We start from the raw sequence: 144,179 nt of genomic DNA on the forward strand, positions 1-144,179 counted from the left end.
TCTCACTGATTAACACTGAACCCCATGGGAGTCTCACTGATTAACACTTAACCCTATGGGAGTCTCACTGATTAACACTGAACCCTGAGGGAGTCTCACTGATTAACACTGAACCCTAAGGGAGTCTCACTGATTAACACTGAACCCTGTGGGAGTCTCACTGATTAACACTTAACCCTATTGGAGTCTCACTGATTAACACTGAAACCCTAAGGGAGTCTCACTGATTAATACTGAACCCTATGGGAGTCTCACTGATTAACACTTAACCCTATTGGAGTCTCACTGATTAACACTGAAACCTGTGGGAGTCTCACTGATTAACACTGAACCCTATGGGAGTCTCACTGATTAACACTGAACTCTATGGGATTCTCACTGATTAACGCTGAACCCTATGGGAGTCTCACTGATTAACACTGAACCCTGTGGGAGTCTCAGTGATTAACACTGAACCCTGAGGGAGTCTCACTGATTAACACTGAAGAGCGTGGGAGTCTCACTGATTAACACCGAACACTGTGGGAGTCTCAATGATTAACACTGAATCCTGTGGGAGTCTCACTGATTAACAATGAACCCTATGGGAGTCTCACTGATTAACACATGAACCCTGAGGGAGTCTCACTGATTAACACTGAACCCTGTGGGAGTCTCACTGATTAACACTGAAACTTGTGGGAGTCTCACTGATTAACACTGAACCCTATGGGAGTCTCATTGATTAACACTGAACCCTATGGGAGTCTCACTGATTAACACATGAACCCTGTGGGAGTCTCACTGATTTACAGTGAACCGTATGGGAGTCTCACTGATTAACACTGAACCCTATGGGAGTCTCACTGATTAACACTGAACCCTATGGGAGTCTCACTGATTAACACTTAACCCTATGGGAGTCTCACTCATTAACACTGAACCCTGTGGGAGTCTCACTGATTAACACTGAACACTGTGGGAGTGTCACTTGATTAACACTGAACCCTGGGGAGTCTCACTGATTAACACTGAACCCTATGGGAGTCTCACTGATTAACACTGAACCCTATGGGAGTCTCACTGATTAACACTGAACCCTGTGGGAGTCTCACTGATTAACACTGAACCCTGTGGGAGTCTCACTGATTAACACTGAACCATGTGGGAGTCTCACTGATTAACACTGAAGCCTATGGGAGTCTCACTGATTAACACTGAACCCCATGGGAGTCTCACTGATTAACACTTAACCCTATGGGAGTCTCACTGATTAACACTGAACCCTGAGGGAGTCTCACTAATTAACACATAACCCTAAGGCTGTCTCACTGATTAACACTGAACCCTGTGGGAGTCTCACTGATTAACACTTAACCCTATTGGAGTCTCACTGATTAACACTGAAACCTGTGGGAGACTCACTGATTAACACTGAACCCTATGGGAGTCTCACTGATTAACACTGAACCCTGTGGGAGTCTCACTGATTAACACTGAAACCTATGGCAGTCCCACTGATTAACACTGAACCCTGTGGGAGTCTCACTGATTAACACTGAACCCTGTGGGAGTCTCACTGATTAACACTGAACCTTGTGGGGGACTCACTGATTAACACTGAACCCTATGGGAGTCTCACTGATTAACACTGAACCCTCTGGGAGTCTTACTGATTAACACTGAACCCTGTGAGAGTCTCACTGATGAACACTGAACCCTATGGGAGTCTTACTGATTAACACTGAACCCTGTGGGAGTCTCACTGATTAACACGGAACCCTGTGGGAGTCTCACTGATTAACACTGAACCCTGTGGGAGTCTCACTGATTACCCATAAACCCTGTGAGAGTCTCACTGATTAACACTGAACCCTATGGGAGTCTCACTGATTAACACTGAACCCTGTGGGAGTCTCACTGATTAACACTGAACCCTGTGGGACACTCACTGATTAACGCTGAACCCTATGGGAGTCTCACTGATTAACACTGAACCCTGTGGGAGTCTCAGTGATTAACACTGAACCCTGAGGGAGTCTCACTGATTAACACTGAAGAGCGTGGGAGTCTCACTGATTAACACCGAACACTGTGGGAGTCTCAATGATTAACACTGAATCCTGTGGGAGTCTCACTGATTAACAATGAACCCTATGGGAGTCTCACTGATTAACACATGAACCCTGAGGGAGTCTCACTGATTAACACTGAACCCTGTGGGAGTCTCACTGATTAACACTGAAACTTGTGGGAGTCTCACTGATTAACACTGAACCCTATGGGAGTCTCATTGATTAACACTGAACCCTATGGGAGTCTCACTGATTAACACATGAACCCTGTGGGAGTCTCACTGATTTACAGTGAACCGTATGGGAGTCTCACTGATTAACACTGAACCCTATGGGAGTCTCACTGATTAACACTGAACCCTATGGGAGTCTCACTGATTAACACTTAACCCTATGGGAGTCTCACTCATTAACACTGAACCCTGTGGGAGTCTCACTGATTAACACTGAACACTGTGGGAGTGTCACTTGATTAACACTGAACCCTGGGGAGTCTCACTGATTAACACTGAACCCTATGGGAGTCTCACTGATTAACACTGAACCCTATGGGAGTCTCACTGATTAACACTGAACCCTGTGGGAGTCTCACTGATTAACACTGAACCCTGTGGGAGTCTCACTGATTAACACTGAACCATGTGGGAGTCTCACTGATTAACACTGAAGCCTATGGGAGTCTCACTGATTAACACTGAACCCCATGGGAGTCTCACTGATTAACACTTAACCCTATGGGAGTCTCACTGATTAACACTGAACCCTGAGGGAGTCTCACTAATTAACACATAACCCTAAGGCTGTCTCACTGATTAACACTGAACCCTGTGGGAGTCTCACTGATTAACACTTAACCCTATTGGAGTCTCACTGATTAACACTGAAACCTGTGGGAGACTCACTGATTAACACTGAACCCTATGGGAGTCTCACTGATTAACACTGAACCCTGTGGGAGTCTCACTGATTAACACTGAAACCTATGGCAGTCCCACTGATTAACACTGAACCCTGTGGGAGTCTCACTGATTAACACTGAACCCTGTGGGAGTCTCACTGATTAACACTGAACCTTGTGGGGGACTCACTGATTAACACTGAACCCTATGGGAGTCTCACTGATTAACACTGAACCCTCTGGGAGTCTTACTGATTAACACTGAACCCTGTGAGAGTCTCACTGATGAACACTGAACCCTATGGGAGTCTTACTGATTAACACTGAACCCTGTGGGAGTCTCACTGATTAACACGGAACCCTGTGGGAGTCTCACTGATTAACACTGAACCCTGTGGGAGTCTCACTGATTACCCATAAACCCTGTGAGAGTCTCACTGATTAACACTGAACCCTATGGGAGTCTCACTGATTAACACTGAACCCTGTGGGAGTCTCACTGATTAACACTGAACCCTGTGGGACACTCACTGATTAACAATGAACCCTGTGGGAGTCTCACTGATTAACACTGAACTCTATGGGATTCTCACTGATTAACGCTGAACCCTATGGGAGTCTCACTGATTAACACTGAACCCTGTGGGAGTCTCAGTGATTAACACTGAACCCTGAGGGAGTCTCACTGATTAACACTGAAGAGTGTGGGAGTCTCACTGATTAACACCGAACACTGTGGGAGTCTCAATGATTAACACTGAATCCTGTGGGAGTCTCACTGATTAACAATGAACCCTATGGGAGTCTCACTGATTAACACATGAACCCTGAGGGAGTCTCACTGATTAACACTGAACCCTGTGGGAGTCTCACTGATTAACACTGAAACTTGTGGGAGTCTCACTGATTAACACTGAACCCTATGGGAGTCTCATTGATTAACACTGAACCCTATGGGAGTATCACTGATTAACACATGAACCCTGTGGGAGTCTCACTGATTTACAGTGAACCGTATGGGAGTCTCACTGATTAACACTGAACCCTATGGGAGTCTCACTGATTAACACTGAACCCTATGGGAGTCTCACTGATTAACACTTAACCCTATGGGAGTCTCACTCATTAACACTGAACCCTGTGGGAGTCTCACTGATTAACACTGAACACTGTGGGAGTGTCACTTGATTAACACTGAACCCATGGGAGTCTCACTGATTAACACTGAACCCTATGGGAGTCTCACTGATTAACACTGAACCCTATGGGAGTCTCACTGATTAACACTGAACCCTGTGGGAGTCTCACTGATTAACACTGAACCCTGTGGGAGTCTCACTGATTAACACTTAACCCTATTAGAGTCTCACTGATTAACACTGAAACCCTAAGGGAGTCTCACTGATTAATACTGAACCCTATGGGAGTCTCACTGATTAACACTTAACCCTATTGGAGTCTCACTGATTAACACTGAAACCTGTGGGAGTCTCACTGATTAACACTGAACCCTATGGGAGTCTCACTGATTAACACTGAACCCTGTGGGAGTCTCACTGATTAACACTGAACTCTATGGGATTCTCACTGATTAACGCTGAACCCTATGGGAGTCTCACTGATTAACACTGAACCCTGTGGGAGTCTCAGTGATTAACACTGAACCCTGAGGGAGTCTCACTGATTAACACTGAAGAGTGTGGGAGTCTCACTGATTAACACCGAACACTGTGGGAGTCTCAATGATTAACACTGAATCCTGTGGGAGTCTCACTGATTAACAATGAACCCTATGGGAGTCTCACTGATTAACACATGAACCCTGAGGGAGTCTCACTGATTAACACTGAACCCTGTGGGAGTCTCACTGATTAACACTGAAACTTGTGGGAGTCTCACTGATTAACACTGAACCCTATGGGAGTCTCATTGATTAACACTGAACCCTATGGGAGTCTCACTGATTAACACATGAACCCTGTGGGAGTCTCACTGATTTACAGTGAACCGTATGGGAGTCTCACTGATTAACACTGAACCCTATGGGAGTCTCACTGATTAACACTGAACCCTATGGGAGTCTCACTGATTAACACTTAACCCTATGGGAGTCTCACTCATTAACACTGAACCCTGTGGGAGTCTCACTGATTAACACTGAACACTGTGGGAGTGTCACTTGATTAACACTGAACCCTGGGGAGTCTCACTGATTAACACTGAACCCTATGGGAGTCTCACTGATTAACACTGAACCCTATGGGAGTCTCACTGATTAACACTGAACCCTGTGGGAGTCTCACTGATTAACACTGAACCCTGTGGGAGTCTCACTGATTAACACTGAACCATGTGGGAGTCTCACTGATTAACACTGAAGCCTATGGGAGTCTCACTGATTAACACTGAACCCCATGGGAGTCTCACTGATTAACACTTAACCCTATGGGAGTCTCACTGATTAACACTGAACCCTGAGGGAGTCTCACTAATTAACACATAACCCTAAGGCTGTCTCACTGATTAACACTGAACCCTGTGGGAGTCTCACTGATTAACACTTAACCCTATTGGAGTCTCACTGATTAACACTGAAACCTGTGGGAGACTCACTGATTAACACTGAACCCTATGGGAGTCTCACTGATTAACACTGAACCCTGTGGGAGTCTCACTGATTAACACTGAAACCTATGGCAGTCCCACTGATTAACACTGAACCCTGTGGGAGTCTCACTGATTAACACTGAACCCTGTGGGAGTCTCACTGATTAACACTGAACCTTGTGGGGGACTCACTGATTAACACTGAACCCTATGGGAGTCTCACTGATTAACACTGAACCCTCTGGGAGTCTTACTGATTAACACTGAACCCTGTGAGAGTCTCACTGATGAACACTGAACCCTATGGGAGTCTTACTGATTAACACTGAACCCTGTGGGAGTCTCACTGATTAACACGGAACCCTGTGGGAGTCTCACTGATTAACACTGAACCCTGTGGGAGTCTCACTGATTACCCATAAACCCTGTGAGAGTCTCACTGATTAACACTGAACCCTATGGGAGTCTCACTGATTAACACTGAACCCTGTGGGAGTCTCACTGATTAACACTGAACCCTGTGGGACACTCACTGATTAACAATGAACCCTGTGGGAGTCTCACTGATTAACACTGAACTCTATGGGATTCTCACTGATTAACGCTGAACCCTATGGGAGTCTCACTGATTAACACTGAACCCTGTGGGAGTCTCAGTGATTAACACTGAACCCTGAGGGAGTCTCACTGATTAACACTGAAGAGTGTGGGAGTCTCACTGATTAACACCGAACACTGTGGGAGTCTCAATGATTAACACTGAATCCTGTGGGAGTCTCACTGATTAACAATGAACCCTATGGGAGTCTCACTGATTAACACATGAACCCTGAGGGAGTCTCACTGATTAACACTGAACCCTGTGGGAGTCTCACTGATTAACACTGAAACTTGTGGGAGTCTCACTGATTAACACTGAACCCTATGGGAGTCTCATTGATTAACACTGAACCCTATGGGAGTATCACTGATTAACACATGAACCCTGTGGGAGTCTCACTGATTTACAGTGAACCATATGGGAGTCTCACTGATTAACACTGAACCCTATGGGAGTCTCACTGATTAACACTGAACCCTATGGGAGTCTCACTGATTAACACTTAACCCTATGGGAGTCTCACTCATTAACACTGAACCCTGTGGGAGTCTCACTGATTAACACTGAACACTGTGGGAGTGTCACTTGATTAACACTGAACCCTGGGGAGTCTCACTGATTAACACTGAACCCTATGGGAGTCTCACTGATTAACACTGAACCCTATGGGAGTCTCACTGATTAACACTGAACCCTGTGGGAGTCTCACTGATTAACACTGAACCCTGTGGGAGTCTCACTGATTAACACTGAACCATGTGGGAGTCTCACTGATTAACACTGAAGCCTATGGGAGTCTCACTGATTAACACTGAACCCCATGGGAGTCTCACTGATTAACACTTAACCCTATGGGAGTCTCACTGATTAACACTGAACCCTGAGGGAGTCTCACTAATTAACACATAACCCTAAGGCTGTCTCACTGATTAACACTGAACCCTGTGGGAGTCTCACTGATTAACACTTAACCCTATTGGAGTCTCACTGATTAACACTGAAACCTGTGGGAGTCTCACTGATTAACACTGAACCCTATGGGAGTCTCACTGATTAACACTGAACCCTGTGGGAGTCTCACTGATTAACACTGAAACCTATGGCAGTCCCACTGATTAACACTGAACCCTGTGGGAGTCTCACTGATTAACACTGAACCCTGTGGGAGTCTCACTGATTAACACTGAACCTTGTGGGGGACTCACTGATTAACACTGAACCCTATGGGAGTCTCACTGATTAACACTGAACCCTCTGGGAGTCTTACTGATTAACACTGAACCCTGTGAGAGTCTCACTGATGAACACTGAACCCTATGGGAGTCTTACTGATTAACACTGAACCCTGTGGGAGTCTCACTGATTAACACGGAACCCTGTGGGAGTCTCACTGATTAACACTGAACCCTGTGGGAGTCTCAGTGATTACCCATAAACCCTGTGAGAGTCTCACTGATTAACACTGAACCCTATGGGAGTCTCACTGATTAACACTGAACCCTGTGGGAGTCTCACTGATTAACACTGAACCCTGTGGGACACTCACTGATTAACAATGAACCATGTGGGAGTCTCACTGATTAACACTGAACCCTATGGGAGTCTTAATGACTAACACTGAACCCTGTGGGAGTCTCACTGATTAACACTGAACCCTGTGGGAGTCTCACTGATTAACACTTAACCCTATTGGAGTCTCACTGATTAACACTGAAACCTGTGGGAGTCTCACTGATTAACACTGAACCCTATGGGAGTCTCACTGATTAACAGTGAACCCTGTTGGAGTCTCAGTGATTAACACTGAACCCTATGGGAGCCTCACTGATTAACACTGAACCCTATGGGAGTCTCAATGATTAACACTGAATCCTGTGGGAGTCTCACTGATTAACACTGAACGCTAAGGGAGTCTCATTGATTAACACTGAACCCTGTGGGAGTCTCACTGATTAACACTTAACCCTATTGGAGTCTCACTGATTAACACTGAACCCTATGGGAGTCTCACTGATTAACACTGAACCCTGTGGGAGTCTCACTGATTAACACTGAACCCTATGGGAATCTCACTGATTAACAATGAACCCTATGGGAGTCTCACTGATTAACACTGAACCCTGTGGGAGTCTCAGTGATTAACACTGAACCCTGAGGGAGTCTCACTGATTAACACTGAACAGTGTGGGATTCTCACTGATTAACACCGAACACTGTGGGAGTCTCAATGATTAACACTGAATCCTGTGGGAGTCTCACTGATTAACAATGAACCCTATGAGTCTCACTGATTAACACATGAACCCTGAGGGAGTCTCACTGATTAACACTGCACCCTGTGAGAGTCTCACTGATTAACACTGAAACCTGTGGGAGTCTCACTGATTAACACTTAACCCTATTGGAGTCTCACTGATTAACACTGAAACCTGTGGGAGTCTCACTGATTAACACTGAACCCTATGGGAGTCTCACTGATTAACACTGAACCTTGTTGGAGTCTCAGTGATTAACACTGAACCCTATGGGAGCCTCACTGATTAACACTGAACCCTATGGGAGTCTCACTGATTAACAATGAACCCTATGGGAGTCTCACTGATTAACACTGAACTCTATGGGATTCTCACTGATTAACACTGAACCCTATGGGAGTCTCACTGATTAACACTGAACCCTGTGGGAGTCTCAGTGATTAACACTGAACCCTGAGGGAGTCTCACTGATTAACACTGAACAGTGTGGGATCTCACTGATTAACACCGATCACTGTGGGAGTCTCAATGATTAACACTGAATCCTGTGGGAGTCTCACTGATTAACACTGAATGCTAAGGGAGTCTCACTGATTAACACTGGACCCTGTGGGAGTCTCACTGATTAACACTTAACCCTATTGGAGTCTCACTGATTAACACTGAAACCTGTGGGAGTCTCACTGATTAACACTGAACCCTATGGGAGTCTCACTGATTAACACTGAACCCTGTGGGAGTCTCAGTGATTAACACTGAACCCTGAGGGAGTCTCACTGATTAACACTGAACAGTGTGGGATTCTCCCTGATTAACACCGAACACTGTGGGAGTCTCAATGATTAACACTGAACCCTGTGAGAGTCTCACTGATTAACACTGAAAACTGTGGGAGTCTTACTGATTAACACTGAACCCTATGGGAGTCTCATTGATTAACACTGACCCCTATGGGAGTCTCACTGATTAACACATGAACCCTGTGGGAGTCTCACTGATTTACACTGAACCCTATGGGAGTCTCACTGATTAACACTGAACCCTATGGGAGTCTCACTGATTAACACTGAACCCTGTGGGAGTCTCACTGATTAACACTGAACCCTGTGGGAGTCTCACTGATTAACACTGAACCCTATGGGAGTCTCACTGATTAACACTTAACCCTATGGGAGTCTCACTCATTAACACTGAACCCTGTGGGAGTCTCACTGATTAACACTGAACACTGTGGGAGTGTCACTTGATTAACACTGAAACCTGTGGGAGTCTCACTGATTAACACTGAACCCTATGGGAGTCTCACTGATTAACACTGAACCCTGTGGGAGTCTCAGTGATTAACACTGAACCCTGAGGGAGTCTCACTGATTAACACTGAACAGTGTGGGATTCTCACTGATTAACACCGAACACTGTGGGAGTCTCAATGATTAACACTGAATCCTGTGGGAGTCTCACTGATTAACAATGAACCCTATGGGAGTCTCACTGATTAACACATGAACCCTGAGGGAGTCTCACTGATTAACACTGAACCCTGTGAGAGTCTCACTGATTAACACTGAAACCTGTGGGAGTCTTACTGATTAACACTGAACCCTATGGGAGTCTCATTGATTAACACTGACCCCTATGGGAGTCTCACTGATTAACACATGAACCCTGTGGGAGTCTCACTGATTTACATTGAACCCTATGGGAGTCTCACTGATTAACACTGAACCCTATGGGAGTCTCACTGATTAACACTGAACCCTGTGGGAGTCTCACTGATTAACACTGAACCCTGTGGGAGTCTCACTGATTAACACTGAACCCTATGGGAGTCTCACCGATTAACACTTAACCCTATGGGAGTCTCACTCATTAACACTGAACCCTGTGGGAGTCTCACTGATTAACACTGAACCCTGTTGGAGTCTCACTGATTAACACTGAAACCCTAAGGGAGTCTCACTGATTAACACTGAACCCTGTGGGAGTCTCAGTGATTAACACTGAACCCTGAGGGAGTCTCATTGATTAACACTGAACAGTGTGGGATTCTCACTGATTAACACCGAACACTGTGGGAGTCTCAATGATTAACACTGAATCCTGTGGGAGTCTCACTGATTAACAATGAACCCTATGGGAGTCTCACTGATTAACACATGAACCCTGAGGGAGTCTCACTGATTAACACTGCACCCTGTGAGAGTCTCACTGATTAACACTGAAACCTATGGGAGTCTCACTGATTAACACTCAACCCTATTGGAGTCTCAATGATTAACACTGAAACCTGTGGGAGTCTCACTGATTAACACTGAAACCCTAAGGGAGTCTCACTGATTAACACTGAACCCTGTTGGAGTCTCAGTGATTAACACTGAACCCTATGGGAGTCTCACTGATTAACACTGAACCCTGTGGGAGTCTCACTGATTAACACTGAACCCTGTGGGAGTCTCACTGATTAACACTGAACCCTGTGGGAGTCTCACTGATTAACACTGAAGCCTATGGGGGTCTCACTGATTAACACTGAACCCCATGGGAGTCTCACTGATTAACACTGAACCCCATGGGAGTCTCAATGATTAACACTTAACCCTATGGGAGTCTCACTGATTAACACTGAACCCTGAGGGAGTCTCACTGATTAACACTGAACCCTAAGGGAGTCTCACTGATTAACACTGAACCCTGTTGGAGTCTCACTGATTAACACTGAACCCTGTTGGAGTCTCACTGATTAACACTGAACCATATGGGAGTCTCACTGATTAACACTGCACCCTGTGGGAGTCTCACTGATTAACACTGAACCCTATGGGAGTCTCACTGATTAACAGTGAACCCTGTGGGAGTCTCACTGATTAACACTGAACCCTGTGGGAGTCTCACTGATTAACACTGAACCCTGTGGGATTCTCACTGATTAACACTGAAGCCTATGGGAGTCTCACTGATTAACACTGAACCCCATGGGAGTCTCACTGATTAACACTTAACCCTATGGGAGTCTCACTGATTACCACTGAACCCTGAGGGAGTCTCACTGATTAACACTGAACCCTAAGGGAGTCTCACTGATTAACACTGAACCCTGTGGGAGTCTCAGTGATTAACACTGAACCCTGAGGGAGTCTCACTGATTAACACTGAACAGTGTGGGATTCTCACTGATTAACACCGAACACTGTGGGAGTCTCAATGATTAACACTGAATCCTGTGGGAGTCTCACTGATTAACACTGAACGCTAAGGGAGTCTCACTGATTAACACTGAACCCTGTGGGAGTCTCACTGATTAACACTTAACCCTATTGGAGTCTCACTGATTAACACTGAAACCTGTGGGAGTCTCACTGATTAACACTGAACCCTATGGGAGTCTCACTGATTAACACTGAACCCTGTGGGAGTCTCACTGATTAACACTGAACCCTATGGGAGTCTCACTGATTAACAATGAACGCTATGGGAGTCTCACTGATTAACACTGAACCCTGTGGGAGTCTCAGTGATTAACACTGAACCCTGAGGGAGTCTCATTGATTAACACTGAACAGTGTGGGATTCTCACTGATTAACACCGAACACTGTGGGAGTCTCAATGATTAACACTGAATCCTGTGGGAGTCTCACTGATTAACAATGAACCCTATGGGAGTCTCACTGATTAACACATGAACCCTGAGGGAGTCTCACTGATTAACACTGCACCCTGTGAGAGTCTCACTGATTAACACTGAAACCTGTGGGAGTCTCACTGATTAACACTCAACCCTATTGGAGTCTCACTGATTAACACTGAAACCTGTGGGAGTCTCACTGATTAACACCGAACACTGTGGGAGTCTCAATGATTAACACTGAATCCTGTGGGAGTCTCACTGATTAACAATGAACCCTATGGGAGTCTCACTGATTAACACATGAACCCTGAGGGAGTCTCACTGATTAACACTGCACCCTGTGAGAGTCTCACTGATTAACACTGAAACCTGTGGGAGTCTCACTGATTAACACTCAACCCTATTGGAGTCTCACTGATTAACACTGAAACCTGTGGGAGTCTCACTGATTAACACTGAACCCTATGGGAGTCTCACTGATTAACACTGAACCTTGTTGGAGTCTCAGTGATTAACACTGAACCCTATGGGAGCCTCACTGATTAACACTGAACCCTATGGGAGTCTCACTGATTAACAATGAACCCTATGGGAGTCTCACTGATTAACACTGAACTCTATGGGATTCTCTCTGATTAACACTGAACCCTATGGGAGTCTCACTGATTAACACTGAACCCTGTGGGAGTCTCAGTGATTAACACTGAACCCTGAGGGAGTCTCACTGATTAACACTGAACAGTGTGGGATTCTCACTGATTAACACCGAACACTGTGGGAGTCTCAATGATTAACACTGAATCCTGTGGGAGTCTCACTGATTAACACTGAATGCTAAGGGAGTCTCACTGATTAACACTGGACCCTGTGGGAGTCTCACTGATTAACACTTAACCCTATTGGAGTCTCACTGATTAACACTGAAACCTGTGGGAGTCTCACTGATTAACACTGAACCCTATGGGAGTCTCACTGATTAACACTGAACCCCGTGGGAGTCTCAGTGATTAACACTGAACCCTGAGGGAGTCTCACTGATTAACACTGAACCCTATTGGAGTCTCACTGATTAACACTGAAACCTGTGGGAGTCTCACTGATTAACACTGAACCCTATGGGAGTCTCACTGATTAACACTGAACCTTGTTGGAGTCTCAGTGATTAACACTGAACCCTATGGGAGCCTCACTGATTAACACTGAACCCTATTCGAGTCTCACTGATTAACAATGAACCCTATGGGAGTCTCACTGATTAACATTGAACTCTATGGGATTCTCACTGATTAACACTGAACCCTATGGGAGTCTCACTGATTAACACTGAACCCTGTGGGAGTCTCAGTGATTAACACTGAACCCTGAGGGAGTCTCACTGATTAACACTGAACAGTGTGGGATTCTCACTGATTAACACCGAACACTGTGGGAGTCTCAATGATTAACACTGAATCCTGTCGGAGTCTCACTGATTAACACTGAATGCTAAGGGAGTCTCACTGATTAACACTGGACCCTGTGGGAGTCTCACTGATTAACACTTAACCCTATTGGAGTCTCACTGATTAACACTGAAACCTGTGGGAGTCTCACTGATTAACACTGAACCCTATGGGAGTCTCACTGATTAACACTGAACCCCGTGGGAGTCTCAGTGATTAACAATGAACCCTATGGGAGTCTCACTGATTAACACATGAACCCTGAGGGAGTCTCACTGATTAACACTGAACCCTGTGGGAGTCTCACTGATTAACACTGAAACTTGTGGGAGTCTCACTGATTAACACTGAACCCTATGGGAGTCTCATTGATTAACACTGAACCCTATGGGAGTCTCACTGATTAACACATGAACCCTGTGGGAGTCTCACTGATTTACAGTGAACCGTATGGGAGTCTCACTGATTAACACTGAACCCTATGGGAGTCTCACTGATTAACACTGAACCCTATGGGAGTCTCACTGATTAACACTTAACCCTATGGGAGTCTCACTCATTAACACTGAACCCTGTGGGAGTCTCACTGATTAACACTGAACACTGTGGGAGTGTCACTTGATTAACACTGAACCCTGTGGGAGTCTCACTGATTAACACTGAACCCTATGGGAGTCTCACTGATTAACACTGAACCCTATGGGAGTCTCACTGATTAACACTGAACCCTGTGGGAGTCTCACTGATTAACACTGAACCCTGTGGGAGTTTCACTGATTAACACTGAACCATGTGGGAGTCTCACTGATTAACACTGAAGCCTATGGGAGTCTCACTGATTAACACTGAACCCCATGGGAGTCTCACTGATTAACACTTAACCCTATGGGAGTCTCACTGATTAACACTGAACCCTGAGGGAGTCTCACTAATTAACACTTAACCCTAAGGCTGTCTCACTGATTAACACTGAAAGCTGTGGGAGTCTCACTGATTAACACTTAACCCTATTGGAGTCTCACTGATTAACACTCAACCCTATTGGAGTCTCACTGATTAACACTGAAACCTGTGGGAGTCTCACTGATTAACACTGAACCCTATGGGAGTCTCACTGATTAACACTGAACCTTGTTGGAGTCTCAGTGATTAACACTGAACCCTATGGGAGCCTCACTGATTAACACTGAACCCTATGGGAGTCTCACTGATTAACAATGAACCCTATGGGAGTCTCACTGATTAACACTGAACTCTATGGGATTCTCTCTGATTAACACTGAACCCTATGGGAGTCTCACTGATTAACACTGAACCCTGAGGGAGTCTCACTGATTAACACTGAACAGTGTGGGATTCTCACTGATTAACACCGAACACTGTGGGAGTCTCAATGATTAACACTGAATCCTGTGGGAGTCTCACTGATTAACACTGAATGCTAAGGGAGTCTCACTGATTAACACTGGACCCTGTGGGAGTCTCACTGATTAACACTTAACCCTATTGGAGTCTCACTGATTAACACTGAAACCTGTGGGAGTCTCACTGATTAACACTGAACCCTATGGGAGTCTCACTGATTAACACTGAACCCCGTGGGAGTCTCAGTGATTAACACTGAACCCTGAGGGAGTCTCACTGATTAACACTGAACCCTATTGGAGTCTCACTGATTAACACTGAAACCTGTGGGAGTCTCACTGATTAACACTGAAACCTATGGGAGTCTCACTGATTAACACTGAACCTTGTTGGAGTCTCAGTGATTAACACTGAACCCTATGGGAGCCTCACTGATTCACACTGAACCCTATGGGAGTCTCACTGATTAACAATGAACCCTATGGGAGTCTCACTGATTAACACTGAACTCTATGGGATTCTCACTGATTAACACTGAACCCTATGGGAGTCTCACTGATTAACACTGAACCCTGTGGGAGTCTCAGTGATTAACACTGAACCCTGAGGGAGTCTCACTGATTAACACTGAACAGTGTGGGATTCTCACTGATTAACACCGAACACTGTGGGAGTCTCAATGATTAACACTGAATCCTGTCGGAGTGTCACTGATTAACACTGAATGCTAAGGGAGTCTCACTGATTAACACTGGACCCTGTGGGAGTCTCACTGATTAACACTTAACCCTATTGGAGTCTCACTGATTAACACTGAAACCTGTGGGAGTCTCACTGATTAACACTGAACCCTATGGGAGTCTCACTGATTAACACTGAACCCCGTGGGAGTCTCAGTGATTAACAATGAACCCTATGGGAGTCTCACTGATTAACACATGAACCCTGAGGGAGTCTCACTGATTAACACTGAACCCTGTGGGAGTCTCACTGATTAACACTGAAACTTGTGGGAGTCTCACTGATTAACACTGAACCCTATGGGAGTCTCATTGATTAACACTGAACCCTATGGGAGTCTCACTGATTAACACATGAACCCTGTGGGAGTCTCACTGATTTACAGTGAACCGTATGGGAGTCTCACTGATTAACACTGAACCCTATGGGAGTCTCACTGATTAACACTGAACCCTATGGGAGTCTCACTGATTAACACTTAACCCTATGGGAGTCTCACTCATTAACACTGAACCCTGTGGGAGTCTCACTGATTAACACTGAACACTGTGGGAGTGTCACTTGATTAACACTGAACCCTGTGGGAGTCTCACTGATTAACACTGAACCCTATGGGAGTCTCACTGATTAACACTGAACCCTATGGGAGTCTCACTGATTAACACTGAACCCTGTGGGAGTCTCACTGATTAACACTGAACCCTGTGGGAGTTTCACTGATTAACACTGAACCATGTGGGAGTCTCACTGATTAACACTGAAGCCTATGGGAGTCTCACTGATTAACACTGAACCCCATGGGAGTCTCACTGATTAACACTTAACCCTATGGGAGTCTCACTGATTAACACTTAACCCTATTGGAGTCTCACTGATTAACACTGAAACCTGTGGGAGTCTCACTGATTAACACTGAACCCTATGGGAGTCTCACTGATTAACACTGAACCCCGTGGGAGTCTCAGTGATTAACACTGAACCCTGAGGGAGTCTCACTGATTAACACTGAACCCTATTGGAGTCTCACTGATTAACACTGAAACCTGTGGGAGTCTCACTGATTAACACTGAAACCTATGGGAGTCTCACTGATTAACACTGAACCTTGTTGGAGTCTCAGTGATTAACACTGAACCCTATGGGAGCCTCACTGATTCACACTGAACCCTATGGGAGTCTCACTGATTAACAATGAACCCTATGGGAGTCTCACTGATTAACACTGAACTCTATGGGATTCTCACTGATTAACACTGAACCCTATGGGAGTCTCACTAATTAACACTGAACCCTGTGGGAGTCTCAGTGATTAACACTGAACCCTGAGGGAGTCTCACTGATTAACACTGAACAGTGTGGGATTCTCACTGATTAACACCGAACACTGTGGGAGTCTCAATGATTAACACTGAATCCTGTCGGAGTGTCACTGATTAACACTGAATGCTAAGGGAGTCTCACTGATTAACACTGGACCCTGTGGGAGTCTCACTGATTAACACTTAACCCTATTGGAGTCTCACTGATTAACACTGAAACCTGTGGGAGTCTCACTGATTAACACTGAACCCTATGGGAGTCTCACTGATTAACACTGAACCCCGTGGGAGTCTCAGTGATTAACAATGAACCCTATGGGAGTCTCACTGATTAACACATGAACCCTGAGGGAGTCTCACTGATTAACACTGAACCCTGTGGGAGTCTCACTGATTAACACTGAAACTTGTGGGAGTCTCACTGATTAACACTGAACCCTATGGGAGTCTCATTGATTAACACTGAACCCTATGGGAGTCTCACTGATTAACACATGAACCCTGTGGGAGTCTCACTGATTTACAGTGAACCGTATGGGAGTCTCACTGATTAACACTGAACCCTATGGGAGTCTCACTGATTAACACTGAACCCTATGGGAGTCTCACTGATTAACACTTAACCCTATGGGAGTCTCACTCATTAACACTGAACCCTGTGGGAGTCTCACTGATTAACACTGAACACTGTGGGAGTGTCACTTGATTAACACTGAACCCTGTGGGAGTCTCACTGATTAACACTGAACCCTATGGGAGTCTCACTGATTAACACTGAACCCTATGGGAGTCTCACTGATTAACACTGAACCCTGTGGGAGTCTCACTGATTAACACTGAACCCTGTGGGAGTTTCACTGATTAACACTGAACCATGTGGGAGTCTCACTGATTAACACTGAAGCCTATGGGAGTCTCACTGATTAACACTGAACCCCATGGGAGTCTCACTGATTAACACTTAACCCTATGGGAGTCTCACTGATTAACACTGAACCCTGAGGGAGTCTCACTAATTAACACTTAACCCTAAGGCTGTCTCACTGATTAACACTGAACCCTGTGGGAGTCTCACTGATTAACACTTAACCCTGTGGGAGTCTCACTGATTAACACTGAAACCTGTGGGAGTCTCACTGATTAACACTGAACCCTATGGGAGTCTCACTGATTAACACTGAACCCTGTGGGAGTCTCACTGATTAACACTGAACCTTGTGGGAGTCTTACTGATTAACACTGAACCCTGTGGGAGTCTCACTGATTAACACGGAACCCTGTGGGAGTCTCACTAATTAACACTGAACCCTGTGGGAGTCTCACTGATTACCCATAAACCCTGTGAGAGTCTCACTGATTAACACTGAACCCTGTGGGAGTCTCACTTATTAACACTGAACCCTGTGGGAGTCTCACTGATTAACACTGAACCCTGTGGGACACTCACTGATTAACAATGAACCATGTGGGAGTCTCACTGATTAACACTGAACCCTATGGGAGTCTTAATGACTAACACTGAACCCTGTGGGAGTCTCACTGATTAACACTGAACCCTGTGGGAGTCTCACTGATTAACACATGAACCCTGAGGGAGTCTCACTGATTAACACTGAACCCTGTGGGAGTCTCACTGATTAACACTGAAACTTGTGGGAGTCTCACTGATTAACACTGAACCCTATGGGAGTCTCATTGATTAACACTGAACCCTATGGGAGTCTCACTGATTAACACATGAACCCTGTGGGAGTCTCACTGATTTACAGTGAACCGTATGGGAGTCTCACTGATTAACACTGAACCCTATGGGAGTCTCACTGATTAACACTGAACCCTATGGGAGTCTCACTGATTAACACTTAACCCTATGGGAGTCTCACTCATTAACACTGAACCCTGTGGGAGTCTCACTGATTAACACTGAACACTGTGGGAGTGTCACTTGATTAACACTGAACCCTGTGGGAGTCTCACTGATTAACACTGAACCCTATGGGAGTCTCACTGATTAACACTGAACCCTATGGGAGTCTCACTGATTAACACTGAACCCTGTGGGAGTCTCACTGATTAACACTGAACCCTGTGGGAGTTTCACTGATTAACACTGAACCATGTGGGAGTCTCACTGATTAACACTGAAGCCTATGGGAGTCTCACTGATTAACACTGAACCCCATGGGAGTCTCACTGATTAACACTTAACCCTATGGGAGTCTCACTGATTAACACTGAACCCTGAGGGAGTCTCACTAATTAACACTTAACCCTAAGGCTGTCTCACTGATTAACACTGAACCCTGTGGGAGTCTCACTTATTAACACTTAACCCTATTGGAGTCTCACTGATTAACACTGAAACCTGTGGGAGTCTCACTGATTAACACTGAACCCTATGGGAGTCTCACTGATTAACACTGAACCCTGTGGGAGTCTCACTGATTAACACTGAACCTTGTGGGGGACTCACTGATTAACACTGAACCATATGGGAGTCTCACTGATTAACACTGAACCCTCTGGAAGTCTTACTGATTAACACTGAACCCTGTGAGAGTCTCACTGATGAACACTGAACCCTATGGGAGTCTTACTGATTAACACTGAACCCTGTGGGAGTCTCACTGATTAACACGGAACCCTGTGGGAGTCTCACTGATTAACACTGAACCCTGTGGGAGTCTCACTGATTACCCATAAACCCTGTGAGAGTCTCACTGATTAACACTGAACCCTGTGGGAGTCTCACTTATTAACACTGAACCCTGTGGGAGTCTCACTGATTAACACTGAACCCTGTGGGACACTCACTGATTAACAATGAACCATGTGGGAGTCTCACTGATTAACACTGAACCCTATGGGAGTCTTAATGACTAACACTGAACCCTGTGGGAGTCTCACTGATTAACACTGAACCCTGTGGGAGTCTCACTGATTAACACTTAACCCTATTGGAGTCTCACTGATTAACACTGAAACCTGTGGGAGTCTCACTGATTAACACTGAACCCTATGGGAGTCTCACTGATTAACAGTGAACCCTGTTGGAGTCTCAGTGATTAACACTGAACCCTATGGGAGCCTCACTGATTAACACTGAACCCTATGGGAGTCTCACTGATTAACAATGAACCCTATGGGAGTCTCACTGATTAACACTGAACTCTATGGGATTCTCACTGATTAACACTGAACCCTATGGGAGTCTCACTGATTAACACTGAACCCTGTGGGAGTCTCAGTGATTAACACTGAACCCTGAGGGAGTCTCACTGATTAACACTGAACAGTGTGGGATTCTCACTGATTAACACCGAACACTGTGGGAGTCTCAATGATTAACACTGAATCCTGTGGGAGTCTCACTGATTAACACTGAACGCTAAGGGAGTCTCATTGATTAACACTGAACCCTGTGGGAGTCTCACTGATTAACACTTAACCCTATTGGAGTCTCACTGATTAACACTGAACCCTATGGGAGTCTCACTGATTAACACTGAACCCTGTGGGAGTCTCACTGATTAACACTGAACCCTATGGGAATCTCACTGATTAACAATGAACCCTATGGGAGTCTCACTGATTAACACTGAACCCTGTGGGAGTCTCAGTGATTAACACTGAACCCTGAGGGAGTCTCACTGATTAACACTGAACAGTGTGGGATTCTCACTGATTAACACCGAACACTGTGGGAGTCTCAATGATTAACACTGAATCCTGTGGGAGTCTCACTGATTAACAATGAACCCTATGAGTCTCACTGATTAACACTGAAACCTGTGGGAGTCTCACTGATTAACACTTAACCCTATTGGAGTCTCACTGATTAACACTGAAACCTGTGGGAGTGTCACTGATTAACACTGAACCCTATGGGAGTCTCACTGATTAACACTGAACCTTGTTGGAGTCTCAGTGATTAACACTGAACCCTATGGGAGCCTCACTGATTAACACTGAACCCTATGGGAGTCTCACTGATTAACAATGAACCCTATGGGAGTCTCACTGATTAACACTGAACTCTATGGGATTCTCACTGATTAACACTGAACCCTATGGGAGTCTCACTGATTAACACTGAACCCTGTGGGAGTCTCAGTGATTAACACTGAACCCTGAGGGAGTCTCATTGATTAACACTGAACAGTGTGGGATTCTCACTGATTAACACCGATCACTGTGGGAGTCTCAATGATTAACACTGAATCCTGTGGGAGTCTCACTGATTAACACTGAATGCTAAGGGAGTCTCACTGATTAACACTGGGCCCTGTGGGAGTCTCACTGATTAACACTTAACCCTATTGGAGTCTCACTGATTAACACTGAAACCTGTGGGAGTCTCACTGATTAACACTGAACCCTATGGGAGTCTCACTGATTAACACTGAACCCTGTGGGAGTCTCAGTGATTAACACTGAACCCTGAGGGAGTCTCACTGATTAACACTGAACAGTGTGGGATTCTCACTGATTAACACCGAACACTGTGGGAGTCTCAATGATTAACACTGAATCCTGTGAGAGTCTCACTGATTAACACTTAAACCTGTGGGAGTCTTACTGATTAACACTGAACCCTATGGGAGTCTCATTGATTAACACTGACCCCTATGGGAGTCTCACTGATTAACACATGAACCCTGTGGGAGTCTCACTGATTTACACTGAACCCTATGGGAGTCTCACTGATTAACACTGAACCCTATGGGAGTCTCACTGATTAACATTGAACCCTGTGGGAGTCTCACTGATTAACACTGAACCCTGTGGGAGTCTCACTGATTAACACTGAACCCTATGGGAGTCTCACTGATTAACACTTAACCCTATGGGAGTCTCACTCATTACCACTGAACCCTGTGGGATTCTCACTGATTAACACTGAACACTGTGGGAGTGTCACTTGATTAACACTGAACCCTGTGGGAGTCTCACTGATTAACACTGAACCCTATGGGAGTCTCACTGATTAACACTGAACCCTGTGGGAGTCTCAGTGATTAACACTGAACCCTGAGGGAGTCTCACTGATTAACACTGAACAGTGTGGGATTCTCACTGATTAACACCGAACACTGTGGGAATCTCAATGATTAACACTGAATCCTGTGGGAGTCTCACTGATTAACAATGAACCCTATGGGAGTCTCACTGATTAACACATGAACCCTGAGGGAGTCTCACTGATTAACACTGAACCCTGTGAGAGTCTCACTGATTAACACTGAAACCTGTGGGAGTCTTACTGATTAACACTGAACCCTATGGGAGTCTCATTGATTAACACTGACCCCTATGGGAGTCTCACTGATTAACACATGAACCCTGTGGGAGTCTCACTAATTTACACTGAACCCTATGGGAGTCTCACTGATTAACACTGAACCCTATGGGAGTCTCACTGATTAACACTGAACCCTGTGGGAGTCTCACTGATTAACACTGAACCCTGTGGGAGTCTCACTGATTAACACTGAACCCTATGGGAGTCTCACTGATTAACACTTAACCCTATGGGAGTCTCACTCATTAACACTGAACCCTGTGGGAGTCTCACTGATTAACACTGAACACTGTGGGAGTGTCACTTGATTAACACTGAACCCTGTGGGAGTCTCACTGATTAACACTGAACCCTGTTGGAGTCTCACTGATTAACACTGAAACCCTAAGGGAGTCTCACTGATTAACACTGAACCATAAGGGAGTCTCACTGATTAACACTGAACCCTGTGGGAGTCTCACTGATTAACACTGAACCCTGTGGGAGTCTCACTGATTAACACTGAAGCCTATGGGAGTCTCACTGATTAACACTGAACCCCATGGGAGTCTCACTGATTAACACTTAACCCTATGGGAGTCTCACTGATTAACACTGAACCCTGAGGGAGTCTCACTGATTAACACTGAACCCTAAGGGAGTCTCACTGATTAACACTGAACCCTGTTGGAGTCTCAGTGATTAACACTGAACCATATGGGAGTCTCACTGATTAACACTGCACCCTGTGGGAGTCTCACTGATTAACACTGAACCCTATGGGAGTCTCACTGATTAACAGTGAACCCTGTGGGAGTCTCACTGATTAACACTGAACCCTGTGGGAGTCTCACTGATTAACACTGAACCCTGTGGGATTCTCACTGATTAACACTGAAGCCTATGGGAGTCTCACTGATTAACACTGAACCCCATGGGAGTCTCACTGATTAACACTTAACCCTATGGGAGTCTCACTGATTACCACTGAACCCTGAGGGAGTCTCACTGATTAACACTGAACCCTAAGGGAGTCTCACTGATTAACACTGAACCCTGTGGGAGTCTCAGTGATTAACACTGAACCCTGAGGGAGTCTCACTGATTAACACTGAACAGTGTGGGATTATCACTGATTAACACCGAACACTGTGGGAGTCTCAATGATTAACACTGAATCCTGTGGGAGTCTCACTGATTAACACTGAACGCTAAGGGAGTCTCACTGATTAACACTGAACCCTGTGGGAGTCTCACTGATTAACACTTAACCCTATTGGAGTCTCACTGATTAACACTGAAACCTGTGGGAGTCTCACTGATTAACACTGAACCCTATGGGAGTCTCACTGATTAACACTGAACCCTGTGGGAGTCTCACTGATTAACACTGAACCCTATGGGAGTCTCACTGATTAACAATGGATGCTATGGGAGTCTCACTGATTAACACTGAACCCTGTGGGAGTCTCAGTGATTAACACTGAACCCTGAGGGAGTCTCATTGATTAACACTGAACAGTGTGGGATTCTCACTGATTAACACCGAACACTGTGGGAGTCTCAATGATTAACACTGAATCCTGTGGGAGTCTCACTGATTAACAATGAACCCTATGGGAGTCTCACTGATTAACACATGAACCCTGAGGGAGTCTCACTGATTAACACTGCACCCTGTGAGAGTCTCACTGATTAACACTGAAACCTGTGGGAGTCTCACTGATTAACACTTAACCCTATTGGAGTCTCACTGATTAACACTGAAACCTGTGGGAGTCTCACTGATTAACACTGAACCCTATGGGAGTCTCACTGATTAACACTGAACCTTGTTGGAGTCTCAGTGATTAACACTGAACCCTATGGGAGCCTCACTGATTAACACTGAACCCTATGGGAGTCTCACTGATTAACAATGAACCCTATGGGAGTCTCACTGATTAACACTGAACTCTATGGGATTCTCACTGATTAACACTGAACCCTATGGGAGTCTCACTGATTAACACTGAACCCTGTGGGAGTCTCAGTGATTAACACTGAACCCTGAGGGAGTCTCACTGATTAACACTGAACAGTGTGGGATTCTCACTGATTAACACCGAACACTGTGGGAGTCTCAATGATTAACACTGAATCCTGTGGGAGTCTCACTGATTAACACTGAATGCTAAGGGAGTCTCACTGATTAACACTGGACCCTGTGGGAGTCTCACTGATTAACACTTAACCCTATTGGAGTCTCACTGATTAACACTGAAACCTGTGGGAGTCTCACTGATTAACACTGAACCCTATGGGAGTCTCACTGATTAACACTGCACCCTGTGGGAGTCTCACTGATTAACACTGAACCCTATGGGAGTCTCACTGATTAACAGTGAACCCTGTGGGAGTCTCACTGATTAACACTGAACCCTGTGGGAGTCTCACTGATTAACACTTAACCCTATTGGAGTCTCACTGATTAACACTGAAACCCTAAGGGAGTCTCACTGATTAACACTGAGCCCTATGGGAGTCTCACTGATTAACACTTAACCCTATTGGAGTCTCACTGCTTAACACTGAAACCTGTGGGAGTCTCACTGATTAACACTGAACCCTATGGGAGACTCACTGATTAAAACTGAACCCTGTGGGAGTCTCAGTGATTAACACTGAACCCTGAGGGAGTCTCACTGATTAACACTGAACAGTGTGGGATTCTCACTGATTAACACCGAACACTGTGGGAGTCTCAATGATTAACACTGAACCCTGTGAGAGTCTCACTGATTAACACTGAAACCTGTGGGAGTCTTACTGATTAACACTGAACCCTATGGGAGTCTCATTGATTAACACTGACCCCTATGGGAGTCTCACTGATTAACACATGAACCCTGTGGGAGTCTCACTGATTTACACTGAACCCTATGGGAGTCTCACTGATTAACACTGAACCCTATGGGAGTCTCACTGATTAACACTGAACCCTGTGGGAGTCTCACTGATTAACACTGAACCCTGTGGGAGTCTCACTGATTAACACTGAACCCTATGGGAGTCTCACTGATTAACACTTAACCCTATGGGAGTCTCACTCATTACCACTGAACCCTGTGGGATTCTCACTGATTAACACTGAACACTGTGGGAGTGTCACTTGATTAACACTGAACCCTGTGGGAGTCTCACTGATTAACACTGAACCCTATGGGAGTCTCACTGATTAACACTGAACCCTGTGGGAGTCTCAGTGATTAACACTGAACCCTGAGGGAGTCTCACTGATTAACACTGAACAGTGTGTGATTCTCACTGATTAACACCGAACACTGTGGGAATCTCAATGATTAACACTGAATCCTGTGGGAGTCTCACTGATTAACAATGAACCCTATGGGAGTCTCAGTGATTAACACATGAACCCTGAGGGAGTCTCACTGATTAACACTGAACCCTGTGAGAGTCTCACTGATTAACACTGAAACCTGTGGGAGTCTTACTGATTAACACTGAACCCTATGGGAGTCTCATTGATTAACACTGACCCCTATGGGAGTCTCACTGATTAACACATGAACCCTGTGGGAGTCTCACTGATTTACACTGAACCCTATGGGAGTCTCACTGATTAACACTGAATCCTATGGGAGTCTCACTGATTAACACTGAACCCTGTGGGAGTCTCACTGATTAACACTGAACCCTGTGGGAGTCTCACTGATTAACACTGAACCCTATGGGAGTCTCACTGATTAACACTTAACCCTATGGGAGTCTCACTCATTAACACTGAACCCTGTGGGAGTCTCACTGATTAACACTGAACACTGTGGGAGTGTCACTTGATTAACACTGACCCCTATGGGAGTCTCACTGATTAACACATGAACCCTGTGGGAGTCTCACTGATTTACACTGAACCCTATGGGAGTCTCACTGATTAACACTGAATCCTATGGGAGTCTCACTGATTAACACTGAACCCTGTGGGAGTCTCACTGATTAACACTGAACCCTGTGGGAGTCTCACTGATTAACACTGAACCCTATGGGAGTCTCACTGATTAACACTTAACCCTATGGGAGTCTCACTGATTAACACTGAACCCTGTTGGAGTCTCACTGATTAACACTGAAACCCTAAGGGAGTCTCACTGATTAACACTGAACCATAAGGGAGTCTCACTGATTAACACTGAACCCTGTGGGAGTCTCACTGATTAACACTTAACCCTATTGGAGTCTCACTGATTAACACTGAAACCCTAAGGGAGTCTCACTGATTAACACTGAACCCTGTTGGAGTCTCAGTGATTAACACTGAACCCTATGGGAGTCTCACTGATTAACACTGAACCCTGTGGGAGTCTCACTGATTAACACTGAACCCTGTGGGAGTCTCACTGATTAACACTGAACCCTGTGGGAGTCTAACTGATTAACACTGAAGCCTATGGGAGTCTCACTGATTAACACTGAACCCCATGGGAGTCTCACTGATTAACACTTAACCCTATGGGAGTCTCACTGATTAACACTGAACCCTGAGGGAGTCTCACTGATTAACACTGAACCCTAAGGGAGTCTCACTGATTAACACTGAACCCTGTTGGAGTCTCAGTGATTAACACTGAACCATATGGGAGTCTCACTGATTAACACTGCACCCTGTGGGAGTCTCACTGATTAACACTGAACCCTATGGGAGTCTCACTGATTAACAGTGAACCCTGTGGGAGTCTCACTGATTAACACTGAACCCTGTGGGAGTCTCACTGATTAACACTGAACCCTGCGGGATTCTCACTGATTAACACTGAAGCCTATGGGAGTCTCACTGATTAACACTGCACCCCATGGGAGTCTCACTGATTAACACTTAACCCTATGGGAGTCTCACTGATTACCACTGAACCCTGAGGGAGTCTCACTGATTAACACTGAACCCTAAGGGAGTCTCACTGATTAACACTGAACCCTGTGGGAGTCTCAGTGATTAACACTGAACCCTGAGGGAGTCTCACTGATTAACACTGAACAGTGTGGGATTCTCACTGATTAACACCGAACACTGTGGGAGTCTCAATGATTAACACTGAATCCTGTGGGAGTCTCACTGATTAACACTGAACGCTAAGGGAGTCTCACTGATTAACACTGAACCCTGTGGGAGTCTCACTGATTAACACTTAACCCTATTGGAGTCTCACTGATTAACACTTAACCCTATGGGAGTCTCACTCATTAACACTGAACCCTGTGGGAGTCTCACTGATTAACACTGAACACTGTGGGAGTGTCACTTGATTAACACTGAACCCTGTGGGAGTCTCACTGATTAACACTGAACCCTGTTGGAGTCTCACTGATTAACACTGAAACCCTAAGGGAGTCTCACTGATTAACACTGAACCATAAGGGAGTCTCATTGATTAACACTGAACCCTGTGGGAGTCTCACTGATTAACACTTAACCCTATTGGAGTCTCACTGATTAACACTGAAACCCTAAGGGAGTCTCACTGATTAACACTGAACCCTGTTGGAGTCTCAGTGATTAACACTGAACCCTATGGGAGTCTCACTGATTAACACTGAACCCTGTGGGAGTCTCACTGATTAACACTGCACCCTGTGGGAGTCTCACTGATTAACACTGAACCCTGTGGGAGTCTAACTGATTAACACTGAAGCCTATGGGAGTCTCACTGATTAACACTGAACCCCATGGGAGTCTCACTGATTAACACTTAACCCTATGGGAGTCTCACTGATTAACACTGAACCCTGAGGGAGTCTCACTGATTAACACTGAACCCTAAGGGAGTCTCACTGATTAACACTGAACCCTGTTGGAGTTTCAGTGATTAACACTGAACCATATGGGAGTCTCACTGATTAACACTGCACCCTGTGGGAGTCTCACTGATTAACACTGAACCCTATGGGAGTCTCACTGATTAACAGTGAACCCTGTGGGAGTCTCACTGATTAACACTGAACCCTGTGGGAGTCTCACTGATTAACACTGAACCCTGTGGGATTCTCACTGATTAACACTGAAGCCTATGGGAGTCTCACTGATTAACACTGCACCCCATGGGAGTCTCACTGATTAACACTTAACCCTATAGGAGTCTCACTGATTACCACTGAACCCTGAGGGAGTCTCACTGATTAACACTGAACCCTAAGGGAGTCTCACTGATTAACACTGAACCCTGTGGGAGTCTCAGTGATTAACACTGAACCCTGAGGGAGTCTCACTGATTAACACTGAACAGTGTGGGATTCTCACTGATTAACACCGAACACTGTGGGAGTCTCAATGATTAACACTGAATCCTGTGGGAGTCTCACTGATTAACACTGAACGCTAAGGGAGTCTCACTGATTAACACCGAACCCTGTGGGAGTCTCACTGATTAACACTTAACCCTATTGGAGTCTCACTGATTAACACTGAAACCTGTGGGAGTCTCACTGATTAACACTGAACCCTATGGGAGTCTCACTGATTAACACTGAACCCTGTGGGAGTCTCACTGATTAACAGTGAACCCTGTGGGAGTCTCACTGATTAACACTGAACCCTGTGGGAGTCTCACTGATTAACACTGAACCCTGCGGGATTCTCACTGATTAACACTGAAGCCTATGGGAGTCTCACTGATTAACACTGCACCCCATGGGAGTCTCACTGATTAACACTTAACCCTATGGGAGTCTCACTGATTACCACTGAACCCTGAGGGAGTCTCACTGATTAACACTGAACCCTAAGGGAGTCTCACTGATTAACACTGAACCCTGTGGGAGTCTCAGTGATTAACACTGAACCCTGAGGGAGTCTCACTGATTAACACTGAACAGTGTGGGATTCTCACTGATTAACACCGAACACTGTGGGAGTCTCAATGATTAACACTGAATCCTGTGGGAGTCTCACTGATTAACACTGAATGCTAAGGGAGTCTCACTGATTAACACTGAACCCTGTGGGAGTCTCACTGATTAACACTTAACCCTATTGGAGTCTCACTGATTAACACTTAACCCTATGGGAGTCTCACTCATTAACACTGAACCCTGTGGGAGTCTCACTGATTAAGACTGAACACTGTGGGAGTGTCACTTGATTAACACTGAACCCTGTGGGAGTCTCACTGATTAACACTGAACCCTGTTGGAGTCTCACTGATTAACACTGAAACCCTAAGGGAGTCTCACTGATTAACACTGAACCATAAGGGAGTCTCATTGATTAACACTGAACCCTGTGGGAGTCTCACTGATTAACACTTAACCCTATTGGAGTCTCACTGATTAACACTGAAACCCTAAGGGAGTCTCACTGATTAACACTGAACCCTGTTGGAGTCTCAGTGATTAACACTGAACCCTATGGGAGTCTCACTGATTAACACTGAACCCTGTGGGAGTCTCACTGATTAACACTGAACCCTGTGGGAGTCTCACTGATTAACACTGAACCCTGTGGGAGTCTAACTGATTAACACTGAAGCCTATGGGAGTCTCACTGATTAACACTGAACCCCATGGGAGTCTCACTGATTAACACTTAACCCTATGGGAGTCTCACTGATTAACACTGAACCCTGAGGGAGTCTCACTGATTAACACTGAACCCTAAGGGAGTCTCACTGATTAACACTGAACCCTGTTGGAGTTTCAGTGATTAACACTGAACCATATGGGAGTCTCACTGATTAACACTGCACCCTGTGGGAGTCTCACTGATTAACACTGAACCCTATGGGAGTCTCACTGATTAACAGTGAACCCTGTGGGAGTCTCACTGATTAACACTGAACCCTGTGGGAGTCTCACTGATTAACACTGAACCCTGTGGGATTCTCACTGATTAACACTGAAGCCTATGGGAGTCTCACTGATTAACACTGCACCCCATGGGAGTCTCACTGATTAACACTTAACCCTATGGGAGTCTCACTGATTACCACTGAACCCTGAGGGAGTCTCACTGATTAACACTGAACCCTAAGGGAGTCTCACTGATTAACACTGAACCCTGTGGGAGTCTCAGTGATTAACACTGAACCCTGAGGGAGTCTCACTGATTAACACTGAACAGTGTGGGATTCTCACTGATTAACACCGAACACTGTGGGAGTCTCAATGATTAACACTGAATCCTGTGGGAGTCTCACTGATTAACACTGAACGCTAAGGGAGTCTCACTGATTAACACTGAACCCTGTGGGAGTCTCACTGATTAACACTTAACCCTATTGGAGTCTCACTGATTAACACTGAAACCTGTGGGAGTCTCACTGATTAACACTGAACCCTATGGGAGTCTCACTGATTAACACTGAACCCTGTGGGAGTCTCACTGATTAACACTGAACCCTATGGGAGTCTCACTGATTAACAATGAACGCTATGGGAGTCTCACTGATTAACACTGAACCCTGTGGGAGTCTCAGTGATTAACACTGAACCCTGAGGGAGTCTCATTGATTAAAACTGAACAGTGTGGGATTCTCACTGATTAACACCGAACACTGTGGGAGTCTCAATGATTAACACTGAATCCTGTGGGAGTCTCACTGATTAACAATGAACCCTATGGGAGTCTCACTGATTAACACATGAAGCCTGAGGGAGTCTCACTGATTAACACTGCACCCTGTGAGAGTCTCACTGATTAACACTGAAACCTGTGGGAGTCTCACTGATTAACACTTAACCCTATTGGAGTCTCACTGATTAACACTGAAAACTGTGGGAGTCTCACTGATTAACACTGAACCCTATGGGAGTCTCACTGATTAACACTGAACCTTGTTGGAGTCTCAGTGATTAACACTGAACCCTATTGGAGCCTCACTGATTAACACTGAACCCTATGGGAGTCTCACTGATTAACAATGAACCCTATGGGAGTCTCACTGATTAACACTGAACTCTATGGGATTCTCACTGATTAACACTGAACCCTATGGGAGTCTCACTGATTAACACTGAACCCTGTGGGAGTCTCAGTGATTAACACTGAACCCTGAGGGAGTCTCACTGATTAACACTGAACAGTGTGGGATTCTCACTGATTAACACCGAACACTGTGGGAGTCTCAATGATTAACACTGAATCCTGTGGGAGTCTCACTGATTAACACTGAATGCTAAGGGAGTCTCACTGATTAACACTGGACCCTGTGGGAGTCTCACTGATTAACACTTAACCCTATTGGAGTCTCACTGATTACCACTGAAACCTGTGGGATTCTCACTGATTAACACTGAACCCTATGGGAGTCTCACTGATTAACACTGCACCCTGTGGGAGTCTCACTGATTAACACTGAACCCTATGGGAGTCTCACTGATTAACAGTGAACCCTGTGGGAGTCTCACTGATTAACACTGAACCCTGTGGGAGTCTCACTGATTAACACTTAACCCTATTGGAGTCTCACTGATTAACACTGAAACCCTAAGGGAGTCTCACTGATTAACACTGAGCCCTATGGGAGTCTCACTGATTAACACTTAACCCTATTGGAGTCTCACTGCTTAACACTGAAACCTGTGGGAGTCTCACTGATTAACACTGAACCCTATGGGAGACTCACTGATTTACACTGAACCCTGTGGGAGTCTCACTGATTAACACTGCACTCTATGGGATTCTCACTGATTAACACTGAACCCTATGGGAGTCTCACTGATTAACACTGAACCCTGTGGGAGTCTCAGTGATTAACACTGAACCCTGAGGGAGTCTCACTGATTAACACTGAACAGTGTGGGAGTCTCACTGATTAACACCGAACACTGTGGGAGTCTCAATGATTAACACTGAATCCTGTGGGAGTCTCACTGATTAACAATGAACCCTATGGGAGTCTCACTGATTAACACATGAACCCTGAGGGAGTCTCACTGATTAACACTGAACCCTGTGGGAGTCTCACTGATTAAAACTGAAACCTGTGGGAGTCTCACTGATTAACACTGAACCCTATGGGAGTCTCATTGATTAACACTGAACCCTATGGGAGTCTCACTGATTAACACATGAACCCTGTGGGAGTCTCACTGATTTACACTGAACCCTATGGGAGTCTCACTGATTAACACTGAACCCTATGGGAGTCTCACTGATCAACACTGAACCCTATGGGAGTCTCACTGATTAACACTTAACCCTATGGGAGTCTCACTGATTACCACTGAACCCTGAGGGAGTCTCACTGATGAACACTGAACCCTAAGGGAGTCTCACTGATTAACACTGAACCCTGTGGGAGTCTCAGTGATTAACACTGAACCCTGAGGGAGTCTCACTGATTAACACTGAACAGTGTGGGATTCTCACTGATTAACACCGAACACTGTGGGAGTCTCAATGATTAACACTGAATCCTGTGGGAGTCTCACTGATTAACACTGAACGCTAAGGGAGTCTCACTGATTAACACTGAACCCTGTGGGAGTCTCACTGATTAACACTTAACCCTATTGGAGTCTCACTGATTAACACTGAAACCTGTGGGAGTCTCACTGATTAACACTGAACCCTATGGGAGTCTCACTGATTAACACTGAACCCTGTGGGAGTCTCACTGATTAACACTGAACCCTATGGGAGTCTCACTGATTAACAATGAACGCTATGGGAGTCTCACTGATTAACACTGAACCCTGTGGGAGTCTCAGTGATTAACACTGAACCCTGAGGGAGTCTCATTGATTAAAACTGAACAGTGTGGGATTCTCACTGATTAACACCGAACACTGTGGGAGTCTCAATGATTAACACTGAATCCTGTGGGAGTCTCACTGATTAACAATGAACCCTATGGGAGTCTCACTGATTAACACATGAACCCTGAGGGAGTCTCACTGATTAACACTGCACCCTGTGAGAGTCTCACTGATTAACACTGAAACCTGTGGGAGTCTCACTGATTAACACTTAACCCTATTGGAGTCTCACTGATTAACACTGAAAACTGTGGGAGTCTCACTGATTAACACTGAACCCTATGGGAGTCTCACTGATTAACACTGAACCTTGTTGGAGTCTCAGTGATTAACACTGAACCCTATGGGAGCCTCACTGATTAACACTGAACCCTATGGGAGTCTCACTGATTAACAATGAACCCTATGCGAGTCTCACTGATTAACACTGAACTCTATGGGATTCTCACTGATTAACACTGAACCCTATGGGAGTCTCACTGATTAACACTGAACCCTGTGGGAGTCTCAGTGATTAACACTGAACCCTGAGGGAGTCTCACTGATTAACACTGAACAGAGTGGGATTCTCACTGATTAACACCGAACACTGTGGGAGTCTCAATGATTAACACTGAATCCTGTGGGAGTCTCACTGATTAACACTGAATGCTAAGGGAGTCTCACTGATTAACACTGGACCCTGTGGGAGTCTCACTGATTAACACTTAACCCTATTGGAGTCTCACTGATTACCACTGAAACCTGTGGGAGTCTCACTGATTAACACTGAACCCTATGGGAGTCTCACTGATTAACACTGCACCCTGTGGGAGTCTCACTGATTAACACTGAACCCTATGGGAGTCTCACTGATTAACAGTGAACCCTGTGGGAGTCTCACTGATTAACACTGAACCCTGTGGGAGTCTCACTGATTAACACTTAACCCTATTGGAGTCTCACTGATTAACACTGAAACCCTAAGGGAGTCTCACTGATTAACACTGAGCCCTATGGGAGTCTCACTGATTAACACTTAACCCTATTGGAGTCTCACTGCTTAACACTGAAACCTGTGGGAGTCTCACTGATTAACACTGAACCCTATGGGAGACTCACTGATTAACACTGAACCCTGTGGGAGTCTCACTGATTAACACTGCACTCTATGGGATTCTCACTGATTAACACTGAACCCTATGGGAGTCTCACTGATTAACACTGAACCCTGTGGGAGTCTCAGTGATTAACACTGAACCCTGAGGGAGTCTCACTGATTAACACTGAACAGTGTGGGAGTCTCACTGATTAACACCGAACACTGTGGGAGTCTCAATGATTAACACTGAATCCTGTGGGAGTCTCACTGATTAACAATGAACCCTATGGGAGTCTCACTGATTAACACATGAACCCTGAGGGAGTCTCACTGATTAACACTGAACCCTGTGGGAGTCTCACTGATTAAAACTGAAACCTGTGGGAGTCTCACTGATTAACACTGAACCCTATGGGAGTCTCATTGATTAACACTGAACCCTATGGGAGTCTCACTGACTAACACATGAACCCTGTGGGAGTCTCACTGATTTACACTGAACCCTATGGGAGTCTCACTGATTAACACTGAACCCTATGGGAGTCTCACTGATCAACACTGAACCCTATGGGAGTCTCACTGATTAACACTTAACCCTATGGGAGTCTCACTCATTAACACTGAACCCTGTGGGAGTCTCACTGATTAACACTGAACACTGTGGGAGTGTCACTTGATTAACACTGAACCCTGTGGGAGTCTCACTGATTAACACTGAACCCTGTTGGAGTCTCAGTGATTAACACTGAACCCTATGGGAGTCTCACTGATTAACACTGCACCCTGTGGGAGTCTCACTGATTAACACTGAACCCTATAGGAGTCTCACTGATTAACAGTGAACCCTGTGGGAGTCTCACTGATTAACACTGAACCCTGTGGGAGTCTCACTGATTAACACTGAACCCTGTGGGAGTCTCACTGATTAACACTGAAGCCTATGGGAGTATCACTGATTAACACTGAACCCCATGGGAGTCTCACTGATTAACACTTAACCCTATGGGAGTCTCACTGATTAACACTGAACCCTGAGGGAGTCTCACTGATTAACACTGAACCCTAAGGGAGTCTCACTGATTAACACTGAACCCTGTGGGAGTCTCACTGATTAACACTTAACCCTATTGGAGTCTCACTGATTAACACTGAAACCCTAAGGGAGTCTCACTGATTAACACTGAACCCTATGGGAGTCTCACTGATTAACACTGAACCCTGTGGTAGTCTCACTGATTAACACTGAACTCTATGGGATTCTCACTGATTAACACTGAACCCTATGGGAGTCTCACTGATTAACACTGAACCCTGAGGGAGTCTCACTGATTAACACTGAACAGTGTGGGAGTCTCACTGATTAACACCGAACACTGTGGGAGTCTCAATGATTAACACTGAATCCTGTGGGAGTCTCACTGATTAACACTGAACCCTATGGGAGTCTCACTGATTAACACTGAACCCTGTGGGAGTCTCACTGATTAACACTGAAGCCTATGGGAGTCTCACTGATTAACACTGAACCCCATGGGAGTCTCACTGATTAACACTTAACCCTATGGGAGTCTCACTGATTAACACTGAACCCTGAGGGAGTCTCACTGATTAACACTGAACCCCATGGGAGTCTCACTGATTAACACTTAACCCTATGGGAGTCTCACTGATTAACACTGAACCCTGAGGGAGTCTCACTGATTAACACTGAACCCTGTGGGAGTCTCACTGATTAACACTTAACCCTATTGGAGTCTCACTGATTAACACTGAAACCCTAAGGGAGTCTCACTGATTAACACTGAACCCTATGGGAGTCTCACTGATTAACACTGAACCCTGTGGGAGTCTCACTGATTAACACTGAACTCTATGGGATTCTCACTGATTAACACTGAACCCTATGGGAGTCTCAGTGATTAACACTGAACCCTGTGGGAGTCTCAGTGATTAACACTGAACCCTGAGGGAGTCTCACTGATTAACACTGAACAGTGTGGGAGTCTCGCTGATTAACACCGAACACTGTGGGAGTCTCAATGATTAACACTGAATCCTGTGGGAGTCTCACTGATTAACAATGAACCCTATGGGAATCTCACTGATTAACACATGAACCCTGAGGGAGTCTCACTGATTAACACTGAACCCTGTGGGAGTCTCACTGATTAACACTGAAACCTGTGGGAGTCTCACTGATTAACACTGAACCCTATGGGAGTCTCACTGATTAACACTGAAACCTGTGGGAGTCTCACTGATTAACACTGAACCCTATAGGAGTCTCATTGATTAACACTGAACCCTATGGGAGTCTCACTGATTAACACATGAACCCAGAGGTAGTCTCACTGATTAACACTGAACCCTGTGGGAGTCTCACTGATTAACACTGAAACCTGTGGGAGTCTCACTGATTAACACTGAAGCCTATGGGAGTATCACTGATTAACACTGAACCCCATGGGAGTCTCACTGATTAACACTTAACCCTATGGGAGTCTCACTGATTAACACTGAACCCTGAGGGAGTCTCACTGATTAACACTGAACCCTAAGGGAGTCTCACTGATTAACACTGAACCCTGTGGGAGTCTCACTGATTAACACTTAACCCTATTGGAGTCTCACTGATTAACACTGAAACCCTAAGGGAGTCTCACTGATTAACACTGAACCCTATGGGAGTCTCACTGATTAACACTGAACCCTGTGGGAGTCTCACTGATTAACACTGAACTCTATGGGATTCTCACTGATTAACACTGAACCCTATGGGAGTCTCACTGATTAACACTGAACCCTGTGGGAGTCTCAGTGATTAACACTGAACCCTGAGGGAGTCTCACTGATTAACACTGAACAGTGTGGGAGTCTCACTGATTAACACCGAACACTGTGGGAGTCTCAATGATTAACACTGAATCCTGTGGGAGTCCCAATGATTAACACTGAACCCTATGGGAGTCTCACTGATTAACACTGAACCCTGTGGGAGTCTCACTGATTAACACTGAAGCCTATGGGAGTCTCACTGATTAACACTGAACCCCATGGGAGTCTCACTGATTAACACTTAACCCTATGGGAGTCTCACTGATTAACACTGAACCCTGAGGGAGTCTCACTGATTAACACTGAACCCTGTGGGAGTCTCACTGATTAACACTTAACCCTATTGGAGTCTCACTGATTAACACTGAAACCCTAAGGGAGTCTCACTGATTAACAATGAACCCTATGGGAGTCTCACTGATTAACACTGAACCCTGTGGGAGTCTCACTGATTAACACTGAACTCTATGGGATTCTCACTGATTAACACTGAACCCTATGGGAGTCTCAGTGATTAACACTGAAGCCTGTGGGAGTCTCAGTGATTAACACTGAACCCTGAAGGAGTCTCACTGATTAACACTGAACAGTGTGGGAGTCTCACTGATTAACACCGAACACTGTGGGAGTCTCAATGATTAACACTGAATCCTGTGGGAGTCTCACTGATTAACAATGAACCCTATGGGAGTCTCACTGATTAACACATGAACCCTGAGGGAGTCTCACTGATTAACACTGAACCCTGTGGGAGTCTCACTGATTAACACTGAAACCTGTGGGAGTCTCACTGATTAACACTGAACTCTATGGGATTCTCACTGATTAACACTGAACCCTATGGGAGTCTCACTGATTAACACTGAACCCTGTGGGAGTCTCAGTGATTAACACTGAACCCTGAGGAAGTCTCACTGATTAACACTGAACAGTGTGGGAGTCTCACTGATTAACACCGAACACTGTGGGAGTCTCAATGATTAACACTGAATCCTGTGGGAGTCTCACTGATTAACAATGAACCCTATGGGAGTCTCACTGATTAACACATGAACCCTGAGGGAGTCTCACTGATTAACACTGAACCCTGTGGGAGTCTCACTGATTAAAACTGAAACCTGTGGGAGTCTCACTGATTAACACTGAACCCTATGGGAGTCTCATTGATTAACACTGAACCCTATGGGAGTCTCACTGATTAACACATGAACCCTGTGGGAGTCTCACTGATTTACACTGAACCCTATGGGAGTCTCACTGATTAACACTGAACCCTATGGGAGTCTCACTGATCAACACTGAACCCTATGGGAGTCTCACTGATTAACACTTAACCCTATGGGAGTCTCACTCATTAACACTGAACCCTGTGGGAGTCTCACTGATTAACACTGAACACTGTGGGAGTGTCACTTGATTAACACTGAACCCTGTGGGAGTCTCACTGATTAACACTGAACCCTGTTGGAGTCTCAGTGATTAACACTGAACCCTATGGGAGTCTCACTGATTAACACTGCACCCTGTGGGAGTCTCACTGATTAACACTGAACCCTATGGGAGTCTCACTGATTAACAGTGAACCCTGTGGGAGTCTCACTGATTAACACTGAACCCTGTGGGAGTCTCACTGATTAACACTGAACCCTGTGGGAGTCTCACTGATTAACACTGAAGCCTATGGGAGTATCACTGATTAACACTGAACCCCATGGGAGTCTCACTGATTAACACTTAACCCTATGGGAGTCTCACTGATTAACACTGAACCCTGAGGGAGTCTCACTGATTAACACTGAACCCTAAGGGAGTCTCACTGATTAACACTGAACCCTGTGGGAGTCTCACTGATTAACACTTAACCCTATTGGAGTCTCACTGATTAACACTGAAACCCTAAGGGAGTCTCACTGATTAACACTGAACCCTATGGGAGTCTCACTGATTAACACTGAACCCTGTGGTAGTCTCACTGATTAACACTGAACTCTATGGGATTCTCACTGATTAACACTGAACCCTATGGGAGTCTCACTGATTAACACTGAACCCTGAGGGAGTCTCACTGATTAACACTGAACAGTGTGGGAGTCTCACTGATTAACACCGAACACTGTGGGAGTCTCAATGATTAACACTGAATCCTGTGGGAGTCTCACTGATTAACACTGAACCCTATGGGAGTCTCACTGATTAACACTGAACCCTGTGGGAGTCTCACTGATTAACACTGAAGCCTATGGGAGTCTCACTGATTAACACTGAACCCCATGGGAGTCTCACTGATTAACACTTAACCCTATGGGAGTCTCACTGATTAACACTGAACCCTGAGGGAGTCTCACTGATTAACACTGAACCCCATGGGAGTCTCACTGATTAACACTTAACCCTATGGGAGTCTCACTGATTAACACTGAACCCTGAGGGAGTCTCACTGATTAACACTGAACCCTGTGGGAGTCTCACTGATTAACACTTAACCCTATTGGAGTCTCACTGATTAACACTGAAACCCTAAGGGAGTCTCACTGATTAACACTGAACCCTATGGGAGTCTCACTGATTAACACTGAACCCTGTGGGAGTCTCACTGATTAACACTGAACTCTATGGGATTCTCACTGATTAACACTGAACCCTATGGGAGTCTCAGTGATTAACACTGAACCCTGTGGGAGTCTCAGTGATTAACACTGAACCCTGAGGGAGTCTCACTGATTAACACTGAACAGTGTGGGAGTCTCGCTGATTAACACCGAACACTGTGGGAGTCTCAATGATTAACACTGAATCCTGTGGGAGTCTCACTGATTAACAATGAACCCTATGGGAATCTCACTGATTAACACATGAACCCTGAGGGAGTCTCACTGATTAACACTGAACCCTGTGGGAGTCTCACTGATTAACACTGAAACCTGTGGGAGTCTCACTGATTAACACTGAACCCTATGGGAGTCTCACTGATTAACACTGAAACCTGTGGGAGTCTCACTGATTAACACTGAACCCTATGGGAGTCTCATTGATTAACACTGAACCCTATGGGAGTCTCACTGATTAACACATGAACCCTGAGGTAGTCTCACTGATTAACACTGAACCCTGTGGGAGTCTCACTGATTAACACTGAAACCTGTGGGAGTCTCACTGATTAACACTGAAGCCTATGGGAGTATCACTGATTAACACTGAACCCCATGGGAGTCTCACTGATTAACACTTAACCCTATGGGAGTCTCACTGATTAACACTGAACCCTGAGGGAGTCTCACTGATTAACACTGAACCCTAAGGGAGTCTCACTGATTAACACTGAACCCTGTGGGAGTCTCACTGATTAACACTTAACCCTATTGGAGTCTCACTGATTAACACTGAAACCCTAAGGGAGTCTCACTGATTAACACTGAACCCTATGGGAGTCTCACTGATTAACACTGAACCCTGTGGGAGTCTCACTGATTAACACTGAACTCTATGGGATTCTCACTGATTAACACTGAACCCTATGGGAGTCTCACTGATTAACACTGAACCCTGTGGGAGTCTCAGTGATTAACACTGAACCCTGAGGGAGTCTCACTGATTAACACTGAACAGTGTGGGAGTCTCACTGATTAACACCGAACACTGTGGGAGTCTCAATGATTAACACTGAATCCTGTGGGAGTCCCAATGATTAACACTGAACCCTATGGGAGTCTCACTGATTAACACTGAACCCTGTGGGAGTCTCACTGATTAACACTGAAGCCTATGGGAGTCTCACTGATTAACACTGAACCCCATGGGAGTCTCACTGATTAACACTTAACCCTATGGGAGTCTCACTGATCAACACTGAACCCTGAGGGAGTCTCACTGATTAACACTGAACCCTGTGGGAGTCTCACTGATTAACACTTAACCCTATTGGAGTCTCACTGATTAACACTGAAACCCTAAGGGAGTCTCACTGATTAACAATGAACCCTATGGGAGTCTCACTGATTAACACTGAACCCTGTGGGAGTCTCACTGATTAACACTGAACTCTATGGGATTCTCACTGATTAACACTGAACCCTATGGGAGTCTCAGTGATTAACACTGAACCCTGTGGGAGTCTCACTGATTAACACTTAACCCTATTGGAGTCTCACTGATTAACACTGAAACCCTAAGGGAGTCTCACTGATTAACACTGAACAGTGTGGGAGTCTCACTGATTAACACCGAACACTGTGGGAGTCTCAATGATTAACACTGAATCCTGTGGGAGTCTCACTGATTAACAATGAACCCTATGGGAGTCTCACTGATTAACACATGAACCCTGAGGGAGTCTCACTGATTAACACTGAACCCTGTGGGAGTCTCACTGATTAACACTGAAACCTGTGGGAGTCTCACTGATTAACACTGAACTCTATGGGATTCTCACTGATTAACACTGAACCCTATGGGAGTCTCACTGATTAACACTGAACCCTGTGGGAGTCTCAGTGATTAACACTGAACCCTGAGGGAGTCTCACTGATTAACACTGAACAGTGTGGGAGTCTCACTGATTAACACCGAACACTGTGGGAGTCTCAATGATTAACACTGAATCCTGTGGGAGTCTCACTGATTAACACTGAACCCTATGGGAGTCTCACTGATTAACACTGAACCCTGTGGGAGTCTCACTGATTAACAATGAAGCCTATGGGAGTCTCACTGATTAACACTGAACCCCATGGGAGTCTCACTGATTAACACTTAACCCTATGGGAGTCTCACTGATTAACACTGAACCCTGTGGGAGTCTCACTGATTAACACTGAACCCTGTGGGAGTCTCACTGATTAACACTTAACCCTATTGGAGTCTCACTGATTAACACTGAAACCCTAAGGGAGTCTCACTGATTAACACTGAACCCTATGGGAGTCTCAGTGATTAACACTGAACCCTGTGGGAGTCTCAGTGATTAACACTGAACCCTGAGGGAGTCTCACTGATTAACACTGAACAGTGTGGGAGTCTCACTGATTAACACCGAACACTGTGGGAGTCTCAATGATTAACACTGAATCCTGTGGGAGTCTCACTGATTAACAATGAACCCTATGGGAGTCTCACTGATTAACACATGAACCCTGAGGGAGTCTCACTGATTAACACTGAACCCTGTGGGAGTCTCACTGATTAACACTGAAACCTGTGGGAGTCTCACTGATTAACACTGAACCCTATGGGAGTCTCATTGATTAACACTGAACCCTATGAGAGTCTCACTGATTAACACATGAACCCTGTGGGAGTCTCACTGATTTACACTGAACCCTATGGGAGTCTCACTGATTAACACTGAACCCTATGGGAGTCTCACTGATTAACACTGAACCCTATGGGAGTCTCACTGATTAACACTTAACCCTATGGGAGTCTCACTCATTAACACTGAACCCTGTGGGAGTCTCACTGATTAACACTGAAACCCTAAGGGAGTCTCACTGATTAACACTGAAGCCTATGGGAGTCTCACTGATTAACACTGAACCCCATGGGAGTCTCACTGATTAACACTTAACCCTATGGGAGTCTCACTGATTAACACTGAACCCTGAGGGAGTCTCACTGATTAACACTGAACCCTGTGGGAGTCTCACTGATTAACACTTAACCCTATTGGAGTCTCACTGATTAACACTGAAACCCTAAGGGAGTCTCACTGATTAACACTGAACCCTATGGGAGTCTCACTGATTAACACTGAACCCTGTGGGAGTCTCACTGATTAACACTGAACTCTATGGGATTCTCACTGATTAACACTGAACCCTATGGGAGTCTCAGTGATTAACACTGAACCCTGTGGGAGTCTCAGTGATTAACACTGAACCCTGAGGGAGTCTCACTGATTAACACTGAACAGTGTGGGAGTCTCACTGATTAACACCGAACACTGTGGGAGTCTCAATGATTAACACTGAATCCTGTGGGAGTCTCACTGATTAACAATGAACCCTATGGGAGTCTCACTGATTAACACATGAACCCTGAGGGAGTCTCACTGATTAACACTGAACCCTGTGGGAGTCTCACTGATTAACACTGAAACCTGTGGGAGTCTCACTGATTAACACTGAACCCTATGGGAGTCTCATTGATTAACACTGAACCCTATGAGAGTCTCACTGATTAACACATGAACCCTGTGGGAGTCTCACTGATTTACACTGAACCCTATGGGAGTCTCACTGATTAACACTGAACCCTATGGGAGTCTCACTGATTAACACTGAACCCTATGGGAGTCTCACTGATTAACACTTAACCCTATGGGAGTCTCACTCATTAACACTGAACCCTGTGGGAGTCTCACTGATTAACACTGAACACTGTGGGAGTGTCACTTGATTAACACTGAACCCTGTGGGAGTCTCACTGATTAACACTGAACCCTATGGGAGTCTCACTGATTAACACTGAACACTGTGGGAGTCTCACTTGATTAACACTGAACCTTGTGGGAGTCTCACTGATTAACACTGAACCCTATGTGAGTCTCACTGATTAACACATGAACCCTGTGGGAGTCTCACTGATTAACACTGAACCCTGTGGGAGTCTCACTGATTAACACTGAACCCTGTGGGAGTCTCACTGATTAACACTGAACCCTGTGGGAGTCTCACTGATTAACACTGAAGCCTGTGGGAGTCTCACTGATTAACACTGAACCCTATGGGAGTCTCATTGATTAACACTGAACCCTATGGGAGTCTCACTGATTAACACATGAACCCTGTGGGAGTCTCACTCATTTACACTGAACCCTATGGGAGTCTCACTGATTAACACTGAACCCTATGGGAGTCTCACTGATTAACACTGAACCCTATGGGAGTCTCACTGATTATCACTGAAACCTGTGGGAGTCTCACTGATTAATACCGAACCCTATGGGAGTCTCACTGATTAACACTGAACCGTGTGGGAGTCTCACTGATTAACACTGAACCCTGTGGGAGTCTCACTGATTAACACTGAACCTTGTGGGGGACTCACTGATTAACACTGAACCCTATGGGAGTCTCACTGATTAACACTGAACCCTCTGGGAGTCTTACTGATTAACACTGAACCCTGTGAGAGTCTCACTGATGAACACTGAACCCGATGGGAGTCTCACTGATTAACACAGAACCCTCTGGGAGTCTTACTGATTAACACTGAACCCTGTGGGAGTCTCACTGATTAACACTTAACCCTATTGGAGTCTCACTGATTAACACTGAAACCCTAAGGGAGTCTCACTGATTAACACTGAACCCTATGGGAGTCTCACTGATTAACACTTAACCCTATTGGAGTCTCACTGATTAACACTGAAACCTGTGGGAGTCTCACTGATTAACACTGAACCCTATGGGAGTCTCACTGATTAACACTGAACCCTGTGGGAGTCTCAGTGATTAACACTGAACCCTGAGGGAGTCTCACTGATTAACACTGAACAGTGTGGGAGTCTCACTGATTAACACCGAACACTGTGGGAGTCTCAATGATTAACACTGAATCCTGTGGGAGTCCCAATGATTAACACTGAACCCTATGGGAGTCTCACTGATTAACACTGAACCCTGTGGGAGTCTCACTGATTAACACTGAAGCCTATGGGAGTCTCACTGATTAACACTGAACCCCATGGGAGTCTCACTGATTAACACTGAAACCCTAAGGGAGTCTCACTGATTAACAATGAACCCTATGGGAGTCTCACTGATTAACACTGAACCCTGTGGGAGTCTCACTGATTAACACTGAACTCTATGGGATTCTCACTGATTAACACTGAACCCTATGGGAGTCTCAGTGATTAACACTGAAGCCTGTGGGAGTCTCAGTGATTAACACTGAACCCTGAAGGAGTCTCACTGATTAACACTGAACAGTGTGGGAGTCTCACTGATTAACACCGAACACTGTGGGAGTCTCAATGATTAACACTGAATCCTGTGGGAGTCTCACTGATTAACAATGAACCCTATGGGAGTCTCACTGATTAACACATGAACCCTGAGGGAGTCTCACTGATTAACACTGAACCCTGTGGGAGTCTCACTGATTAACACTGAAACCTGTGGGAGTCTCACTGATTAACACTGAACTCTATGGGATTCTCACTGATTAACACTGAACCCTATGGGAGTCTCACTGATTAACACTGAACCCTGTGGGAGTCTCAGTGATTAACACTGAACCCTGAGGGAGTCTCACTGATTAACACTGAACAGTGTGGGAGTCTCACTGATTAACACCGAACACTGTGGGAGTCTCAATGATTAACACTGAATCCTGTGGGAGTCTCACTGATTAACACTGAACCCTATGGGAGTCTCACTGATTAACACTGAACCCTGTGGGAGTCTCACTGATTAACAATGAAGCCTATGGGAGTCTCACTGATTAACACTGAACCCCATGGGAGTCTCATTGATTAACACTTAACCCTATGGGAGTCTCACTGATTAACACTGAACCCTGTGGGAGTCTCACTGATTAACACTGAACCCTGTGGGAGTCTCACTGATTAACACTTAACCCTATTGGAGTCTCACTGATTAACACTGAAACCCTAAGGGAGTCTCACTGATTAACACTGAACCCTATGGGAGTCTCAGTGATTAACACTGAACCCTGTGGGAGTCTCAGTGATTAACACTGAACCCTGAGGGAGTCTCACTGATTAACACTGAACAGTGTGGGAGTCTCACTGATTAACACCGAACACTGTGGGAGTCTCAATGATTAACACTGAATCCTGTGGGAGTCTCACTGATTAACAATGAACCCTATGGGAGTCTCACTGATTAACACATGAACCCTGAGGGAGTCTCACTGATTAACACTGAACCCTGTGGGAGTCTCACTGATTAACACTGAAACCTGTGGGAGTCTCACTGATTAACACTGCACCCTATGGGAGTCTCATTGATTAACACTGAACCCTATGAGAGTCTCACTGATTAACACATGAACCCTGTGGGAGTCTCACTGATTTACACTGAACCCTATGGGAGTCTCACTGATTAACACTGAACCCTATGGGAGTCTCACTGATTAACACTGAACCCTATGGGAGTCTCACTGATTAACACTTAACCCTATGGGAGTCTCACTCATTAACACTGAACCCTGTGGGAGTCTCACTGATTAACACTGAAACCCTAAGGGAGTCTCACTGATTAACACTGAAGCCTATGGGAGTCTCACTGATTAACACTGAACCCCATGGGAGTCTCACTGATTAACACTTAACCCTATGGGAGTCTCACTGATTAACACTGAACCCTGAGGGAGTCTCACTGATTAACACTGAACCCTGTGGGAGTCTCACTGATTAACACTTAACCCTATTGGAGTCTCACTGATTAACACTGAAACCCTAAGGGAGTCTCACTGATTAACACTGAACCCTATGGGAGTCTCACTGATTAACACTGAACCCTGTGGGAGTCTCACTGATTAACACTGAACTCTATGGGATTCTCACTGATTAACACTGAACCCTATGGGAGTCTCAGTGATTAACACTGAACCCTGTGGGAGTCTCAGTGATTAACACTGAACCCTGAGGGAGTCTCACTGATTAACACTGAACAGTGTGGGAGTCTCACTGATTAACACCGAACACTGTGGGAGTCTCAATGATTAACACTGAATCCTGTGGGAGTCTCACTGATTAACAATGAACCCTATGGGAGTCTCACTGATTAACACATGAACCCTGAGGGAGTCTCACTGATTAACACTGAACCCTGTGGGAGTCTCACTGATTAACACTGAAACCTGTGGGAGTCTCACTGATTAACACTGAACCCTATGGGAGTCTCATTGATTAACACTGAACCCTATGAGAGTCTCACTGATTAACACATGAACCCTGTGGGAGTCTCACTGATTTACACTGAACCCTATGGGAGTCTCACTGATTAACACTGAACCCTATGGGAGTCTCAATGATTAACACTGAACCCTATGGGAGTCTCACTGATTAACACTTAACCCTATGGGAGTCTCACTCATTAACACTGAACCCTGTGGGAGTCTCACTGATTAACACTGAACACTGTGGGAGTGTCAGTTGATTAACACTGAACCGTGTGGGAGTCTCACTGATTAACACTGAACCCTGTGGGAGTCTCACTGATTAACACTGAACCTTGTGGGGGACTCACTGATTAACACTGAACCCTATGGGAGTCTCACTGATTAACACTGAACCCTCTGGGAGTCTTACTGATTAACACTGAACCCTGTGAGAGTCTCACTGATGAACACTGAACCCGATGGGAGTCTCACTGATTAACACAGAACCCTCTGGGAGTCTTACTGATTAACACTGAACCCTGTGGGAGTCTCACTGATTAACACTTAACCCTATTGGAGTCTCACTGATTAACACTGAAACCCTAAGGGAGTCTCACTGATTAACACTGAACCCTATGGGAGTCTCACTGATTAACACTTAACCCTATTGGAGTCTCACTGATTAACACTGAAACCTGTGGGAGTCTCACTGATTAACACTGAACCCTATGGGAGTCTCACTGATTAACACTGAACCCTGTGGGAGTCTCAGTGATTAACACTGAACCCTGAGGGAGTCTCACTGATTAACACTGAACAGTGTGGGAGTCTCACTGATTAACACCGAACACTGTGGGAGTCTCAATGATTAACACTGAATCCTGTGGGAGTCCCAATGATTAACACTGAACCCTATGGGAGTCTCACTGATTAACACTGAACCCTGTGGGAGTCTCACTGATTAACACTGAAGCCTATGGGAGTCTCACTGATTAACACTGAACCCCATGGGAGTCTCACTGATTAACACTGAAACCCTAAGGGAGTCTCACTGATTAACAATGAACCCTATGGGAGTCTCACTGATTAACACTGAACCCTGTGGGAGTCTCACTGATTAACACTGAAGCCTGTGGGAGTCTCAGTGATTAACACTGAACCCTGAAGGAGTCTCACTGATTAACACTGAACAGTGTGGGAGTCTCACTGATTAACACCGAACACTGTGGGAGTCTCAATGATTAACACTGAATCCTGTGGGAGTCTCACTGATTAACAATGAACCCTATGGGAGTCTCACTGATTAACACATGAACCCTGAGGGAGTCTCACTGATTAACACTGAACCCTGTGGGAGTCTCACTGATTAACACTGAAACCTGTGGGAGTCTCACTGATTAACACTGAACTCTATGGGATTCTCACTGATTAACACTGAACCCTATGGGAGTCTCACTGATTAACACTGAACCCTGTGGGAGTCTCAGTGATTAACACTGAACCCTGAGGGAGTCTCACTGATTAACACTGAACAGTGTGGGAGTCTCACTGATTAACACCGAACACTGTGGGAGTCTCAATGATTAACACTGAATCCTGTGGGAGTCTCACTGATTAACACTGAACCCTATGGGAGTCTCACTGATTAACACTGAACCCTGTGGGAGTCTCACTGATTAACAATGAAGCCTATGGGAGTCTCACTGATTAACACTGAACCCCATGGGAGTCTCATTGATTAACACTTAACCCTATGGGAGTCTCACTGATTAACACTGAACCCTGTGGGAGTCTCACTGATTAACACTGAACCCTGTGGGAGTCTCACTGATTAACACTTAACCCTATTGGAGTCTCACTGATTAACACTGAAACCCTAAGGGAGTCTCACTGATTAACACTGAACCCTATGGGAGTCTCAGTGATTAACACTGAACCCTGTGGGAGTCTCAGTGATTAACACTGAACCCTGAGGGAGTCTCACTGATTAACACTGAACAGTGTGGGAGTCTCACTGATTAACACCGAACACTGTGGGAGTCTCAATGATTAACACTGAATCCTGTGGGAGTCTCACTGATTAACAATGAACCCTATGGGAGTCTCACTGATTAACACATGAACCCTGAGGGAGTCTCACTGATTAACACTGAACCCTGTGGGAGTCTCACTGATTAACACTGAAACCTGTGGGAGTCTCACTGATTAACACTGCACCCTATGGGAGTCTCATTGATTAACACTGAACCCTATGAGAGTCTCACTGATTAACACATGAACCCTGTGGGAGTCTCACTGATTTACACTGAACCCTATGGGAGTCTCACTGATTAACACTGAACCCTATGGGAGTCTCACTGATTAACACTGAACCCTATGGGAGTCTCACTGATTAACACTTAACCCTATGGGAGTCTCACTCATTAACACTGAACCCTGTGGGAGTCTCACTGATTAACACTGAAACCCTAAGGGAGTCTCACTGATTAACACTGAAGCCTATGGGAGTCTCACTGATTAACACTGAACCCCATGGGAGTCTCACTGATTAACACTTAACCCTATGGGAGTCTCACTGATTAACACTGAACCCTGAGGGAGTCTCACTGATTAACACTGAACCCTGTGGGAGTCTCACTGATTAACACTTAACCCTATTGGAGTCTCACTGATTAACACTGAAACCCTAAGGGAGTCTCACTGATTAACACTGAACCCTATGGGAGTCTCACTGATTAACACTGAACCCTGTGGGAGTCTCACTGATTAACACTGAACTCTATGGGATTCTCACTGATTAACACTGAACCCTATGGGAGTCTCAGTGATTAACACTGAACCCTGTGGGAGTCTCAGTGATTAACACTGAACCCTGAGGGAGTCTCACTGATTAACACTGAACAGTGTGGGAGTCTCACTGATTAACACCGAACACTGTGGGAGTCTCAATGATTAACACTGAATCCTGTGGGAGTCTCACTGATTAACAATGAACCCTATGGGAGTCTCACTGATTAACACATGAACCCTGAGGGAGTCTCACTGATTAACACTGAACCCTGTGGGAGTCTCACTGATTAACACTGAAACCTGTGGGAGTCTCACTGATTAACACTGAACCCTATGGGAGTCTCATTGATTAACACTGAACCCTATGAGAGTCTCACTGATTAACACATGAACCCTGTGGGAGTCTCACTGATTTACACTGAACCCTATGGGAGTCTCACTGATTAACACTGAACCCTATGGGAGTCTCAATGATTAACACTGAACCCTATGGGAGTCTCACTGATTAACACTTAACCCTATGGGAGTCTCACTCATTAACACTGAACCCTGTGGGAGTCTCACTGATTAACACTGAACACTGTGGGAGTGTCACTTGATTAACACTGAACCCTGTGGGAGTCTCACTGATTAACACTGAACCCTATGGGAGTCTCACTGATTAACACTGAACACTGTGGGAGTCTCACTTGATTAACACTGAACCTTGTGGGAGTCTCACTGATTAACACTGAACCCTATGTGAGTCTCACTGATTAACACATGAACCCTGTGGGAGTCTCACTGATTAACACTGAACCCTGTGGGAGTCTCACTGATTAACACTGAACCCTGTGGGAGTCTCACTGATTAACACTGAACCCTGTGGGAGTCTCACTGATTAACACTGAAGCCTGTGGGAGTCTCACTGATTAACACTGAACCCTATGGGAGTCTCATTGATTAACACTGAACCCTATGGGAGTCTCACTTATTAACACATGAACCCTGTGGGAGTCTCACTCATTTACACTGAACCCTATGGGAGTCTCACTGATTAACACTGAACCCTATGGGAGTCTCACTGATTAACACTGAACCCTATGGGAGTCTCACTGATTATCACTGAAACCTGTGGGAGTCTCACTGATTAATACCGAACCCTATGGGAGTCTCACTGATTAACACTGAACCGTGTGGGAGTCTCACTGATTAACACTGAACCCTGTGGGAGTCTCACTGATTAACACTGAACCTTGTGGGGGACTCACTGATTAACACTGAACTCTATGGGAGTCTCACTGATTAACACTGAACCCTCTGGGAGTCTTACTGATTAACACTGAACCCTGTGAGAGTCTCACTGATGAACACTGAACCCGATGGGAGTCTCACTGATTAACACAGAACCCTCTGGGAGTCTTACTGATTAACACTGAACCCTGTGGGAGTCTCACTGATTAACACTTAACCCTATTGGAGTCTCACTGATTAACACTGAAACCCTAAGGGAGTCTCACTGATTAACACTGAACCCTATGGGAGTCTCACTGATTAACACTTAACCCTATTGGAGTCTCACTGATTAACACTGAAACCTGTGGGAGTCTCACTGATTAACACTGAACCCTATGGGAGTCTCACTGATTAACACTGAACCCTGTGGGAGTCTCACTGATTAACACTGAACTCTATGGGATTCTCACTGATTAACACTGAACCCTATGGGAGTCTCACTGATTAACACTGAACCCTGTGTGAGTCTCAGTGATTAACACTGCACCCTGAGGGAGTCTCACTGATTAACACTGAACAGTGTGGGAGTCTCACTGATTAACACCGAACACTGTGGGAGTCTCAATGATTAACACTGAATCCTGTGGGAGTCTCACTGATTAACAATGAACCCTATGGGAGTCTCACTGATTAACACATGAACCCTGAGGGAGTCTCACTGATTAACACTGAACCCTGTGGGAGTCTCACTGATTAACACTGAACCCTATGGGAGTCTCATTGATTAACACTGAACCCTATGGGAGTCTCATTGATTAACAGATGAACCCTGTGGGAGTCTCACTGATTTACACTGAACCCTATGGGAGTCTCACTGATTAACACTGAACCCTATGGGAGTCTCACTGATTAATACCGAACCCTATGGGAGTCTCACTGATTAACACTGGACCGTGTGGGAGTCTCACTGATTAACACTGAACCCTGTGGGAGTCTCACTGATTAACACTGAACCTTGTGGGGGACTCACTGATTAACACTGAACCCTATGGGAGTCTCACTGATTAACACTGAACCCTCTGGGAGTCTTACTGATTAACACTGAACCCTGTGAGAGTCTCACTGATGAACACTGAACCCGATGGGAGTCTCACTGATTAACACAGAACCCTCTGGGAGTCTTACTGATTAACACTGAACCCTGTGGGAGTCTCACTGATTAACACTTAACCCTATTGGAGTCTCACTGATTAACACTGAAACCCTAAGGGAGTCTCACTGATTAACACTGAACCCTATGGGAGTCTCACTGATTAACACTTAACCCTATTGGAGTCTCACTGATTAACACTGAAACCTGTGGGAGTCTCACTGATTAACACTGAACCCTATGGGAGTCTCACTGATTAACACTGAACCCTGTGGGAGTCTCACTGATTAACACTGAACTCTATGGGATTCTCACTGATTAACACTGAACCCTATGGGAGACTCACTGATTAACACTGAACCCTGTGGGAGTCTCAGTGATTAACACTGAACCCTGAGGGAGTCTCACTGATTAACACTGAACAGTGTGGGAGTCTCACTGATTAACACCGAACACTGTGGGAGTCTCAATGATTAACACTGAATCCTGTGGGAGTCTCAATGATTAACAATGAACCCTATGGGAGTCTCACGGATTAACACATGAACCCTGAGGGAGTCTCACTGATTAACACTGAACCCTGTGGGAGTCTCACTGATTAACACTGAAACCTGTGGGAGTCTCACTGATTAACACTGAACCCTATGGGAGTCTCATTGATTAACACTGAACCCTATGGGAGTCTCATTGATTAACACATGAACCCTGTGGGAGTCTCACTGATTTACACTGAACCCTATGGGAGTCTCACTGATTAACACTTAACCCTATGGGAGTCTCACTCATTAACACTGAATCCTGTGGGAGTCTCACTGATTAACACTGAACACTGTGGGAGTGTCACTTGATTAACACTGAACACTGTGGGAGTCTCACTGATTAACACTGCACACTGTGGGAGTCTCACTGATTAACACTGAACCCTGTGAGAGTCTCACTGATGAACACTGAACCCGATGGGAGTCTCACTGATTAACACAGAACCCTCTGGGAGTCTTACTGATTAACACTGAACCCTGTGGGAGTCTCACTGATTAACACTTAACCCTATTGGAGTCTCACTGATTAACAATGAACCCTATTGGAGTCTCACTGATTAACACTGAAACCTGTGGGAGTCTCACTGATTAACACTGAACCCTATGGGAGTCTCACTGATTAACACTGAACCCTGTGGGAGTCTCACTGATTAACACTGAACTCTATGGGATTCTCACTGATTAACACTGAACCCTATGGGAGTCTCACTGATTAACACTGAACCCTGTGGGAGTCTCAGTGATTAACACTGAACCCTGAGGGAGTCTCACTGATTAACACTGAACAGTGTGGGAGTCTCACTGATTAACACCAAACACTGTGGGAGTCTCAATGATTAACACTGAATCCTGTGGGAGTCTCACTGATTAACAATGAACCCTATGGGAGTCTCACTGATTAACACATGAACCCTGAGGGAGTCTCACTGATTAACACTGAACCCTGTGGGAGTCTCACTGATTAACACTGAAACCTGTGGGAGTCTCACTGATTAACACTGAATCCTATGGGAGTCTCGTTGATTAACACTGAACCCTATGGGAGTCTCATTGATTAACACATGAACCCTGTGGGAGTCTCACTGATTTACACTGAACCCTATGGGAGTCTCACTGATTAACACTGAACCCTATGGGAGTCTCACTGATCAACACTGAACCCTATGGGAGTCTCACTGATTAACACTTAACCCTATGGGAGTCTCACTCATTAACACTGAATCCTGTGGGAGTCTCACTGATTAACACTGAACACTGTGGGAGTGTCACTTGATTAACACTGAACCCTGTGGGAGTCTCACTGATTAACACTGAACCCTGTTGGAGTCTCAATGATTAACACTGAACCCTATGGGAGTCTCACTGATTAACACTGCACCCTGTGGGAGTCTCACTGATTAACACTGAACCCTATGGGAGTCTCACTGATTAACAGTGAACCCTGTGGTAGTCTCACTGATTAACACTGAACCCTGTGGGAGTCTCACTGATTAACACTGAACCATGTGGGAGTCTCACTGATTAACACTGAAGCCTATGGGAGTCTCCCTGATTAACACTGAACCCCATGGGAGTCTCACTGATTAACACTTACCCTATGGGAGTCTCACTGATTAACACTTAACCCTATTGGAGTCTCACTGATTAACACTGAAACCCTAAGGGAGTCTCACTGATTAACACTGAACCCTATGGAAGTCTCACTGATTAACACTTAACCCTATTGCAGTCTCACTGATGAACACTGAAACCTGTGGGAGTCTCACTGATTAACACTGAACCCTATGGGAGTCTCACTGATTAACACTGAACCCTGTGGGAGTCTCACTGATTAACAATGAACTCTATGGGGTTCTCACTGATTAACACTGAACCCTATGGGAGTCTCACTGATTAACACTGAACCCTGTGGGAGTCTCAGTGATTAACACTGAACGCTGAGGGAGTCTCACTGATTAACACTGAACAGTGTGGGAGTCTCACTGATTAACACCGAACACTGTGGGAGTCTCAATGATTAACACTGAATCCTGTGGGAGTCTCAATGATTAACACTGAATCCTGTGGGAGTCTCACTGATTAACAATGAACCCTATGGGAGTCTCACTGATTAACACATGAACCCTGAGGGAGTCTCACTGATTAACACTGAACCCTGTGGGAGTCTCACTGATTAACACTGAAACCTGTGGGAGTCTCACTGATTAACAGTGAACCCTATGGGAGTCTCATTGATTAACACTGAACCCTATGGGAGTCTCACTGATTAACACATGAACCCTGTGGGAGTCTCACTGATTTACACTGAACCCTATGGGAGTCTCACTGATTAACACTGAACCCTATGGGAGTCTCACTGATTAACACAGAACCCTATGGGAGTCTCACTGATTAACACTTAACCCTATGGGAGTCTCACTCATTAACACTGAACCCTGTGGGAGTCTCACTGATTAACACTGAACCCTGTGGGAGTCTCACTGATTAACACTGAGCCCTATGGGAGTCTCACTGATTAACACTGAACACTGTGGGAGTCTCACTTGATTAACACTGAATCTTGTGGGAGTCTCACTGATTAACACTGAACCCTATGTGAGTCTCACTGATTAACACATGAACCCTGTGGGAGTCTCACTGATTAACACTGAACCCTGTGGGAGTCTCACTGATTAACACTGAATCCTGTGGGAGTCTCACTGATTAACACTGAAGCCTGTGGGAGTCTCACTGATTAACACTGAACCCTATGGGAGTCTCATTGATTAACACTGAACTCTATGGGAGTCTCACTGATTAATACATGAACCCTGTGGGAGTCTCACTGATTTACACTGAACCCTATGGGAGTCTCACTGATTAACACTGAACCCTATGGGAGTCTCACTGATTAACACTGAACCCTATGGGAGTCTCACTGATTATCACTGAAACCTGTGGGAGTCTCACTGATTAACACCGAACCCTATGGGAGTCTCACTGATTAACACTGAACCCTGTGGGAGTCTCACTGATTAACACTGAACCCTGTGGGAGTCTCACTGATTAACACTGAACGTTGTGGGGGACTCACTGATTAACACTGAACCCTATGGGAGTCTCACTGATTAACACTGAACCCTCTGGGAGTCTTACTGATTAACACTGAACCCTGTGAGAGTCTCACTGATGAACACTGAACCCTATGGGAGTCTCACTGATTAACACAGAACCCTGTGGGAGTCTCACTGATTAACACGGAACCCTGTGGGAGTCTCACTGATTAACACTGAACCCTGTGGGAGTCTCACTGATTACCCATGAACCCTGTGAGAGTCTCACTGATTAACACTGAACCCTGTGGGAGTCTCACTTATTAACACTGAACCCTGTGGGACTCTCACTGATTAACACTGAACCCTGTGGGACACTCACTGATTAACAATGAACCCTGTGGGAGTCTCACTGATTAACACTTAACCCTATTGGAGTCTCACTGATTAACACTGAAACCTGTGGGAGTCTCACTGATTAACACTGAACCCTATGGGAGTCTCACTGATTAACACTGAACCCTGTGGGAGTCTCACTGATTAACACTGAAACCTATGGCATTCTCACTGATTAACACTGAACCCTGTGGGAGTCTCACTGATTAACACTGAACCTTGTGGGGGACTCACTGATTAACACTGAACCCTATGGGAGTCTCACTGATTAACACTGAACCCTCTGGGTGTCTTACTGATTAACACTGAACCCTGTGAGAGTCTCACTGATGAACACTGAACCCTATGGGAGTCTCACTGATTAACACTGAACCCTGTGGGAGTCTCACTGATTACCCATGAACCCTGTGAGAGTCTCACTGATTAACACTGAACCCTGTGGGAGTCTCACTTATTAACACTGAACCCTGTGGGACTCTCACTGATTAACACTGAACCCTATGGGAGTCTCACTGATTAACACTGAACCCTGTGGGAGTCTCAGTGATTAACACTGAACGCTGAGGGAGTCTCACTGATTAACACTGAACAGTGTGGGAGTCTCACTGATTAATACCGAACACTGTGGGAGTCTCAATGATTAACACTGAATCCTGTGGGAGTCTCAATGATTAACACTGAATCCTGTGGGAGTCTCACTGATTAACAATGAACCCTATGGGAGTCTCACTGATTAACACATGAACCCTGAGGGAGTCTCACTGATTAACACTGAACCCTGTGGGAGTCTCACTGATTAACACTGAAACCTGTGGGAGTCTCACTGATTAACAGTGAACCCTATGGGAGTCTCATTGATTAACACTGAACCCTATGGGAGTTTCACTGATTAACACATGAACCCTGTGGGAGTCTCACTGATTTACACTGAACCCTATGGGAGTCTCACTGATTAACACTGAACCCTATGGGAGTCTCACTGATTAACACAGAACCCTATGGGAGTCTCACTGATTAACACTTAACCCTATGGGAGTCTCACTCATTAACACTGAACCCTGTGGGAGTCTCACTGATTAACACTGAACCCTGTGGGAGTCTCACTGATTAACACTGAGCCCTATGGGAGTCTCACTGATTAACACTGAACACTGTGGGAGTCTCACTTGATTAACACTGAACCTTGTGGGAGTCTCACTGATTAACACTGAACCCTATGTGAGTCTCACTGATTAACACATGAACCCTGTGGGAGTCTCACTGATTAACACTGAACCCTGTGGGAGTCTCACTGATTAACACTGAACCCTGTGGGAGTCTCACTGATTAACACTGAAGCCTGTGGGAGTCTCACTGATTAACACTGAACCCTATGGGAGTCTCATTGATTAACACTGAACTCTATGGGAGTCTCACTGATTAATACATGAACCCTGTGGGAGTCTCACTGATTTACACTGAACCCTATGGGAGTCTCACTGATTAACACTGAACCCTATGGGAGTCTCACTGATTAACACTGAACCCTATGGGAGTCTCACTGATTATCACTGAAACCTGTGGGAGTCTCACTGATTAACACCGAACCCTATGGGAGTCTCACTGATTAACACTGAACCCTGTGGGAGTCTCACTGATTAACACTGAACCCTGTGGGAGTCTCACTGATTAACACTGAACCTTGTGGGGGACTCACTGATTAACACTGAACCCTATGGGAGTCTCACTGATTAACACTGAACCCTCTGGGAGTCTTACTGATTAACACTGAACCCTGTGAGAGTCTCACTGATGAACACTGAACCCTATGGGAGTCTCACTGATTAACACAGAACCCTGTGGGAGTCTCACTGATTAACACGGAACCCTGTGGGAGTCTCACTGATTAACACTGAACCCTGTGGGAGTCTCACTGATTACCCATGAACCCTGTGAGAGTCTCACTGATTAACACTGAACCCTGTGGGAGTCTCACTGATAAACACTGAACCCTGTGGGACACTCACTGATTAACAATGAACCCTGTGGGAGTCTCACTGATTAACACTTAACCCTATTGGAGTCTCACTGATTAACACTGAAACCTGTGGGAGTCTCACTGATTAACACTGAACCCTATGGGAGTCTCACTGATTAACACTGAACCCTGTGGGAGTCTCACTGATTAACACTGAAACCTATGGCATTCTCACTGATTAACACTGAACCCTGTGGGAGTCTCACTGATTAACACTGAACCTTGTGGGGGACTCACTGATTAACACTGAACCCTATGGGAGTCTCACTGATTAACACTGAACCCTCTGGGTGTCTTACTGATTAACACTGAACCCTGTGAGAGTCTCACTGATGAACACTGAACCCTATGGGAGTCTCACTGATTAACAATGAACCCTATGGGAGTCTCACTGATTAACAATGAACCCTATGGGAGTCTCACTGATTAACACATGAACCCTGAGGGAGTCTCACTGATTAACACTGAACCCTGTGGGAGTCTCACTGATTAACACTGAACCCTGTGGGAGTCTCACTGATTAACACTGAACCCTATGGGAGTCTCACTGATTAACACTGAACCCTGTGGGAGTCTCACTGATTAACACTGAACCCTGAGGGAGTCTCACTGATTAACACTGAACCCTATGGGAGTCTCATTGATTAACACTGAACCCTATGGGAGTCTCACTGATTAACACATGAACCCTGTGGGAGTCTCACTGATTAACACTGAACCCTATGGGAGTCTCACTGATTAACACTGAACCCTATGGGAGTCTCACTGATTAACACTTAACCCTATGGGAGTCTCACTGATTAACACTGAACACTGTGGGAGTGTCACTTGATTAACACTGAACCCTGTGGGAGTCTCACTGATTAACACTGAACCCTATGGGAGTCTCACTGATTAACACTGAACACTGTGGGAGTGTCACTTGATTAACACTGAACCCTGTGGGAGTCTCACTGATTAACACTGAGCCCTATGGGAGTCTCACTGATTAACACTGAACACTGTGGGAGTCTCACTTGATTAACACTGAACCTTGTGGGAGTCTCACTGATTAACACTGAACCCTATGTGAGTCTCACTGATTAACACATGAACCCTGTGGGATTCTCACTGATTATCACTGAACCCTGTGGGAGTCTCACTGATTAACACTGAACCCTGTGGGAGTCTCACTGATTAACACTGAAGCCTGTGGGAGTCTCACTGATTAACACTGAACCCTATGGGAGTCTCATTGATTAACACTGAACTCTATGGGAGTCTCACTGATTAATACATGAACCCTGTGGGAGTCTCACTGATTTACACTGAACCCTATGGGAGTCTCACTGATTAACACTGAACCCTGTGGGAGTCTCACTGATTAACACGGAACCCTGTGGGAGTCTCACTGATTAACACTGAACCCTGTGGGAGTCTCACTGATTACCCATGAACCCTGTGAGAGTCTCACTGATTAACACTGAACCCTGTGGGAGTCTCACTTATTAACACTGAACCCTGTGGGACTCTCACTGATTAACACTGAACCCTGTGGGACACTCACTGATTAACAATGAACCCTGTGGGAGTCTCACTGATTAACACTTAACCCTATTGGAGTCTCACTGATTAACACTGAAACCTGTGGGAGTCTCACTGATTAACACTGAACCCTATGGGAGTCTCACTGATTAACACTGAACCCTGTGGGAGTCTCACTGATTAACACTGAAACCTATGCCATTCTCACTGATTAACACTGAACCCTGTGGGAGTCTCACTGATTAACACTGAACCTTGTGGGGGACTCACTGATTAACACTGAACCCTATGGGAGTCTCACTGATTAACACTGAACCCTCTGGGTGTCTTACTGATTAACACTGAACCCTGTGAGAGTCTCACTGATGAACACTGAACCCTATGGGAGTCTCACTGATTAACAATGAACCCTATGGGAGTCTCACTGATTAACACATGAACCCTGAGGGAGTCTCACTGATTAACACTGAACCCTGTGGGAGTCTCACTGATTAACACTGAACCCTGTGGGAGTCTCACTGATTAACACTGAACCCTATGGGAGTCTCACTGATTAACACTGAACCCTGTGGGAGTCTCACTGATTAACACTGAACCCTGAGGGAGTCTCACTGATTAACACTAAACCCTATGGGAGTCTCATTGATTAACACTGAACCCTATGGGAGTCTCACTGATTAACACTTAACCCTATGGGAGTCTCACTGATTAACACTGAACACTGTGGGAGTGTCACTTGATTAACACTGAACCCTGTGGGAGTCTCACTGATTAACACTGAACCCTATGGGAGTCTCACTAATTAACACTGAACACTGTGGGAGTGTCACTTGATTAACACTGAACCCTGTGGGAGTCTCACTGATTAACACTGAGCCCTATGGGAGTCTCACTGATTAACACTGAACACTGTGGGAGTCTCACTTGATTAACACTGAACCTTGTGGGAGTCTCACTGATTAACACTGAACACTGTGGGAGTGTCACTTGATTAACACTGAACCCTGTGGAAGTCTCACTGATTAACACTGAACCCTATGGGAGTCTCACTGATTAACACTGAACACTGTGGGAGTGTCACTTGATTAACACTGAACCCTGTGGGAGTCTCACTGATTAACACTGAGCCCTATGGGAGTCTCACTGATTAACACTGAACACTGTGGGAGTCTCACTTGATTAACACTGAACCTTGTGGGAGTCTCACTGATTAACACTGAACCCTATGTGAGTCTCACTGATTAACACATGAACCCTGTGGGATTCTCACTGATTAACACTGAACCCTATGGGAGTCTCATTGATTAACACTGAACTCTATGGGAGTCTCACTGATTAATACATGAACCCTGTGGGAGTCTCACTGATTTACACTGAACCCTATGGGAGTCTCACTGATTAACACTGAACCCTGTGGGAGTCTCACTGATTAACACGGAACCCTGTGGGAGTCTCACTGATTAACACTGAACCCTGTGGGAGTCTCACTGATTACCCATGAACCCTGTGAGAGTCTCACTGATTAACACTGAACCCTGTGGGAGTCTCACTTATTAACACTGAACCCTGTGGGACTCTCACTGATTAACACTGAACCCTGTGGGACACTCACTGATTAACAATGAACCCTGTGGGAGTCTCACTGATTAACACTTAACCCTATTGGAGTCTCACTGATTAACACTGAAACCTGTGGGAGTCTCACTGATTAACACTGAACCCTATGGGAGTCTCACTGATTAACACTGAACCCTGTGGGAGTCTCACTGATTAACACTGAAACCTATGCCATTCTCACTGATTAACACTGAACCCTGTGGGAGTCTCACTGATTAACACTGAACCTTGTGGGGGACTCACTGATTAACACTGAACCCTATGGGAGTCTCACTGATTAACACTGAACCCTCTGGGTGTCTTACTGATTAACACTGAACCCTGTGAGAGTCTCACTGATGAACACTGAACCCTATGGGAGTCTCACTGATTAACAATGAACCCTATGGGAGTCTCACTGATTAACACATGAACCCTGAGGGAGTCTCACTGATTAACACTGAACCCTGTGGGAGTCTCACTGATTAACACTGAACCCTGTGGGAGTCTCACTGATTAACACTGAACCCTATGGGAGTCTCACTGATTAACACTGAACCCTGTGGGAGTCTCACTGATTAACACTGAACCCTGAGGGAGTCTCACTGATTAACACTAAACCCTATGGGAGTCTCATTGATTAACACTGAACCCTATGGGAGTCTCACTGATTAACACTTAACCCTATGGGAGTCTCACTGATTAACACTGAACACTGTGGGAGTGTCACTTGATTAACACTGAACCCTGTGGGAGTCTCACTGATTAACACTGAACCCTATGGGAGTCTCACTAATTAACACTGAACACTGTGGGAGTGTCACTTGATTAACACTGAACCCTGTGGGAGTCTCACTGATTAACACTGAGCCCTATGGGAGTCTCACTGATTAACACTGAACACTGTGGGAGTCTCACTTGATTAACACTGAACCTTGTGGGAGTCTCACTGATTAACACTGAACACTGTGGGAGTGTCACTTGATTAACACTGAACCCTGTGGAAGTCTCACTGATTAACACTGAACCCTATGGGAGTCTCACTGATTAACACTGAACACTGTGGGAGTGTCACTTGATTAACACTGAACCCTGTGGGAGTCTCACTGATTAACACTGAGCCCTATGGGAGTCTCACTGATTAACACTGAACACTGTGGGAGTCTCACTTGATTAACACTGAACCTTGTGGGAGTCTCACTGATTAACACTGAACCCTATGTGAGTCTCACTGATTAACACATGAACCCTGTGGGATTCTCACTGATTATCACTGAACCCTGTGGGAGTCTCACTGATTAACACTGAACCCTGTGGGAGTCTCACTGATTAACACTGAAGCCTGTGGGAGTCTCACTGATTAACACTGAACCCTATGGGAGTCTCATTGATTAACACTGAACTCTATGGGAGTCTCACTGATTAATACATGAACCCCGTGGGAGTCTCACTGATTTACACTGAACCCTATGGGAGTCTCACTGATTAACACTGAACCCTGTGGGAGTCTCACTGATTAACACGGAACCCTGTGGGAGTCTCACTGATTAACACTGAACCCTGTGGGAGTCTCACTGATTACCCATGAACCCTGTGAGAGTCTCACTGATTAACACTGAACCCTGTGGGAGTCTCACTTATTAACACTGAACCCTGTGGGACTCTCACTGATTAACACTGAACCCTGTGGGACACTCACTGATTAACAATGAACCCTGTGGGAGTCTCACTGATTAACACTTAACCCTATTGGAGTCTCACTGATTAACACTGAAACCTGTGGGAGTCTCACTGATTAACACTGAACCCTATGGGAGTCTCACTGATTAACACTGAACCCTGTGGGAGTCTCACTGATTAACACTGAAACCTATGCCATTCTCACTGATTAACACTGAACTCTATGGGATTCTCACTGATTAACACTGAACCTTGTGGGGGACTCACTGATTAACACTGAACCCTATGGGAGTCTCACTGATTAACACTGAACCCTCTGGGTGTCTTACTGATTAACACTGAACCCTGTGAGAATGTCTCACTGATTAACACCGAACACTGTGGGAGTCTCAATGATTAACACTGAATCCTGTGGGAGTCTCACTGATTAACAATGAACCCTATGGGAGTCTCACTGATTAACACATGAACCCTGAGGGAGTCTCACTGATTAACACTGAACCCTGTGGGAGTCTCACTGATTAACACTGAAACCTGTGGGAGTCTCACTGATTAACACTGAATCCTATGGGAGTCTCGTTGATTAACACTGAACCCTATGGGAGTCTCATTGATTAACACATGAACCCTGTGGGAGTCTCACTGATTTACACTGAACCCTATGGGAGTCTCACTGATTAACACTGAACCCTGTGGGAGTCTCACTGATTAACACGGAACCCTGTGGGAGTCTCACTGATTAACACTGAACCCTGTGGGAGTCTCACTGATTACCCATGAACCCTGTGAGAGTCTCACTGATTAACACTGAACCCTGTGGGAGTCTCACTTATTAACACTGAACCCTGTGGGACTCTCACTGATTAACACTGAACCCTGTGGGACACTCACTGATTAACAATGAACCCTGTGGGAGTCTCACTGATTAACACTTAACCCTATTGGAGTCTCACTGATTAACACTGAAACCTGTGGGAGTCTCACTGATTAACACTGAACCCTATGGGAGTCTCACTGATTAACACTGAACCCTGTGGGAGTCTCACTGATTAACACTGAAACCTATGCCATTCTCACTGATTAACACTGAACCCTGTGGGAGTCTCACTGATTAACACTGAACCTTGTGGGGGACTCACTGATTAACACTGAACCCTATGGGAGTCTCACTGATTAACACTGAACCCTCTGGGTGTCTTACTGATTAACACTGAACCCTGTGAGAGTCTCACTGATGAACACTGAACCCTATGGGAGTCTCACTGATTAACAATGAACCCTATGGGAGTCTCACTGATTAACACATGAACCCTGAGGGAGTCTCACTGATTAACACTGAACCCTGTGGGAGTCTCACTGATTAACACTGAACCCTGTGGGAGTCTCACTGATTAACACTGAACCCTATGGGAGTCTCACTGATTAACACTGAACCCTGTGGGAGTCTCACTGATTAACACTGAACCCTGAGGGAGTCTCACTGATTAACACTAAACCCTATGGGAGTCTCATTGATTAACACTGAACCCTATGGGAGTCTCACTGATTAACACTTAACCCTATGGGAGTCTCACTGATTAACACTGAACACTGTGGGAGTGTCACTTGATTAACACTGAACCCTGTGGGAGTCTCACTGATTAACACTGAACCCTATGGGAGTCTCACTAATTAACACTGAACACTGTGGGAGTGTCACTTGATTAACACTGAACCCTGTGGGAGTCTCACTGATTAACACTGAGCCCTATGGGAGTCTCACTGATTAACACTGAACACTGTGGGAGTCTCACTTGATTAACACTGAACCTTGTGGGAGTCTCACTGATTAACACTGAACACTGTGGGAGTGTCACTTGATTAACACTGAACCCTGTGGAAGTCTCACTGATTAACACTGAACCCTATGGGAGTCTCACTGATTAACACTGAACACTGTGGGAGTGTCACTTGATTAACACTGAACCCTGTGGGAGTCTCACTGATTAACACTGAGCCCTATGGGAGTCTCACTGATTAACACTGAACACTGTGGGAGTCTCACTTGATTAACACTGAACCTTGTGGGAGTCTCACTGATTAACACTGAACCCTATGTGAGTCTCACTGATTAACACATGAACCCTGTGGGATTCTCACTGATTATCACTGAACCCTGTGGGAGTCTCACTGATTAACACTGAACCCTGTGGGAGTCTCACTGATTAACACTGAAGCCTGTGGGAGTCTCACTGATTAACACTGAACCCTATGGGAGTCTCATTGATTAACACTGAACTCTATGGGAGTCTCACTGATTAATACATGAACCCCGTGGGAGTCTCACTGATTTACACTGAACCCTATGGGAGTCTCACTGATTAACACTGAACCCTGTGGGAGTCTCACTGATTAACACGGAACCCTGTGGGAGTCTCACTGATTAACACTGAACCCTGTGGGAGTCTCACTGATTACCCATGAACCCTGTGAGAGTCTCACTGATTAACACTGAACCCTGTGGGAGTCTCACTTATTAACACTGAACCCTGTGGGACTCTCACTGATTAACACTGAACCCTGTGGGACACTCACTGATTAACAATGAACCCTGTGGGAGTCTCACTGATTAACACTTAACCCTATTGGAGTCTCACTGATTAACACTGAAACCTGTGGGAGTCTCACTGATTAACACTGAACCCTATGGGAGTCTCACTGATTAACACTGAACCCTGTGGGAGTCTCACTGATTAACACTGAAACCTATGCCATTCTCACTGATTAACACTGAACTCTATGGGATTCTCACTGATTAACACTGAACCTTGTGGGGGACTCACTGATTAACACTGAACCCTATGGGAGTCTCACTGATTAACACTGAACCCTCTGGGTGTCTTACTGATTAACACTGAACCCTGTGAGAGTCTCACTGATTAACACCGAACACTGTGGGAGTCTCAATGATTAACACTGAATCCTGTGGGAGTCTCACTGATTAACAATGAACCCTATGGGAGTCTCACTGATTAACACATGAACCCTGAGGGAGTCTCACTGATTAACACTGAACCCTGTGGGAGTCTCACTGATTAACACTGAAACCTGTGGGAGTCTCACTGATTAACACTGAATCCTATGGGAGTCTCGTTGATTAACACTGAACCCTATGGGAGTCTCATTGATTAACACATGAACCCTGTGGGAGTCTCACTGATTTACACTGAACCCTATGGGAGTCTCACTGATTAACACTGAACCCTATGGGAGTCTCACTGATCAACACTGAACCCTATGGGAGTCTCACTGATTAACACTTAACCCTATGGGAGTCTCACTCATTAACACTGAATCCTGTGGGAGTCTCACTGATTAACACTGAACACTGTGGGAGTGTCACTTGATTAACACTGAACCCTGTGGGAGTCTCACTGATTAACACTGAACCCTGTTGGAGTCTCAATGATTAACACTGAACCCTATGGGAGTCTCACTGATTAACACTGCACCCTGTGGGAGTCTCACTGATTAACACTGAACCCTATGGGAGTCTCACTGATTAACAGTGAACCCTGTGGTAGTCTCACTGATTAACACTGAACCCTGTGGGAGTCTCACTGATTAACACTGAACCATGTGGGAGTCTCACTGATTAACACTGAAGCCTATGGGAGTCTCCCTGATTAACACTGAACCCCATGGGAGTCTCACTGATTAACACTTACCCTATGGGAGTCTCACTGATTAACACTTAACCCTATTGGAGTCTCACTGATTAACACTGAAACCCTAAGGGAGTCTCACTGATTAACACTGAACCCTATGGAAGTCTCACTGATTAACACTTAACCCTATTGCAGTCTCACTGATGAACACTGAAACCTGTGGGAGTCTCACTGATTAACACTGAACCCTATGGGAGTCTCACTGATTAACACTGAACCCTGTGGGAGTCTCACTGATTAACAATGAACTCTATGGGGTTCTCACTGATTAACACTGAACCCTATGGGAGTCTCACTGATTAACACTGAACCCTGTGGGAGTCTCAGTGATTAACACTGAATGCTGAGGGAGTCTCACTGATTAACACTGAACAGTGTGGGAGTCTCACTGATTAACACCGAACACTGTGGGAGTCTCAATGATTAACACTGAATCCTGTGGGAGTCTCAATGATTAACACTGAATCCTGTGGGAGTCTCACTGATTAACAATGAACCCTATGGGAGTCTCACTGATTAACACATGAACCCTGAGGGAGTCTCACTGATTAACACTGAACCCTGTGGGAGTCTCACTGATTAACACTGAAACCTGTGGGAGTCTCACTGATTAACACTGAATCCTATGGGAGTCTCGTTGATTAACACTGAACCCTATGGGAGTCTCATTGATTAACACATGAACCCTGTGGGAGTCTCACTGATTTACACTGAACCCTATGGGAGTCTCACTGATTAACACTGAACCCTATGGGAGTCTCACTGATCAACACTGAACCCTATGGGAGTCTCACTGATTAACACTTAACCCTATGGGAGTCTCACTCATTAACACTGAATCCTGTGGGAGTCTCACTGATTAACACTGAACACTGTGGGAGTGTCACTTGATTAACACTGAACCCTGTGGGAGTCTCACTGATTAACACTGAACCCTGTTGGAGTCTCAATGATTAACACTGAACCCTATGGGAGTCTCACTGATTAACACTGCACCCTGTGGGAGTCTCACTGATTAACACTGAACCCTATGGGAGTCTCACTGATTAACAGTGAACCCTGTGGTAGTCTCACTGATTAACACTGAACCCTGTGGGAGTCTCACTGATTAACACTGAACCATGTGGGAGTCTCACTGATTAACACTGAAGCCTATGGGAGTCTCCCTGATTAACACTGAACCCCATGGGAGTCTCACTGATTAACACTTACCCTATGGGAGTCTCACTGATTAACACTTAACCCTATTGGAGTCTCACTGATTAACACTGAAACCCTAAGGGAGTCTCACTGATTAACACTGAACCCTATGGAAGTCTCACTGATTAACACTTAACCCTATTGCAGTCTCACTGATGAACACTGAAACCTGTGGGAGTCTCACTGATTAACACTGAACCCTATGGGAGTCTCACTGATTAACACTGAACCCTGTGGGAGTCTCACTGATTAACAATGAACTCTATGGGGTTCTCACTGATTAACACTGAACCCTATGGGAGTCTCACTGATTAACACTGAACCCTGTGGGAGTCTCAGTGATTAACACTGAACGCTGAGGGAGTCTCACTGATTAACACTGAACAGTGTGGGAGTCTCACTGATTAACACCGAACACTGTGGGAGTCTCAATGATTAACACTGAACCCTATGGGAGTCTCATTGATTAACACATGAACCCTGTGGGAGTCTCACTGATTTACACTGAACCCTATGGGAGTCTCACTGATTAACACTGAACCCTATGGGAGTCTCACTGATCAACACTGAACCCTATGGGAGTCTCACTGATTAACACTTAACCCTATGGGAGTCTCACTCATTAACACTGAATCCTGTGGGAGTCTCACTGATTAACACTGAACACTGTGGGAGTGTCACTTGATTAACACTGAACCCTGTGGGAGTCTCACTGATTAACACTGAACCCTGTTGGAGTCTCAATGATTAACACTGAACCCTATGGGAGTCTCACTGATTAACACTGCACCCTGTGGGAGTCTCACTGATTAACACTGAACCCTATGGGAGTCTCACTGATTAACAGTGAACCCTGTGGTAGTCTCACTGATTAACACTGAACCCTGTGGGAGTCTCACTGATTAACACTGAACCATGTGGGAGTCTCACTGATTAACACTGAAGCCTATGGGAGTCTCCCTGATTAACACTGAACCCCATGGGAGTCTCACTGATTAACACTTACCCTATGGGAGTCTCACTGATTAACACTTAACCCTATTGGAGTCTCACTGATTAACACTGAAACCCTAAGGGAGTCTCACTGATTAACACTGAACCCTATGGAAGTCTCACTGATTAACACTTAACCCTATTGCAGTCTCACTGATGAACACTGAAACCTGTGGGAGTCTCACTGATTAACACTGAACCCTATGGGAGTCTCACTGATTAACACTGAACCCTGTGGGAGTCTCACTGATTAACAATGAACTCTATGGGGTTCTCACTGATTAACACTGAACCCTATGGGAGTCTCACTGATTAACACTGAACCCTGTGGGAGTCTCAGTGATTAACACTGAACGCTGAGGGAGTCTCACTGATTAACACTGAACAGTGTGGGAGTCTCACTGATTAACACCGAACACTGTGGGAGTCTCAATGATTAACACTGAATCCTGTGGGAGTCTCAATGATTAACACTGAATCCTGTGGGAGTCTCACTGATTAACAATGAACCCTATGGGAGTCTCACTGATTAACACATGAACCCTGAGGGAGTCTCACTGATTAACACTGAACCCTGTGGGAGTCTCACTGATTAACACTGAAACCTGTGGGAGTCTCACTGATTAACAGTGAACCCTATGGGAGTCTCATTGATTAACACTGAACCCTATGGGAGTCTCACTGATTAACACATGAACCCTGTGGGAGTCTCACTGATTTACACTGAACCCTATGGGAGTCTCACTGATTAACACTGAACCCTATGGGAGTCTCACTGATTAACACAGAACCCTATGGGAGTCTCACTGATTAACACTTAACCCTATGGGAGTCTCACTCATTAACACTGAACCCTGTGGGAGTCTCACTGATTAACACTGAACCCTGTGGGAGTCTCACTGATTAACACTGAGCCCTATGGGAGTCTCACTGATTAACACTGAACACTGTGGGAGTCTCACTTGATTAACACTGAATCTTGTGGGAGTCTCACTGATTAACACTGAACCCTATGTGAGTCTCACTGATTAACACATGAACCCTGTGGGAGTCTCACTGATTAACACTGAACCCTGTGGGAGTCTCACTGATTAACACTGAATCCTGTGGGAGTCTCACTGATTAACACTGAAGCCTGTGGGAGTCTCACTGATTAACACTGAACCCTATGGGAGTCTCATTGATTAACACTGAACTCTATGGGAGTCTCACTGATTAATACATGAACCCTGTGGGAGTCTCACTGATTTACACTGAACCCTATGGGAGTCTCACTGATTAACACTGAACCCTATGGGAGTCTCACTGATTAACACTGAACCCTATGGGAGAATCACTGATTATCACTGAAACCTGTGGGAGTCTCACTGATTAACACCGAACCCTATGGGAGTCTCACTGATTAACACTGAACCCTGTGGGAGTCTCACTGATTAACACTGAACCCTGTGGGAGTCTCACTGATTAACACTGAACCTTGTGGGGGACTCACTGATTAACACTGAACCCTATGGGAGTCTCACTGATTAACACTGAACCCTCTGGGAGTCTTACTGATTAACACTGAACCCTGTGAGAGTCTCACTGATGAACACTGAACCCTATGGGAGTCTCACTGATTAACACAGAACCCTGTGGGAGTCTCACTGATTAACACGGAACCCTGTGGGAGTCTCACTGATTAACACTGAACCCTGTGGGGGTCTCACTGATTACCCATGAACCCTGTGAGAGTCTCACTGATTAACACTGAACCCTGTGGGAGTCTCACTTATTAACACTGAACCCTGTGGGACTCTCACTGATTAACACTGAACCCTGTGGGACACTCACTGATTAACAATGAACCCTGTGGGAGTCTCACTGATTAACACTTAACCCTATTGGAGTCTCACTGATTAACACTGAAACCTGTGGGAGTCTCACTGATTAACACTGAACCCTATGGGAGTCTCACTGATTAACACTGAACCCTGTGGGAGTCTCACTGATTAACACTGAAACCTATGGCATTCTCACTGATTAACACTGAACCCTGTGGGAGTCTCACTGATTAACACTGAACCTTGTGGGGGACTCACTGATTAACACTGAACCCTATGGGAGTCTCACTGATTAACACTGAACCCTCTGGGTGTCTTACTGATTAACACTGAACCCTGTGAGAGTCTCACTGATGAACACTGAACCCTATGGGAGTCTCACTGATTAACACTGAACCCTGTGGGAGTCTCACTGATTACCCATGAACCCTGTGAGAGTCTCACTGATTAACACTGAACCCTGTGGGAGTCTCACTTATTAACACTGAACCCTGTGGGACTCTCACTGATTAACACTGAACCCTATGGGAGTCTCACTGATTAACACTGAACCCTGTGGGAGTCTCAGTGATTAACACTGAACGCTGAGGGAGTCTCACTGATTAACACTGAACAGTGTGGGAGTCTCACTGATTAACACCGAACACTGTGGGAGTCTCAATGATTAACACTGAATCCTGTGGGAGTCTCAATGATTAACACTGAATCCTGTGGGAGTCTCACTGATTAACAATGAACCCTATGGGAGTCTCACTGATTAACACATGAACCCTGAGGGAGTCTCACTGATTAACACTGAACCCTGTGGGAGTCTCACTGATTAACACTGAAACCTGTGGGAGTCTCACTGATTATCAGTGAACCCTATGGGAGTCTCATTGATTAACACTGAACCCTATGGGAGTTTCACTGATTAACACATGAACCCTGTGGGAGTCTCACTGATTTACACTGAACCCTATGGGAGTCTCACTGATTAACACTGAACCCTATGGGAGTCTCACTGATTAACACAGAACCCTATGGGAGTCTCACTGATTAACACTTAACCCTATGGGAGTCTCACTCATTAACACTGAACCCTGTGGGAGTCTCACTGATTAACACTGAACCCTGTGGGAGTCTCACTGATTAACACTGAGCCCTATGGGAGTCTCACTGATTAACACTGAACACTGTGGGAGTCTCACTTGATTAACACTGAACCTTGTGGGAGTCTCACTGATTAACACTGAACCCTATGTGAGTCTCACTGATTAACACATGAACCCTGTGGGAGTCTCACTGATTAACACTGAACCCTGTGGGAGTCTCACTGATTAACACTGAACCCTGTGGGAGTCTCACTGATTAACACTGAAGCCTGTGGGAGTCTCACTGATTAACACTGAACCCTATGGGAGTCTCATTGATTAACACTGAACTCTATGGGAGTCTCACTGATTAATACATGAACCCTGTGGGAGTCTCACTGATTTACACTGAACCCTATGGGAGTCTCACTGATTAACACTGAACCCTATGGGAGTCTCACTGATTAACACTGAACCCTATGGGAGTCTCACTGATTATCACTGAAACCTGTGGGAGTCTCACTGATTAACACCGAACCCTATGGGAGTCTCACTGATTAACACTGAACCCTGTGGGAGTCTCACTGATTAACACTGAACCCTGTGGGAGTCTCACTGATTAACACTGAACCTTGTGGGGGACTCACTGATTAACACTGAACCCTATGGGAGTCTCACTGATTAACACTGAACCCTCTGGGAGTCTTACTGATTAACACTGAACCCTGTGAGAGTCTCACTGATGAACACTGAACCCTATGGGAGTCTCACTGATTAACACAGAACCCTGTGGGAGTCTCACTGATTAACACGGAACCCTGTGGGAGTCTCACTGATTAACACTGAACCCTGTGGGAGTCTCACTGATTACCCATGAACCCTGTGAGAGTCTCACTGATTAACACTGAACCCTGTGGGAGTCTCACTGATAAACACTGAACCCTGTGGGACACTCACTGATTAACAATGAACCCTGTGGGAGTCTCACTGATTAACACTTAACCCTATTGGAGTCTCACTGATTAACACTGAAACCTGTGGGAGTCTCACTGATTAACACTGAACCCTATGGGAGTCTCACTGATTAACACTGAACCCTGTGGGAGTCTCACTGATTAACACTGAAACCTATGGCATTCTCACTGATTAACACTGAACCCTGTGGGAGTCTCACTGATTAACACTGAACCTTGTGGGGGACTCACTGATTAACACTGAACCCTATGGGAGTCTCACTGATTAACACTGAACCCTCTGGGTGTCTTACTGATTAACACTGAACCCTGTGAGAGTCTCACTGATGAACACTGAACCCTATGGGAGTCTCACTGATTAACAATGAACCCTATGGGAGTCTCACTGATTAACAATGAACCCTATGGGAGTCTCACTGATTAACACATGAACCCTGAGGGAGTCTCACTGATTAACACTGAACCCTGTGGGAGTCTCACTGATTAACACTGAACCCTGTGGGAGTCTCACTGATTAACACTGAAGCCTGTGGGAGTCTCACTGATTAACACTGAACCCTATGGGAGTCTCATTGATTAACACTGAACTCTATGGGAGTCTCACTGATTAATACATGAACCCTGTGGGAGTCTCACTGATTTACACTGAACCCTATGGGAGTCTCACTGATTAACACTGAAGCCTATGGGAGTCTCACTGATTAACACTGAACCCTATGGGAGTCTCACTGATTATCACTGAAACCTGTGGGAGTCTCACTGATTAACACCGAACCCTATGGGAGTCTCACTGATTAACACTGAACCCTGTGGGAGTCTCACTGATTAACACTGAACCCTGTGGGAGTCTCACTGATTAACACTGAACCTTGTGGGGGACTCACTGATTAACACTGAACCCTATGGGAGTCTCACTGATTAACACTGAACCCTCTGGGAGTCTTACTGATTAACACTGAACCCTGTGAGAGTCTCACTGATGAACACTGAACCCTATGGGAGTCTCACTGATTAACACAGAACCCTGTGGGAGTCTCACTGATTAACACGGAACCCTGTGGGAGTCTCACTGATTAACACTGAAACCTGTGGGAGTCTCACTGATTAACACTGAACCCTATGGGAGTCTCACTGATTAACACTGAACCCTATGGGAGAATCACTGATTATCACTGAAACCTGTGGGAGTCTCACTGATTAACACCGAACCCTATGGGAGTCTCACTGATTAACACTGAACCCTGTGGGAGTCTCACTGATTAACACTGAACCCTGTGGGAGTCTCACTGATTAACACTGAACCTTGTGGGGGACTCACTGATTAACACTGAACCCTATGGGAGTCTCACTGATTAACACTGAACCCTCTGGGAGTCTTACTGATTAACACTGAACCCTGTGAGAGTCTCACTGATGAACACTGAACCCTATGGGAGTCTCACTGATTAACACAGAACCCTGTGGGAGTATCACTGATTAACACGGAACCCTGTGGGAGTCTCACTGATTAACACTGAACCCTGTGGGGGTCTCACTGATTACCCATGAACCCTGTGAGAGTCTCACTGATTAACACTGAACCCTGTGGGAGTCTCACTTATTAACACTGAACCCTGTGGGACTCTCACTGATTAACACTGAACCCTGTGGGACACTCACTGATTAACAATGAACCCTGTGGGAGTCTCACTGATTAACACTTAACCCTATTGGAGTCTCACTGATTAACACTGAAACCTGTGGGAGTCTCACTGATTAACACTGAACCCTATGGGAGTCTCACTGATTAACACTGAACCCTGTGGGAGTCTCACTGATTAACACTGAAACCTATGGCATTCTCACTGATTAACACTGAACCCTGTGGGAGTCTCACTGATTAACACTGAACCTTGTGGGGGACTCACTGATTAACACTGAACCCTATGGGAGTCTCACTGATTAACACTGAACCCTCTGGGTGTCTTACTGATTAACACTGAACCCTGTGAAAGTCTCACTGATGAACACTGAACCCTATGGGAGTCTCACTGATTAACACTGAACCCTGTGGGAGTCTCACTGATTACCCATGAACCCTGTGAGAGTCTCACTGATTAACACTGAACCCTGTGGGAGTCTCACTTATTAACACTGAACCCTGTGGGACTCTCACTGATTAACACTGAACCCTATGGGAGTCTCACTGATTAACACTGAACCCTGTGGGAGTCTCAGTGATTAACACTGAACGCTGAGGGAGTCTCACTGATTAACACTGAACAGTGTGGGAGTCTCACTGATTAACACCGAACACTGTGGGAGTCTCAATGATTAACACTGAATCCTGTGGGAGTCTCAATGATTAACACTGAATCCTGTGGGAGTCTCACTGATTAACAATGAACCCTATGGGAGTCTCACTGATTAACACATGAACCCTGAGGGAGTCTCACTGATTAACACTGAACCCTGTGGGAGTCTCACTGATTAACACTGAAACCTGTGGGAGTCTCACTGATTATCAGTGAACCCTATGGGAGTCTCATTGATTAACACTGAACCCTATGGGAGTTTCACTGATTAACACATGAACCCTGTGGGAGTCTCACTGATTTACACTGAACCCTATGGGAGTTTCACTGATTAACACTGAACCCTATGGGAGTCTCACTGATTAACACAGAACCCTATGGGAGTCTCACTGATTAACACTTAACCCTATGGGAGTCTCACTCATTAACACTGAACCCTGTGGGAGTCTCACTGATTAACACTGAACCCTGTGGGAGTCTCACTGATTAACACTGAGCCCTATGGGAGTCTCACTGATTAACACTGAACACTGTGGGAGTCTCACTTGATTAACACTGAACCTTGTGGGAGTCTCACTGATTAACACTGAACCCTATGTGAGTCTCACTGATTAACACATGAACCCTGTGGGAGTCTCACTGATTAACACTGAACCCTGTGGGAGTCTCACTGATTAACACTGAACCCTGTGGGAGTCTCACTGATTAACACTGAAGCCTGTGGGAGTCTCACTGATTAACACTGAACCCTATGGGAGTCTCATTGATTAACACTGAACTCTATGGGAGTCTCACTGATTAATACATGAACCCTGTGGGAGTCTCACTGATTTACACTGAACCCTATGGGAGTCTCACTGATTAACACTGAACCCTATGGGAGTCTCACTGATTAACACTGAACCCTATGGGAGTCTCACTGATTATCACTGAAACCTGTGGGAGTCTCACTGATTAACACCGAACCCTATGGGAGTCTCACTGATTAACACTGAACCCTGTGGGAGTCTCACTGATTAACACTGAACCCTGTGGGAGTCTCACTGATTAACACTGAACCTTGTGGGGGACTCACTGATTAACACTGAACCCTATGGGAGTCTCACTGATTAACACTGAACCCTCTGGGAGTCTTACTGATTAACACTGAACCCTGTGAGAGTCTCACTGATGAACACTGAACCCTATGGGAGTCTCACTGATTAACACAGAACCCTGTGGGAGTCTCACTGATTAACACGGAACCCTGTGGGAGTCTCACTGATTAACACTGAACCCTGTGGGAGTCTCACTGATTACCCATGAACCCTGTGAGAGTCTCACTGATTAACACTGAACCCTGTGGGAGTCTCACTGATAAACACTGAACCCTGTGGGACACTCACTGATTAACAATGAACCCTGTGGGAGTCTCACTGATTAACACTTAACCCTATTGGAGTCTCACTGATTAACACTGAAACCTGTGGGAGTCTCACTGATTAACACTGAACCCTATGGGAGTCTCACTGATTAACACTGAACCCTGTGGGAGTCTCACTGATTAACACTGAAACCTATGGCATTCTCACTGATTAACACTGAACCCTGTGGGAGTCTCACTGATTAACACTGAACCTTGTGGGGGACTCACTGATTAACACTGAACCCTATGGGAGTCTCACTGATTAACACTGAACCCTCTGGGTGTCTTACTGATTAACACTGAACCCTGTGAGAGTCTCACTGATGAACACTGAACCCTATGGGAGTCTCACTGATTAACAATGAACCCTATGGGAGTCTCACTGATTAACAATGAACCCTATGGGAGTCTCACTGATTAACACATGAACCCTGAGGGAGTCTCACTGATTAACACTGAACCCTGTGGGAGTCTCACTGATTAACACTGAACCCTGTGGGAGTCTCACTGATTAACACTGAAGCCTGTGGGAGTCTCACTGATTAACACTGAACCCTATGGGAGTCTCATTGATTAACACTGAACTCTATGGGAGTCTCACTGATTAATACATGAACCCTGTGGGAGTCTCACTGATTTACACTGAACCCTATGGGAGTCTCACTGATTAACACTGAACCCTATGGGAGTCTCACTGATTAACACTGAACCCTATGGGAGTCTCACTGATTATCACTGAAACCTGTGGGAGTCTCACTGATTAACACCGAACCCTATGGGAGTCTCACTGATTAACACTGAACCCTGTGGGAGTCTCACTGATTAACACTGAACCCTGTGGGAGTCTCACTGATTAACACTGAACCTTGTGGGGGACTCACTGATTAACACTGAACCCTATGGGAGTCTCACTGATTAACACTGAACCCTCTGGGAGTCTTACTGATTAACACTGAACCCTGTGAGAGTCTCACTGATGAACACTGAACCCTATGGGAGTCTCACTGATTAACACAGAACCCTGTGGGAGTCTCACTGATTAACACGGAACCCTGTGGGAGTCTCACTGATTAACACTGAACCCTGTGGGAGTCTCACTGATTACCCATGAACCCTGTGAGAGTCTCACTGATTAACACTGAACCCTGTGGGAGTCTCACTTATTAACACTGAACCCTGTGGGACTCTCACTGATTAACACTGAACCCTGTGGGACACTCACTGATTAACAATGAACCCTGTGGGAGTCTCACTGATTAACACTTAACCCTATTGGAGTCTCACTGATTAACACTGAAACCTGTGGGAGTCTCACTGATTAACACTGAACCCTATGGGAGTCTCACTGATTAACACTGAACCCTGTGGGAGTCTCACTGATTAACACTGAAACCTATGGCATTCTCACTGATTAACACTGAACCCTGTGGGAGTCTCACTGATTAACACTGAACCTTGTGGGGGACTCACTGATTAACACTGAACCCTATGGGAGTCTCACTGATTAACACTGAACCCTCTGGGTGTCTTACTGATTAACACTGAACCCTGTGAGAGTCTCACTGATGAACACTGAACCCTATGGGAGTCTCACTGATTAACACTGAACCCTGTGGGAGTCTCACTGATTACCCATGAACCCTGTGAGAGTCTCACTGATTAACACTGAACCCTGTGGGAGTCTCACTTATTAACACTGAACCCTGTGGGACTCTCACTGATTAACACTGAACCCTATGGGAGTCTCACTGATTAACACTGAACCCTGTGGGAGTCTCAGTGATTAACACTGAACGCTGAGGGAGTCTCACTGATTAACACTGAACAGTGTGGGAGTCTCACTGATTAACACCGAACACTGTGGGAGTCTCAATGATTAACACTGAATCCTGTGGGAGTCTCAATGATTAACACTGAATCCTGTGGGAGTCTCACTGATTAACAATGAACCCTATGGGAGTCTCACTGATTAACACATGAACCCTGAGGGAGTCTCACTGATTAACACTGAACCCTGTGGGAGTCTCACTGATTAACACTGAAACCTGTGGGAGTCTCACTGATTAACAGTGAACCCTATGGGAGTCTCATTGATTAACACTGAACCCTATGGGAGTTTCACTGATTAACACATGAACCCTGTGGGAGTCTCACTGATTTACACTGAACCCTATGGGAGTCTCACTGATTAACACTGAACCCTATGGGAGTCTCACTGATTAACACAGAACCCTATGGGAGTCTCACTGATTAACACTTAACCCTATGGGAGTCTCACTCATTAACACTGAACCCTGTGGGAGTCTCACTGATTAACACTGAACCCTGTGGGAGTCTCACTGATTAACACTGAGCCCTATGGGAGTCTCACTGATTAACACTGAACACTGTGGGAGTCTCACTTGATTAACACTGAACCTTGTGGGAGTCTCACTGATTAACACTGAACCCTATGTGAGTCTCACTGATTAACACATGAACCCTGTGGGAGTCTCACTGATTAACACTGAACCCTGTGGGAGTCTCACTGATTAACACTGAACCCTGTGGGAGTCTCACTGATTAACACTGAAGCCTGTGGGAGTCTCACTGATTAACACTGAACCCTATGGGAGTCTCATTGATTAACACTGAACTCTATGGGAGTCTCACTGATTAATACATGAACCCTGTGGGAGTCTCACTGATTTACACTGAACCCTATGGGAGTCTCACTGATTAACACTGAACCCTATGGGAGTCTCACTGATTAACACTGAACCCTATGGGAGTCTCACTGATTATCACTGAAACCTGTGGGAGTCTCACTGATTAACACCGAACCCTATGGGAGTCTCACTGATTAACACTGAACCCTGTGGGAGTCTCACTGATTAACACTGAACCCTGTGGGAGTCTCACTGATTAACACTGAACCTTGTGGGGGACTCACTGATTAACACTGAACCCTATGGGAGTCTCACTGATTAACACTGAACCCTCTGGGAGTCTTACTGATTAACACTGAACCCTGTGAGAGTCTCACTGATGAACACTGAACCCTATGGGAGTCTCACTGATTAACACAGAACCCTGTGGGAGTCTCACTGATTAACACGGAACCCTGTGGGAGTCTCACTGATTAACACTGAACCCTGTGGGAGTCTCACTGATTACCCATGAACCCTGTGAGAGTCTCACTGATTAACACTGAACCCTGTGGGAGTCTCACTGATAAACACTGAACCCTGTGGGACACTCACTGATTAACAATGAACCCTGTGGGAGTCTCACTGATTAACACTTAACCCTATTGGAGTCTCACTGATTAACACTGAAACCTGTGGGAGTCTCACTGATTAACACTGAACCCTATGGGAGTCTCACTGATTAACACTGAACCCTGTGGGAGTCTCACTGATTAACACTGAAACCTATGGCATTCTCACTGATTAACACTGAACCCTGTGGGAGTCTCACTGATTAACACTGAACCTTGTGGGGGACTCACTGATTAACACTGAACCCTATGGGAGTCTCACTGATTAACACTGAACCCTCTGGGTGTCTTACTGATTAACACTGAACCCTGTGAGAGTCTCACTGATGAACACTGAACCCTATGGGAGTCTCACTGATTAACAATGAACCCTATGGGAGTCTCACTGATTAACAATGAACCCTATGGGAGTCTCACTGATTAACACATGAACCCTGAGGGAGTCTCACTGATTAACACTGAACCCTGTGGGAGTCTCACTGATTAACACTGAACCCTGTGGGAGTCTCACTGATTAACACTGAACCCTATGGGAGTCTCACTGATTAACACTGAACCCTGTGGGAGTCTCACTGATTAACACTGAACCCTGAGGGAGTCTCACTGATTAACACTGAACCCTATGGGAGTCTCATTGATTAACACTGAACCCTATGGGAGTCTCACTGATTAACACATGAACCCTGTGGGAGTCTCACTGATTAACACTGAACCCTATGGGAGTCTCACTGATTAACACTGAACCCTATGGGAGTCTCACTGATTAACACTTAACCCTATGGGAGTCTCACTGATTAACACTGAACACTGTGGGAGTGTCACTTGATTAACACTGAACCCTGTGGGAGTCTCACTGATTAACACTGAACCCTATGGGAGTCTCACTGATTAACACTGAACACTGTGGGAGTGTCACTTGATTAACACTGAACCCTGTGGGAGTCTCACTGATTAACACTGAGCCCTATGGGAGTCTCATTGATTAACACTGAACACTGTGGGAGTCTCACTTGATTAACACTGAACCTTGTGGGAGTCTCACTGATTAACACTGAACCCTATGTGAGTCTCACTGATTAACACATGAACCCTGTGGGATTCTCACTGATTATCACTGAACCCTGTGGGAGTCTCACTGATTAACACTGAACCCTGTGGGAGTCTCACTGATTAACACTGAAGCCTGTGGGAGTCTCACTGATTAACACTGAACCCTATGGGAGTCTCATTGATTAACACTGAACTCTATGGGAGTCTCACTGATTAATACATGAACCCTGTGGGAGTCTCACTGATTTACACTGAACCCTATGGGAGTCTCACTGATTAACACTGAACCCTATGGGAGTCTCACTGATTAACACTGAACCCTATGGGAGTCTCACTGATTATCACTGAAACCTGTGGGAGTCTCACTGATTAACACCGAACCCTATGGGAGTCTCACTGATTAACACTGAACCCTGTGGGAGTCTCACTGATTAACACTGAACCCTGTGGGAGTCTCACTGATTAACACTGAACCTTGTGGGGGACTCACTGATTAACACTGAACCCTATGGGAGTCTCACTGATTAACACTGAACCCTCTGGGAGTCTTACTGATTAACACTGAACCCTGTGAGAGTCTCACTGATGAACACTGAACCCTATGGGAGTCTCACTGATTAACACAGAACCCTGTGGGAGTCTCACTGATTAACACGGAACCCTGTGGGAGTCTCACTGATTAACACTGAACCCTGTGGGAGTCTCACTGATTACCCATGAACCCTGTGAGAGTCTCACTGATTAACACTGAACCCTGTGGGAGTCTCACTGATAAACACTGAACCCTGTGGGACACTCACTGATTAACAATGAACCCTGTGGGAGTCTCACTGATTAACACTTAACCCTATTGGAGTCTCACTGATTAACACTGAAACCTGTGGGAGTCTCACTGATTAACACTGAACCCTATGGGAGTCTCACTGATTAACACTGAACCCTGTGGGAGTCTCACTGATTAACACTGAAACCTATGGCATTCTCACTGATTAACACTGAACCCTGTGGGAGTCTCACTGATTAACACTGAACCTTGTGGGGGACTCACTGATTAACACTGAACCCTATGGGAGTCTCACTGATTAACACTGAACCCTCTGGGTGTCTTACTGATTAACACTGAACCCTGTGAGAGTCTCACTGATGAACACTGAACCCTATGGGAGTCTCACTGATTAACAATGAACCCTATGGGAGTCTCACTGATTAACAATGAACCCTATGGGAGTCTCACTGATTAACACATGAACCCTGAGGGAGTCTCACTGATTAACACTGAACCCTGTGGGAGTCTCACTGATTAACACTGAACCCTGTGGGAGTCTCACTGATTAACACTGAACCCTATGGGAGTCTCACTGATTAACACTGAACCCTGTGGGAGTCTCACTGATTAACACTGAACCCTGAGGGAGTCTCACTGATTAACACTGAACCCTATGGGAGTCTCATTGATTAACACTGAACCCTATGGGAGTCTCACTGATTAACACATGAACCCTGTGGGAGTCTCACTGATTAACACTGAACCCTATGGGAGTCTCACTGATTAACACTGAACCCTATGGGAGTCTCACTGATTAACACTTAACCCTATGGGAGTCTCACTGATTAACACTGAACACTGTGGGAGTGTCACTTGATTAACACTGAACCCTGTGGGAGTCTCACTGATTAACACTGAACCCTATGGGAGTCTCACTGATTAACACTGAACACTGTGGGAGTGTCACTTGATTAACACTGAACCCTGTGGGAGTCTCACTGATTAACACTGAGCCCTATGGGAGTCTCACTGATTAACACTGAACACTGTGGGAGTCTCACTTGATTAACACTGAACCTTGTGGGAGTCTCACTGATTAACACTGAACCCTATGTGAGTCTCACTGATTAACACATGAACCCTGTGGGATTCTCACTGATTATCACTGAACCCTGTGGGAGTCTCACTGATTAACACTGAACCCTGTGGGAGTCTCACTGATTAACACTGAAGCCTGTGGGAGTCTCACTGATTAACACTGAACCCTATGGGAGTCTCATTGATTAACACTGAACTCTATGGGAGTCTCACTGATTAATACATGAACCCTGTGGGAGTCTCACTGATTTACACTGAACCCTATGGGAGTCTCACTGATTAACACTGAACCCTGTGGGAGTCTCACTGATTAACACGGAACCCTGTGGGAGTCTCACTGATTAACACTGAACCCTGTGGGAGTCTCACTGATTACCCATGAACCCTGTGAGAGTCTCACTGATTAACACTGAACCCTGTGGGAGTCTCACTTATTAACACTGAACCCTGTGGGACTCTCACTGATTAACACTGAACCCTGTGGGACACTCACTGATTAACAATGAACCCTGTGGGAGTCTCACTGATTAACACTTAACCCTATTGGAGTCTCACTGATTAACACTGAAACCTGTGGGAGTCTCACTGATTAACACTGAACCCTATGGGAGTCTCACTGATTAACACTGAACCCTGTGGGAGTCTCACTGATTAACACTGAAACCTATGCCATTCTCACTGATTAACACTGAACCCTGTGGGAGTCTCACTGATTAACACTGAACCTTGTGGGGGACTCACTGATTAACACTGAACCCTATGGGAGTCTCACTGATTAACACTGAACCCTCTGGGTGTCTTACTGATTAACACTGAACCCTGTGAGAGTCTCACTGATGAACACTGAACCCTATGGGAGTCTCACTGATTAACAATGAACCCTATGGGAGTCTCACTGATTAACACATGAACCCTGAGGGAGTCTCACTGATTAACACTGAACCCTGTGGGAGTCTCACTGATTAACACTGAACCCTGTGGGAGTCTCACTGATTAACACTGAACCCTATGGGAGTCTCACTGATTAACACTGAACCCTGTGGGAGTCTCACTGATTAACACTGATCCCTGAGGGAGTCTCACTGATTAACACTAAACCCTATGGGAGTCTCATTGATTAACACTGAACCCTATGGGAGTCTCACTGATTAACACTTAACCCTATGGGAGTCTCACTGATTAACACTGAACACTGTGGGAGTGTCACTTGATTAACACTGAACCCTGTGGGAGTCTCACTGATTAACACTGAACCCTATGGGAGTCTCACTAATTAACACTGAACACTGTGGGAGTGTCACTTGATTAACACTGAACCCTGTGGGAGTCTCACTGATTAACACTGAGCCCTATGGGAGTCTCACTGATTAACACTGAACACTGTGGGAGTCTCACTTGATTAACACTGAACCTTGTGGGAGTCTCACTGATTAACACTGAACACTGTGGGAGTGTCACTTGATTAACACTGAACCCTGTGGAAGTCTCACTGATTAACACTGAACCCTATGGGAGTCTCACTGATTAACACTGAACACTGTGGGAGTGTCACTTGATTAACACTGAACCCTGTGGGAGTCTCACTGATTAACACTGAGCCCTATGGGAGTCTCACTGATTAACACTGAACACTGTGGGAGTCTCACTTGATTAACACTGAACCTTGTGGGAGTCTCACTGATTAACACTGAACCCTATGTGAGTCTCACTGATTAACACATGAACCCTGTGGGATTCTCACTGATTATCACTGAACCCTGTGGGAGTCTCACTGATTAACACTGAACCCTGTGGGAGTCTCACTGATTAACACTGAAGCCTGTGGGAGTCTCACTGATTAACACTGAACCCTATGGGAGTCTCATTGATTAACACTGAACTCTATGGGAGTCTCACTGATTAATACATGAACCCCGTGGGAGTCTCACTGATTTACACTGAACCCTATGGGAGTCTCACTGATTAACACTGAACCCTGTGGGAGTCTCACTGATTAACACGGAACCCTGTGGGAGTCTCACTGATTAACACTGAACCCTGTGGGAGTCTCACTGATTACCCATGAACCCTGTGAGAGTCTCACTGATTAACACTGAACCCTGTGGGAGTCTCACTTATTAACACTGAACCCTGTGGGACTCTCACTGATTAACACTGAACCCTGTGGGACACTCACTGATTAACAATGAACCCTGTGGGAGTCTCACTGATTAACACTTAACCCTATTGGAGTCTCACTGATTAACACTGAAACCTGTGGGAGTCTCACTGATTAACACTGAACCCTATGGGAGTCTCACTGATTAACACTGAACCCTGTGGGAGTCTCACTGATTAACACTGAAACCTATGCCATTCTCACTGATTAACACTGAACCCTGTGGGAGTCTCACTGATTAACACTGAACCTTGTGGGGGACTCACTGATTAACACTGAACCCTATGGGAGTCTCACTGATTAACACTGAACCCTCTGGGTGTCTTACTGATTAACACTGAACCCTGTGAGAGTCTCACTGATGAACACTGAACCCTATGGGAGTCTCACTGATTAACAATGAACCCTATGGGAGTCTCACTGATTAACACATGAACCCTGAGGGAGTCTCACTGATTAACACTGAACACTGTGGGAGTCTCACTGATTAACACTGAACCCTGTGGGAGTCTCACTGATTAACACTGAACCCTATGGGAGTCTCACTGATTAACACTGAACCCTGTGGGAGTCTCACTGATTAACACTGAACCCTGAGGGAGTCTCACTGATTAACACTAAACCCTATGGGAGTCTCATTGATTAACACTGAACCCTATGGGAGTCTCACTGATTAACACTTAACCCTATGGGAGTCTCACTGATTAACACTGAACACTGTGGGAGTGTCACTTGATTAACACTGAACCCTGTGGGAGTCTCATTGATTAACACTGAACCCTATGGGAGTCTCACTAATTAACACTGAACACTGTGGGAGTGTCACTTGATTAACACTGAACCCTGTGGGAGTCTCACTGATTAACACTGAGCCCTATGGGAGTCTCACTGATTAACACTGAACACTGTGGGAGTCTCACTTGATTAACACTGAACCTTGTGGGAGTCTCACTGATTAACACTGAACCCTATGGGAGTCTCACTGATTAACACTGAACCCTGTGGGAGTCTCACTGATTAACACTGAACCCTATGGGAGTCTCACTGATTAACAGTGAACCCTGTGGTAGTCTCACTGATTAACACTGAACCCTGTGGGAGTCTCACTGATTAACACTGAACCATGTGGGAGTCTCACTGATTAACACTGAACCCCATGGGAGTCTCACTGATTAACACTTAACCCTATGGGAGTCTCACTGATTAACACTTAACCCTATTGGAGTCTCACTGATTAACACTGAAACTCTAAGGGAGTCTCAATGATTAACACTGAACCCTATGGGAGTCTCACTGATTAACACTTAACCCTATTTCAGTCTCACTGATGAACACTGAAACCTGTGGGAGTCTCACTGATTAACACCGAACACTGTGGGAGTCTCAATGATTAACACTGAATCCTGTGGGAGTCTCACTGATTAACACTGAACACTGTGGGAGTGTCACTTGATTAACACTGAACCCTGTGGGAGTCTCACTGATTAACACTGAGCCCTATGGGAGTCTCACTGATTAACACTGAACACTGTGGGAGTCTCACTTGATTAACACTGAACCTTGTGGGAGTCTCACTGATTAACACTGAACCCTATGTGAGTCTCACTGATTAACACATGAACCCTGTGGGAGTCTCACTGATTAACACTGAACCCTGTGGGAGTCTCACTGATTAACACTGAACCCTGTGGGAGTCTCACTGATTAACACTGAAGCCTGTGGGAGTCTCACTGATTAACACTGAACCCTATGGGAGTCTCATTGATTAACACTGAACTCTATGGGAGTCTCACTGATTAATACATGAACCCTGTGGGAGTCTCACTGATTTACACTGAACCCTATGGGAGTCTCACTGATTAACACTGAACCCTGTGGGAGTCTCACTGATTAACACGGAACCCTGTGGGAGTCTCACTGATTAACACTGAACCCTGTGGGAGTCTCACTGATTACCCATGAACCCTGTGAGAGTCTCACTGATTAACACTGAACCCTGTGGGAGTCTCACTTATTAACACTGAACCCTGTGGGACTCTCACTGATTAACACTGAACCCTGTGGGACACTCACTGATTAACAATGAACCCTGTGGGAGTCTCACTGATTAACACTTAACCCTATTGGAGTCTCACTGATTAACACTGAAACCTGTGGGAATCTCACTGATTAACACTGAACCCTATGGGAGTCTCACTGATTAACACTGAACCCTGTGGGAGTCTCACTGATTAACACTGAAACCTATGCCATTCTCACTGATTAACACTGAACCCTGTGGGAGTCTCACTGATGAACACTGAACCTTGTGGGGGACTCACTGATTAACACTGAACCCTATGGGAGTCTCACTGATTAACACTGAACCCTCTGGGTGTCTTACTGATTAACACTGAACCCTGTGAGAGTCTCACTGATGAACACTGAAACCTATGGGAGTCTCACTGATTAACAATGAACCCTATGGGAGTCTCACTGATTAACACATGAACCCTGAGGGAGTCTCACTGATTAACACTGAACCCTGTGGGAGTCTCACTGATTAACACTGAACCCTGTGGGAGTCTCACTGATTAACACTGAACCCTATGGGAGTCTCACTGATTAACACTGGACCCTGTGGGAGTCACACTGATTAACACTGAACCCTGAGGGAGTCTCACTGATTAACACTAAACCCTATGGGTGTCTCATTGATTAACACTGAACCCTATGGGAGTCTCACTGATTAACACTTAACCCTATGGGAGTCTCACTGATTAACACTGAACACTGTGGGAGTGTCACTTGATTAACACTGAACCCTGTGGGAGTCTCACTGATTAACACTGAACCCTATGGGAGTCTCACTGATTAACACTGAACACTGTGGGAGTGTCACTTGATTAACACTGAACCCTGTGGGAGTCTCACTGATTAACACTGAGCCCTATGGGAGTCTCACTGATTAACACTGAACACTGTGGGAGTCTCACTTGATTAACACTGAACCTTGTGGGAGTCTCACTGATTAACACTGAACCCTATGGGAGTCTCATTGATTAACACTGAACCCTGTGGGAGTCTCACTGATTAACACTGAACCCTATGGGAGTCTCACTGATTAACAGTGAACCCTGTGGTAGTCTCACTGATTAACACTGAACCCTGTGGGAGTCTCACTGATTAACACTGAACCATGTGGGAGTCTCACTGATTAACACTGAACCCCATGGGAGTCTCACTGATTAACACTTAACCCTATGGGAGTCTCACTGATTAACACTTAACCGTATTGGAGTCTCACTGATTAACACTGAAACTCTAAGGGAGTCTCACTGATTAACACTGAACCCTATGGGAGTCTCACTGATTAACACTTAACCCTATTGCAGTCTCACTGATGAACACTGAAACCTGTGGGAGTCTCACTGATTAACACCGAACACTGTGGGAGTCTCAATGATTAACACTGAATCCTGTGGGAGTCTCACTGATTAACAATGAACCCTATGGGAGTCTCACTGATTAACACATGAACCCTGAGGGAGTCTCACTGATTAACACTGAAACCCTAAGGGAGTCTCACTGATTAACACTGAACCCTATGGGAGTCTCACTGATTAACACTTAACCCTATTGCAGTCTCACTGATGAACACTGAAACCTGTGGGAGTCACACTGATTAACACATGAACCCTGTGGGAGTCTCACTGATTAACACTGAACCCTGTGGGATTCTCACTGATTAACACTGAACCCTGTGGGAGTCTCACTGATTAACACTGAAGCCTGTGGGAGTCTCACTGATTAACACTGAACCCTATGGGAGTCTCATTGATTAACACTGAACTCTATGGGAGTCTCACTGATTAATACATGAACCCTGTGGGAGTCTCACTGATTTACACTGAACCCTATGGGAGTCTCACTGATTAACACTGAACCCTGTGGGAGTCTCACTGATTAACACGGAACCCTGTGGGAGTCTCACTGATTAACACTGAACCCTGTGGGAGTCTCACTGATTACCCATGAACCCTGTGAGAGTCTCACTGATTAACACTGAACCCTGTGGGAGTCTCACTTATTAACACTGAACCCTGTGGGACTCTCACTGATTAACACTGAACCCTGTGGGACACTCACTGATTAACAATGAACCCTGTGGGAGTCTCACTGATTAACACTTAACCCTATTGGAGTCTCACTGATTAACACTGAAACCTGTGGGAATCTCACTGATTAACACTGAACCCTATGGGAGTCTCACTGATTAACACTGAACCCTGTGGGAGTCTCACTGATTAACACTGAAACCTATGCCATTCTCACTGATTAACACTGAACCCTGTGGGAGTCTCACTGATTAACACTGAACCTTGTGGGGGACTCACTGATTAACACTGAACCCTATGGGAGTCTCACTGATTAACACTGAACCCTCTGGGTGTCTTACTGATTAACACTGAACCCTGTGAGAGTCTCACTGATGAACACTGAACCCTATGGGAGTCTCACTGATTAACAATGAACCCTATGGGAGTCTCACTGATTAACACATGAACCCTGAGGGAGTCTCACTGATTAACACTGAACCCTGTGGGAGTCTCACTGATTAACACTGAACCCTGTGGGAGTCTCACTGATTAACACTGAACCCTATGGGAGTCTCACTGATTAACACTGGACCCTGTGGGAGTCACACTGATTAACACTGAACCCTGAGGGAGTCTCACTGATTAACACTAAACCCTATGGGTGTCTCATTGATTAACACTGAACCCTATGGGAGTCTCACTGATTAACACTTAACCCTATGGGAGTCTCACTGATTAACACTGAACACTGTGGGAGTGTCACTTGATTAACACTGAACCCTGTGGGAGTCTCACTGATTAACACTGAACCCTATGGGAGTCTCACTGATTAACACTGAACACTGTGGGAGTGTCACTTGATTAACACTGAACCCTGTGGGAGTCTCACTGATTAACACTGAGCCCTATGGGAGTCTCACTGATTAACACTGAACACTGTGGGAGTCTCACTTGATTAACACTGAACCTTGTGGGAGTCTCACTGATTAACACTGAACCCTATGGGAGTCTCAGTGATTAACACTGAACCCTGTGGGAGTCTCACTGATTAACACTGAACCCTATGGGAGTCTCACTGATTAACAGTGAACCCTGTGGTAGTCTCACTGATTAACACTGAACCCTGTGGGAGTCTCACTGATTAACACTGAACCATGTGGGAGTCTCACTGATTAACACTGAACCCCATGGGAGTCTCACTGATTAACACTTAACCCTATGGGAGTCTCACTGATTAACACTTAACCGTACTGGAGTCTCACTGATTAACACTGAAACTCTAAGGGAGTCTCACTGATTAACACTGAACCCTATGGGAGTCTCACTGATTAACACTTAACCCTATTGCAGTCTCACTGATGAACACTGAAACCTGTGGGAGTCTCACTGATTAACACCGAACACTGTGGGAGTCTCAATGATTAACACTGAATCCTGTGGGAGTCTCACTGATTAACAATGAACCCTATGGGAGTCTCACTGATTAACACATGAACCCTGAGGGAGTCTCACTGATTAACACTGAAACCCTAAGGGAGTCTCACTGATTAACACTGAACCCTATGGGAGTCTCACTGATTAACACTTAACCCTATTGAGTCTCACTGATGAACACTGAAACCTGTGGGAGTCACACTGATTAACACTGAACCCTATGGGAGTCTCACTGATTAACACTGAACCCTGTGGGAGTCTCACTGATTAACAATGAACTCTATGGGGTTCTCACTGATTAACACTGAACCCTATGGGAGTCTCACTGATTAACACTGAACCCTGTGGGAGTCTCAGTGATTAACACTGAACGCTGAGGGAGTCTCACTGATTAAAACTGAACAGTGTGGGAGTCTCACTGATTAACACCGAACACTGTGGGAGTCTCAATGATTAACACTGAATCCTGTGGGAGTCTCACTGATTAACAATGAACCCTATGGGAGTCTCACTGATTAACACATGAACCCTGAGGGAGTCTCACTGATTAACACTGAACCCTGTGGGAGTCTCACTGATTAACACTGAAACCTGTGGGAGTCTCACTGATTAACACTGAAACCTATGGGAGTCTCATTGATTAACACTGAACCCTATGGGAGTCTCACTGATTAACACATGAACCCTGTGGGAGTCTCACTGATTTACACTGAACCCTATGGGAGTCTCACTGATTAACACTGAACCCTATGGGAGTCTCACTGATTAACACTGAACCCTATGGGAGTCTCACTGATTAACACTGAACACTGTGGGAGTCTCACTTGATTAACACTGAACCTTGTGGGAGTCTCACTGATTAACACTGAACCCTATGTGAGTCTCACTGATTAACACATGAACCCTGTGGGAGTCTCACTGATTAACACTGAACCCTGTGGGAGTCTCACTGATTAACACTGAACCCTGTGGGAGTCTCACTGATTAACACTGAAGCCTGTGGGAGTCTCACTGATTAACACTGAACCCTATGGGAGTCTCATTGATTAACACTGAACTCTATGGGAGTCTCACTGATTAATACATGAACCCTGTGGGAGTCTCACTGATTTACACTGAACCCTATGGGAGTCTCACTGATTAACACTGAACCCTATGGGAGTCTCACTGATTAACACTGAACCCTATGGGAGTCTCACTGATTATCACTGAGCCCTATGGGAGTCTCACTGATTAACACCGAACCCTATGGGAGTCTCACTGATTAACACTGAACCCTGTGGGAGTCTCACTGATTAACACTGAACCCTATGTGAGTCTCACTGATTAACACATGAACCCTGTGGGAGTCTCACTGATTAACACTGAACCCTGTGGGAGTCTCACTGATTAACACTGAACCCTGTGGGAGTCTCACTGATTAACACTGAAGCCTGTGGGAGTTTCACTGATTAACACTGAACCCTATGGGAGTCTCATTGATTAACACTGAACTCTATGGGAGTCTCACTGATTAATACATGAACCCTGTGGGAGTCTCACTGATTTACACTGAACCCTATGGGAGTCTCACTGATTAACACTGAACCCTATGGGAGTCTCACTGATTAACACTGAACCCTATGGGAGTCTCACTGATTATCACTGAAACCTGTGGGAGTCTCACTGATTAACACCAAACCCTATGGGAGTCTCACTGATTAACACTGAACCCTGTGGGAGTCTCACTGATTAACACTGAACCCTGTGGGAGTCTCACTGATTAACAGTGAACCTTGTGGGGGACTCACTGATTAACACTGAACCCTATGGGAGTCTCACTGATTAACACTAAACCCTCTGGGAGTCTTACTGATTAACACTGAACCCTGTGAGAGTCTCACTGATGAACACTGAACCCTATGGGAGTCTCACTGATTAACACAGAACCCTGTGGGAGTCTCACTGATTAACACAGAATCCTGTGGGAGTCTCACTGATTAACACTGAACCCTGTGGGAGTCTCACTGATTACCCATGAACCCTGTGAGAGTCTCACTGATTAACACTGAACCCTGTGGGAGTCTCACTTATTAACACTGAACCCTGTGGGACTCTCACTGATTAACACTGAACCCTGTGGGACACTCACTGATTAACAATAAACCCTGTGGGAGTCTCACTGATTAACACTTAACCCTATTGGAGTCTCACTGATTAACACTGAAACCTGTGGGAGTCTCACTGATTAACACTGAACCCTATGGGAGTCTCACTGATTAACACTGAACCCTGTGGGAGTCTCACTGATTAACACTGAAACCTATGGCATTCTCACTGATTAACACTGAACCCTGTGGGAGTCTCACTGATTAACACTGAACCTTGTGGGGGACTCACTGATTAACACTGAACCCTATGGGAGTCTCACTGATTAACACTGAACCCTCTGGGTGTCTTACTGATTAACACTGAACCCTGTGAGAGTCTCACTGATGAACACTGAACCCTATGGGAGTCTCACTGATTAACAATGAACCCTATGGGAGTCTCACTGATTAACACATGAAACCTGAGGGAGTCTCACTGATTAACACTGAACCCTGTGGGAGTCTCACTGATTAACACTGAACCCTGTGGGAGTCTCACTGATTAACACTGAACCCTATGGGAGTCTCACTGATTAACACTGAACCCTGTGGGAGTCTCACTGATTAACACTGAACCCTGAGGGAGTCTCACTGATTAACACTGAACCCTATGGGAGTCTCATTGATTAACACTGAACCCTATGGGAGTCTCACTGATTAACACATGAACCCTGTGGGAGTCTCACTGATTTACACTGAACCCTATGGGAGTCTCACTGATTAACACTGAACCCTATGGGAGTCTCACTGATTAACACTGAACCCTATGGGAGTCTCACTGATTAACACTTAACCCTATGGGAGTCTCACTCATTAACACTGAACCCTGTGGGAGTCTCACTGATTAACACTGAACACTGTGGGAGTGTCACTTGATTAACACTGAACCCTGTGGGAGTCTCACTGATTAACACTGAGCCCTATGGGAGTCTCACTGATTAACACTGAACACTGTGGGAGTCTCACTTGATTAACACTGAACCTTGTGGGAGTCTCACTGATTAACACTGAACCCTATGGGAGTCTCACTGATTAACACTGCACCCTGTGGGAGTCTCACTGATTAACACTGAACCCTATGGGAGTCTCACTGATTAACAGTGAACCCTGTGGTAGTCTCACTGATTAACACTGAACCCTGTGGGAGTCTCACTGATTAACACTGAACCATGTGGGAGTCTCACTGATTAACACCGAACCCTATGGGAGTCTCACTGATTAACACTGAACCCTGTGGGAGTCTCACTGATTAACACTGAACCCTGTGGGAGTCTCACTGATTAACAGTGAACCTTGTGGGGGACTCACTGATTAACACTGAACCCTATGGGAGTCTCACTGATTAACACTAAACCCTCTGGGAGTCTTACTGATTAACACTGAACCCTGTGAGAGTCTCACTGATGAACACTGAACCCTATGGGAGTCTCACTGATTAACACAGAACCCTGTGGGAGTCTCACTGATTAACACAGAACCCTGTGGGAGTCTCACTGATTAACACTGAACCCTGTGGGAGTCTCACTGATTACCCATGAACCCTGTGAGAGTCTCACTGATTAACACTGAACCCTGTGGGAGTCTCACTTATTAACACTGAACCCTGTGGGACTCTCACTGATTAACACTGAACCCTGTGGGACACTCACTGATTAACAATGAACTCTGTGGGAGTCTCACTGATTAACACTTAACCCTATTGGAGTCTCACTGATTAACACTGAAACCTGTGGGAGTCTCACTGATTAACACTGAACCCTATGGGAGTTTCACTGATTAACACTGAACCCTGTGGGAGTCTCACTGATTAACACTGAAACCTATGGCATTCTCACTGATTAACACTGAACCCTGTGGGAGTCTCACTGATTAACACTGAACCTTGTGGGGGACTCACTGATTAACACTGAACCCTATGGGAGTCTCACTGATTAACACTGAACCCTCTGGGTGTCTTACTGATTAACACTGAACCCTGTGAGAGTCTCACTGATGAACACTGAACCCTATGGGAGTCTCACTGATTAACAATGAACCCTATGGGAGTCTCACTGATTAACACATGAAACCTGAGGGAGTCTCACTGATTAACACTGAACCCTGTGGGAGTCTCACTGATTAACACTGAACCCTGTGGAAGTCTCACTGATTAACACTGAACCCTATGGGAGTCTCACTGATTAACACTGAACCCTGTGGGAGTCTCACTGATTAACACTGAACCCTGAGGGAGTCTCACTGATTAACACTGAACCCTATGGGAGTCTCATTGATTAACACTGAACCCTATGGGAGTCTCACTGATTAACACATGAACCCTGTGGGAGTCTCACTGATTTACACTGAACCCTATGGGAGTCTCACTGATTAACACTGAACCCTATGGGAGTCTCACTGATTAACACTGAACCCTATGGGAGTCTCACTGATTAACACTTAACCCTATGGGAGTCTCACTCATTAACACTGAACCCTGTGGGAGTATCACTGATTAACACTGAACACTGTGGGAGTGTCACTTGATTAACACTGAACCCTGTGGGAGTCTCACTGATTAACACTGAGCCCTATGGGAGTCTCACTGATTAACACTGAACACTGTGGGAGTCTCACTTGATTAACACTGAACCTTGTGGGAGTCTCACTGATTAACACTGAACCCTATGGGAGTCTCACTGATTAACACTGCACCCTGTGGGAGTCTCACTGATTAACACTGAACCCTATGGGAGTCTCACTGATTAACAGTGAACCCTGTGGTAGTCTCACTGATTAACACTGAACCCTGTGGGAGTCTCACTGATTAACACTGAACCATGTGGGAGTCTCACTGATTAACACTGAAGCCTATGGGAGTCTCACTGATTAACACTGAACCCCATGGGAGTCTAACTGATTAACACTTAACCCTATGGGAGTCTCACTGATTAACACTTAACCCTATTGGAGTCTCACTGATTAACACTGAAACTCTAAGGGAGTCTCACTGATTAACACTGAACCCTATGGGAGTCTCACTGATTAACACTTAACCCTATTGCAGTCTCACTGATGAACACTGAAAACTGTGGGAGTCTCACTGATTAACACCGAACACTGTGGGAGTCTCAATGATTAACACTGAATCCTGTGGGAGTCTCACTGATTAACAATGAACCCTATGGGAGTCTCACTGATTAACACATGAACCCTGTGGGAGTCTCACTGATTAACACTGAACCCTGTGGAAGTCTCACTGATTAACACTGAACCCTATGGGATTCTCACTGATTAACACTGAACCCTGTGGGAGTCTCACTGATTAACACTGAAACCTATGGCATTCTCACTGATTAACACTGAACCCTATGGGAGTCTCACTGATTAACACTGAACCCTATGGGAGTCTCACTGATTAACACTTAACCCTATGGGAGTCTCACTCATTAACACTGAACCCTGTGGGAGTCTCACTGATTAACACTGAACACTGTGGGAGTGTCACTTGATTAACACTGAACCCTGTGGGAGTCTCACTTATTAACACTGAACCCTGTGGGACTCTCACTGATTAACACTGAACCCTGTGGGACACTCACTGATTAACAATGAACCCTGTGGGAGTCTCACTGATTAACACTTAACCCTATTGGAGTCTCACTGATTAACACTGAAGCCTGTGGGAGTCTCACTGATTAACACTGAACCCTATGGGAGTCTCACTGATTAACACTGAACCCTGTGGGAGTCTCACTGATTAACACTGAAACCTATGGCATTCTCACTGATTAACACTGAACCCTGTGGGAGTCTCACTGATTAACACTGAACCTTGTGGGGGACTCACTGATTAACACTGAACCCTATGGGAGTCTCACTGATTAACACTGAACCCTCTGGGTGTCTTACTGATTAACACTGAACCCTGTGAGAGTCTCACTGATGAACACTGAACCCTATGGGAGTCTCACTGATTAACAATGAACCCTATGGGAGTCTCACTGATTAACACATGAAACCTGAGGGAGTCTCACTGATTAACACTGAACCCTGTGGGAGTCTCACTGATTAACACTGAACCCTGTGGGAGTCTCACTGATTAACACTGAACCCTATGGGAGTCTCACTGATTAACACTGAACCCTGTGGGAGTCTCACTGATTAACACTGAACCCTGTGGGAGTCTCACTGATTAACACTGAACCCTGTGGGAGTCTCAGTGATTAACACTGAACCCTGAGGGAGTCTCACTGATTAACACTGAACAGTGTGGGAGTCTCACTGATTAACACCGAACACTGTGGGAGTCTCAATGATTAACACTGAATCCTGTGGGAGTCTCACTGATTAACAATGAACCCTATGGGAGTCTCACTGATTAACACATGAACCCTGAGGGAGTCTCACTGATTAACACTGAACCCTGTGGGAGTCTCACTGATTAACACTGAAACCTGTGGGAGTCTCACTGATTAACACTGAACCCTATGGGAGTCTCATTGATTAACACTGAACCCTATGGGAGTCTCATTGATTAACACATGAACCCTGTGGGAGTCTCACTGATTTACACTGAACCCTATGGGAGTCTCACTGATTAACACTGAACCCTATGGGAGTCTCACTGATCAACACTGAACCCTATGGGAGTCTCACTGATTAACACTTAACCCTATGGGAGTCTCACTCATTAACACTGAATCCTGTGGGAGTCTCACTGATTAACACTGAACACTGTGGGAGTGTCACTTGATTAACACTGAACCCTGTGGGAGTCTCACTGATTAACACTGAACCCTGTTGGAGTCTCAGTGATTAACACTGAACCCTATGGGAGTCTCACTGATTAACACTGCACCCTGTGGGAGTCTCACTGATTAACACTGAACCCTATGGGAGTCTCACTGATTAACAGTGAACCCTGTGGTAGTCTCACTGATTAACACTGAACCCTGTGGGAGTCTCACTGATTAACACTGAACCATGTGGGAGTCTCACTGATTAACACTGAAGCCTATGGGAGTCTCACTGATTAACACTGAACCCCATGGGAGTCTCACTGATTAACACTTACCCTATGGGAGTCTCACTGATTAACACTTAACCCTATTGGAGTCTCACTGATTAACACTGAAACCCTAAGGGAGTCTCACTGATTAACACTGAACCCTATGGAAGTCTCACTGATTAACACTTAACCCTATTGCAGTCTCACTGATGAACACTGAAACCTGTGAGAGTCTCACTGATTAACACTGAACCCTATGGGAGCCTCACTGATTAACACTGAACCCTGTGGGAGTCTCACCGATTAACAATGAACTCTATGGGGTTCTCACTGATTAACACTTAACCCTATTGCAGTCTCACTGATTAACACAGAACCCTGTGGGAGTCTCACTGATTAACACTGAACCCTGTGGGAGTCTCACTGATTACCCATGAACCCTGTGAGAGTCTCACTGATTAACACTGAACCCTGTGGGAGTCTCACTTATTAACACTGAACCCTGTGGGACTCTCACTGATTAACACTGAACCCTGTGGGACACTCACTGATTAACAATGAACTCTGTGGGAGTCTCACTGATTAACACTTAACCCTATTGGAGTCTCACTGATTAACACTGAAACCTGTGGGAGTCTCACTGATTAACACTGAACCCTATGGGAGTTTCACTGATTAACACTGAACCCTGTGGGAGTCTCACTGATTAACACTGAAACCTATGGCATTCTCACTGATTAACACTGAACCCTGTGGGAGTCTCACTGATTAACACTGAACCTTGTGGGGGACTCACTGATTAACACTGAACCCTATGGGAGTCTCACTGATTAACACTGAACCCTCTGGGTGTCTTACTGATTAACACTGAACCCTGTGAGAGTCTCACTGATGAACACTGAACCCTATGGGAGTCTCACTGATTAACAATGAACCCTATGGGAGTCTCACTGATTAACACATGAAACCTGAGGGAGTCTCACTGATTAACACTGAACCCTGTGGGAGTCTCACTGATTAACACTGAACCCTGTGGAAGTCTCACTGATTAACACTGAACCCTATGGGAGTCTCACTGATTAACACTGAACCCTGTGGGAGTCTCACTGATTAACACTGAACCCTGAGGGAGTCTCACTGATTAACACTGAACCCTATGGGAGTCTCATTGATTAACACTGAACCCTATGGGAGTCTCACTGATTAACACATGAACCCTGTGGGAGTCTCACTGATTTACACTGAACCCTATGGGAGTCTCACTGATTAACACTGAACCCTATGGGAGTCTCACTGATTAACACTGAACCCTATGGGAGTCTCACTGATTAACACTTAACCCTATGGGAGTCTCACTCATTAACACTGAACCCTGTGGGAGTATCACTGATTAACACTGAACACTGTGGGAGTGTCACTTGATTAACACTGAACCCTGTGGGAGTCTCACTGATTAACACTGAGCCCTATGGGAGTCTCACTGATTAACACTGAACACTGTGGGAGTCTCACTTGATTAACACTGAACCTTGTGGGAGTCTCACTGATTAACACTGAACCCTATGGGAGTCTCACTGATTAACACTGCACCCTGTGGGAGTCTCACTGATTAACACTGAACCCTATGGGAGTCTCACTGATTAACAGTGAACCCTGTGGTAGTCTCACTGATTAACACTGAACCCTGTGGGAGTCTCACTGATTAACACTGAACCATGTGGGAGTCTCACTGATTAACACTGAAGCCTATGGGAGTCTCACTGATTAACACTGAACCCCATGGGAGTCTAACTGATTAACACTTAACCCTATGGGAGTCTCACTGATTAACACTTAACCCTATTGGAGTCTCACTGATTAACACTGAAACTCTAAGGGAGTCTCACTGATTAACACTGAACCCTATGGGAGTCTCACTGATTAACACTTAACCCTATTGCAGTCTCACTGATGAACACTGAAAACTGTGGGAGTCTCACTGATTAACACCGAACACTGTGGGAGTCTCAATGATTAACACTGAATCCTGTGGGAGTCTCACTGATTAACAATGAACCCTATGGGAGTCTCACTGATTAACACATGAACCCTGTGGGAGTCTCACTGATTAACACTGAACCCTGTGGAAGTCTCACTGATTAACACTGAACCCTATGGGATTCTCACTGATTAACACTGAACCCTGTGGGAGTCTCACTGATTAACACTGAAACCTATGGCATTCTCACTGATTAACACTGAACCCTATGGGAGTCTCACTGATTAACACTGAACCCTATGGGAGTCTCACTGATTAACACTTAACCCTATGGGAGTCTCACTCATTAACACTGAACCCTGTGGGAGTCTCACTGATTAACACTGAACACTGTGGGAGTGTCACTTGATTAACACTGAACCCTGTGGGAGTCTCACTTATTAACACTGAACCCTGTGGGACTCTCACTGATTAACACTGAACCCTGTGGGACACTCACTGATTAACAATGAACCCTGTGGGAGTCTCACTGATTAACACTTAACCCTATTGGAGTCTCACTGATTAACACTGAAGCCTGTGGGAGTCTCACTGATTAACACTGAACCCTATGGGAGTCTCACTGATTAACACTGAACCCTGTGGGAGTCTCACTGATTAACACTGAAACCTATGGCATTCTCACTGATTAACACTGAACCCTGTGGGAGTCTCACTGATTAACACTGAACCTTGTGGGGGACTCACTGATTAACACTGAACCCTATGGGAGTCTCACTGATTAACACTGAACCCTCTGGGTGTCTTACTGATTAACACTGAACCCTGTGAGAGTCTCACTGATGAACACTGAACCCTATGGGAGTCTCACTGATTAACAATGAACCCTATGGGAGTCTCACTGATTAACACATGAAACCTGAGGGAGTCTCACTGATTAACACTGAACCCTGTGGGAGTCTCACTGATTAACACTGAACCCTGTGGGAGTCTCACTGATTAACACTGAACCCTATGGGAGTCTCACTGATTAACACTGAACCCTGTGGGAGTCTCACTGATTAACACTGAACCCTGTGGGAGTCTCACTGATTAACACTGAACCCTGTGGGAGTCTCAGTGATTAACACTGAACCCTGAGGGAGTCTCACTGATTAACACTGAACAGTGTGGGAGTCTCACTGATTAACACCGAACACTGTGGGAGTCTCAATGATTAACACTGAATCCTGTGGGAGTCTCACTGATTAACAATGAACCCTATGGGAGTCTCACTGATTAACACATGAACCCTGAGGGAGTCTCACTGATTAACACTGAACCCTGTGGGAGTCTCACTGATTAACACTGAAACCTGTGGGAGTCTCACTGATTAACACTGAACCCTATGGGAGTCTCATTGATTAACACTGAACCCTATGGGAGTCTCATTGATTAACACATGAACCCTGTGGGAGTCTCACTGATTTACACTGAACCCTATGGGAGTCTCACTGATTAACACTGAACCCTATGGGAGTCTCACTGATCAACACTGAACCCTATGGGAGTCTCACTGATTAACACTTAACCCTATGGGAGTCTCACTCATTAACACTGAATCCTGTGGGAGTCTCACTGATTAACACTGAACACTGTGGGAGTGTCACTTGATTAACACTGAACCCTGTGGGAGTCTCACTGATTAACACTGAACCCTGTTGGAGTCTCAGTGATTAACACTGAACCCTATGGGAGTCTCACTGATTAACACTGCACCCTGTGGGAGTCTCACTGATTAACACTGAACCCTATGGGAGTCTCACTGATTAACAGTGAACCCTGTGGTAGTCTCACTGATTAACACTGAACCCTGTGGGAGTCTCACTGATTAACACTGAACCATGTGGGAGTCTCACTGATTAACACTGAAGCCTATGGGAGTCTCACTGATTAACACTGAACCCCATGGGAGTCTCACTGATTAACACTTACCCTATGGGAGTCTCACTGATTAACACTTAACCCTATTGGAGTCTCACTGATTAACACTGAAACCCTAAGGGAGTCTCACTGATTAACACTGAACCCTATGGAAGTCTCACTGATTAACACTTAACCCTATTGCAGTCTCACTGATGAACACTGAAACCTGTGAGAGTCTCACTGATTAACACTGAACCCTATGGGAGCCTCACTGATTAACACTGAACCCTGTGGGAGTCTCACCGATTAACAATGAACTCTATGGGGTTCTCACTGATTAACACTGAACCCTATGGGAGTCTCACTGATTAACACTGAACCCTGTGGGAGTCTCAGTGATTAACACTGAACACTGAGGGAGTCTCACTGATTAACACTGAACAGTGTGGGAGTCTCACTGATTAACACCGAACACTGTGGGAGTCTCAATGATTAACACTGAATCCTGTGGGAGTCTCAATGATTAACACTGAATCCTGTGGGAGTCTCACTGATTAACAATGAACCCTATGGGAGTCTCACTGATTAACACATGCACCCTGAGGGAGTCTCACTGATTAACACTGAACCCTGTGGGAGTCTCACTGATTAACACTGAAACCTGTGGGAGTCTCACTGATTAACACTGAACCCTATGGGAGTCTCATTGATTAACACTGAACCCTATGGGAGTCTCACTGATTAACACATGAACCCTGTGGGAGTCTCACTGATTTACACTGAACCCTATGGGAGTCTCACTGATTAACACTGAACCCTATGGGAGTCTCACTGATTAACACTGAACCCTATGGGAGTCTCATTGATTAACACTTAACCCTATGGGAGTCTCACTCATTAACACTGAACCCTGTGGGAGTTTCACTGATTAACACTGAACCCTGTGGGAGTCTCACTGATTAACACTGAGCCCTATGGGAGTCTCACTGATTAACACTGAACACTGTGGGAGTCTCACTTGATTAACACTGAACCTTGTGGGAGTCTCACTGATTAACACTGAACCCTATGTGAGTCTCACTGATTAACACATGAACCCTGTGGGAGTCTCACTGATTAACACTAAACCCTGTGGGAGTCTCACTGATTAACACTGAACCCTGTGGGAGTCTCACTGATTAACACTGAAGCCTGTGGGAGTCTCACTGATTAACACTGAACCCTATGGGAGTCTCATTGATTAACACTGAACTCTATGGGAGTCTCACTGATTAATACATGAACCCTGTGGGAGTCTCACTGATTTACACTGAACCCTATGGGAGTCTCACTGATTATCACTGAAACCTGTGGGAGTCTCACTGATTAACACCGAACCCTATGGGAGTATCACTGATTAACACTGAACCCTGTGGGAGTCTCACTGATTAACACTGAACCCTGTGGGAGTCTCACTGATTAACACTGAACCTTGTGGGGGACTCACTGATTAACACTGAACCCTATGGGAGTCTCACTGATGAACACTGAACCCTATGGGAGTCTCACTGATTATCACTGAAACCTGTGGGAGTCTCACTGATTAACACCGAACCCTATGGGAGTCTCACTGATTAACACTGAACCCTGTGGGAGTCTCACTGATTAACACTGAACCCTGTGGGAGTCTCACTGATTAACACTGAACCTTGTGGGGGACTCACTGATTAACACTGAACCCTATGGGAGTCTCACTGATTAACACTGAACCCTCTGGGAGTCTTACTGATTAACACTGAACCCTGTGAGAGTCTCACTGATGAACACTGAACCCTATGGGAGTCTCACTGATTAACACAGAACCCTGTGGGAGTCTCACTGATTAACACGGAACCCTGTGGGAGTCTCACTGATTAACACTGAACCCTGTGGGAGTCTCACTGATTACCCATGAACCCTGTGAGAGTCTCACTGATTAACACTGAACCCTGTGGGAGTCTCACTTATTAACACTGAACCCTGTGGGACTCTCACTGATTAACACTGAACCCTGTAGGACACTCACTGATTAACAATGAACCCTGTGGGAGTCTCACTGATTAACACTTAACCCTATTGGAGTCTCACTGATTAACACTGAAACCTGTGGGAGTCTCACTGATTAACACTGAACCCTATGGGAGTCTCACTGATTAACACTGAACCCTGTGGGAGTCTCACTGATTAACACTGAAACCTATGGCATTCTCACTGATTAACACTGAACCCTGTGGGAGTCTCACTGATTAACACTGAACCTTGTGGGGGACTCACTGATTAACACTGAACCCTATGGGAGTCTCACTGATTAACACTGAACCCTCTGGGTGTCTTACTGATTAACACTGAACCCTGTGAGAGTCTCACTGATGAACACTGAACCCTATGGGAGTCTCACTGATTAACAATGAACCCTATGGGAGTCTCACTGATTAACACATGAACCCTGAGGGAGTCTCACTGATTAACACTGAACCCTGTGGGAGTCTCACTGATTAACACTGAACCCTGTGGGAGTCTCACTGATTAACACTGAACCCTATGGGAGTCTCACTGATTAACACTGAACCCTGTGGGAGTCTCACTGATTAACACTGAACCCTGAGGGAGTCTCACTGATTAACACTGAACCCTATGGGAGTCTCACTGATTAACACTGAACCCTATGGGAGTCTCACTGATTAACACATGAACCCTGTGGGAGTCTCACTGATTTACAATGAACCCTATGGGAGTCTCACTGATTAACACTGAACCCTATGGGAGTCTCACTGATTAACACTGAACCCTATGGGAGTCTCACTGATTAACACTTAACCCTATGGGAGTCTCACTGATTAATACTGAACACTGTGGGAGTGTCACTTGATTAACACTGAACCCTGTGGGAGTCTCACTGATTAACACTGAACACTGTGGGAGTGTCACTTGATTAACACTGAACCCTGTGGGAGTCTCACTGATTAACAATGAACCCTGTGGGAGTCTCACTGATTAACACTGAACCCTGTGGGAGTCTCACTGATTAACAATGAACCCTGTGGGAGTCTCACTGATTAACACTGAACCCTATGGGAGTCTCACTGATTAAAACTGAACCCTGTGGGAGTCTCACTGATTAACACTGAACCCTATGGGAGTCTCACTGATTAACACTGAACCCTGTGGGTGTCTCACTGATTAACACTGAACCCTGTGGGAGTCTCACTGATTAACACTAAACCCTATGGGAGTCTCACTGATTACCACTGAACCCTATGGGCGTCTCACTGATTAACACTGAACCCTGTGGGAGTCTCACTGATGAACCCTGAACCCTGTGGGAGTCTCACTGATTAACACTGAACCCTGTGGGAGTCTCACTGATTAACACTGAACCCTGTGGGAGTCTCACTGATTAACACTGAACCCTATGGGAGTCTCACTGATTAACACTGAACCCTGTGGGAGTCTCAGTGATTAACAATGAACCCTATGGGAGTCTCACTGATTAACACTGAACCCTGTGGGAGTCTCACTGATTAACAATGAACCCTGTGGGAGTCTCACTGATTAACACTGAACCCTATGGGAGTCCCAGTGATTAACACTGAACCCTATGGGAGTCTCACTGATTAACACTGAACCCTGTTGGAGTCTCACTGATTAACACTGACCCCTGTGGGAGTCTCACTGATTAACACTGAACCCTATGGGAGTCTCACTGATTAACACTGAACCCTGTGGGAGTCTCGCTGATTAACACTGAACCCTATGGGAGTCTCACTTATTAACACTGAACCCTGTGGGAGTCTCACTGATTAACACCGAACCCTGTGGAAGTCTCACTGATTAACACTGAACCCTATGGGAGTCTCACTGATTAACACTAAACCCTGTGGGAGTCTCACTGATTAACACCGAACCCTATGGGAGTCTCGCTTATTAACACTGAACCCTGTGGGAGTCTCACTGATTGACACTGAACCCTGTGGGAGTCTCACTGATTAACACTGAACCCTATGGGAGTGTCACTGATTAACACTGAACCCTGTGGGAGTCTCACTGATTAAAACTGAACCCTGTGGGAGTCTCACTGATTAACACTGAACCCTATGGGATCTCACTGATTAACACTGAACCCTGTGGGAGTCTCAATGATTAACACTGAACCCTATGGGAGTCTCAATGATTAACACTGGACCCTGTGGGAGTCTCACTGATTAACACTGAACCCTGTGGGAGTCTCACTGATTAACAATGAACCCTATGGGAGTCTCACTGATTAACACTGAACCCTATGGGAGTCTCACTGATTAACACTTAACCCTATGGGAGTCTCACTGATTAATACTGAACACTGTGGGAGTGTCACTTGATTAACACTGAACCCTGTGGGAGTCTCACTGATTAACACTGAACACTGTGGGAGTGTCACTTGATTAACACTGAACCCTGTGGGAGTCTCACTGATTAACAATGAACCCTGTGGGAGTCTCACTGATTAACACTGAACCCTGTGGGAGTCTCACTGATTAACAATGAACCCTGTGGGAGTCTCACTGATTAACACTGAACCCTATGGGAGTCTCACTGATTAAAACTGAACCCTGTGGGAGTCTCACTGATTAACACTGAACCCTATGGGAGTCTCACTGATTAACACTGAACCCTGTGGGTGTCTCACTGATTAACACTGAACCCTGTGGGAGTCTCACTGATTAACACTAAACCCTATGGGAGTCTCACTGATTACCACTGAACCCTATTGGAGTCTCACTGATTAACACTGAAACCCTAAGGGAGTCTCACTGATTAACACTGAACCCTATGGAAGTCTCACTGATTAACACTTAACCCTATTGCAGTCTCACTGATGAACACTGAAACCTGTGAGAGTCTCACTGATTAACACTGAACCCTATGGGAGCCTCACTGATTAACACTGAACCCTGTGGGAGTCTCACTGATTAACAATGAACTCTATGGGGTTCTCACTGATTAACACTGAACCCTATGGGAGTCTCACTGATTAACACTGAACCCTGTGGGAGTCTCAGTGATTAACACTGAACACTGAGGGAGTCTCACTGATTAACACTGAACAGTGTGGGAGTCTCACTGATTAACACCGAACACTGTGGGAGTCTCAATGATTAACACTGAATCCTGTGGGAGTCTCAATGATTAACACTGAATCCTGTGGGAGTCTCACTGATTAACAATGAACCCTATGGGAGTCTCACTGATTAACACATGAACCCTGAGGGAGTCTCACTGATTAACACTAAACCCTGTGGGAGTCTCACTGATTAACACTGAAACCTGTGGGAGTCTCACTGATTAACACTGAACCCTATGGGAGTCTCATTGATTAACACTGAACCCTATGGGAGTCTCACTGATTAACACATGAACCCTGTGGGAGTCTCACTGATTTACACTGAACCCTATGGGAGTCTCACTGATTAACACTGAACCCTATGGGAGTCTCACTGATTAACACTGAACCCTATGGGAGTCTCATTGATTAACACTTAACCCTATGGGAGTCTCACTCATTAACACTGAACCCTGTGGGAGTTTCACTGATTAACACTGAACCCTGTGGGAGTCTCACTGATTAACACTGAGCCCTATGGGAGTCTCACTGATTAACACTGAACACTGTGGGAGTCTCACTTGATTAACACTGAACCTTGTGGGAGTCTCACTGATTAACACTGAACCCTATGTGAGTCTCACTGATTAACACATGAACCCTGTGGGAGTCTCACTGATTAACACTAAACCCTGTGGGAGTCTCACTGATTAACACTGAACCCTGTGGGAGTCTCACTGATTAACACTGAAGCCTGTGGGAGTCTCACTGATTAACACTGAACCCTATGGGAGTCTCATTGATTAACACTGAACTCTATGGGAGTCTCACTGATTAATACATGAACCCTGTGGGAGTCTCACTGATTTACACTGAACCCTATGGGAGTCTCACTGATTATCACTGAAACCTGTGGGAGTCTCACTGATTAACACCGAACCCTATGGGAGTCTCACTGATTAACACTGAACCCTGTGGGAGTCTCACTGATTAACACTGAACCCTGTGGGAGTCTCACTGATTAACACTGAACCTTGTGGGGGACTCACTGATTAACACTGAACCCTATGGGAGTCTCACTGATGAACACTGAACCCTATGGGAGTCTCACTGATTATCACTGAAACCTGTGGGAGTCTCACTGATTAACACCGAACCCTATGGGAGTCTCACTGATTAACACTGAACCCTGTGGGAGTCTCACTGATTAACACTGAGCCCTGTGGGAGTCTCACTGATTAACACTGAACCTTGTGGGGGACTCACGGATTAACACTGAACACTATGGGAGTCTCACTGATTAACACTGAACCCTCTGGGAGTCTTACTGATTAACACTGAACCCTGTGAGAGTCTCACTGATGAACACTGAACCCTATGGGAGTCTCACTGATTAACACAGAACCCTGTGGGAGTCTCACTGATTAACACGGAACCCTGTGGGAGTCTCACTGATTAACACTGAACCCTGTGGGAGTCTCACTGATTACCCATGAACCCTGTGAGAGTCTCACTGATTAACACTGAACCCTGTGGGAGTCTCACTTATTAACACTGAACCCTGTGGGACTCTCACTGATTAACACTGAACCCTGTAGGACACTCACTGATTAACAATGAACCCTGTGGGAGTCTCACTGATTAACACTTAACCCTATTGGAGTCTCACTGATTAACACTGAAACCTGTGGGAGTCTCACTGATTAACACTGAACCCTATGGGAGTCTCACTGATTAACACTGAACCCTGTGGGAGTCTCACTGATTAACACTGAAACCTATGGCATTCTCACTGATTAACACTGAACCCTGTGGGAGTCTCACTGATTAACACTGAACCTTGTGGGGGACTCACTGATTAACACTGAACCCTATGGGAGACTCACTGATTAACACTGAACCCTCTGGGTGTCTTACTGATTAACACTGAACCCTGTGAGAGTCTCACTGATGAACACTGAACCCTATGGGAGTCTCACTGATTAACAATGAACCCTATGGGAGTCTCACTGATTAACACATGAACCCTGAGGGAGTCTCACTGATTAACACTGAACCCTGTGGGAGTCTCACTGATTAACACTGAACCCTGTGGGAGTCTCACTGATTAACACTGAACCCTATGGGAGTCTCACTGATTAACACTGAACCCTGTGGGAGTCTCACTGATTAACACTGAACCCTGAGGGAGTCTCACTGATTAACACTGAACCCTATGGGAGTCTCATTGATTAACACTGAACCCTATGGGAGTCTCACTGATTAACACATGAACCCTGTGGGAGTCTCACTGATTTACAATGAACCCTATGGGAGTCTCACTGATTAACACTGAACCCTATGGGAGTCTCACTGATTAACACTGAACCCTATGGGAGTCTCACTGATTAACACTTAACCCTATGGGAGTCTCACTGATTAATACTGAACACTGTGGGAGTGTCACTTGATTAACACTGAACCCTGTGGGAGTCTCACTGATTAACACTGAACACTGTGGGAGTGTCACTTGATTAACACTGAACCCTGTGGGAGTCTCACTGATTAACAATGAACCCTGTGGGAGTCTCACTGATTAACACTGAACCCTGTGGGAGTCTCACTGATTAACAATGAACCCTGTGGGAGTCTCACTGATTAACACTGAACCCTATGGGAGTCTCACTGATTAAAACTGAACCCTGTGGGAGTCTCACTGATTAACACTGAACCCTATGGGAGTCTCACTGATTAACACTGAACCCTGTGGGTGTCTCACTGATTAACACTGAACCCTGTGGGAGTCTCACTGATTAACACTAAACCCTATGGGAGTCTCACTGATTACCACTGAACCCTATGGGCGTCTCACTGATTAACACTGAACCCTGTGGGAGTCTCACTGATGAACCCTGAACCCTGTGGGAGTCTCACTGATTAACACTGAACCCTGTGGGAGTCTCACTGATTAACACTGAACCCTGTGGGAGTCTCACTGATTAACACTGAACCCTATGGGAGTCTCACTGATTAACACTGAACCCTGTGGGAGTCTCAGTGATTAACAATGAACCCTATGGGAGTCTCACTGATTAACACTGAACCCTGTGGGAGTCTCACTGATTAACAATGAACCCTGTGGGAGTCTCACTGATTAACACTGAACCCTATGGGAGTCCCAGTGATTAACACTGAACCCTATGGGAGTCTCACTGATTAACACTGAACCCTGTTGGAGTCTCACTGATTAACACTGACCCCTGTGGGAGTCTCACTGATTAACACTGAACCCTATGGGAGTCTCACTGATTAACACTGAACCCTGTGGGAGTCTCGCTGATTAACACTGAACCCTATGGGAGTCTCACTTATTAACACTGAACCCTGTGGGAGTCTCACTGATTAACACCGAACCCTGTGGAAGTCTCACTGATTAACACTGAACCCTATGGGAGTCTCACTGATTAACACTAAACCCTGTGGGAGTCTCACTGATTAACACCGAACCCTATGGGAGTCTCACTTATTAACACTGAACCCTGTGGGAGTCTCACTGATTGACACTGAACCCTGTGGGAGTCTCACTGATTAACACTGAACCCTATGGGAGTGTCACTGATTAACACTGAACCCTGTGGGAGTCTCACTGATTAAAACTGAACCCTGTGGGAGTCTCACTGATTAACACTGAACCCTATGGGATCTCACTGATTAACACTGAACCCTGTGGGAGTCTCAATGATTAACACTGAACCCTATGGGAGTCTCAATGATTAACACTGGACCCTGTGGGAGTCTCACTGATTAACACTGAACCCTGTGGGAGTCTCACTGATTAACAATGAACCCTATGGGAGTCTCACTGATTAACACTGAACCCTATGGGAGTCTCACTGATTAACACTTAACCCTATGGGAGTCTCACTGATTAATACTGAACACTGTGGGAGTGTCACTTGATTAACACTGAACCCTGTGGGAGTCTCACTGATTAACACTGAACACTGTGGGAGTGTCACTTGATTAACACTGAACCCTGTGGGAGTCTCACTGATTAACAATGAACCCTGTGGGAGTCTCACTGATTAACACTGAACCCTATGGGAGTCTCACTGATTAAAACTGAACCCTGTGGGAGTCTCACTGATTAACACTGAACCCTATGGGAGTCTCACTGATTAACACTGAACCCTGTGGGTGTCTCACTGATTAACACTGAACCCTGTGGGAGTCTCACTGATTAACACTAAACCCTATGGGAGTCTCACTGATTACCACTGAACCCTATGGGCATCTCACTGATTAACACTGAACCCTGTGGGAGTCTCACTGATGAACCCTGAACCCTGTGGGAGTCTCACTGATTAACACTGAACCCTGTGGGAGTCTCACTGATTAACACTGAACCCTGTGGGAGTCTCACTGATTAACACTGAACCCTATGGGAGTCTCACTGATTAACACTGAACCCTGTGGGAGTCTCAGTGATTAACAATGAACCCTATGGGAGTCTCACTGATTAACACTGAACCCTGTGGGAGTCTCACTGATTAACAATGAACCCTGTGGGAGTCTCACTGATTAACACTGAACCCTATGGGAGTCCCAGTGATTAACACTGAACCCTATGGGAGTCTCACTGATTAACACTGAACCCTGTTGGAGTCTCACTGATTAACACTGAACCCTGTGGGAGTCTCACTGATTAACACTGAACCCTGTGGGAGTCTCACTGATTAACACTGAACCCTGTGGGAGTCTCACTGATTAACACTGAACCCTATGGGAGTCTCACTTATTAACACTGAACCCTGTGGGAGTCTCACTGATTAACACCGAACCCTGTGGGAGTCTCACTGATTAACACTGAACCCTATGGGAGTCTCATTGATTAACACTGAACCCTATGGGAGTCTCACTGATTAACACATGAACCCTGTGGGAGTCTCACTGATTTACACTGAACCCTATGGGAGTCTCACTGATTAACACTGAACCCTATGGGAGTCTAACTGATTAACACTGAACCCTATGGGAGTCTCATTGATTAACACTTAACCCTATGGGAGTCTCACTCATTAACACTGAACCCTGTGGGAGTTTCACTGATTAACACTGAACCCTGTGGGAGTCTCACTGATTAACACTGAGCCCTATGGGAGTCTCACTGATTAACACTGAACACTGTGGGAGTCTCACTTGATTAACACTGAACCTTGTGGGAGTCTCACTGATTAACACTGAACCCTATGTGAGTCTCACTGATTAACACATGAACCCTGTGGGAGTCTCACTGATTAACACTAAACCCTGTGGGAGTCTCACTGATTAACACTGAACCCTGTGGGAGTCTCACTGATTAACACTGAAGCCTGTGGGAGTCTCACTGATTAACACTGAACCCTATGGGAGTCTCATTGATTAACACTGAACTCTATGGGAGTCTCACTGATTAATACATGAACCCTGTGGGAGTCTCACTGATTTACACTGAACCCTATGGGAGTCTCACTGATTATCACTGAAACCTGTGGGAGTCTCATTGATTAACACCGAACCCTATGGGAGTCTCACTGATTAACACTGAACCCTGTGGGAGTCTCACTGATTAACACTGAACCCTGTGGGAGTCTCACTGATTAACACTGAACCTTGTGGGGGACTCACTGATTAACACTGAACCCTATGGGAGTCTCACTGATGAACACTGAACCCTATGGGAGTCTCACTGATTATCACTGAAACCTGTGGGAGTCTCACTGATTAACACCGAACCCTATGGGAGTCTCACTGATTAACACTGAACCCTGTGGGAGTCTCACTGATTAACACTGAGCCCTGTGGGAGTCTCACTGATTAACACTGAACCTTGTGGGGGACTCACGGATTAACACTGAACCCTATGGGAGTCTCACTGATTAACACTGAACCCTCTGGGAGTCTTACTGATTAACACTGAACCCTGTGAGAGTCTCACTGATGAACACTGAACCCTATGGGAGTCTCACTGATTAACACAGAACCCTGTGGGAGTCTCACTGATTAACACGGAACCCTGTGGGAGTCTCACTGATTAACACTGAACCCTGTGGGAGTCTCACTGATTACCCATGAACCCTGTGAGAGTCTCACTGATTAACACTGAACCCTGTGGGAGTCTCACTTATTAACACTGAACCCTGTGGGACTCTCACTGATTAACACTGAACCCTGTAGGACACTCACTGATTAACAATGAACCCTGTGGGAGTCTCACTGATTAACACTTAACCCTATTGGAGTCTCACTGATTAACACTGAAACCTGTGGGAGTCTCACTGATTAACACTGAACCCTATGGGAGTCTCACTGATTAACACTGAACCCTGTGGGAGTCTCACTGATTAACACTGAAACCTATGGCATTCTCACTGATTAACACTGAACCCTGTGGGAGTCTCACTGATTAACACTGAACCTTGTGGGGGACTCACTGATTAACACTGAACCCTATGGGAGACTCACTGATTAACACTGAACCCTCTGGGTGTCTTACTGATTAACACTGAACCCTGTGAGAGTCTCACTGATGAACACTGAACCCTATGGGAGTCTCACTGATTAACAATGAACCCTATGGGAGTCTCACTGATTAACACATGAACCCTGAGGGAGTCTCACTGATTAACACTGAACCCTGTGGGAGTCTCACTGATTAACACTGAACCCTGTGGGAGTCTCACTGATTAACACTGAACCCTATGGGAGTCTCACTGATTAACACTGAACCCTGTGGGAGTCTCACTGATTAACACTGAACCCTGAGGGAGTCTCACTGATTAACACTGAACCCTATGGGAGTCTCATTGATTAACACTGAACCCTATGGGAGTCTCACTGATTAACACATGAACCCTGTGGGAGTCTCACTGATTTACAATGAACCCTATGGGAGTCTCACTGATTAACACTGAACCCTATGGGAGTCTCACTGATTAACACTGAACCCTATGGGAGTCTCACTGATTAACACTTAACCCTATGGGAGTCTCACTGATTAATACTGAACACTGTGGGAGTGTCACTTGATTAACACTGAACCCTGTGGGAGTCTCACTGATTAACACTGAACACTGTGGGAGTGTCACTTGATTAACACTGAACCCTGTGGGAGTCTCACTGATTAACAATGAACCCTGTGGGAGTCTCACTGATTAACACTGAACCCTGTGGGAGTCTCACTGATTAACAATGAACCCTGTGGGAGTCTCACTGATTAACACTGAACCCTATGGGAGTCTCACTGATTAAAACTGAACCCTGTGGGAGTCTCACTGATTAACACTGAACCCTATGGGAGTCTCACTGATTAACACTGAACCCTGTGGGTGTCTCACTGATTAACACTGAACCCTGTGGGAGTCTCACTGATTAACACTAAACCCTATGGGAGTCTCACTGATTACCACTGAACCCTATGGGCGTCTCACTGATTAACACTGAACCCTGTGGGAGTCTCACTGATGAACCCTGAACCCTGTGGGAGTCTCACTGATTAACACTGAACCCTGTGGGAGTCTCACTGATTAACACTGAACCCTGTGGGAGTCTCACTGATTAACACTGAACCCTATGGGAGTCTCACTGATTAACACTGAACCCTGTGGGAGTCTCAGTGATTAACAATGAACCCTATGGGAGTCTCACTGATTAACACTGAACCCTGTGGGAGTCTCACTGATTAACAATGAACCCTGTGGGAGTCTCACTGATTAACACTGAACCCTATGGGAGTCCCAGTGATTAACACTGAACCCTATGGGAGTCTCACTGATTAACACTGAACCCTGTTGGAGTCTCACTGATTAACACTGACCCCTGTGGGAGTCTCACTGATTAACACTGAACCCTATGGGAGTCTCACTGATTAACACTGAACCCTGTGGGAGTCTCGCTGATTAACACTGAACCCTATGGGAGTCTCACTTATTAACACTGAACCCTGTGGGAGTCTCACTGATTAACACCGAACCCTGTGGAAGTCTCACTGATTAACACTGAACCCTATGGGAGTCTCACTGATTAACACTAAACCCTGTGGGAGTCTCACTGATTAACACCGAACCCTATGGGAGTCTCACTTATTAACACTGAACCCTGTGGGAGTCTCACTGATTGACACTGAACCCTGTGGGAGTCTCACTGATTAACACTGAACCCTATGGGAGTGTCACTGATTAACACTGAACCCTGTGGGAGTCTCACTGATTAAAACTGAACCCTGTGGGAGTCTCACTGATTAACACTGAACCCTATGGGATCTCACTGATTAACACTGAACCCTGTGGGAGTCTCAATGATTAACACTGAACCCTATGGGAGTCTCAATGATTAACACTGGACCCTGTGGGAGTCTCACTGATTAACACTGAACCCTGTGGGAGTCTCACTGATTAACAATGAACCCTATGGGAGTCTCACTGATTAACACTGAACCCTATGGGAGTCTCACTGATTAACACTTAACCCTATGGGAGTCTCACTGATTAATACTGAACACTGTGGGAGTGTCACTTGATTAACACTGAACCCTGTGGGAGTCTCACTGATTAACACTGAACACTGTGGGAGTGTCACTTGATTAACACTGAACCCTGTGGGAGTCTCACTGATTAACAATGAACCCTGTGGGAGTCTCACTGATTAACACTGAACCCTATGGGAGTCTCACTGATTAAAACTGAACCCTGTGGGAGTCTCACTGATTAACACTGAACCCTATGGGAGTCTCACTGATTAACACTGAACCCTGTGGGTGTCTCACTGATTAACACTGAACCCTGTGGGAGTCTCACTGATTAACACTAAACCCTATGGGAGTCTCACTGATTACCACTGAACCCTATGGGCATCTCACTGATTAACACTGAACCCTGTGGGAGTCTCACTGATGAACCCTGAACCCTGTGGGAGTCTCACTGATTAACACTGAACCCTGTGGGAGTCTCACTGATTAACACTGAACCCTGTGGGAGTCTCACTGATTAACACTGAACCCTATGGGAGTCTCACTGATTAACACTGAACCCTGTGGGAGTCTCAGTGATTAACAATGAACCCTATGGGAGTCTCACTGATTAACACTGAACCCTGTGGGAGTCTCACTGATTAACAATGAACCCTGTGGGAGTCTCACTGATTAACACTGAACCCTATGGGAGTCCCAGTGATTAACACTGAACCCTATGGGAGTCTCACTGATTAACACTGAACCCTGTTGGAGTCTCACTGATTAACACTGACCCCTGTGGGAGTCTCACTGATTAACACTGAACCCTATGGGAGTCTCACTGATTAACACTGAACCCTGTGGGAGTCTCACTGATTAACACTGAACCCTATGGGAGTCTCACTTATTAACACTGAACCCTGTGGGAGTCTCACTGATTAACACCGAACCCTGTGGGAGTCTCACTGATTAACACTGAACCCTATGGGAGTCTCACTGATTAACACTAAACCCTGTGGGAGTCTCACTGATTAACACCGAACCCTATGGGAGTCTCACTTATTAACACTGAACCCTGTGGGAGTCTCACTGATTGACACTGAACCCTGTGGGAGTCTCACTGATTAACACTGAACCCTATGGGAGTGTCACTGATTAACACTGAACCCTGTGGGAGTCTCACTGATTAACACTGAACCCTGTGGGAGTCTCACTGATTAACACTGAACCCTATGGGATCTCACTGATTAACACTGAACCCTGTGGGAGTCTCAATGATTAACACTGAACCCTATGGGAGTCTCAATGATTAACACTGGACCCTGTGGGAGTCTCACTGATTAACACTGAACCCTGTGGGAGTCTCACTGATTAACAATGAACCCTATGGGAGTCTCACTGATTAACACTGAACCCTGTGGGAGTCTCACTGATTAACAATGAACCCTGTGGGAGTCTCACTGATTAACACTGAACCCTGTGGGAGTCTCACTGATTAACAATGAACCCTGTGGGAGTCTCACTGATTAACACGAACCCTATGGGAGTCTCACTGATTAAAACTGAACCCTGTGGGAGTCTCACTGATTAACACTGAACCCTATGGGAGTCTCACTGATTAACACTGAACCCTGTGGGTGTCTCACTGATTAACACTGAACCCTGTGGGAGTCTCACTGATTAACACTGAACCCTATGGCAGTCTCACTGATTACCACTGAACCCTATGGGCGTCTCACTGATTAACACTGAACCCTGTGGGAGTCTCACTGATGAACTCTGAACCCTGTGGGAGTCTCACTGATTAACACTGAACCCTGTGGGAGTCTCACTGATTAACACTGAACCCTGTGGGAGTCTCACTGATTAACACTGAACCCTATGGGAGTCTCACTGATTAACACTGAACCCTGTGGGAGTCTCACTGATTAACAATGAACCCTATGGGAGTCTCACTGATTAACACTGAACCCTGTGGGAGTCTCACTGATTAACAATGAACCCTGTGGGAGTCTCACTGATTAACACTGAACCCTATGGGAGTCTCAGTGATTAACACTGAACCCTATGGGAGTCTCACTGATTAACACTGAACCCTGTTGGAGTCTCACTGATTAACACTGAACCCTGTGGGAGTCTCACTGATTAACACTGAACCCTGTGGGAGTTTCACTGATTAACACTGTACCCTATCGGAGTCTCAGTGATGAACCCTGAACCCTGTGGGCATCTCAGTGATTAACACTGAACCCTATGGGAGTCACACTGACTAACACTGAACCCTATAGGAGTCTCACTGACTAACACTGAACCCTGTGGGAGTCGCACTGATTAACACTGAACCCTGTGGGAGTCTCACTGATTAACACTGAACCCTATGGGAGTCTCACTGATTAACAGTGAACCCTGTGGGAGTCTCACTGATTAACAATGAACCCTGTGGGAGTCTCACTGATTAACACTGAACCCTATGGGAGTGTCACTGATTAACACTGAACCCTATGGGAGTCTCACTGATTAACACTGAACCCTGTGGGAGTCTCACTGATTAACACTGAACCCTATGGCAGTCTCACTGATTACCACTGAACCCTATGGGCATCTCACTGATTAACACTGAACCCTGTGGGAGTCTCACTGATGAACCCTGAACCCTGTGGGAGTCTCACTGATTAACACTGAACCCTGTGGGAGTCTCACTGATTAACACTGAACCCTGTGGGAGTCTCACTGATTAACACTGAACCCTATGGGAGTCTCACTGATTAACACTGAACCCTGTGGGAGTCTCACTGATTAACAATGAACCCTATGGGAGTCTCACTGATTAACACTGAACCCTGTGGGAGTCTCACTGATTAACAATGAACCCTGTGGGAGTCTCACTGATTAACACTGAACCCTATGGGAGTCTCAGTGATTAACACTGAACCCTATGGGAGTCTCACTGATTAACACTGAACCCTGTTGGAGTCTCACTGATTAACACTGAACCCTGTGGGAGTCTCACTGATTAACACTGAACCCTGTGGGAGTTTCACTGATTAACACTGTACCCTATCGGAGTCTCAGTGATGAACCCTGAACCCTGTGGGCATCTCAGTGATTAACACTGAACCCTATGGGAGTCTCACTGACTAACACTGAACCCTATAGGAGTCTCACTGACTAACACTGAACCCTGTGGGAGTCGCACTGATTAACACTGAACCCTGTGGGAGTCTCACTGATTAACACTGAACCCTATGGGAGTCTCACTGATTAACAGTGAACCCTGTGGGAGTCTCACTGATTAACAATGAACCCTGTGGGAGTCTCACTGATTAACACTGAACCCTATGGGAGTGTCACTGATTAACACTGAACCCTATGGGAGTCTCACTGATTAACACTGAACCCTGTGGGAGTCTCATTGATTAACACTGTACCCTATGGGAGTCTCACTGATTAACACTGAACCCTATGGGCGTCTCACTGATTAACACTGAACCCTGTTGGAGTCTCACTGATTAACACTGTACCCTATGGGAGTCTCAGTGATTAACACTGAACCCTATGGGAGTCTCACTGATTAACACTGAACCCTGTGGGAGTCTCACTGATTAACACTGAACCCTGTGGGAGTCTCATTGATTAACAATGAACCCTGTGGGAGTCTCACTGATTAACAGTTAACCCTGTGGGAGTCTCACTGATCAACACTGAATCCTGTGGGAGTCTCACTGATTAACACTGAACCCTATGGGAGTCTCACTGATTAACACTGAACCGTGTGGGAGTCTCACTGATTAACACTGAACCCTGTGGGAGTCTCACTGATTAACACTGAACCCTACGGGAGTCTCACTGATTAACACTGTACCCTGTGGGAGTCTCACTGATTAACAATGAACCCTGTGGGAGTCTCACTGATTAACACTGAACCCTATGGGAGTGTCACTGATTAACACTGAACCCTATGGGAGTCTCACTGATTAACACTGAACCCTATGGGAGTGTCACTGATTAAAACTGAACCCTATGGGAGTGTCACTGATTAACACTGAACCCTGTGGGAGTCTCACTGATTAACACTGAACCCTGTGGGAATCTCACTGATTAACACTGAACCCTATGGGAGTCTCACTGATTAACACTTAACCCTGTGGGAGTCTCACTGATTAACACTGAACCCTGTGGGATTCTCACTGATTAACACAGAAGCCTATGGGAGTCTCACTGATTAACACTGAACCCTGTGGGAGACTCACTGATTAACACTGAACCCTGTGGGAGTCTCACTGATTAACACTGAACCCTATGGGAGTCTCACTGATTAACACTGAACCCTGTGGGAGTCTCACTGATTAACACTAAACCCTATGGGAGTCTCACTGATTAACACTGAACCCTGTGGGAGTCTCACTGATTAACACTGAACCCTGTGGGAGTCTCACTGATTAACACTGAACCCTATGGGAGTCTCACTGATTAACACTGAACCCTGTGGGAGTCTCACTGATTAACACTGAACCCTGTGGGAGTTTCACTGATTAACACTGTACCCTATCGGAGTCTCAGTGATGAACCCTGAACCCTGTGGGCATCTCAGTGATTAACACTGAACCCTATGGGAGTCTCACTGATTAACACCGAACCCTATGGGAGTCTCACTGATTAACAGTGAACCCTGTGGGAGTCTCACTGATTAACAATGAACCCTATGGGAGTCTCACTGATTAACACTGAACCCTATGGGAGTCTCACTGATTAACACTGAACCCTATGGGAGTCTCACTGATTAACAGTGAACCCTGTGGGTGTCTCACTGATTAACAATGAACCCTATGGGAGTCTCACTGATTAACACTGAACCCTGTGGGAGTCTCACTGATTAACACTGAACCCTATGGGAGTCTCACTGATTAACACTGAACCCTGTGGGAGTCTCACTGATTAACAATGAACCCTGTGGGATTCTCACTGATTAACACTGAAGCCTATGGGAGTCTCACTGATTAACACTGAACCCTATGGGAGTCTCACTGATTAACACTGAACCCTATGGGAGTCTCACTGATTAACACTGAACCCTATGGGAGTCTCACTGATTAACACTGAACCCTATGGGAGTCTCACTGATTAACACTGAACCCTGTGGGAGTCTCACTGATTAACACTGAACCCTATGGGAGTCTCACTGATTAACACTGAACCCTATGGGAGTCTCAGTGATTAACAATGAACCCTGTGGGAGTCTCACTGATTACCAATGAACCCTATGGGAGTCTCACTGATTAACACTGAACCCTGTGGGAGTCTCACTGATTAACAATGAACCCTATGGGAGTCTCACTGATTAACACTGAACGCTGTGGGAGTCTCACTGATTAGCACTGAACCCTGTGGGAGTCTCACTGATTAACACTGAACCCTATGGGAGTCTCACTGATTAACACTGAACCCTGTGGGAGTCTCACTGATTAACACTGAACCCTATGGGAGTCTCACTGATTAACACTGAACCCTGTGGGAGTCTCACTGATTAACACTGAACCCTGTGGGAGTCTCACTGATTAACACTGAACCCTGTGGGAGTCTCACTGATTAACACAGAACCCTATGGGAGTCTCACTGATTAACACTGAACCCTGTGGGAGTCTAACTGATTAACACTGAACCTTGAGGGAGTCTCACTGATTAACATTGAACCCTATGGGAGTCTCACTGATTAACACTGAACCCTGTGGGAGTCTAATTGATTAACACTGAACCCTATGGGAGTCTCACTTATTAACACTGAACCCTGTGGGAGTCTCACTGATTAACACTGAAACCTGTGGGAGTCTCACTGATTAACACTGAACCCTATGGGAGTCTCACTGATTAACACTAAACCCTGTGGGAGTCTCACTGATTAACACTGAACCCTATAGGAGTCTCACTTATTAACATTGAACCCTGTGGGAGTCTCACTGATTAACACTGCACCCTGTGGGAGTCTCACTGATTAACACTGAACCCTATGGGAGTGTCACTGATTAACACTGAACCCTGTGGGAGTCTCAATGATTAACACTGAACCCTGTGGGAGTCTCACTGATTAACACTGAACCCTATGGGAGTCTCACTGATTAACACTGAACCCTGTGGGAGTCTCAATTATTAACACTGAACCCTATGGGAGTCTCAATGATTAACACTGAACCCTGTGGGAGTCTCACTGATTAACACTGAACCCTGTGGGAGTCTCACTGATTAACAATGAACCCTATGGGAGTCTCACTGATTAACACTGAACCCTGTGGGAGTCTCACTGATTAACAATGAACCCTATGGGAGTCTCACTGATTAATACTGAACCCTGTGGGAGTCTCACTGATTAACAATGAACCCTGTGGGAGTCTCACTGATTAACACTGAACCCTAAGGGAGTCTCACTGATTAACACTGAACCCTGTGGGAGTCTCACTGATTAACACTGAACCCTATGGGAGTCTCACTGATTAACACTGAACCCTGTGGGAGTCTCACTGATTAACAATGAACCCTATGGGAGTCTCACTGATTAACACTGAACCCTGTGGGAGTCTCACTGATTAACAATGAACCCTGTGGGAGTCTCACTGATTAACACTGAACCCTATGGGAGTCTCAGTGATTAACACTGAACCCTGTTGGAGTCTCACTGATTAACACTGAACCCTGTGGGAGTCTCACTGATTAACAATGAACCCTGTGGGAGTCTCACTGATTAACACTGAACCCTGTGGGAGTCTCACTGATTAACACTGAACCCTGTGGGAGTCTCACTGATTAACACTGAACCCTGTGGGAGTCTCACTGATTAACACTGAACCCTGTTGGAGTCTCACTGATTAACACTGAACCCTGTGGGAGTCTCACTGATTAACACTGAACCCTATGGGAGTCTCACTGATTAACACTGAACCCTGTGGGAGTCTCACTGATTAACACTGAACCTTATGGGAGTCTCACTGATTAACACTGAACCCTGTGGGAGTCTCACTGATTAACACTGAACCCTATGGGAGTCTCACTGATTAACACTGAACCCTATGGGAGTCTCACTGATTAACACTGAACCCTGTGGGAGTCTCACTGATTAACACTGAACCCTGTGGGTGTCTCACTGATTAACACTGAACCCTGTGGGAGTCTCACTGATTAACACTGAACCGTATGGGAGTCTCACTGATTAACACTAAACCCTATGGGAGTCTCACTGATTAACACTGAACCCTGTGGGAGTCTCACTGATTAACACTGAACCCTGTGGGAGTCTCACTGATTAACACTGAACCCTATGGGAGTCTCACTGATTAACACTGAACCCTGTGGGAGTCTCACTGATTAACACTGAACCCTGTGGGAGTTTCATTGATTAACACTGTACCCTATCGGAGTCTCAGTGATGAACCCTGAACCCTGTGGGCATCTCAGTGATTAACACTGAACCCTATGGGAGTCTCACTGACTAACACTGAACCCTATAGGAGTCTCACTGACTAACACTGAACCCTGTGGGAGTCGCACTGATTAACACTGAACCCTGTGGGAGTCTCACTGATTAACACTGAACCCTATGGGAGTCTCACTGATTAACACTGAACCCTATGGGAGTCTCACTGATTAACAGTGAACCCTGTGGGAGTCTCACTGATTAACAATGAACCCTATGGGAGTCTCACTGATTAACACTGAACCCTGTGGGAGTCTCACTGATTAACACTGAACCCTATGGGAGTCTCACTGATTAACACTGAACCCTGTGGGAGTCTCACTGATTAACAATGAACCCTGTGGGATTCTCACTGATTAACACTGAAGCCTATGGGAGTCTCACTGATTAACACATCGAACCCTATGGGAGTCTCACTGATTAACACTGAACCCTATGGGAGTCTCACTGATTAACACTGAACCCTATGGGAGTCTCACTGATTAACACTGAACCCTATGGGAGTCTCACTGATTAACACTGAACCCTGTGGGAGTCTCACTGATTAACACTGAACCCTATGGGAGTCTCACTGATTAACACTGAACCCTATGGGAGTCTCAGTGATTAACAATGAACCCTGTGGGAGTCTCACTGATTACCAATGAACCCTATGGGAGTCTCACTGATTAACACTGAACCCTGTGGGAGTGTCACTGATTAACAATGAACCCTATGGGAGTCTCACTGATTAACACTGAACGCTGTGGGAGTCTCACTGATTAGCACTGAACCCTGTCGGAGTCTCACTGATTAACACTGAACCCTATGGGAGTCTCACTGATTACCAATGAACCCTATGGGAGTCTCAATGATTAACACTGAACCCTGTGGGAGTCTCACTGATTAACAATGAACCCTATGGGAGTCTCACTGATTAACACTGAACGCTGTGGGAGTCTCACTGATTAGCACTGAACCCTGTGGGAGTCTCACTGATTAACACTGAACCCTATGGGAGTCTCACTGATTAACACTGAACCCTGTGGGAGTCTCACTGATTAGCACTGAACCCTGTGGGAGTCTCACTGATTAACACTGAACCCTATGGGAGTCTCACTGATTAACACTGAACCCTGTGGGAGTCTCACTGATTAACACTGAACCCTATGGGAGTCTCACTGATTAACACTGAACCCTGTGGGAGTCTCACTGATTAACACTGAACCCTGTGGGAGTCTCACTGATTAACACTGAACCCTGTGGGAGTCTCACTGATTAACACAGAACCCTATGGGAGTCTCACTGATTAACACTGAACCCTGTGGGAGTCTAACTGATTAACACTGAACCTTGAGGGAGTCTCACTGATTAACACTGAACCCTATGGGAGTCTCACTGATTAACACTGAACCCTGTGGGAGTCTAATTGATTAACACTGAACCCTATGGGAGTCTCACTTATTAACACTGAACCCTGTGGGAGTCTCACTGATTAACACTGAAACCTGTGGGAGTCTCACTGATTAACAATGAACCCTATGGGAGTCTCACTGATTAACACTGAACGCTGTGGGAGTCTCACTGATTAGCACTGAACCCTGTGGGAGTCTCACTGATTAACACTGAACCCTATGGGAGTCTCACTGATTAACACTGAACCCTGTGGGAGTCTCACTGATTAACACTGAACCCTATGGGAGTCTCACTGATTAACACTGAACCCTGTGGGAGTCTCACTGATTAACACTGAACCCTGTGGGAGTCTCACTGATTAACACTGAACCCTGTGGGAGTCTCACTGATTAACACAGAACCCTATGGGAGTCTCACTGATTAACACTGAACCCTGTGGGAGTCTAACTGATTAACACTGAACCTTGAGGGAGTCTCACTGATTAACATTGAACCCTATGGGAGTCTCACTGATTAACACTGAACCCTGTGGGAGTCTAATTGATTAACACTGAACCCTATGGGAGTCTCACTTATTAACACTGAACCCTGTGGGAGTCTCACTGATTAACACTGAAACCTGTGGGAGTCTCACTGATTAACACTGAACCCTATGGGAGTCTCACTGATTAACACTAAACCCTGTGGGAGTCTCACTGATTAACACTGAACCCTATAGGAGTCTCACTTATTAACATTGAACCCTGTGGGAGTCTCACTGATTAACACTGCACCCTGTGGGAGTCTCACTGATTAACACTGAACCCTATGGGAGTGTCACTGATTAACACTGAACCCTGTGGGAGTCTCAATGATTAACACTGAACCCTGTGGGAGTCTCACTGATTAACACTGAACCCTATGGGAGTCTCACTGATTAACACTGAACCCTGTGGGAGTCTCAATTATTAACACTGAACCCTATGGGAGTCTCAATGATTAACACTGAACCCTGTGGGAGTCTCACTGATTAACACTGAACCCTGTGGGAGTCTCACTGATTAACAATGAACCCTATGGGAGTCTCACTGATTAACACTGAACCCTGTGGGAGTCTCACTGATTAACAATGAACCCTATGGGAGTCTCACTGATTAATACTGAACCCTGTGGGAGTCTCACTGATTAACAATGAACCCTGTGGGAGTCTCACTGATTAACACTGAACCCTAAGGGAGTCTCACTGATTAACACTGAACCCTGTGGGAGTCTCACTGATTAACACTGAACCCTATGGGAGTCTCACTGATTAACACTGAACCCTGTGGGAGTCTCACTGATTAACAATGAACCCTATGGGAGTCTCACTGATTAACACTGAACCCTGTGGGAGTCTCACTGATTAACAATGAACCCTGTGGGAGTCTCACTGATTAACACTGAACCCTATGGGAGTCTCAGTGATTAACACTGAACCCTGTTGGAGTCTCACTGATTAACACTGAACCCTGTGGGAGTCTCACTGATTAACAATGAACCCTGTGGGAGTCTCACTGATTAACACTGAACCCTGTGGGAGTCTCACTGATTAACACTGAACCCTGTGGGAGTCTCACTGATTAACACTGAACCCTGTGGGAGTCTCACTGATTAACACTGAACCCTGTTGGAGTCTCACTGATTAACACTGAACCCTGTGGGAGTCTCACTGATTAACACTGAACCCTATGGGAGTCTCACTGATTAACACTGAACCCTGTGGGAGTCTCACTGATTAACACTGAACCTTATGGGAGTCTCACTGATTAACACTGAACCCTGTGGGAGTCTCACTGATTAACACTGAACCCTATGGGAGTCTCACTGATTAACACTGAACCCTATGGGAGTCTCACTGATTAACACTGAACCCTGTGGGAGTCTCACTGATTAACACTGAACCCTGTGGGTGTCTCACTGATTAACACTGAACCCTGTGGGAGTCTCACTGATTAACACTGAACCGTATGGGAGTCTCACTGATTAACACTAAACCCTATGGGAGTCTCACTGATTAACACTGAACCCTGTGGGAGTCTCACTGATTAACACTGAACCCTGTGGGAGTCTCACTGATTAACACTGAACCCTATGGGAGTCTCACTGATTAACACTGAACCCTGTGGGAGTCTCACTGATTAACACTGAACCCTGTGGGAGTTTCATTGATTAACACTGTACCCTATCGGAGTCTCAGTGATGAACCCTGAACCCTGTGGGCATCTCAGTGATTAACACTGAACCCTATGGGAGTCTCACTGACTAACACTGAACCCTATAGGAGTCTCACTGACTAACACTGAACCCTGTGGGAGTCGCACTGATTAACACTGAACCCTGTGGGAGTCTCACTGATTAACACTGAACCCTATGGGAGTCTCACTGATTAACACTGAACCCTATGGGAGTCTCACTGATTAACAGTGAACCCTGTGGGAGTCTCACTGATTAACAATGAACCCTATGGGAGTCTCACTGATTAACACTGAACCCTGTGGGAGTCTCACTGATTAACACTGAACCCTATGGGAGTCTCACTGATTAACACTGAACCCTGTGGGAGTCTCACTGATTAACAATGAACCCTGTGGGATTCTCACTGATTAACACTGAAGCCTATGGGAGTCTCACTGATTAACACTGAACCCTATGGGAGTCTCACTGATTAACACTGAACCCTATGGGAGTCTCACTAATTAACACTGAACCCTATGGGAGTCTCACTGATTAACACTGAACCCTATGGGAGTCTCACTGATTAACACTGAACCCTGTGGGAGTCTCACTGATTAACACTGAACCCTATGGGAGTCTCACTGATTAACACTGAACCCTATGGGAGTCTCAGTGATTAACAATGAACCCTGTGGGAGTCTCACTGATTACCAATGAACCCTATGGGAGTCTCACTGATTAACACTGAACCCTGTGGGAGTGTCACTGATTAACAATGAACCCTATGGGAGTCTCACTGATTAACACTGAACGCTGTGGGAGTCTCACTGATTAGCACTGAACCCTGTCGGAGTCTCACTGATTAACACTGAACCCTATGGGAGTCTCACTGATTACCAATGAACCCTATGGGAGTCTCAATGATTAACACTGAACCCTGTGGGAGTCTCACTGATTAACAATGAACCCTATGGGAGTCTCACTGATTAACACTGAACGCTGTGGGAGTCTCACTGATTAGCACTGAACCCTGTGGGAGTCTCACTGATTAACACTGAACCCTATGGGAGTCTCACTGATTAACACTGAACCCTGTGGGAGTCTCACTGATTAGCACTGAACCCTGTGGGAGTCTCACTGATTAACACTGAACCCTATGGGAGTCTCACTGATTAACACTGAACCCTGTGGGAGTCTCACTGATTAACACTGAACCCTATGGGAGTCTCACTGATTAACACTGAACCCTGTGGGAGTCTCACTGATTAACACTGAACCCTGTGGGAGTCTCACTGATTAACACTGAACCCTGTGGGAGTCTCACTGATTAACACAGAACCCTATGGGAGTCTCACTGATTAACACTGAACCCTGTGGGAGTCTAACTGATTAACACTGAACCTTGAGGGAGTCTCACTGATTAACACTGAACCCTATGGGAGTCTCACTGATTAACACTGAACCCTGTGGGAGTCTAATTGATTAACACTGAACCCTATGGGAGTCTCACTTATTAACACTGAACCCTGTGGGAGTCTCACTGATTAACACTGAAACCTGTGGGAGTCTCACTGATTAATACTGAACCCTATGGGAGTCTCACTGATTAACACTAAACCCTGTGGGAGTCTCACTGATTAACACTGAACCCTATAGGAGTCTCACTGATTAACACTGAACCCTGTGGGAGTCTCACTGATTAACACTGAACCCTATGGGAGTCTCACTGATTAACACTGAACCCTGTGGGAGTCTCAATTATTAACACTGAACCCTATGGGAGTCTCAATGATTAACACTGAACCCTGTGGGAGTCTCACTGATTAACACTGAACCCTGTGGGAGTCTCACTGATTAACAATGAACCCTATGGGAGTCTCACTGATTAACACTGAACCCTGTGGGAGTCTCACTGATTAACAATGAACCCTGTGGGAGTCTCACTGATTAACACTGAACCCTATGGGAGTCTCACTGATTAACACTGAACCCTATGGGAGTCTCACTGATTAACAGTGAACCCTGTGGGAGTCTCACTGATTAACAATGAACCCTATGGGAGTCTCACTGATTAACACTGAACCCTGTGGGAGTCTCACTGATTAACACTGAACCCTATGGGAGTCTCACTGATTAACACTGAACCCTGTGGGAGTCTCACTGATTAACAATGAACCCTGTGGGATTCTCACTGATTAACACTGAAGCCTATGGGAGTCTCACTGATTAACACTGAACCCTATGGGAGTCTCACTGATTAACACTGAACCCTATGGGAGTCTCACTGATTAACACTGAACCCTATGGGAGTCTCACTGATTAACACTGAACCCTATGGGAGTCTCACTGATTAACACTGAACCCTGTGGGAGTCTCACTGATTAACACTGAACCCTATGGGAGTCTCACTGATTAACACTGAACCCTATGGGAGTCTCAGTGATTAACAATGAACCCTGTGGGAGTCTCACTGATTACCAATGAACCCTATGGGAGTCTCACTGATTAACACTGAACCCTGTGGGAGTCTCACTGATTAACAATGAACCCTATGGGAGTCTCACTGATTAACACTGAACGCTGTGGGAGTCTCACTGATTAGCACTGAACCCTGTGGGAGTCTCACTGATTAACAATGAACCCTATGGGAGTCTCACTGATTAACACTGAACCTTATGGGAGTCTCACTGATTAACACTGAACCCTGTGGGAGTCTCACTGATTAACACTGAACCCTATGGGAGTCTCACTGATTAACACTGAACCCTATGGGAGTCTCACTGATTAACACTGAACCCTGTGGGAGTCTCACTGATTAACACTGAACCCTGTGGGTGTCTCACTGATTAACACTGAACCCTGTGGGAGTCTCACTGATTAACACTGAACCGTATGGGAGTCTCACTGATTAACACTAAACCCTATGGGAGTCTCACTGATTAACACTGAACCCTGTGGGAGTCTCACTGATTAACACTGAACCCTGTGGGAGTCTCACTGATTAACACTGAACCCTATGGGAGTCTCACTGATTAACACTGAACCCTGTGGGAGTCTCACTGATTAACACTGAACCCTGTGGGAGTTTCATTGATTAACACTGTACCCTATCGGAGTCTCAGTGATGAACCCTGAACCCTGTGGGCATCTCAGTGATTAACACTGAACCCTATGGGAGTCTCACTGACTAACACTGAACCCTATAGGAGTCTCACTGACTAACACTGAACCCTGTGGGAGTCGCACTGATTAACACTGAACCCTGTGGGAGTCTCACTGATTAACACTGAACCCTATGGGAGTCTCACTGATTAACACTGAACCCTATGGGAGTCTCACTGATTAACAGTGAACCCTGTGGGAGTCTCACTGATTAACAATGAACCCTATGGGAGTCTCACTGATTAACACTGAACCCTGTGGGAGTCTCACTGATTAACACTGAACCCTATGGGAGTCTCACTGATTAACACTGAACCCTGTGGGAGTCTCACTGATTAACAATGAACCCTGTGGGATTCTCACTGATTAACACTGAAGCCTATGGGAGTCTCACTGATTAACACTGAACCCTATGGGAGTCTCACTGATTAACACTGAACCCTATGGGAGTCTCACTGATTAACACTGAACCCTATGGGAGTCTCACTGATTAACACTGAACCCTATGGGAGTCTCACTGATTAACACTGAACCCTGTGGGAGTCTCACTGATTAACACTGAACCCTATGGGAGTCTCACTGATTAACACTGAACCCTATGGGAGTCTCAGTGATTAACAATGAACCCTGTGGGAGTCTCACTGATTACCAATGAACCCTATGGGAGTCTCACTGATTAACACTGAACCCTGTGGGAGTGTCACTGATTAACAATGAACCCTATGGGAGTCTCACTGATTAACACTGAACGCTGTGGGAGTCTCACTGATTAGCACTGAACCCTGTCGGAGTCTCACTGATTAACACTGAACCCTATGGGAGTCTCACTGATTACCAATGAACCCTATGGGAGTCTCAATGATTAACACTGAACCCTGTGGGAGTCTCACTGATTAACAATGAACCCTATGGGAGTCTCACTGATTAACACTGAACGCTGTGGGAGTCTCACTGATTAGCACTGAACCCTGTGGGAGTCTCACTGATTAACACTGAACCCTATGGGAGTCTCACTGATTAACACTGAACCCTGTGGGAGTCTCACTGATTAGCACTGAACCCTGTGGGAGTCTCACTGATTAACACTGAACCCTATGGGAGTCTCACTGATTAACACTGAACCCTGTGGGAGTCTCACTGATTAACACTGAACCCTATGGGAGTCTCACTGATTAACACTGAACCCTGTGGGAGTCTCACTGATTAACACTGAACCCTGTGGGAGTCTCACTGATTAACACTGAACCCTGTGGGAGTCTCACTGATTAACACTGAACCCTATGGGAGTCTCACTTATTAACACTGAACCCTGTGGGAGTCTCACTGATTAACACTGAAACCTGTGGGAGTCTCACTGATTAATACTGAACCCTATGGGAGTCTCACTGATTAACACTAAACCCTGTGGGAGTCTCACTGATTAACACTGAACCCTATAGGAGTCTCACTGATTAACACTGAACCCTGTGGGAGTCTCACTGATTAACACTGAACCCTATGGGAGTCTCACTGATTAACACTGAACCCTGTGGGAGTCTCAATTATTAACACTGAACCCTATGGGAGTCTCAATGATTAACACTGAACCCTGTGGGAGTCTCACTGATTAACACTGAACCCTGTGGGAGTCTCACTGATTAACAATGAACCCTATGGGAGTCTCACTGATTAACACTGAACCCTGTGGGAGTCTCACTGATTAACAATGAACCCTGTGGGAGTCTCACTGATTAACACTGAACCCTATGGGAGTCTCACTGATTAACACTGAACCCTATGGGAGTCTCACTGATTAACAGTGAACCCTGTGGGAGTCTCACTGATTAACAATGAACCCTATGGGAGTCTCACTGATTAACACTGAACCCTGTGGGAGTCTCACTGATTAACACTGAACCCTATGGGAGTCTCACTGATTAACACTGAACCCTGTGGGAGTCTCACTGATTAACAATGAACCCTGTGGGATTCTCACTGATTAACACTGAAGCCTATGGGAGTCTCACTGATTAACACTGAACCCTATGGGAGTCTCACTGATTAACACTGAACCCTATGGGAGTCTCACTGATTAACACTGAACCCTATGGGAGTCTCACTGATTAACACTGAACCCTATGGGAGTCTCACTGATTAACACTGAACCCTGTGGGAGTCTCACTGATTAACACTGAACCCTATGGGAGTCTCACTGATTAACACTGAACCCTATGGGAGTCTCAGTGATTAACAATGAACCCTGTGGGAGTCTCACTGATTACCAATGAACCCTATGGGAGTCTCACTGATTAACACTGAACCCTGTGGGAGTCTCACTGATTAACAATGAACCCTATGGGAGTCTCACTGATTAACACTGAACGCTGTGGGAGTCTCACTGATTAGCACTGAACCCTGTGGGAGTCTCACTGATTAACACTGAACCCTATGGGAGTCTCACTGATTACCAATGAACCCTATGGGAGTCTCAATGATTAACACTGAACCCTGTGGGAGTCTCACTGATTAACAATGAACCCTATGGGAGTCTCACTGATTAACACTGAACGCTGTGGGAGTCTCACTGATTAGCACTGAACCCTGTGGGAGTCTCACTGATTAACACTGAACCCTATGGGAGTCTCACTGATTAACACTGAACCCTGTGGGAGTCTCACTGATTAGCACTGAACCCTGTGGGAGTCTCACTGATTAACACTGAACCCTATGGGAGTCTCACTGATTAACACTGAACCCTGTGGGAGTCTCACTGATTAACACTGAACCCTATGGGAGTCTCACTGATTAACACTGAACCCTGTGGGAGTCTCACTGATTAACACTGAACCCTGTGGGAGTCTCACTGATTAACACTGAACCCTGTGGGAGTCTCACTGATTAACACAGAACCCTATGGGAGTCTCACTGATTAACACTGAACCCTGTGGGAGTCTAACTGATTAACACTGAACCTTGAGGGAGTCTCACTGATTAACACTGAACCCTATGGGAGTCTCACTGATTAACACTGAACGCTGTGGGAGTCTCACTGATTAGCACTGAACCCTGTGGGAGTCTCACTGATTAACACTGAACCCTATGGGAGTCTCACTGATTAACACTGAACCCTATGGGAGTCTCAGTGATTAACAATGAACCCTGTGGGAGTCTCACTGATTACCAATGAACCCTATGGGAGTCTCACTGATTAACACTGAACCCTGTGGGAGTGTCACTGATTAACAATGAACCCTATGGGAGTCTCACTGATTAACACTGAACGCTGTGGGAGTCTCACTGATTAGCACTGAACCCTGTCGGAGTCTCACTGATTAACACTGAACCCTATGGGAGTCTCACTGATTACCAATGAACCCTATGGGAGTCTCAATGATTAACACTGAACCCTGTGGGAGTCTCACTGATTAACAATGAACCCTATGGGAGTCTCACTGATTAACACTGAACGCTGTGGGAGTCTCACTGATTAGCACTGAACCCTGTGGGAGTCTCACTGATTAACACTGAACCCTATGGGAGTCTCACTGATTAACACTGAACCCTGTGGGAGTCTCACTGATTAGCACTGAACCCTGTGGGAGTCTCACTGATTAACACTGAACCCTATGGGAGTCTCACTGATTAACACTGAACCCTGTGGGAGTCTCACTGATTAACACTGAACCCTATGGGAGTCTCACTGATTAACACTGAACCCTGTGGGAGTCTCACTGATTAACACTGAACCCTGTGGGAGTCTCACTGATTAACACTGAACCCTGTGGGAGTCTCACTGATTAACACAGAACCCTATGGGAGTCTCACTGATTAACACTGAACCCTGTGGGAGTCTAACTGATTAACACTGAACCTTGAGGGAGTCTCACTGATTAACACTGAACCCTATGGGAGTCTCACTGATTAACACTGAACCCTGTGGGAGTCTAATTGATTAACACTGAACCCTATGGGAGTCTCACTTATTAACACTGAACCCTGTGGGAGTCTCACTGATTAACACTGAAACCTGTGGGAGTCTCACTGATTAATACTGAACCCTATGGGAGTCTCACTGATTAACACTAAACCCTGTGGGAGTCTCACTGATTAACACTGAACCCTATAGGAGTCTCACTTATTAACACTGAACCCTGTGGGAGTCTCACTGATTAACACTGCACCCTGTGGGAGTCTCACTGATTAACACTGAACCCTATGGGAGTGTCACTGATTAACACTGAACCCTGTGGGAGTCTCACTGATTAACACTGAACCCTGTGGGAGTCTCACTGATTAACACTGAACCCTATGGGAGTCTCACTGATTAACACTGAACCCTGTGGGAGTCTCAATTATTAACACTGAACCCTATGGGAGTCTCAATGATTAACACTGAACCCTGTGGGAGTCTCACTGATTAACACTGAACCCTGTGGGAGTCTCACTGATTAACAATGAACCCTATGGGAGTCTCACTGATTAACACTGAACCCTGTGGGAGTCTCACTGATTAACAATGAACCCTGTGGGAGTCTCACTGATTAACACTGAACCCTATGGGAGTCTCACTGATTAACACTGAACCCTATGGGAGTCTCACTGATTAACAGTGAACCCTGTGGGAGTCTCACTGATTAACAATGAACCCTATGGGAGTCTCACTGATTAACACTGAACCCTGTGGGAGTCTCACTGATTAACACTGAACCCTATGGGAGTCTCACTGATTAACACTGAACCCTGTGGGAGTCTCACTGATTAACAATGAACCCTGTGGGATTCTCACTGATTAACACTGAAGCCTATGGGAGTCTCACTGATTAACACTGAACCCTATGGGAGTCTCACTGATTAACACTGAACCCTATGGGAGTCTCACTGATTAACACTGAACCCTATGGGAGTCTCACTGATTAACACTGAACCCTATGGGAGTCTCACTGATTAACACTGAACCCTGTGGGAGTATCACTGATTAACACTGAACCCTATGGGAGTCTCACTGATTAACACTGAACCCTATGGGAGTCTCAGTGATTAACAATGAACCCTGTGGGAGTCTCACTGATTACCAATGAACCCTATGGGAGTCTCACTGATTAACACTGAACCCTGTGGGAGTCTCACTGATTAACAATGAACCCTATGGGAGTCTCACTGATTAACACTGAACGCTGTGGGAGTCTCACTGATTAGCACTGAACCCTGTGGGAGTCTCACTGATTAACACTGAACCCTATGGGAGTCTCACTGATTACCAATGAACCCTATGGGAGTCTCAATGATTAACACTGAACCCTGTGGGAGTCTCACTGATTAACAATGAACCCTATGGGAGTCTCACTGATTAACACTGAACGCTGTGGGAGTCTCACTGATTAGCACTGAACCCTGTGGGAGTCTCACTGATTAACACTGAACCCTATGGGAGTCTCACTGATTAACACTGAACCCTGTGGGAGTCTCACTGATTAGCACTGAACCCTGTGGGAGTCTCACTGATTAACACTGAACCCTATGGGAGTCTCACTGATTAACACTGAACCCTGTGGGAGTCTCACTGATTAACACTGAACCCTATGGGAGTCTCACTGATTAACACTGAACCCTGTGGGAGTCTCACTGATTAACACTGAACCCTGTGGGAGTCTCACTGATTAACACTGAACCCTGTGGGAGTCTCACTGATTAACACAGAACCCTATGGGAGTCTCACTGATTAACACTGAACCCTGTGGGAGTCTAACTGATTAACACTGAACCTTGAGGGAGTCTCACTGATTAACACTGAACCCTATGGGAGTCTCACTGATTAACACTGAACCCTGTGGGAGTCTAATTGATTAACACTGAACCCTATGGGAGTCTCACTTATTAACACTGAACCCTGTGGGAATCTCACTGATTAACACTGAAACCTGTGGGAGTCTCACTGATTAATACTGAACCCTATGGGAGTCTCACTGATTAACACTAAACCCTGTGGGAGTCTCACTGATTAACACTGAACCCTATAGGAGTCTCACTTATTAACACTGAACCCTGTGGGAGTCTCACTGATTAACACTGCACCCTGTGGGAGTCTCACTGATTAACACTGAACCCTATGGGAGTGTCACTGATTAACACTGAACCCTGTGGGAGTCTCACTGATTAACACTGAACCCTGTGGGAGTCTCACTGATTAACACTGAACCCTATGGGAGTCTCACTGATTAACACTGAACCCTGTGGGAGTCTCAATTATTAACACTGAACCCTATGGGAGTCTCAATGATTAACACTGAACCCTGTGGGAGTCTCACTGATTAACACTGAACCCTGTGGGAGTCTCACTGATTAACAATGAACCCTATGGGAGTCTCACTGATTAACACTGAACCCTGTGGGAGTCTCACTGATTAACAATGAACCCTATGGGAGTCTCACTGATTAATACTGAACCCTGCGGGAGTCTCACTGATTAACAATGAACCCTGTGGGAGTCTCACTGATTAACACTGAACCCTAAGGGAGTCTCACTGATTAACACTGAACCCTGTGGGAGTCTCACTGATTAACACTGAACCCTATGGGAGTCTCACTGATTAACACTGAACCCTGTGGGAGTCTCACTGATTAACAATGAACCCTATGGGAGTCTCACTGATTAACACTGAACCCTGTGGGAGTCTCACTGATTAACAATGAACCCTGTGGGAGTCTCACTGATTAACACTGAACCCTATGGGAGTCTCAGTGATTAACACTGAACCCTGTGGGAGTCTCACTGATTAACACTGAACCCTGTTGGAGTCTCACTGATTAACACTGAACCCTGTGGGAGTCTCACTGATTAACACTGAACCCTATGGGAGTCTCACTGATTAACACTGAACCCTGTGGGAGTCTCACTGATTAACACTGAACCTTATGGGAGTCTCACTGATTAACACTGAACCCTGTGGGAGTCTCACTGATTAACACTGAACCCTATGGGAGTCTCACTGATTAACACTAAACCCTGTGGGAGTCTCACTGATTAACACTGAACCCTATAGGAGTCTCACTTATTAACACTGAACCCTGTGGGAGTCTCACTGATTAACACTGCACCCTGTGGGAGTCTCACTGATTAACACTGAACCCTATGGGAGTGTCACTGATTAACACTGAACCCTGTGGGAGTCTCACTGATTAACACTGAACCCTGTGGGAGTCTCACTGATTAACACTGAACCCTATGGGAGTCTCACTGATTAACACTGAACCCTGTGGGAGTCTCAATTATTAACACTGAACCCTATGGGAGTCTCAATGATTAACACTGAACCCTTTGGGAGTCTCACTGATTAACACTGAACCCTGTGGGAGTCTCACTGATTAACAATGAACCCTATGGGAGTCTCACTGATTAACACTGAACCCTGTGGGAGTCTCACTGATTAACAATGAACCCTATGGGAGTCTCACTGATTAATACTGAACCCTGTGAGAGTCTCACTGATTAACAATGAACCCTGTGGGAGTCTCACTGATTAACACTGAACCCTAAGGGAGTCTCACTGATTAACACTGAACCCTGTGGGAGTCTCACTGATTAACACTGAACCCTATGGGAGTCTCACTGATTAACACTGAACCCTGTGGGAGTCTCACTGATTAACAATGAACCCTATGGGAGTCTCACTGATTAACACTGAACCCTGTGGGAGTCTCACTGATTAACAATGAACCCTGTGGGAGTCTCACTGATTAACACTGAACCCTATGGGAGTCTCAGTGATTAACACTGAACCCTGTGGGAGTCTCACTGATTAACACTGAACCCTGTTGGAGTCTCACTGATTAACACTGAACCCTGTGGGAGTCTCACTGATTAACACTGAACCCTATGGGAGTCTCACTGATTAACACTGAACCCTGTGGGAGTCTCACTGATTAACACTGAACCTTATGGGAGTCTCACTGATTAACACTGAACCCTGTGGGAGTCTCACTGATTAACACTGAACCCTATGGGAGTCTCACTGATTAACACTGAACCCTATGGGAGTCTCACTGATTAACACTGAACCCTATGGGAGTCTCAGTGATTAACAATGAACCCTGTGGGAGTCTCACTGATTACCAATGAACCCTATGGGAGTCTCACTGATTAACACTGAACCCTGTGGGAGTCTCACTGATTAACAATGAACCCTATGGGAGTCTCACTGATTAACACTGAACGCTGTGGGAGTCTCACTGATTAGCACTGAACCCTGTGGGAGTCTCACTGATTAACACTGAACCCTATGGGAGTCTCACTGATTAACACTAAACCCTATGGGAGTCTCACTGATTAACACTGAACCCTGTGGGAGTCTCAATGATTAACACTGAACCCTGTGGGAGTCTCACTGATTAACACTGAACCCTATGGGAGTCTCACTGATTAACACTGAACCCTGTGGGAGTCTCACTGATTAACACTGAACCCTGTGGGAGTTTCACTGATTAACACTGTACCCTATCGGAGTCTCAGTGATGAACCCTGAACCCTGTGGGCATCTCAGTGATTAACACTGAACCCTATGGGAGTCTCACTGACTAACACTGAACCCTATAGGAGTCTCACTGACTAACACTGAACCCTGTGGGAGTCGCACTGATTAACACTGAACCCTGTGGGAGTCTCACTGATTAACACTGAACCCTATGGGAGTCTCACTGATTAACACTGAACCCTATGGGAGTCTCACTGATTAACAGTGAACCCTGTGGGAGTCTCACTGATTAACAATGAACCCTATGGGAGTCTCACTGATTAACACTGAACCCTGTGGGAGTCTCACTGATTAACACTGAACCCTATGGGAGTCTCACTGATTAACACTGAACCCTGTGGGAGTCTCACTGATTAACACTGAACCCTGTGGGTGTCTCACTGATTAACACTGAACCCTGTGGGAGTCTCACTGATTAACACTGAACCCTATGGGAGTCTCACTGATTAACAGTGAACCCTGTGGGAGTCTCACTGATTAACAATGAACCCTATGGGAGTCTCACTGATTAACACTGAACCCTGTGGGAGTCTCACTGATTAACACTGAACCCTATGGGAGTCTCAGTGATTAACACTGAACCCTGTGGGAGTCTCACTGATTAACACTGAACCCTGTTGGAGTCTCACTGATTAACACTGAACCCTGTGGGAGTCTCACTGATTAACACTGAACCCTATGGGAGTCTCACTGATTAACACTGAACCCTGTGGGAGTCTCACTGATTAACACTGAACCTTATGGGAGTCTCACTGATTAACACTGAACCCTGTGGGAGTCTCACTGATTAACACTGAACCCTATGGGAGTCTCACTGATTAACACTGAACCCTATGGGAGTCTCACTGATTAACACTGAACCCTATGGGAGTCTCAGTGATTAACAATGAACCCTGTGGGAGTCTCACTGATTACCAATGAACCCTATGGGAGTCTCACTGATTAACACTGAACCCTGTGGGAGTCTCACTGATTAACAATGAACCCTATGGGAGTCTCACTGATTAACACTGAACGCTGTGGGAGTCTCACTGATTAGCACTGAACCCTGTGGGAGTCTCACTGATTAACACTGAACCCTATGGGAGTCTCACTGATTAACACTAAACCCTATGGGAGTCTCACTGATTAACACTGAACCCTGTGGGAGTCTCACTGATTAACACTGAACCCTGTGGGAGTCTCACTGATTAACACTGAACCCTATGGGAGTCTCACTGATTAACACTGAACCCTGTGGGAGTCTCACTGATTAACACTGAACCCTGTGGGAGTTTCACTGATTAACACTGTACCCTATCGGAGTCTCAGTGATGAACCCTGAACCCTGTGGGTATCTCAGTGATTAACACTGAACCCTATGGGAGTCTCACTGACTAACACTGAACCCTATAGGAGTCTCACTGACTAACACTGAACCCTGTGGGAGTCGCACTGATTAACACTGAACCCTGTGGGAGTCTCACTGATTAACACTGAACCCTATGGGAGTCTCACTGATTAACACTGAACCCTATGGGAGTCTCACTGATTAACAGTGAACCCTGTGGGAGTCTCACTGATTAACCATGAACCCTATGGGAGTCTCACTGATTAACCATGAACCCTATGGGAGTCTCACTGATTAACACTGAACCCTGTGGGAGTCTCACTGATTAACACTGAACCCTATGGGAGTCTCACTGATTAACACTGAACCCTGTGGGAGTCTCACTGATTAACACTGAACCCTATGGGAGTCTCAGTGATTAACACTGAACCCTGTGGGAGTCTCACTGATTAACACTGAACCCTGTTGGAGTCTCACTGATTAACACTGAACCCTGTGGGAGTCTCACTGATTAACACTGAACCCTATGGGAGTCTCACTGATTAACACTGAACCCTGTGGGAGTCTCACTGATTAACACTGAACCTTATGGGAGTCTCACTGATTAACACTGAACCCTGTGGGAGTCTCACTGATTAACACTGAACCCTATGGGAGTCTCACTGATTAACACTGAACCCTATGGGAGTCTCACTGATTAACACTGAACCCTATGGGAGTCTCAGTGATTAACAATGAACCCTGTGGGAGTCTCACTGATTACCAATGAACCCTATGGGAGTCTCACTGATTAACACTGAACCCTGTGGGAGTCTCACTGATTAACAATGAACCCTATGGGAGTCTCACTGATTAACACTGAACGCTGTGGGAGTCTCACTGATTAGCACTGAACCCTGTGGGAGTCTCACTGATTAACACTGAACCCTATGGGAGTCTCACTGATTAACACTAAACCCTATGGGAGTCTCACTGATTAACACTGAACCCTGTGGGAGTCTCACTGATTAACACTGAACCCTGTGGGAGTCTCACTGATTAACACTGAACCCTATGGGAGTCTCACTGATTAACACTGAACCCTGTGGGAGTCTCACTGATTAACACTGAACCCTGTGGGAGTTTCACTGATTAACACTGTACCCTATCGGAGTCTCAGTGATGAACCCTGAACCCTGTGGGTATCTCAGTGATTAACACTGAACCCTATGGGAGTCTCACTGATTAACACTGAACCCTGTTGGAGTCTCACTGATTAACACTGAACCCTGTGGGAGTCTCACTGATTAACACTGAACCCTATGGGAGTCTCACTGATTAACACTGAACCCTGTGGGAGTCTCACTGATTAACACTGAACCTTATGGGAGTCTCACTGATTAACACTGAACCCTGTGGGAGTCTCACTGATTAACACTGAACCCTATGGGAGTCTCACTGATTAACACTGAACCCTATGGGAGTCTCACTGATTAACACTGAACCCTATGGGAGTCTCAGTGATTAACAATGAACCCTGTGGGAGTCTCACTGATTACCAATGAACCCTATGGGAGTCTCACTGATTAACACTGAACCCTGTGGGAGTCTCACTGATTAACAATGAACCCTATGGGAGTCTCACTGATTAACACTGAACGCTGTGGGAGTCTCACTGATTAGCACTGAACCCTGTGGGAGTCTCACTGATTAACACTGAACCCTATGGGAGTCTCACTGATTAACACTAAACCCTATGGGAGTCTCACTGATTAACACTGAACCCTGTGGGAGTCTCACTGATTAACACTGAACCCTGTGGGAGTCTCACTGATTAACACTGAACCCTATGGGAGTCTCACTGATTAACACTGAACCCTGTGGGAGTCTCACTGATTAACACTGAACCCTGTGGGAGTTTCACTGATTAACACTGTACCCTATCGGAGTCTCAGTGATGAACCCTGAACCCTGTGGGTATCTCAGTGATTAACACTGAACCCTATGGGAGTCTCACTGACTAACACTGAACCCTATAGGAGTCTCACTGACTAACACTGAACCCTGTGGGAGTCGCACTGATTAACACTGAACCCTGTGGGAGTCTCACTGATTAACACTGAACCCTATGGGAGTCTCACTGATTAACACTGAACCCTATGGGAGTCTCACTGATTAACAGTGAACCCTGTGGGAGTCTCACTGATTAACAATGAACCCTATGGGAGTCTCACTGATTAACACTGAACCCTGTGGGAGTCTCACTGATTAACACTGAACCCTATGGGAGTCTCACTGATTAACACTGAACCCTGTGGGAGTCTCACTGATTAACAATGAACCCTGTGGGATTCTCACTGATTAACACTGAAGCCTATGGGAGTCTCACTGATTAACACTGAACCCTGTGGGAGTCTCACTGATTAACACTGAACCCTATGGGAGTCTCACTGATTAACACTGAACCCTGTGGGAGTCTCACTGATTAACAATGAACCCTGTGGGATTCTCACTGATTAACACTGAAGCCTATGGGAGTCTCACTGATTAACACTGAACCCTATGGGAGTCTCACTGATTAACACTGAACCCTGTTGGAGTCTCACTGATTAACACTGAACCCTGTGGGAGTTCACTGATTAACACTGAACCCTATGGGAGTCTCACTGATTAACACTGAACCCTGTGGGAGTCTCACTGATTAACACTGAACCTTATGGGAGTCTCACTGATTAACACTGAACCCTGTGGGAGTCTCACTGATTAACACTGAACCCTATGGGAGTCTCACTGATTAACACTAAACCCTGTGGGAGTCGCACTGATTAACACTGAACCCTATAGGAGTCTCACTTATTAACACTGAACCCTGTGGGAGTCTCACTGATTAACACTGCACCCTGTGGGAGTCTCACTGATTAACACTGAACCCTATGGGAGTGTCACTGATTAACACTGAACCCTGTGGGAGTCTCACTGATTAACACTGAACCCTGTGGGAGTCTCACTGATTAACACTGAACCCTATGGGAGTCTCACTGATTAACACTGAACCCTGTGGGAGTCTCAATTATTAACACTGAACCCTATGGGAGTCTCAATGATTAACACTGAACCCTGTGGGAGTCTCACTGATTAACACTGAACCCTGTGGGAGTCTCACTGATTAACAATGAACCCTATGGGAGTCTCACTGATTAACACTGAACCCTGTGGGAGTCTCACTGATTAACAATGAACCCTATGGGAGTCTCACTGATTAATACTGAACCCTGTGGGAGTCTCACTGATTAACAATGAACCCTGTGGGAGTCTCACTGATTAACACTGAACCCTAAGGGAGTCTCACTGATTAACACTGAACCCTGTGGGAGTCTCACTGATTAACACTGAACCCTATGGGAGTCTCACTGATTAACACTGAACCCTGTGGGAGTCTCACTGATTAACAATGAACCCTATGGGAGTCTCACTGATTAACACTGAACCCTGTGGGAGTCTCACTGATTAACAATGAACCCTGTGGGAGTCTCACTGATTAACACTGAACCCTATGGGAGTCTCAGTGATTAACACTGAACCCTGTGGGAGTCTCACTGATTAACACTGAACCCTGTTGGAGTCTCACTGATTAACACTGAACCCTGTGGGAGTCTCACTGATTAACACTGAACCCTATGGGAGTCTCACTGATTAACACTGAACCCTGTGGGAGTCTCACTGATTAACACTGAACCTTATGGGAGTCTCACTGATTAACACTGAACCCTGTGGGAGTCTCACTGATTAACACTGAACCCTATGGGAGTCTCACTGATTAACACTGAACCCTATGGGAGTCTCACTGATTAACACTGAACCCTATGGGAGTCTCAGTGATTAACAATGAACCCTGTGGGAGTCTCACTGTTTACCAATGAACCCTATGGGAGTCTCACTGATTAACACTGAACCCTGTGGGAGTCTCACTGATTAACAATGAACCCTATGGGAGTCTCACTGATTAACACTGAACGCTGTGGGAGTCTCACTGATTAGCACTGAACCCTGTGGGAGTCTCACTGATTAACACTGAACCCTATGGGAGTCTCACTGATTAACACTAAACCCTATGGGAGTCTCACTGATTAACACTGAACCCTGTGGGAGTCTCACTGATTAACACTGAACCCTGTGGGAGTCTCACTGATTAACACTGAACCCTATGGAAGTCTCACTGATTAACACTGAACCCTGTGGGAGTCTCACTGATTAACACTGAACCCTATGGGAGTCTCACTGATTAACAGTGAACCCTGTGGGAGTCTCACTGATTAACAATGAACCCTATGGGAGTCTCACTGATTAACACTGAACCCTGTGGGAGTCTCACTGATTAACACTGAACCCTGTGGGAGTCTCACTGATTAACACTGAACCCTGTGGGAGTCTCACTGATTAACACTGAACGCTGTGGGAGTCTCACTGATTAGCACTGAACCCTGTGGGAGTCTCACTGATTAACACTGAACCCTATGGGAGTCTCACTGATTAACACTAAACCCTATGGGAGTCTCACTGATTAACACTGAACCCTGTGGGAGTCTCACTGATTAACACTGAACCCTGTGGGAGTCTCACTGATTAACACTGAACCCTATGGGAGTCTCACTGATTAACACTGAACCCTGTGGGAGTCTCACTGATTAACACTGAACCCTGTGGGAGTTTCACTGATTAACACTGTACCCTATCGGAGTCTCAGTGATGAACCCTGAACCCTGTGGGCATCTCAGTGATTAACACTGAACCCTATGGGAGTCTCACTGACTAACACTGAACCCTATAGGAGTCTCACTGACTAACACTGAACCCTGTGGGAGTCGCACTGATTAACACTGAACCCTGTGGGAGTCTCACTGATTAACACTGAACCCTGTTGGAGTCTCACTGATTAACACTGAACCCTGTGGGAGTCTCACTGATTAACACTGAACCCTATGGGAGTCTCACTGATTAACACTGAACCCTGTGGGAGTCTCACTGATTAACACTGAACCTTATGGGAGTCTCACTGATTAACACTGAACCCTGTGGGAGTCTCACTGATTAACACTGAACCCTATGGGAGTCTCACTGATTAACACTAAACCCTGTGGGAGTCTCACTGATTAACACTGAACCCTATAGGAGTCTCACTTATTAACACTGAACCCTGTGGGAGTCTCACTGATTAACACTGCACCCTGTGGGAGTCTCACTGATTAACACTGAACCCTATGGGAGTGTCACTGATTAACACTGAACCCTGTGGGAGTCTCACTGATTAACACTGAACCCTGTGGGAGTCTCACTGATTAACACTGAACCCTATGGGAGTCTCACTGATTAACACTGAACCCTGTGGGAGTCTCAATTATTAACACTGAACCCTATGGGAGTCTCAATGATTAACACTGAACCCTGTGGGAGTCTCACTGATTAACACTGAACCCTGTGGGAGTCTCACTGATTAACAATGAACCCTATGGGAGTCTCACTGATTAACACTGAACCCTGTGGGAGTCTCACTGATTAACAATGAACCCTATGGGAGTCTCACTGATTAATACTGAACCCTGTGGGAGTCTCACTGATTAACAATGAACCCTGT

The sequence above is a fragment of the Petromyzon marinus genome, unplaced genomic scaffold (assembly GCF_048934315.1).
Source record: "Petromyzon marinus isolate PM22_M1 ecotype Great Lakes invasive population unplaced genomic scaffold, UKy_Petmar_22M1.pri1.0 PM_Scaffold_6, whole genome shotgun sequence".
NCBI classification, from domain to species: Eukaryota; Metazoa; Chordata; class Hyperoartia; order Petromyzontiformes; family Petromyzontidae; genus Petromyzon; species Petromyzon marinus.